The sequence below is a fragment of the Dendrobates tinctorius genome, unplaced genomic scaffold (assembly GCF_039654945.1).
Source record: "Dendrobates tinctorius isolate UK_male_01 unplaced genomic scaffold, ASM3965494v1 ptg000039l, whole genome shotgun sequence".
In the NCBI taxonomy this organism is placed as follows: domain Eukaryota; kingdom Metazoa; phylum Chordata; class Amphibia; order Anura; family Dendrobatidae; genus Dendrobates; species Dendrobates tinctorius.
Window position 1 is genome coordinate 46,671,329 of NW_027361707.1, and position 144,179 is coordinate 46,815,507.

The window sequence follows — 144,179 nt, forward strand, 5'->3', positions numbered from 1 at the left end:
TGGGAACTTCCGATTCCGGTATTCGATATGCAAAAAGTATCGGAACTCAGTATCGGAATTCCGATACCGCGAATATCAGCTGATACCCGATATTTGCAGTATCGGAATGCTCAACACTACTCTTTGGCTTTATATCTACATAACTCCCCTGATGAATACTCATCATTGAGGAAGAAATGCGCAAGGAGTTTTTAACCCCTCATCTCTGGGGGTGTCTACTATAGGATCAACCTGGGTCCTGTCCTTGTTAGGATAGGAGCAATACTGGGGCATGACAGGGAGCTTAGGGAAATACTACACACTTACATCCCTATCCATTTAAGTGTTATATCCCCGATTGTTGGATCCTCTTTTCCCAGCTGGATACATTATGATGCTGGGATAGCATGTCCTTCATTGATGGTGAGACCAAACCATTTTTTACTGAGCCCTGGTTTGCATCAGCACTTTTTGCTATGTTTTTGTGTGTTCTGTCTTCTTAATGGTTGATTAAAGGTTATGTTTTACTTCTAATTGGGGAACTCTCTAGGCTATATTCAGTTTTGACTGCTGCCAACAGCAGGAACAGCTGGTGCTGAATGTCAGACCCCCACCTCATTTTCTTATGGTAGCAGTTTTGTATCTGTTGGCACCAATTTTTTCTTGACACATCTCTATAAGGCCTCTTTCACACTTCAGTTTTTTACAATCAGTCACAATCCGCCAGGTTTTGAAAAAAACGGATCCGCAATCTTCTTTTGAGGATCCGTTTTTTTCCCCATTGACTTCCATTATTGGAAGTCTCTCTCTCTCTCTCTCCTCATTTCCAGGCTGCGATTCCTTTAAAATTCTTCATTTGTCGGATCCGTCAAAATAACGGACGGGTGGCATCCGTTGTCATCAGTACTACAACGGATCCGCCATCAGTCCTTTTGGCGGATTATGACTGATGCAAAAAACTGAAGTGTGAAAGAGGCCTAAGCCACAAAGGGAACATTGCACGCAACCTTGTTTTGTCCAAATACGGATGACTGAATAGTATACAGAGTGTGTAACATACATATAATATTACTTTGGACCAAAGCTCATTCATTAGGCACTTACTATATCCATATATTACATGTGAATTATCTCTGAAGAGTTTCTGTAATGTTGAATCATGGGATGTAAGATATGGGACTCCCTGGGCCCTGATAATTAAAAGTGAGTGACAGAATTGTTCAGCTTGTTTTCAAGTGCCAGCAAAACTTCATACAGGTTAATGAAAGTCTATCGGTCTGTATACTGCTTTTCTCCAGAAGAAGAATAAATTTAGCTGTTCTGATTAAAAGCAGATCTGGTCCACCATAATGAAGATGTATGGAAAATGAAACCTATTAAAGGTCTCTTGCTATCTTAGGATCGGGAGTTTTGAGGATCTCCATAATAATATGATTTATGCCTAGATCGTTAATGGTGTGCTATGATGAACAATTAACAGGTTGTTTCAAAAGCAAATTCTCTTAATCTGGAGTTGACCATCATGCGCTGCCTCTTAAGTCAATTAGTCTTTAAAATAGAATAAAAACCTTTGACCTCTTACATTTACAACCCAATATCATATAGAAAAAATGTATAACCCACCACTTGGTAGCAATTAGAAATGGTATGTTAATTAGAAAGTGTCAAAATAATAATCATGCTTTAAGTAAATAGGAGCCAACTTCCAGATAAAGAAGAAAATAAAATGAAGGTGTCTATACCCAAAATTATCAGAACTGTAGCGATGCAGCTTTCTAGACACATTTCCCGGTCACTCAATTTTCCCCCCAGACACCCACACAACTCCACGTTGACTGAGCATATTCAATTCTTTCAATACATTCAGTTTTGCTTCCTTTTTTTAGTGAAATATGTTTTTTTAATTTTATTTTTAGTAAAACAGTATTGTTCAAACATATTTTTATTGCGTTCCACCTTCCATTATAATTATTTTTATGTGTAGGATTTTCTATTTTTTCAACCAGGGTGAGACTAGAAACTGCAGTTTGGAAAAAAAAGTTTCGTTTTATATTTTAGTTATAGATTTGATTTTCTGCTTTGTCTTTATTTATCTCACACATTGGGTCTAAGGTCATAAAAGACTAAGGTCATAACATTTTTAAGTTAAAATTCAACATTAGAATATTTGCATTTGCATTTGTTGCTGATTTCCAGAGATGAGCGAATTGTGAGAGATTTGTTCGGATACGGTTCCGAATATGATCGGAATCGAATATTGTTTTAGCGATATTCGTCGAACACAGCCGAACGTCATTAGAGTCAATGGGAGTAAAAATTACCGAATATGTTCGGAACTGATCCTAAGACATACAGCACAGGGTGGACCATGTATATGGATACACCTAAATAAAATAGGAATGGTTGGTGATATCAACTTCCTGTTTGTGGCACATTAGTATATGGGAGGGGGGAAACTTTTCAAGAAGGGTGGTGACCATGGTGGCTATTTTGAAGTCAGCCAATTTGGATCCAACTTTATTTTTTCCAGTGTGAAGAGGGTAATGTGACATATCAAACTCATTGAGAATTTCACAAGAAAAACAATTTTTATTTAGGTGTATCCATATACATGGCCCACCCTGTACTTTCGGCATGAATATTGTTCGAAGATGGCTGGAATATGTCAAAATCAGATTTGGGGACAAATTCGCTGATGTCTACTGATTTCCCCTGAACTTGGACTAGCAAATTAGCCCACGTTAACGGTCAAATTCAACCTGCACTATAAAGCTCAACTGGACAAAGACCCAGAAACTCTTGCACAGCATCCTCCCAATATATGGCAATCACGTGATTTCTAGGACTGATGTTGCTTTCTGAACAGTATATAGAGTGCCCAATAAATTATGTGCATACAGAAATCAGAAAAACTGAGACATAATTAACTGTTTATGCCTTCTTTATGGGAAGTCTGGCTATTTCTTTGTGCAACTGCTGACTCTGAAACGCTACTATTTTCACAATTCCCCTTTTAAAACATTCGTCAGTATGCAAATAGTTAAATAAAAATACAGACATGTGCATGAGCCTAAAATTCATTACTTTATACTATGCCTGCAGATATTTACACATCTGCTTTTTCAAACGTGTATAAATGCTTCTCAATATAATGTTAAGTGGTTTAGCAATGACTAAGCTGTGACTCATCATCATAGCTCAGCTTGTGCTTCTCTGACCTACATTTACCAGGTCTATTACCCAGGAATATTCAGATCTTTGTCATCAGTTATGGCCACCTAGACCTATAAATCCACTACAGCAGATCGTGCATAATAGCAGACAATTTACGTTTGATTCACTGTATACTATTCTATTTGCTATCCTCAAGTTTTTTATGCAACATATATTTGCGGATTAGCCCAAAAGAAGGAGCCAAAAATGTCAATTTATAGGTACAACAAGATTCGTAGGTGTCCATTGTTCAGCACATGAGCTAAGAGATTGGCAAAAATCCTTGAGGTCCAATTAATAAGCAACCATGGAATAGTAAGCTGGTTTAAAGGGTTATTCACCATAATTAAAGTTATCACATTTTCATAGGATGTGTTGAAAATACTAGGGTCTAAAATGCACCATCAAAATAAAGTGGTGGCCGCACATGTGCACCACCGCTTCAGTCATTGTCTATGAGACTGCCATAGAAAGTTGAGTACTGTATTTGTCAATCCCACACATAATGAAAGTGGCATTGGCACCAGTACTCAACCAAATAACGGAAAAATTGAGAAACCTACTCTTGGGATTGGTTGGGTGTCCAAGCAGTCAGAACCCATTGATCCACAAATCAATAAGTAAATACAATTCTTGCTATTATACCACAGCTTGCTTGTCTGAGAACATCAAGATTCTGCCAAATATCTGATTTCTGGCCATTCCATGGATTGATGCTTCAACCAAAATCTTGCTGCTATGCTTGCTCTCCTATTCTTCACGGTGAACTGATACATCATTATAGAATGTTTTTATCTTGTCTATACCTTCTGATAACATTGCATCCACAGAAATATGGCTAAAGTTGTAACTTTATATCTTGATGATCTGAAATTGGCAGGAAGGATGAAGAGAAGCTGATTTTCACAGTGTGGATAGAGGGAAGAGTGAACAGCATACTCTAATATGTAGTCAGTTAAAGTGGCGGACACAGGCGAAAAGGGCAAATGTGCAAGAACTGCACATGTGCTCTTTGCAGCATAATCATAATATACATATGCACCTGTTTTGGAGATGATTAACTCCTTAATGACCAGAGCTCTTTTTCGAGTTTTCGTTTTCATTTTTTGCTTCCCTTCTTTCCAGAGCCATTTGAGGGCTTATTTTTTGTGGGACAAGTTGTACCTTTGAACGACACCATTGGTTTTACCATGTCGTGTACTTGAAAATGGGAAAAAAAAATCCAAGTGCGGTGAAACAAATTACACTGTTTTTTTGTTTGGCTTTTTTGCTAGGTGCACAGCTGACCTCCGATCACGTGAAGGGGGTTGGCGATGCGCTCATTTCCGGCCAGTCGCCGAAAGTACTAGTTAAATGCCCGCTGTCAGCGTTTGACAGCGGGATTTAACTGGTTAATAGGTGCGAGCAGAACGCGATTCTTCCCGCGCCTATTGCGGACACATGTCAGCTGTTTATAACATACAGCTGCCCATGGTCAGTATTCTGTATGGGAGTAGGAACAGAGCACAGAGCCGCTTGAACACATAGAAGATCTGTGATGAGAGGTCCCAGTCTGTTACTTGGACCAATGGAAAAGTAAAGTAAGCCTGGTGTTAATTATTCTACCAGAGATGGTTAAGGATAGAGTATTTCCTGTTGTATACTTGCATTGAAGCTGCACATATGTTTTCTTGTGGTTTCAAATGGTTGAAAGTTTTGCATTGCAAACATTTAGATAGGATAAATCAATATAGAGGCTAGCAGAGAATTATGTTGCCAAAGAATATTTTTTTCTCTCTCCTTTTTTGCTTTATACTATTTTATTCTTTTACAAGTTACAAAAAAATACATACAGTTGCTGCACTGGGAAAGTAGAGATGTCTTTTACAAACTTATTTTGTGTGGACAAGGAGGCGACAATCTATGTGGACGTCATGATTTTTGGTATCAATACAAAAATGGCGGGGGGAACAAGAGGCGCAATAGTGCCCTATCACTAGTGACACTTGAAGTATGAGCGGTATAATACAGTTCCACTCACCTATACCAGTTGTGTCACCCACAACTGGCTTGAGAGCATATCACAGAATCAGCTGCTGCAGGACCTCCACCAACCACTCGCACGTGGAAAAACCTTCCGAAAGTTGTGGGAAGCAGGGTGTGTTGCAGTCCGCGCTGCCGAGATTAACAAATCACCTGGGATGCAAGATGTTGTAGCAGTGTACTCCTTTATTTCCTCCTACGCGTTTCGGTGCCCTTCCTGGCACCTTCCTCAGGGATATTACATCAGCCATAGGAGCAGGGAATTTATAGCCCCTTACATTAGCAATTATGGGTGTGTTCTGTTTACATGTGATGTCATAATGGTCATCACTGGGGGAGGGGCCAGCATTTTTGGCGGAATTTCACATAAATAGCATAATAAAACAAGAAAATGGTCCAAAACACTTGCTAAAATGTACATAAAAATCTTACAAACAGAATGATGTAAAAATTTCCATAATAAATGCAGCAGAAACGTTGCTAAAATATCCAGACTATCACTGCAGAAAAAATGTTTTATAAACCCATTGCCTCCATTTTTTGTTTTATTATGCTATTTATGTTAAATTCCGCCAAAAATGCTGGCCCCTCCCCCAGTGATGACCATTATGACATCACATGTAAACAGAACACACCCATAATTGCTAATGTAAGGGGCTATAAATTCCCTGCTCCTATGGCTGATGTAATATCCCTGAGGAAGGTGCCAGGAAGGGCGCCGAAACGCGTAGGAGGAAATAAAGGAGTACACTGCTACAACATCTTGCATCCCAGGTGATTTGTTAATCTCGGCAGCGCGGACTGCAACACACCCTGCTTCCCACAACTTTCTGATGATTTTTGGTAGGCTGTCTCACATTTGAATTTGTAATGTATGTAAATTAATCATGTCAAATAACAGGTGTACATGGTTTCACTTATTGGAATAGGTACATAAGGATTAAGAACTTTGTTCGAAACGCATCAGGCGTTTAGCGGGTGCGTCCCCGCATGACTTTTTCTTCTTGGCATGAAAATAAAATATTGAAGTATTTAATGAAAAGACGCCTGGTGATGGAACTTTTTTCCTTTCTTTACTATTACTCTTTGAAATTATTTTTTGTTTGCAAACTATTAATAACTAAGTAAAATTCTATGTAACCCTGTGTCCAGAAATACAAAATCAGGCAAGCTTTTCACTCATGAAGAGTCATTGTTCAGCACTTATGGAGGAAAAAACCCTGCAAGGAAACGTCTACTGAATCATGTCTAATCAAATTCAATGTCAACAACACATTAATTATAGTTTCAAAATTAATGGATGCAATAACTTTTAAAATATAAATGGTTGCACTGCCAAAATATTTTAGTTACTGGAATACAAAGAAAATTACAGTGGCATGGTTAGCTTATGGACAAATTGACATAGTTTACCACATTCCAGCGGGCTTATTTTTCTGTCAACATAACTGTTTGAAGGCCTTTTTGTTGAATGAGTTTTAGTTTTTGATGGTTCATTTTAGAATAAGGCTGGAGAGGTGGGGAATAGGGTAGACAAAAAAAAGTTTATTTTGTTTTACACTAAGGCTAGGTTCACATTTGCGGATGGCCGAGCTGTGGAGGGCTGCAGATTTCCTCCGTGAAGCTTCGCCCACTGTCGCACCTTCTCCGGTCAGCTCCGCCTACATCCGCATGCAGCCTGTGTAGCTATCTTTAACATTGGGTACGCAGGCCATGTGGATGTATGTGGATGCCTCCATATGCGTCGTTTTGATGATGCAGCGACCTGCTAACAGGTATACGAAACACTAATTTTATAAAGTGTGTGGACTACACTTTAATATGAGCTAATTTGGCCTACACAACTGTAAAGTGGAGTGTTTGGTGAACTTTATTTATGTGTTTTTTTTACAAAAAAACAAAAAGGATGTGACCAAAGATGTAAAATAGTATTGTCGGGGTAGCTATTTAGGGAAGGCTAAATTAACCCTTCACGGTTGAGCCAGTGATGTCCAAATTATTCCAGTGTTGCTAGCAACTCAAATGACCACACGGAGACGGGGGTCTCTGTATGGGAGGATCGAGGCAGATCACTAAGCCCCTTTATTTTAGTCACATCTTTTATAATCTTTTGCTTAATTATGCAAGGTTCTCAAGTACCAATAGCATCATTTCACTTTATAAGCCAATAATATTGCAAGAAAACCGGAAACTACATATATGTCTGTCATGGAAAGTAGTATAGTGGCATATTCTTCAGAGTTTTACACCCCGGCCTCCCTTATCTTTGCACCTGATGGGAACAGTCTGGTTTCATGACAGTTTGAACTTTTACCTAATTACAAAATTTATCTTACATCAACAAAAATGGAGAAACGAAACCTTCAGAGAATGGACAAAACGAAACTTCAGCTCTGATTTTAGTTTTAACCCTTCACATTCCCCCCTAGATAAATTTTTTCAACACATATGCAGCATCAGAGGTGCTATCCCAAGCTAACAGCTTGAGGGGTACTGGTCTTCACATGACTGATGCCGTGTTACCAGTCATGGCTGTCGCGGCGCACTCATCCCCCCTGTATACTGTAGTTCATGAATAACAATTTTTGATGATGGTGGTGGAGATCTTTTCTAGGTAGCCATGTGCTTGGCTTCAACATCTTAATCAAGTAGCCTTTTGAGATCGGTGCATAGAAGAGCAGGGGCAACGACACCTTTGGTATCATTAGCTGGCTTAGTGTAGAATTTCCTAATACATACAGAAATACATCAAAGAACAAGTTTTAGTATCACATATACAACAAGGATACAGGTAGCAATGTGTAACAAGCTTTGTAAGATCCCAGCTATCCAGCCCCCTATTCCCTTAAACCAATTGGCTGGATTGAGAAAGGAGAAGGTGTCAGACCACCAACTGTCCTTAGTACGATCATTATCTTTATCATATTGATCTCTGAGTCATTGAATATCTTCGAACTTTAACTTCTACCAATGATAATATGATAATAAAATGCAAAAAACCAAAACATTATGTCCCCTTATTTGCTATTGGCTTATTTGACCAGCTTGCAGTGCGATGCGTGGATCCAAGTCGGTCTTCCTTCTAGTTTCACTGATGTAGGGGTGATGAGGAGGACTTGATCGGGACCGTCATACAAGGGTTCTAGTCCGTGCTTCCTGACATGCCTTTTCACGACTACCAAATCACCAGGCTTCAGGTTTGACAGGTGTCGGTGTCTGCTGAATCTGGAAGAGAAGAAGAAACTAGAACATGGGTGTTAGCAAGATTTATACTAAGCTGAATAACACATTGAACAGCACGGTCAGTTTCTTCTGATAACTGCTGAGGCTGGAAATTTGCAACTGGGGGCCTAGTACCAAACAATATCTCATATGGGGACAGGCCATGCTTTGCAATAGGGGTAGTACGAATATGGTATAGTACAATCGGTAGGAGCTCTGGCCATGGAGCCATAGTCTCCTGCATCATTTTGGTCAATTGTCCCTTTCAGTGTTCCGTTCAGCCTCTCAACTTCACCACTGGATTGTGGGTGGTACGGAGTATGAAGGGCTACAGTGGATCCAAGCATTGTCAGAACTTCTTAGTACACATGAGAAGAAAAGGCCAAACCTTGATCACTTTCAACAACTTCTGGAACCCCATATCTGCATATAACTTCCATCACCAGTTTCTTTGCTGTGGTTTTTGCAGTCATGTTGGTAACAGGGAATGCTTCCGGCCAACTGGAGAACCGGGGCCCAGTAGAATTTTTGCACCAGCGCGAGGGCCTGATTCTTTCCTCGATGTGTAGGCTCATGTGCCTATGTGGCAATAGCAGGGTACATCCGCTTAGGGAGACACACAAGTCGATCCTTTTCTAGAGACCATTATCCATACATGTCCCATCAGTCTTCCATTGCTTCACCTCTTCCTTTGGAGACATTCTCTGCGTTGTCATTAAGCGGTCTTGCAGGGTTCGACAGAAAACTTCAGTCTGTTGTAGATCATCAGGTTATTGTAGGGTCAGTGCTTCTTGTAACTGTTTACACTGAGAGCGTGTGGTCACCATAGTTGATATGGTTGGTTCAATGGGTAAGAGAGCGGCGACTTTTGCTTGCATATCCGCAAATGCGTTGCCAACAGTCTGTGGACTGGTCCTAGGACCATGCGCCTTAACTTTGATAATAGCCACCTGAGTAGGTAATTTGATCGAGTCCATGAGGGTTTTAACAGCTTCAGCATTTTTCACTGGGGTTCCGGCACTCGATTGGCCCATAGAGCCCCAAAATCGTGAGCAATACCAAATGCATACCGTGAGTCCGTGTACATATTAGCCCATCTTTTCTTGGCCAAAGTACATGCTGTAGACAGAGTCTGGAGTTCTGCTTCTCGCGCTGACTGTGATGGTGGGAGTGCAGCTGCGTGCACTACAGTGTCCTCTGTGGTAACAGCGTATCAGGTGTGGAATCTATCAAACCCATCAGCATATCTTGAACCATCCGTGTATAACACCAGATCGGGATTTGGAAGTGGATTCTCACTGACATTTGGTGGAGTAGCTGTTTCTTCTATCAGAAGTTGGGAACAATCATATTGGAGGTAATCCTCATCACTGCCATCTTTCCTTATAGTTCATTATGCCGTCTTTCAAAGCGTTGTAAAGGGGTTGCATAATGCGGGATGCATCCGGTATCCACTGACAACAATAAGTGCATATTCCAAGAAAACGCTGGAGTTCAGTTTCATCTTTTGGGAAAGGAAGGTTGCTGACAGCTATTTTTCTTTCTTCTGCAAGGTGTCTGGCACCCTGAAGGAGACAGTGACCCAAGAACATCACTTGACCAAGGCAGAACTGAAGTCCCGAGGCCGAAACCCAACAGTTCAGTGCTGCCAGATGCTTAAGGAGGCTAACAGTGGCAGAAATGGCAAAAGACACCTGCTCATATTTTTTTCAAACTGGTTGGGACTGTTTTGGGCCCCTTGTGGCATAACTGTCCATATTAACTGTCGTTCCTGCTAAGTGAATGCAAATAGAAACTGGCAGTCTGGGTGTAACGGAGTGCTAAAGAAGGCATTGGCAAGATCAATAACTGTAAACCAAGCAGCATCCTGGGGTATTTGGGACAAAACAGTATGTGGATTAGGCACCAGGTTTGAGAAACACTTTTACTGGTTCTACAGGCATTTTCCCTATATCATTTGGCCCTTTTGACCAGAGTTTAGATGGTATCTCTGAGAGATATGGGGTGAGTCATTGATCCTCAGGCAATATTGGGGGTGGATCTGGGCCTATCAGGGCCATCATAACAGTAGGAAGGGCATGCAAAATACAGATTTCCTCACTGTCTTCATCTGCATAGGGATTATATAACAAAAAAACCATCTGACCATCATCTTGGAATTGTATTCTGGAGCGGAACTGTGATAATAAATCTGTCCCTAGTAAATTTACAGGACATGTGGGAGAGATTACAAACTGAATAGTAACCTTGGGGAAAGGTCCCACAGAAATAGGGTTTATAAAAGTATATTAATTGGGTCTACCATCTACTCCGATTAAAACAGCAGGGAGATGACAATCTCTCTGAAAGTGTCCGAATCGGGCACAGCGCATTGCAGACGAGAATTGACATGGAGGGGCTGGGGAGAAAGGCTCCTATTCATAGAATTAGAGATATTGGAGTAGGGAGCTGAAGTCTGAGGGGGGGGCCAGAGTTTGCTGTGTGCTCCAATGATACTGATAAGAGACTAGCTGTGTGCTCGCAGCTGTGGTGGGGGCGAAGGGGGATATGGTGTGGGCTAAGATGGGAGGGGGTACTGAAGCAGCTGCAGCTGCTAGCTTGCTTTTTTTTTCTCTCTCTGCTGAACAGAGCGGGTTAAAGTCTTCTGAAAACTTTTTTTTTTCCCCTCTGGAGCTGGTAAATGGAAGGGGTGGACACTCAACCCCTAGCAATAACGGGGACTAAGGCTGGCGGCGGATGATAACACAGGTCAACGAAAAAAAAATTTTTTTCTGGTGTCCAAAATATTTTAATGAATTTGGGGTATTTTTGGGGTGCTGATTCTGAATATGTCATCAGTTTTGCCAGATTGGCTCAAGTTTTTGAGATTTTTGGTATCTTATTTATAGCACTTGTTGGTAAATGCGACGCATCATCTCATTAATTTCTTTGGATTAGTACTTGAACTGAGCAGTTCTCAATATAGTTTTGTGTTAATTAGTGTTCTAAAAGTTTGTTCATAGCTTGATTTTTGCACTAACTTTATGTTGTTGTCTGTTTTCCAGTGAAAAGCATGAACTCATCATGAAGAAGTTGTCTTAACGATCCAGACTCATTCTGTTACATTTGTGGTGAATATACACTGCCAAAACATAGAAGAAACATAACACACTTCGTAAAAAAAGTGTATTTTGCCTATTTTGGGGTTATGCTTGGGGACCAAGACAAGTTTTGGGCACCACACATAGTGTGCAAAGCATGTATCGAATTATTACGAAAATGGAGCAAAGGACAAAGAAAAAGCTTCAAATTTGGTGTTCCAATGGTGTGGAGAGAGCCAAAAAATCATCATGATGACTGTTATTTCTGTGCAGTGCAAGTGCAAGGATTCAATAAGCATAAGAAACGAAAATGGGAGTAACATGGAATCTGCAAGAAGGCCTGTCCCTCATTGTGAAGATGTGCCTGTACCTGTGTTTACCATAAATAACAGTCATCATGATGATTTTTTGGCTCTCTCCACACCATTGGAACACCAAATTTGAAGCTTTTTCTTTGTCCTTTGCTCCATTTTCGTAATAATTCGATACATGCTTTGCACACTATGTGTGGTGCCCAAAACTTGTCTTGGTCCCCAAGCATAACCCCAAAATAGGCAAAATACACTTTTTTTACGAAGTCTGTTATGTTTCTTCTATGTTTTGGCAGTGTGTATTCACCACAAATGTAACAGAATGAGTCTGGATCGTTAAGACAACTTCTTCATGATGAGTTCATGCTTTTCACTGGAAAACAGACAACAACATAAAGTTAGTGCAAAAATCAAGCTATGAACAAACTTTTAGAACACTAATTAACACAAAACTATATTGAGAACTGCTCAGTTCAAGTACTAATCCAAAGAAATTAATGAGATGATGCGTCGCATTTACCAACAAGTGCTATAAATAAGATACCAAAAATCTCAAAAACTTGAGCCAATCTGGCAAAACTGATAGCATATTCAGAATCAGCACCCCAAAAATACCCTAAATTCGATGAAATATCTTTGGCACCAAAAATGCTGTTGACCAGTGTAATAGGTGCCGTCAGCAGAGGTGGGGGCTGCGACTCTCGGTCTCCTTGTACAATTGTCATCTAGCAGGGAGACCTCTTCTTTCAAATCATCACTTTTAACTATTCGACTGCCTGACACATTAGTATTAATCTTAGTTCCTTCATAACCAATCACATTCTCACACCACAGTCACTTTCTTGAACCACAAAACATCCCGTCCCTGTCATAATAATAGACAATTTTCCTTCTTCAACATAGTAATAACAGAAACAATCAGAATTCACTTGCTGTTCAATGTCCACATAACCTTCATTATACAATTCATGTGCCAAGCTACGGAATTCCTCAGCGCCTTCAAGTAATCCATCATCAGTCAACCTTCCTTTATTCTTTCTAACTACTTCATCCCATAGCTTAGGCTGCAACCTCCCGCCTTTCGGAAATCCCAAAATTGAAAATATTTTTCCTGCATTCCTGACAAATTTCTTTCCTCGTCTTTGAATCATAAGACTAACAGTATCTGATCCTTGACACAATTCCAAACTTTTCTTTTTCTTCCACAGAAACATAATTCTCTCCTTTAGAGCCAAACATCCTGACTTAAATTGTGCACAGATATGGCGGCCATTTCAGTCTCTGTTCCACCGGGTCAACCCCCTATGGGAAGCCCAAAATTCGCGGTACTCAGTGAAAGGATTAAGGCATCTCAGACTATCCCTCCGGACACCTCTGGTTATATATATCTATATATACCTGAGCTACGTATCCTACCCATCTTTGATCACATCACCACGCCCAATACTAATAATGATCGGGAATTTCAGGATATTTTGACTATAAAGAGAGTCACAATCACTAGTCAATCCGGGGTGTCCGTCCCTTATGAGGTACGGTTCGAGCACTGGGCCCCCAACGGGACTACACCTCTATATGATTCCACCCATGAATCACCCCACCAGAGGACAAACCTCAGATCCTCTTTGCAGCAACAAGCACAGGAAAACCACACTAACGGTCAGTCTGAACAGTATAACTGCCAACTTACTGTGGTTGTCATGGGGGGTGATCAGTCCCAATTTTCCAGCACAAGTGTCCGCTCCGAGGGTCCTTTGTGTTGTTGTTCTCCGGGGGCAGAGGCGTCCCTATTTGGGGGCCCCACGTTGCGCGCAAAGCTGTCGGGGGAGCTATTTAGGGAGGGCTAAATTAAACCTTCATGGTTGAGCCAGTGATGTCCAAATTATTCCAGTGTTGCTAGCAACTCAAATGACCACACGGAGACGGGGGTCTCTGTATGGGAGGATCGAGGCAGATCACTAAGCCCCTTTATTTTAGTCACATCTTTTATAATCTTTTGCTTAATTATGCAAGGTTCTCAAGTACCAATAGCATCATTTCACTTTATAAGCCAATAATATTGCAAGAAAACCGGAAACTACATATATGTGCATCATAGAAAGTAGTATAGTGGCATATTCTTCAGAGTTTTACACCCCCGCCTCCCTTATCTTTGCACCTGATGGGAACAGTCTGGTTTCATGACAGTTTGAACTTTTACCTAATTACAAAATTTATCTTACATCAACAAAAATGGAGAAACGAAACCTTCAGAGAATGGACAAAACAAAACTTCAGCTCTGATTTTAGTTTTAACCCTTCACAGTATCACAAACTTTTTGGAGCTATTACAATGCAGGAAGGTAACCTACAATGCAATAGATGAGGCTCAATAGGCTAATACTAATCTGGCTGGGGCTGCAGGGCACAAGCCAGCAAAAAGGCTCCTCTATCTACTCCTATATAGTGTTTGCAACCAATCTAGCTGGATACGGATGAAAGCACACTAATAAGAGAAATTCAGGAATAATAAACAGCTCTACAGCAAAAAAGGACAATGTATGAGGCAGTGACGCACGCTGAGCGGACTTCCAACCAGAGGTGGCTGCAGAGCACACAGAGACCTCACAGACAGCCGTGAACACTACAGTGCAGAGAACTGTGCACTAGCACTGAAAGGCTGCAGAAAGGCTCCACTATCTACTCCTATATAGTGTTTGCAACCAATGTAGATGGATATGGATGGATGCACACTAATAGGAGAAATCAGTAAAAATGAGCAGCTATAAAAAAATAATATATGTATGAGGCAGTGTTGCACGCTGAGCGGCCTACAACCAGAGGTGGCTGCAGAACACACTACATCGTGAGCTGCACTCACACACACAAACCTTGCAGACAGCTGTGAACAGCGCTGCAAGGCAAAAGAAAGCTTCACACAGGGGTTGCTACAGTAGCCTGGGTAAAGCACTATATAGCAAATCGCTATCTCTAACTGTCCCTCAGAGTCAGAAGAGCAGCGTCCTGTCCCTAACTGAATTCACAGCAGAGTGAACCCAAAATGGCGGCGGCGGCTTTTATAGTGCATCATGACATCATTTCAGCAGCCAATCACAGCCATGCCATTAGTTAACATGCCTAACAGGATGTGCCCACACTTCTTAGGATTCCTCATTGGCTGAATCAAATCAAACTGGCTCATAGCATTATGGGAACTTCCGATTCTGGTATTCGATATGCTAAAAGTATCGGAACTCAGTATCGGAATTCCGATACCGCGAATATCGGCCGATACCCGATATTTGCAGTATCGGAATGCTCAACACTAGTCAGGAAGTTATAAGGGTTAAAAGTAGAAAAAAACAAAGTGCTCTCCAGATCTCGAGAGGTAAAAGTCGCTTTCGACAAACTAAAGTCACTTTTTAGTTCCACACCATTACTAATAGAGATGAGAGAATATGTTCCAAAAATGATCGCCAAGCAAATTCTGCTTGAATATTGCACATTCGGATTTGTGATCGGAAACACGAGTAAATTTTCATAAAATCAAGAAAAATCAGTAAAATTTGGTAAAAGTGCGGGAAAATATTTGCGTTGCTGCAAAAATTATTTTTAGCTCTTTTGCTAGGATAGCAGTGGTGTATGAAGAGCAGGGGGAATGTGCTTGATGAAGGGAGGGGGTGGCGAGAGCTCAAAGGATCTGCGTGCTTGTAATTTTTTTTCTAACTTTTTTTCTAACTACCCTGAAGAAGGAATCCGCCGATTCTGAAAGGCGTTGGATGGTTTTTTAAGCTTCCCCGCTCTCCATAGCCAGTCACATGAGCAATCACGTGACTGTGACGTCACACAAGGTCCTGTGCACCTTGCCGGCTACAGTCTGCGCGCGACGCTACCGCTCATCAGCCAGGGCGGTCGCATTGCAGACAGGATGTCTGTCTCCGGCCGGGACAGCGTCCATTACCCTCAGCATTAATACTTTTTCTCTTTCATTTTTGGAAATTGGCGTTTATATTCATGGACTTCATACAGGACATTGCTACCTCCTGATCATAGCTACCTCCTGATCATAACTCCTCCTTTACAGAATCTGTGTCGGGAAGCACTCCATTATAAAGCTGCAAACTCTAAGGTAAAGTCCTCTAACTCTCTGGATCGACTTTTTATCTATTTTATGAGTGAATTTCTACACACTGTGTATGCCTTTAGATCTGAGTACATTCCTGAAACGTATTGAGATTTTATGTGAATAAGCCAAGGGGGCGGTTCTTGATTTCCAATGTTTCCTTGCCTTGTTTTGAGCTCCTTTTTTATTTTATTTTCTCAGATTCTACTCTAAGCGCAAATACTAAACTTTTTATATTTATTTATTTTTTATCTGGACCAATTTGGTGGTATTGTCCAAATATTTTGCTGCTGAGTAGTCCGATTAGTGCTAGCGCCGTAGGTTAATTGATTTACTTTTTTCTAACTTGTAAACTGTAATTTTTTTTCTAACTTTATGTGTGCACATTGCAGCTAGCCAATCAGGGCATAGGAAACATCCACAATGTCCAGAAACAACGACTTGTGCCACTGGCTGCTGAAATCACATGTCCTCTCTATATAAAGAGTGGACATCTTGGTTTAGTGCCATTTTGTCAGTATAATAGCGCAGAGAGGCTACTCTTGACGCTGGTCCTGGGAGCTGATAGATTTTAGCTAAGTCAGATAGTTTTCATAGCTAGTGTCCTGTGAGGCTGTAAAATCGACATTCCAGCAAATTTTATTTTCTTTTTTCTTGTGCCATTACTGTGGTTCACAGGCAAAAACAGCAGATCACATTTCATAGATGTGTGTTGTGTACTGCTTCTATTATGCTCTATGCATGAGTAGTTTCTAAACGGGATTCAGCATATGTCACCTTGTCATTTAGTGCCACAGAACTTAATCTGTGTGCAGTGCTGTTGCAGAGGGAAAAAAAAACTATATTTTTACTGTCACAAATGTTATACAGCACACCAAATCCCACCTTCTCATATTGTGACAGTGAAATTCATTTGTGTGCACAGATGTTTCATAGTAAAAAACCCTGTTTTTTCTGTTGCCAAATGTGAAACAGCATGCCATATACCACCTTGTCATTTAGTGGCGGTGAAATACCGTATTTTTCGGACCATAAGACGCACTTTTTTCCCCAAAATTTTTTGGGGAAAATGGGGGTACATCTTTTGGTCACAATATACTTACACTCCTGTGGCTGGTGCGGGTGCAGCGGGGCTCTGTGGTGTGGTGGTGGTGGTAGGCTCTGCTCCGGTGCAGTGGCAGAGGCTCTCTGTGCTCCGTGGGGGGCTCCGCAAGCATTTCCTCAAAGCCCGGAGGCCCCCACACATCCGTTGCTGCCATGTTGCGGTGGCCTCCAGGATGGATGCCAGGAAGATGGCCGCCGGGCCGGGGGCGGCGCATGCTCAGTTTCAGATCTCGTCCATGTTTCAATCCCAACAATGAAACATGGTAACATAGTAACATAGTATTTAAGGTTGAAGGGAGACTTTAAGTCCATCTAGTTCAGCCCAAAGCCTAACATGTTGATCCAGAGGAAGGTAAAAAAAACCCATGCGGCAAACACTAAGGAAAAATTCCTTCCCGACTTCACATACGGCAATCAGACTAGTTCCCTGGATCTACTCCTTATGAAGGAATCTAGTATATATCCTGTAACATTATACTTTTCAAGAAATGCATCCAGGCCCTTCTTAAATTTTAGTAGAGAATCACTTTTTTTATTACAACATCATATGGCAGAGAGTTCCATAGTCTCACTGCTCTTACAGTAAAGAATCCGCATCTGTGAGTATGCTTAAACCTTCTTTCCTCCAGACGTAGAGGATGCCCCCTTGTCCCCGTCACAGGTCTAAGAGTAAAAACATCATTAGAAAGGTCTTTGTACTGTCCCTTCATATATTTGTACATTATAATATCACATAACCTACTCAAGCATCAGTGAATAAACCAGATAAAGTCCGAATTAATAAAGACTAAAATTAATTTTATTGATGGCAAAGAATAAAATAAAGAGAAGCCAGAAAAATGGACATATTACTATACCATAATACATTATAATATAAGGAGATAGTTACATAGTGAACGCATGGGCCAAGAGTAAATTCAGTGATCATATAAAATCCATAATCAATATAAGGTGCTCTGGACCTCAGACTTGGCCAAAGGTTCACCTTCCAACAAGACAATGACCCTAAGCACACAGCTAAAATAACAAAGGAGTGGCTTCAGAACAACTCTGTGCCCATTCATGACTAACCCAGCCAGAGCCCTGACCTAAACCCAATTGAGCATCTCTGGAGAGACCTGAAAATGGCTGTCCACAAACATTCACCATCCAACCTGACGGAACTGGAGAGGATCTGCAAGGAAGATTGGCAGAAGATCCTCAAATCCAGGTGTGAAAAACTTGTTGCATCATTCCCAAGAAGACTCATGGCTGTACTTGCTCAAAAAGGTGCTTCTACTCAATACTTAGCAAAGGGTCTGAATACTTATGACCATGTGATATTTCAGTTTTTCTTTTTTAAATACATTTGCAAAAATATCTACATTTCTATTTTTTTCAGTCAAGATGGGGTACAGAGTGCACATTAAGGAGAAAAAAATGAACTTTTTTGAATTTACCAAATGGCTGCATTGAAACAAAGAGTGAAAAATGTAAAGGGGTCTGAATACTTTCCGTACCCACTGTATATAAGAACATGTGCACGTACTGAGCTACACCTGAGCACCGTTGATACTTCATCCCGTCACGCGGGACCCTAAACTTGACAGGTAAAACTTTTTTTTTTTTTTTTCCACAAGGTAATAACTATATTGCTGGACTTATACTAACTTCACTCCATAATCTTTCTGGCTTTATCTCTTACCATTATGTCATTCATTCTATGTTTTGCCTACCGTGTCTTTTTATGTTTGTTTTACATACCATGGCAGTATGTATATACACTTACAGTATATGAGATTGCAACTGGTACTATTATTGGCGCAGTTTCTCAGTAGTTCCTACCTATAATGTCTTCAGACTCCTCACACTAATGAAGCCAAATAGCTCTATTTTACTCAGCATCATATTTTCTTTTAGTTCACGAGTTAGTTCAGTGGATTGTCACAAGACAGCTATGGTCTTTTTTCTTTGACATTGGACCCAATCTCTCATTTCATTTTTCATTTATTTTTCCATTTTGTTATCTTACAATAATATCGTTCTATTTTTACAGAACAGATGTACCTTGAAAAAGGCCACATTACACCGAAACGTTGATGAACTATACATGTCTATTCATTTTCTGCTACCTGAAATTGTGGAAATTCCTAATTTTTGCATCAATAAAACTTTTAAATTGAGTGCCGGAGTTTGTCATTTAATTGATTAACTTATTTTACTCCAGAGCACCAACCCTACAGAGAGCACCCCATCAACAGTTATTATATAGACCTGATGAAGCTATGCGGCCAGCTGATCACAGTAATGCCACAACCAAGATGGCTATGGCATTACAGTGACTGGCAAAGAATTCCCACATGTTTTTTGGCTGTCTAAAAGGTGCCAAACATGCTTGGCAGAGACTCGAGCTCTCGTTCGAACACTAAAAAAAACTTGCGGAGTAACGCACACAGCTGTTCAAGCGAGTAACGAGTAGTGTCGAGCACACTCCCTCATCACTATTTCTAATATTTTTCTGCAATGGAGAGGGGAAATAAAAAAAAATAAAATTTTACAGTGTTCTGCAGCACCTATTACATCAAGTGTCCAGTTCAACTTGAAAAATTTGGTGAAAGGTCCCCTATAATTATGAAGTTACTGTTAAGTTCAATTTTAAGTTGAGCAAATGTCCTGAAATTTGCTTTGGGCAGATTCAATCATCGCAAGAAGAAGATTCAAATTTACAATGAATACATTTGGAGCCAATGAAATCTGTACAGAAGTGTTTAAAAAGCTTTAAACTCTTATACCCACCTCGTTTCTATCCTGCTCATTAATGTTCTACCTCTGCTGCTCCAGATATTGTTCTCTAATTGGTTCAAATTCTTTATTCCTTGGGTCCTCCAGCAGGTGCCATCACTTACTACGTGGTGGTAGGACAGGTATAGGAAGGGCCAAAGAGAGGTGATGCTTAATTTTATTTTTAAACCCTTTGACCCTGCGAATTAGATAGATGACATTTATCTGGATTTGAACAAAGCGTATTGTTAAAAAATTTTATTCACTTGAATCCATGAATTTTGCGAAATTCTAAAAAAAAATATTTGTTTAGAATAGATTTAGTAACATAGTAACAGAGTAACATAGTTATTAAGGTTGAAGGAAGACTTTAAGTCCATCTAGTTCAACCCATATCCTATCCTAACTTGCCCTAACATGTTGATCCAGAGGAAGGCAAAAAAAAACCCATGTGGCAAACAGTAAGCTTCACATTGGGGAAAAAAATTCCTTCACGACTCCACATACGACAATCAGACTAGCTCTCTGTATCAACGCAATATTAAGGAAACTAGTGTATATACCCTGTAATATTATATTTTTCAAGAAAGGCATCCAGTCCCTTCTTAAATTTTTTTAGGGAATCACTCATTACAACATCATATGGCAGAGAGTTCCATAGTCTCACTGCTCTTACAGTAAAGAATCTGCGTCTGTGGGTATGCTTAAACCTTCTTTCTTCCAGACATAGAGGATGCCCCCATGTCCCCGTCACAGGTCTAAGAGTAAAAAGATTATTAGAAAGGTCTTTGTACTGTCCCCACATATATTTATACATTGTAATAAGATCACCCCTAAGCCTTCGATTTTTCAAACTAAATAACCCCAAGTGTAATTACCTGTCTTGGTATTGCAGACCCCCTAGTTCCCTAATAACCTTGGTCACTCTTCTCTGCACCCGCTCCAGTTCAGCTATGTCTTTCTTATACACCGGAGACCAGAACTGTACACAGTATTCTAAGTGTGGTCGCTCTAGTGACTTATATAGAGGTAAAATTATGTTCTCCTCATGAGCATCTATGCCTCTTTTAATGCATCCCATTATTTTATTTGCCTTTGCAGCAGCTGCCTGACACTGGCCACTAAATGTGAGTTTGTCGTCCACCCATACACCCAGGTCTTTTTCAGTGATAATTTTGCCCAGTGTTTTACAATTAAGCACATAATTATACATCTTATTCGTTCTACTCAAGTGCATGACCATACATTTATCCCCATTAAAGCTCATTTGCCATTTATCAGCCCAAGCTTCTAGTTTACATAAATCCTCCAGTAATATAAAATTGTCCTCCTCTGTATTGATTACTCTGCAGAGTTTAGGGTCATCTGCAAATATTGAAATTCTACTCTCTATGCCCCCTACAAGGTCATTAATAAATATGTTAAAAAGAAGCGGGCCCAACACTGACCCCTGTGGTACCCCACTGCTAACCGTGACCCAGTACGAGTGTGCTCCATTAATAACCACCCTTTGTTTCCTATCCCTGAGCGAGCTCTTAACCCACCTACACATATTTTTCCCTATCCCCATTGTTCTCATTTTATGTATCAACCTTTTGTGTGGCACCGTATCAAAAGCTTTTGAAAAGTCCATGTACACCACGTCCACTGCATTCCCTTGGCCCAGTCCTGAACTTACCTCTTCATAAAAGCTTATCAGATTAGTCTGACAGGAACGGTCCCTTGTAAACCCATGTTGATATTGGGTCATGAGGTTATTCTTCTCCAGATACTCCAGTATAGTATCTCTTAGAAAACCCTCCAGGATTTTACCCACAGTTGAGGTTAAACTTACTGGCCTATAATTTCCAAGTTCAGTTTTTGTCCCCTTTTTGAATATTGTCACCACATTTGCTATACGCCAGTCCTGTGGTACAGACCCTGTTATTATGGAATCTTTAAAGATTAAAAATAATGGTCTATCTATGACTGTGCTTAATTCCTGCAGTACTCGGGGGTGTATCCCATCCGGGCCCGGGGATTTGTCAATTTTAGTGATTTTTAGACGCCGCCGTCTAAATGAATTGTGTATTGTTAATCCTGTTGCATATTTCAGCTTTCAGTAGAGTCAAAAGCATTCAGATATTCTGGGACAATGAACTCTTGTACTTGACATATGGAGCAACCTTTATTTGCATCATCTGAACATGTAGGATCACAGAGAGAAATAAATCTAGAGAACTAGATCAAGTGAACTAGAAAGATCATATAATACAATATTAAAGGGAACCTGTTACCATAAAAGTGCAGTCCAATGTGCAAGCACCATGTTATAATGTAGGGAGGAATGAGTTGAGTGATGTTTTCTTTATATAATCTGTGTTTTATTCATTTAAACCTGTGCACTTTGCAGGACTTTCAGTCCAGTGGGTGGCCCTATCTGTGACTGACAGCCTTCCATATATAAGTGTACATACATAGACAGCTGTCAGCCACTCATAGGACTGCTCACTAGATTTAAATTCACAAAAACAGCAGAGGATTAAGTAAATAAAACATAGGTTATACTGAATCTTCCCGCTAAATACTATATATCAATCTGCTCTTATCTATTATATAGTACCTACAGATAGGACTGGAGTTTCCTGGTGACAGATTCTATGTAACAAACTCTAACAATTAATTCAGCTTTTCTGACTGCCCAAAACAGTCTGTAGTTGTATACTTCAATAATTCCAAATTAATGTGGTACTCTTAAAAAGTTGGTACCAAAGTATATGGACATTGCATCTAGATTGCATTAATGGGGCTGCTCTTTGATAGGGTGAACATTACCAGGATGCAACTTTGAGTAGTCAGTGGAAATTACTGAAAGAGGTTGGCACTAGGAGGCAACTTTATTCAAGGAGCTGATTAAATCTTTTTGACCAATTCCTAGTTTGGATATCCTTTGGTAATAGGTTGACTCCTTGAAATCCATAGCATACTGAGGGTTCAGGCAGGAGCCATCAGCCATAATTTAGTATTTGTGGTGAGATGCACAGTCCTCCAAGCTTTAAAAAGCGATTGTCTACATTTCTATATCTTTTGTACTATTCTTCTGTTCAAGTGCATTGCCTACCAGATTTGAGAACAACCACCAAATTATTGCACTGTTCCTCAGCTACTGACTTTAACCATTATTCATATCTACCACTTACAGTGACCATCAAGATTCCTTATTGTGATAAAATACTCTGCTAATTGTTTGTACCAAAAAGTATCTCAGACATTCCATGGGGGTCCAGCTCTACCGTCCCACCTTGAGGACATCTAAACAAGACAAAACCTTTAGCCTGAAGGGAGTATTGCAAATGGCTAAGTAGTAGTGATGGGCAAGCACAAAAATGCTTGGATGCTTGTTGCTCTAGGTCGAGGAAATTAGAGTGCTCGGGTGCTCGACCAGAGCAACAAGCCCAATATAAGTCTATGGGAAACTCGAGTATTTTTCCAGCGGTTCGTCCCTGGTGGTCTGCAGAGGGAAAAGAAAATGCAGAAATCGATGGCAACAGTGCTCAAATGACATGGGATCAGCATGGGGAAGACCTCTGGAAGCACTTTTGACTCCCAGGTCACTGCTGTGAACAATGTTGTCAGAGACTTACACCACTTTTACAGACTCATAATAAAACATACAAAAACGAAACCAAAAAGGATTTTCCTGGGAAATATGTTAAGGAACATACTTTCCAGGGTATTGACTTGTATATAAGGCAAAATAAATAACCCCCCATTAAAATGCTCCTCCACACCTTGGGCTATGTTCACATGTAGCATTTTTGAACTTTAGCATTGCTTTCAACCAGACAAATGCATTCAATGTGAAATGTCAATTTAACATTTTAAAACCTTATCTGGCCATGTGGTGTGTGACACATCATCAGATACATCATGTTTCATTTATGAAGGAGGGATTCTGAAAGTCACAAAGCCTATTTTTATTGGAGAGGGAGGAGGACAACAGCAAGTAGCCAAAATCAGGAAGCGTACACCCATGTTTGGGTGTGAAGAGGTGCATGGGAATAGACCTCCCAAAAAAGACACTGGATTTGAGTTTATGTTAAGCTGCTATCATTTGGTGGTGTTGAGAAGTCTGGCCCAATCAAGCCCTTGTTCATTTTTATAAGAGTCAGCCTATCAGCATTTTCAGTTGACAGGCGGATGCGTTTATCAGTTATAATTCCACCAGCGGCAATAAAAACCAGCTCTGACAAAACGCTAGTGGCAGGGCAGGCCAGGACCTCCAAGGCGTAGAGAGTCAGTTCATGCCACGTGTCCGGCATGGATGTCCAATAATTATAAGGCACAGAGGAGTCATGGATGGATGTTGGTACGGTCAGCAAGGTACTCCCTCAGCATCTTCCAAAACATTGCACTCCTTGTGAGATTACTCCGCACCTCAGAGCCTGTGCGATGGGAGGATTTGATAAAAGTCTCCCAGAACTTTGCCAGTGTTTCCCTGCCTCTGCTGGTGTTACGGTACTGCAGCACAGGACTAGGGTAGGAGGGGGAAAACTGACCCTGCACTGAGACTAGGCTGATACCCTACGATGGAGTGGGCAACCCACTCCTTGCGAATAGACCCACCGATGATCCTAGATTAATCTCAAGGGAAGACCAATAGATAGGAGGAAGGGGGTTCCTGAAAGATCTAAGTACTGGGTGCAAAAACTGGTCACCTCCTAATAGAAAACAAAGAAAAGGCTGCAGAAAAAAACTGAAAACAGAAACTAAGACTAGCAGAACTAGAGGTACCAGCGCTGAACTAATTAAACACACAAAAGGCAAAGCAAAGCTCCAAGCCAGAACTCAAGCGGATTAACACTGTTGTCCAGCAAGGAATGGGAGACAAGTGCAGGTTAATAAAGGGTGATACAATCCCCTGACCCAAGACAAACCCAGCACCAGAGGAAAAAGACCAGCAGCAAGAACACTACAAGAAAATGTCGGAGAGTCACAAACTGAACAGATTCTGACAGTTGGATTGGAGTTGTGTCTCTCTCGCCTGTACTCCTTGGTTGTCCAACAAACTGTGACTTCTGCCACCAGCGTTTTCAGATGGGAATTTTTTGAATAATTCAGCATCAAGGGCTCACTGGTACTGCCCCATTTTATTAAATCTGTCCGCCTTGGGAATAAGAGATAGAAAGTTCTCCTTTTAGCATGTTTCTAGAAGTGTCACCAACCAGTAATGACTGTCACCCAAAATTTGGAGAATGCGAGGGTCATGGGAAAGGCAGCATAACATAAACTCAGCCATGTGTGCCAGACTGCTAACAGGCAAAACTTCCGTGTCCTCACCAAGAGGACGACTGACCATACTCTCCTCCTCCTCCCTATCTTCAGGCCATCCACGCTGAACAGACGGTATAACAGTTGTGCAGGTAGTACCGTCTAAAGCGTATGAAGCTAGCCCCTGTTCTTCCTCTCCTCTTCCTCTTCCTCACTGTCACCAAATTCATGTTGGGATGAGATGAGGTTGGACTGTGTGTAATCACCCTGTATGGCTCCTTGCTCCATCTCATCGTGCTCCACCTACAATTCATCCTCTTTGATTGTAAGCAGAGAGCATCAAAGCCACCACCAGGTTCCGGCCATTGTCATACACGATCATGCCTGGCTGTAGGTTCACAGGTGTCAGCCACAGATCTGCCTGCTCTTTCAGAATGGTCCACAACTCTTCAGCATTGTGCGGTTTGTCACCTAAGTGTATTATCTTCAGCACAGCCTGTTGCTGCTTGGCTGAGGCAGTGCTGCAGTGCTTCCAGCTTGTGACTGATATGCTCATTTCAGAAATGGAGGCTGAAGAGGAGGAGGAGGTGCAGGAGCTGTAGACTGTGGGGTCAACCATGATTGACATAGGGCCCACAATCCTCGGCTTTGGGAGGATGTTTTCCATCTCAAGATCTGACTGGGTCTCGGCTTCCACTCTGTTAACCCAGTGTGCCGTCAGCGAGATGTACCATCCCTGCCCACAAGCACTTGTCCATGTGTCCATGGTTAGGTGAACTTTCCCAGTAACTGCATTGTTGAGGGCACGTCTAATGTTGTGGGACACAAGCTTGTGTAATTCAGGGACTACACATTGGGAGAAATAGCGGCGGCTGGGGACTGAGTACCTTGAGATAGCTGCCGCCATCAGGTTGCGAAAAGCTTCCGTGTCCATGAGCCTAAAAGGCAACATTTCAAGGTGCAAGCAGTCGCGAAATCTGTGAATATAGCAATGTGGCCTGTGGAGCATTGGCTGAGTATTTGTGCTTGCATTCCAAGGATTGGGGTATGGACAACTGAATGTTGCGCTGGGACAAGGACATGGACGTGCTCGATGATGGTGCTAGTTTAGTGCATGCAATGACAGGTGCAGAGCAGGAGCCATCTTCACATGAACCATGGACAGGGGATTGGCTTGCACGCACAACAGCAGAAGAAGCAGTGGTGCCACCCACAGACACTGGACCCTGAGGTTCGGCCCACAAAGTTGGGTGCTTTGTTGCCATGTGCATGATCATGCTGGTGCTGGTCAGGCTTGTAGTTTTGCTACCCTGCTGATACTGGCTTGGCAGGTGGTGCAAAAGGTCTTTTTGGGGTTTACGGCAGAACCTTTAAAAAACAACCAGACTCGGGAAGACCCAATAGTTGTACTGGCAACTTCCAACATGTTGGTGTTACGTGGAACTGTTGCCCGCCTTCTGTCCATGGCCATGGCACTGCTTCTTCCTGCCTGTTGGGGTGCTATGCCTCCCTCTCCCTGTGTGCTGCTGTTCTCACTCTGCATGTCCTCCTGCCAGCTTGGGTCAGTTACTATATCATCCACCACCTCATCCTCCACTTCCACACCCTGGTCCTCCTGCTGACTTTTTGGCAATTGTGTCATCATCATCCACCTCTAGTGACACTTTCCCACCATCGCCTTCATGTGACCGTGGCTAATAAAATATTTGGGCATCACTATATGAGATTTCCTCTTGCCTCACTTCAAGGGGACCAGGCAAGTGGCCCAAATCTATAAATGGAAAAAAATACAGCTCTTCAGAGTGTCCAAGTGTGGGATCAGTTGTCTCCGGGCACTCAGCATGAGGGGAGGAAGGAGGGTCAGGGTGAAGAATATGTGGTCCAGACTTACGGATACTGAGACTTGACCATGTGAAAGACAGAGAGGTGGTGGTGGCAAAGTGAATGGAAGCATTATCCGCTATCCATCAAACAACCTTTTGACACTGCCCTGGGTTCTATAGTGGTGTACTGCGGTCCCCTAGTAATTTGGAAAGGAGGGTCGGGTGAGAATATATGGGTGTTTGTTGTGGCACAATTTCAGCTTGGCCATGGCCTTGGCCTCAGCATGCACCATCACATTCAGTTCCCCGTCCCTTTCCACGTGCCGTGCCTATTTTAAATAGAGGACAATATTTTCACGTTCACCGTAAATGGCTGAATTTGGAGCGAACTTGTATATGATCTATGTGACAGACAAACCACAGTTTTCAATAGCATGCCTGTCGGTAACTATTTTTACCAGCAAACTGGTGGCAATAATTTCACTAACACACTGCAATAAAATTTAAAGGGAGGGCAGAAATGGCAGAATTTTGTGCGCAGTTATAAGTGATTCGTGTGACGGACAAACCACTATTTGAAATTGCTGGCCTGTAGGCAACTATTTTTAACAGCAAACTGGTGTCCATAACTTCGCTAACACACTGCAACAAAATTTAAAGGGAGGGCAGAAATGGCAGAATTTTAAGCGCACTTTTTATCTCTGATCCGTGTGATGGACAAACCACAGTTTTCAATAGTTTGTCTGTAGGTAACAAATTTTACCAACAAACTGGTGTCAATAACTTAGCTACCACACTGCAACAAAATTTAAAGGGTGTGCGGAAATGGCAGAATTTGGAGCCAATTTTTAACTCTGATCCATGTGATGGACAAACCACAGTTTTCAATAGCTGGCCTGTAGGTAACTATTTTTGCCAGCAAACTGGTGTCAATATCTTCACTAACACACTGCAACAAAATTTAAAGGGAGGGAAGAAATGACAGAATTTTGAGTGCACTTCTTATCTCTGATCCATATGACGGACAAACCACAGTTTTCAATAGCTGGCCTGTAAAAAAATTATTCCTGGCCCCTGATACCTGGAGTTATGTCTAGACATATCTGTAATAGCAACAGCAGCAGACAGAACTGGAATGGACCCTCTTGCTATATGCAATGAAGTCTGCCACATACACTGCCTGCCTAGCACTGATATCTATGGAGCTTTTTTAGTCCTCAGAAGGAATGTTAGTTGAGATGGAAATTTGTATATTGTATGGTATACTCTCACTAAGTAAGATCCAAGCAAATCTCTCCCTAGCTCAGCAGCAACTCTCCCTACACTGCCTGATTCCAGAGCAAACTGGGATGAGCATATCGGCGCCAGGTCTGATATAGACCTGATGACACTGTGCGGCCAACCAATCACTGTAATATCACAATCAACATGGTTGCAGCATTACAGTGTGTGGCAGACAATCCCTGCATGCTCGTTGGCTCTCTAAAGAGTGCCAAATATGCATTGTGGGGACCCAAGCTTCCGCCTAGCAATCCCAGAAATACTCAGCAAGCTCCATGTATCTCGAGCAGTGAAATGCTTGGGCGAGTGCCTAGTAGTGGCGGGCATGCTCGCTCATCATTACTAAGGAGCCATTGCTAATTCATGATCTTGAGATATGTGGCCTTGGTACTAAGTAAAAGGGAGACTCTAAAAGCAGTTCTGCCTTTACCAGGTTACTTAGCATGGATTAGGCAGCAAATCAGGGGGAAGATATATCATTAGTACAACCTATGCTACTGCACAGGGAGTTGAGGTAAGGGGGGCCATTTCCACCTCCAAAGCAGGTGGAATTTTGCATTATTATGAACTTTTGGACTGCTTCAGACCCATATACTGCATTTGCACAGGGCCCCTTTTTGTCTGTGCCCACCAGTGCAGCAAATGGAATCTTCGCCCTTGGTGTAGGACAGCTTATCTATGAATTTGCCATGGACATCTTCTGACCAAGATCTGTCAGACACTGCTCTAAAGATCGAGTAACGAGTCCACTTCTATGTCAATTTTAAGCTATTATAATGTTCAATGTAATTCGTTCACTACTGTTAAAATTAATCTGTTGGACCAGTCTGTTCTTGAAACTTTTTGTAGGAAAAAAACACCATTAATTTTCCTTACAATCAGCTGGCACAATTTACGTTCTGTTTCAGCAGTCTGAGAATGTAGAATAGCTTCGTCTTACAGTATTGTCTGCTTTAATTTCTGGAATCCAGACAATAGAGTGTGAATATGAATTTCCAATTACTCATTCAGCTTTTTAACTCCTGGTTTGCAAATTAGATAATATTTAAACAAGTCTTTCTTCGCTTGGCAAACTATAAAAAGACCTATTTTGATTGTATGATTAGACAATACAAGCATGGGAAAAGATAGCGAGACTTGAATAGATTCGGCAGGGAATGTAGGAATGGTGATTTTATCATTCCATGAAACAATAAAGGTGTAGATGTCTTAAAAAGCTCTAAATACAAAAGAAAGTAAGACGTTTTTCTCTAATTCTGACTTGTTTACTCAAGTACCATTGAACGGGATAATATCTTGATAGGATTGACTTATTTTCCTCCGATGTGTTGTTGATGGCTGACCTTATTAAAAGAGCTGTATTTTTGCCAGTGAAAATGTTATCAAAATTGATTTGTAAACTAGAGATAAAATTGGCATCTGACCATGTTTTATTTTCATTCCCACCTTGAAGTCAATATGTAATATGTACTGATAAAGAAAAAGCAACACTTATAAAATGAGCAGTTGTAGCTTAAAGGTACTGTCACACTTAGCGATATCGCCAGCAATATCGCTATAACTTGTGACGTTATAGCGATATTGCTAGCGATATCGCTGTGTGTGATACTTACCTACGACCCGCTCCCCCGCTGGTTATCACTGATTGCGCGAGAACGTCCAGGACTGTTTCTCGTTGTCAGCTTCCTGCGGCGCTACCTGTGGAGAGACGAGCGATGAGCGTGGACGCAGGCGGGAGGACGTCAGGATCGCCTAGTGTGACAGGTAAGTAGCGACCCCCGTCCCCAGCGATGTCGCTGGTGAGATCTGCCTATGTGGCAGCTCACTAGCGACCACTTAGCAATGCACCAGCGATCCTGACCGCGTCATGTCGCTGGTCGGGTTCGCTGGTGCATCGCTAAGTGTGACAGTACCCTAACAGTCCTACTTCTGCCTTTAATGTAACCTACATATTTTATATAGAGTATTGATTTTGGGCTATCTCATAAAGTAGAACCCTAAACAGATACTCAAATGGGACATATGAAAGTCATAAAGAGGGGTGGTCTCTGTTATTTGTTAGAACTACGAGCTATTCTGCAACAGCAACACCCATTGTGATTATGTATATATATACATACATACATATATATATATATATATATATATCAAAACCCTGTCATGGGGCAGCCCACTCTCCAGACCTGAACCCCATTGAAAACCTCTGGAATGTAATCAAGAGGATGATGGATAGTCACAAGCCATCAAACAAAGAAGAACTGCTTAAATTTTTGCGTAGTGTGAAAGACTAGTGGAAAGCATGCCAAGACGCATGAAAGCTTTGATTAACAATCATGGTTATTCCACAAAATATTGATTTCAGAACTCTTCCTGAGTTAAAAACATTAGAATTGTTGTTTCTAAATGATTATGAACTTGCCTACTATTCATTTTTTGAGGTCTAAAAGCACAGTTTTTTTGTTTTTTTAATTTTGACCATTTTTCTTTGTCAGAAAAAAATACAAATTTCATTGCTTGGAAATTCGGTGACATGTTGTCAGAAGTTTATAGACGTAAAGAACAATTTACATTTTGCTCAAAAATATACCTATAAACAGAAAAATCAGACAAACTGAACATTTGAAAGTGGTCTCATTTTTTGCCAGAGCAAAAATTGGAACAGCACCAAAATATTACCTCAAATAATGTGCAAAGCTTTCCCAACCAATAGTCCAATGGATACCAACAATAGAATGAAAAAAAGGAAAACACAAAAAAATGAAAAAAAAGTGGACTTTATTGACCTATTGGCGTGGCGACGTTTCGGATACAGTATCCTTTCTCAAGCCAAAGAAAGGAGAAAGAGAAAGGATACTATATCTGAAACGTCACCATGCCATTGGGCAATAAAATCCACTTCATTATATATATATATACTGTGTGTATATATTTATATATATATATATATATATATAAAATACAGGAATTATCCATCTATCTATTTATCTATTCGTCTAGCCATCTATCCACCCAAAACTTATAGATGAATATTCACTAGTGTTGAGCGATACCACCCAATATTGAAAAATATCGGATCAGATTGGATCGGCCGATATCCAAAAAGTATCGGGCATCGCCGATTCCGATCCCGGAAGTCCCATTCAAGTCAATGAGACTGAAATATCAGAATGAAAAAAAACCCTTTCTTTACTTGCACATCCAGTTCGGGAGGGGGGAAGAGTGTGGGTGGACACTGTGCGTGTCTGTGTGCGCGGGCGGGGTCTGTACGGGCCTGCCGGGGGTCTGTACGGCAGGTCTGCCGGGCGCTTGTGCCGGCTGCCGGGGGTCTGTACGGTCCTGCCGGGGGCTTGTGCCGGCTGCCGGGGGTCTGTACGGTCCTGCCGGGGGCTTGTGCCGGCTGCCGGGGGTCTGTACGGGCCTGCCGGGGCTCTGTGCCGGCTGCCGGGGGTCTGTACGGGCCTGCTGGGGGCTTGTGCCGGCTGCCGGGGGGCTGTACGGGCCTGCCGGGGGCTTGTGACGGCTGCCGGGGGTCTGTGCGGGCCTGCCGGGGGTCTTGTGTGTGTGCAGGCATCGTCCGATGGGACTACAAGTCCCATCGGGCGATGCCTGCTACAATGACAGTGATTGACACATTAGCCAATGTTGGGACAGTAGTAGTCCCATCATCCGGCTAATGTGGTGAATGTAAAAAAAAAAAAAAACAACCCTACATACTACATACATACTACATACATACTACATACATACATACTACATATATACAACATTCATACATGCTACATTCATACAACATACATACATACTACATACATAATTCATATATATTACATTCATACAATATACATACATACATACTACATACTGTACATACTACATATATACAAAATTCATACAACATACATACATACTACATACATACTACATTCATACAACATACTGTACATACATACATACTACATTCATACAGCATACATACATACATACTACATACTACATATATACAAAATTCATACAACATACATACATACTACATACTACATACATACTACATTCATACAACATACATACATACTACATATATACTACATTCTTACAACATACATACATACTACATATATACTACATTCATTCAACATACATACATACTACATACATACTGCATATATACTACATTCATTCAACATACATACTACATGCATACATACATTCATTCAACATACATACATACTACATATATACTACATTCATACAACATACTACATACTTACTACATACATACAACATACATACAACATGCTACAGACATACAACATACATACAACATGCATACTGCATACACTACATTCATACAATACATACATATAGACATACAGTACATATAACATAGAGTACATACTCACCAATACTTGTCACTTTGATCCCCGAAGCCAGTGTCATCTATGAAAAAAAATGAAAATAACAAACAAGCCATATACTCCCTGATCCGCAGAAATCCACGAGGGTCCCATGCCTATCTCCCGTGGAGAACAGCAGCATCAGCTGATGCGACCGCTCTCTACGGGGCTCCAGGAATCCAATGACGGGAGGTAGGTATCCTTCCGCACTGTATTCCTCCACAACTGTAAAAAAAAATAGTCCCTAGTCTCACTTTTGGCATTGCTGTGTGAAAAAGTTCCCATGCAGCTTTTGCCATAAAGTGAGACCAGGGACTATTTTTTTACAGTGGCGGAGGAATACAGTGCGGAAGGATACCTACCTCCCGTCATTGGATTCCTGGAGCCTCGTAGAGAGCGGTCGCATCAGCTGATGCTGCTGTTCTCCACGGGAAATCGGAGTGGGACACGCGTGGATTTCTGCGGATCAGGGAGTATATGGCTTGTTTGTTGTTTTCATTTTTTTTCATAGATGTCACTGGCTTCGGGGAACAATGTGACAAGTATTGGTGAGTATGTAGTCTGTGTTATATGTACTGTATGTCTATATGTATGTATTGTATGAATGTATGATTGTATTGTATGTAGTATGTATGTAGTATGTATGTTGTATGTCTGTAGCATGTTGTATGTATGTAGTATGTATGTAGTATGTACTATGTATGTAGTATGAATGTAGTATATATGTAGTATGAATGTAGTATATATGTAGTATGTATGTAGTATGTAGTATGTATGTATGTAGTATGCATGTAGTATGTATGTTGCATGTCTGTAGCATGTTGTCTGTATGTAGTATGTATGTAGTATGTACTATGTATGTATGGTGTATGAATGTAGTATGTATGTATTGTATGAATGTATGAATGTATATATGTTGTATGTAGTATGTAGTATGTATGTTGTATGTCTGTAGCATGTTGTATGTATGTTGTATGTATGTAGTGTGTATGTACTATGTATGTATGTTGTATGAATGTAGTATATATATATATATATATATATATGTATGTTGTATGAATGTAATATATATGTAGTATGTATGAAGTATGTATGTAGTATGTGTATATATATATATATATATATATATTTTTTTTTTACATTCAACACATTAGCCGGATGATGGGACTACTACTGTCCCATCATTGGCTAATGTGTCAATCACTGTTATTGTAGCAGGCATCGCCCGATGGGACTTGTAGCCCCATCGGACGATGCCTGCACACACAAGACCCCCGGCAGGCCCACACAGACCCCCGGCAGCCAGCACAAGCCCCCGGCAGGCCTGTACAGACCCCCGGCAGCCGGCACAAGCCCCGGCAGGCCCGTACAGACCCCCGGCAGCCGGCACAGGCCCCCGGCAGGCCTGTACAGACCCCCGGCAGCCGGCACAAGCCCCGGCAGGCCCGTACAGACCCCCGGCAGCTGGCACAGGCCCCCGGCAGGCCTGTACAGACCCCCGACAGCCGGCACTGGCTCCCGGCAGGCCCGTACAGGCCTCCTGCAGTCGGCACAGACCGCGCATCATCATGCGCACAGACCGCACATCATGATGACATCATTTCAGCAGCCAATTACAGCCACAACAGTGGCTCATTGCATTATGGAGACTTCCGATTCCGGTAACCGATATTGAAAAAATATCGGTACTCGGTATCGGAATTCCGATACAGCGAATATCGGCCGATACTCGATATTTGCAGTATCGGAATGCTCAACATTAATATTCACTATATAATATATATGGTATACAGTATATACCGTATACAACGGGAGACATAAAAACTTAACATGTCACCAATATTCTAAGTAAATATATCTCAGATGTTGGTAACAACTTATCCAATCCACAGAGGCAAAGAAATAAAACCATAGATGTCCATAAATAAGTTATGTGTAATAATGAGAGATGACACCGAGACAAAGTATTGAACTCATGACGAAAGAAATGCTCAAAAAGCCAGGGAAAGTCATGATATCAGCTGAAATCTATCAGTAATTGGAAAGCAATCCTGCCATTTAGTGAAAAGTAATATCAGCTAGTTCAACAGATGGCCTATATAAAGGGGTCTCGTTACCAGCGTGCCACACCAGTTGCAAGTAAGTCATGATGGAGGAGCGATCTGTTACAGGTTGGGGTGGTATACAGATGAGAAGAATAATATATTGCAATATGGGCTTGTTTATAGACTGTCTTAGAGGAGTGATGTTGTGTAACATGTGGATCTTTATAGAAGAGGCTAAGAGGAGTGATATTCTGCAGGATTGTTCTGTATATAGATGAGGTGACTAATGTTCTGCAGGATGGGGCAGTAAATTGATGAGATGAGTGATGCACTACAAAATGGAGTTGTATAAAAAGAGTACGAATCAGTGTGTACATATATGAGAGGTGTGATGTACTGTAGAATGGGGCTGTACCTAGTTGGGAGGAGTGATGTACTACAGGATGTGGCTGTATATAGAATGAGTGAAAGTGGTGTTATACTTCAGAAGTGTACTCTATATTGATTGGCTGAGTGGAGTGATGTTCTGCAGGATGGTACTGTATATAGAGGAGCTGAAAGGAGTGATATTCTGCAGGGTGGGGCTGCAAATGGAGGGGCTGAGAGGAGTAATGATCTGCAGGAGGGGACTATATACATGCCGTTAGGTGAAATATACGTAAATATATTTCTAACGGAGCTATTGACATGAAAATCTCACCAGATGTTGGTAACTACCCATCCAATCCACACAGACCAAAGAAATTAAAGTAGTTGTCAATAAAATAAGTTATGTGTAATAATGAGAAATGACACAGGGAAAAAAAAGTATTGAACACATTAAGTGAGGTTTAAAAAGCCTTGAAATGTAATGACACTAGCTGAAATCTATCAGATATTGGAATGCAATCCTGCCACTTAGTAAAAAATAATATTGGGTGGTCGAATTGATGGCCTATAAAATGTGTCTCATTTCCAATGAATATTTAGCAGGAAACCCTTGCTTAAAGGGAATCTGTCACCCTTTTTTCGACTATGAGCTGCTGCCACTGACATCAGGGGCTTATCTACAGCATTCTGTAATGCTGTAGATAAGCCCCCGATGTAACCTGAAAGATAAGAAAAAAGAGTTAGATTATACTCATCCAGGGGCGGTTCAGTCTTGGTTTGATGGGTGTTGCGGTCCGGCGCCTCCCATCTTCTAATGGTGACATCCTCTTCTTTCCTTCCTGTCGTAGCTCTGGCGCAGGAGCACTGCTCTGCCCTGTTGAGGACAGAGCAGAAAACTGCAGTGTGCAGGCACCGGACCTCTCCCGATGCCTGCGCACTGCAGGACTCTGCTTTGCAGGCAGAGCACTGCGACTGCGCAGGAGCCGCAATGGGAATGAAAGAAGAGGACGGCATCATTTGAAGATGGGAGGCGCCGGATCAGATAGCGACACCCATCGGACCGGACCGGACCGAACGCAGGGGTGAGTATAATCTAACTCTTTTTTTCTTATCTTTCAGATTACATCGGGGGCTTATCTACAGCATTGCAGAATGCTATAGATAAGCCCCTGATGTCAGTGGCGGCAGCTCATAGTCGAAAAAAAGGGTGACAGATTCCCTTTAATGTATCACAAGGTAACCTCCTCAGTAAAAACATATACATATTAACAGCGAAGAGGATACTCTAAAAATAACTTTTATTAATATCAGTTAAAAAACTTTTTATATCTAATAAAGTGACAATTGTCCGAAAGGGCCCCTTATTATGACAGGATACAGTAATTGACACTAACCACATGGTAGTCTCTCCATCAAATGTGATAAGCTGTCAACAAGGTACATATTAGGTTCAATGATACCTGAACATTAATGACAAGACTAAGTGACAAATAAATAAAATGCCCCGATGCAAGAAAAGTGTAAGGAAAGGAGGAAAATGTGTGGACCTCATCCAATTCATATGCAGGCTGGCATCTGGGTCAAATTAATGTGGGTAGAAACATTCCTCAATCTTCCCTGTCATGTCCACTGCATTAACTTTGGCCCTAACAAGAGCAGTACCCAAGTATAGCTTTTTCCCAGTAAAAAAAAAAATATCCCTCTCCCCGTTCTTAGTCTGTTAGGAGAAGTCTTCAAGGGAATGCACTTGTTGTTGTGTAAGGCAGCAGTTAGTAGAAGCCAAGATTGTTCCACATTAGCAAATTAGTGTCTTTGTGCTTGCAAAGTGCCTTGTGTCTCAAAATATCCTAGAAGTCCCATAGTGGTGGGCACTCTTATAGGGTGCAGAGTACTTTCGCCCTTATGATCACAGGTTGGGGAGATACAAGTGGCCTGTAGTAACACCTACAATAATGTCCTTTCTGTTCTTTTATCTTTGTATTACTACCCAAACAGGTTTCTACAGAGCCACCATTCTCTGATGCTTGGATCTCTGTAGAGATATAAGCTTTCCTAACATACAATACAACACCTCCTCTTGTTAATCCTGTTTCATATAAATAAGTTTTATCCTTCAAGGTTTGTATTCCAATAATGTCTATCATCCCACCAAGTTTCAGAGATACCTATGACAATATATCTCTCTTACTTTGTTAGCAGCGCCAATTCTCCTTGCTTGTTTCCCATGCGCATTTGTATAGACATATTTTAGTATGTTGTCGTTGTTCTTTATTTCCACTTCTAATAGTAGGGTTTTCAACAACATTCAATAGCTGCATACTTTTTCCTGGCCCTATATTTCCCATCCTATATTACTCTAGTTTAAAGCTCTCCTGATGAGTGTAGCAAGGCATTTACCAAATATGTGTTTTCCTGTTTTTGTAAGATGCAACCCATCTCAAGCAAGGAGTCTATCATATAGGTAATTCACTCCATGGTCAAGAAACCCAAACTGTTGCTGACAGCACCTTTGATGTAGCCAGTAGTTCACCTGTAGATTCATGTTCAATGACCATCCACTAACAGGATGGATGAGAAGACGACCTGCACTCCCAGTTCCTACACTTCACTAGGTATTCAAACTCTCTGCATATAGTTTTAAGGTAATTTCTGCTGTGTCATTTGTTCCTACATGTATTATTAGGCATGGGTAATCATCTGTAGCACTGAAGAGTCTTGATACCATATCAGACATCTTTGATTTGGGAACCTGGAAGACAGCACACTTCTCGGGAGGTGATGTCCAGTCAGCAGGTAGTGACTTCTGTTCCTCTAAGTAGGGAATCCACAACCACCACTCTCCTATTATTCATCACCACAGCACTTCTTTTTCTTCCTTCAAGAGGCTTATGATTGTTTACTGCAGTGTTCTTTGTAGGCAAAGCACTATTTTTTACATCTTCATAGTTGTCCTGAGCGAGAGCCTTGTAGCGGTTCTTCTGTGGCACGGGTGCTAACTGCCTTCTCATTTTCCTGCTTCTTCGGGTCACAAGCTTACATTTCTCTCCTTCTGAAGGTCATTGAAAGGTGCTTCTCTTCGAACATTGTGAATAATTATTTCTACTCTGTCATTTGCTTCTGTCATTTTGATTGTTTTTTGTAGTTTAATATTGCAGGTGGTGACTGCCTCCATATTTGGCTAAGCTCCTCCCTTCCTCCTGCTTGTGATTGGTCAACCTTATGCAGAGGAAGAAGTAAACACCCCCAAAGACAAATCTCTATTAAAGTTCAGTTGAACTATAGCATAAATTATTAGAAATTAAATGTAAAGCCCAGGGTTTACTCATCTTGGCAGCCACTGTCCAATGATGTGGCCAGTTTAACATGCTAAAACTTGAGAAAGGTCCTCTTTAAACCCATTTCCTAGGTACATTACATGGAAAATAGCACAAAATAAATAATTAGAATAGTAATGTTAAATAAAAGAAATAATGGTCTAGCTTACAGGTGTCCACTCTCATAACATTGCCAACTGTAGAGTCTGAATATTGCTATAATGTTTATAGGTAAAATATACATTTACCTAATTGCATTGACTTGTGATTTGTGTAAGAATGATTAAAGTCAATTAAGTCTAAAGAACAACAGTGTACAGAAAACTAGTGTTAGGAAAAGGCCATCCACTTCCTCTATGGGATACATACAGTACTTGTATTTTAGCATGTAAAGCATTCTGTCAATTGATGTAATGACACGTGAATTTAATGTGTTTATGCAGTGACTGTTTATTTCATTATGAGGGGGTAGATACTTTCAATGTAGTAACACATTTTCATGGTTAGAGTGATTTATTTGAGCAATCTACAGGGTTCATGTATTTGCACTGGATCATTAATTACTATGATTTTTTTATGCCTGCTATTTCAATATGAAATCAATATTGGCTTGTAAATATACATTTTTATATTGCTAGCGAGATAAAAAATGTAAACAATTCATGGCACTAATTTATTTGCCGGAGTTTTATCATCGTAGTATTGCCTTAATTAATAGACTAATATGAAATATTATCTTTTTAAATGCACATTTCCTATTAGTAAATTATCCCTTAGTGTAAATGATGTGTAATAAGTTTTAATAAGTTGGCGCTAACCATTCATGCAATTTTTAGGAAAAAAAAATGGAGATATATTACATGTTCTGGAAAGCAGGAAAAGATTATGATTAGATGGATTATTTTGTAAAGTGCAGTGCTAGTGATTGGGGTGAGGGCATATTGCAATTCTACAAATCTTTGACAATTATGAAAATAAAATTATTAATTAGCGCAGCACGGTAACTAAAATAAAAAATGTAAAAAATAGACTTAGAACATCTGGTAGAGTTCTCAATGGGGAGTTGCATCTTTTCTAAGTTTTGCTATGATTTCAGACCATGTCCTGGACAGCGTCACGAATTAGAAAATAACAATCATGACAATGGTTCACATTTATCGAAGGTTGTGCCAAATTTTTAGTGAGTTTTTCTTCACTCAATAATTTTTTTTTAAAGTACTAAGAAAAGCTGACATGGTCTTCAAGTAGATGAAGGTAATAAAGTAGGGCTCTGGGGAATATTTTTTTAAATGCCTCAGAATGCATTAAAATAATAAAAAAGAATACACATCCTCATTGATTTGCTTCAGCTCTTGATCTCCTAGTCTGGTGCTTAACTGGTCCCTGCTGGTCTTTGCTTCCTGTCCTCATCCCCAAGACAGTGGAAATGGCCTGTAATTGCTCCGATAATTGTGATGACAGAGGAAAGGACAATTACCAGGTGTACTGGCAGACAGAGACAGAAAATGCCCCTGTGCAAAAACAATATATGTAGATGGTCTCTTTGCAGTCCAATAGCTCATCATAATGCACAATTCCACCTGCTTAGGATCTGGATGTACCTCTTGGGTCCATGTGTGGCTCCACAAGTTGCACCAATGATGTCTGCCCCTGACCAGGTGAGTGCCGAAACAAAAGCTGCCAGTATTGGTGACGATGAGTATCCCTTGTCTTAGTATGTTAAAGCAATCTGAAAATTTTCCAAAAAATCTTCCCAAAGAATTTCTCTTTAACTGAAAGCAGTGGAATTTGTACAAATGCACACTGTAAATCTATGCTGTTCACAAAAGAACACATTTCTGCGTGTCTAGAGCTACACTCAAACATCATCCATGTGACACATCCTAGTCCTGTTCATTTCTTACTACCCTCTGACCCATAGAGTTTTATTGAACCGTATACACATCATTTTTGAAGAGAACCTGTCTCCATGAAAATGTAGTCCAATCTGCAGGCACCATGTTATAGAGCGGGAGGAGTGGAGTAGATTGATATACAGTTTTATGAGAAAAGTTTCAGTATTACCTCTGTTTTATTCATTTAATCCTCTGCTGTTTCTGTGATTTTCAATCCACTGGTCAGACAGCCTTCTATGCATAAGCGTGCATACATAGGTAGCTGTAAGTCACTGATAGGACCGCCCCCTGGACGAAAAATCCAAAAATACCTGAGGAATAAGAGATTCAAACACAGGTTATACTGAATCTTTTTTTTGCAAAATTATGTATCAGTCGGCTCAACTCCTCCTGCTTTATAACATGGTGACTGCAGATTGGACTGTATTTTTATGGTTACAAGTTCCCTTTAATAATAGGTCTATGTCACCACTCTAAGACTCGGAACATGTTCTATTCTCATCCGTTGTGCAGATCAGACTATTAAAGTCTTTGAGGGTCCATGTAAACTGGATGACACAATGAACATCCTTCATACTTCAAAGGCCCATCCAAGTTTCATTAATTTTTAACTGGTCCAATGATAAGAGTCAGTGGTTTAAAAGCAGACTGCTGCAGTTAAAAAAAAGGATGATAGAAGAGTAATGTAACTGGGAGGAACAAAATCTGAGGAAAAAAAAATCAGTCTGTCTCTCTTTGTTGATATCAAATCACATGGATGTATGAATCTATTTTTTAATTGGACAGCACTTGGGTATGTAGAGTGTCATTTGTCCATTCACGCATCCATGAAAATCACGGATCCAAGAAAATCTCGGAGCATGTACTACTGTATACCGATCTGATGTTGAGCATAAGAATAGTACATACTCAGTGAGTCTGCGCGCTGTCCAATAAAAAATTGGATCGCACCTACACATTTACATGGATGCGTGAATGCACCCTTAATCCTTTAACGACCGCCGATACGCCTTTTAACGGCGGTAGTTAAGGGTACTTAAACCACAGCACCGTGTAAAATGTGTATAGCGCCCCCTCCAGAGTCAGATTTTCTCAGGAGTCACGGCTGCCGGGGGTAGCCGAGACCCCAGAGAACATAATTCGGGTCGTTTTTTACCGACCCCACTTTTGTGATCATCGTTATTAACCGTATAACAGCGACCGCAAAAAAAACAAAAAAACAGCGATTTTGCATTAACTTTCTCTCTCCTTTGATGTTATCGCACATCAGAGGAGAGAGAAATAGGGTCCCCGATCCCCCCGGTACCTCCCTATGGTCCTCGGGTCCTCCTGTATCTTCCAGTGGGTGCTGCCATCTTCTTCCTGGAAGAAAATGACGGGCGCATGCGCAGTGCCCCCTCCGAACCTGCCGGCCGGCAGATTCCATTCATTCATTGAACGTATATTTTGATCACTGTGATAAACTCTTTCACAGTGATAAAAAAAAAAATAGTAAATAACTCCCCCTTTATCACCTCCTTAGTTAGGGAAATATAATGAAATAAAGAAAATATATTTATTATCATTTTTCCATTAGGGTTCGGGTTAGAATTAGGGTTAGGTTTAGAATTAGGGTTAGGGTTAGAATTAGGGTTAGAGTTGGAATTAGGGTTAAGGTTGGAATTAGGGATTAGGATTAGGGTTATTGTTGGGATTAGGGCTAGGGTTAGGAGTAGGGTTAGGGGTGTGTTGGGGTTAGGGTTGGGCTAGAATTGAGGGGTTTTCACTATTTAGGCACATCAGGGGGTCTCCAAACGCAACATGATGCCACCATTGATTCCAGCCAATGTTGTGTTCAAAAAGTCAAATGGTGCTCCCTCCTTTCCGAGCCCAGATGTGTGCCCAAACAGTGGTTTACCCCAACATATGGGGCATCAGCGTACTCAGAACAAATTGCAAACCAACTTTGGGGGTCTAATTTCTCCTGTTACCCTTGGGAAAATAAAAAAATTGGGGGCTAAAAAAATCATTTTTGTGTAAAAAAAAGAAAGATTTTTTATTTTCACGGCTCTGCGTTATAAGCTTCTATGAAGCACTTGGGGATTCAAAGTGCTCACCACACATCTAGATAAGCTCCTTGGGGGGGTCTAGTTTCCAAAATGGGGTCACTTGTGGGGGATTTCTACTGTTTAGGCACATCAGGGGCTCTGCAAACACAACATGACGCCCGCAGAGCATTCCATCAAAGTCTGCATTCCAAAATAGCGCTCCTTCCCTTCCGAGCTCTCCCATGTGCCCAAACAGTGGTCCCCCCTGACATATGGGGTATCAATGTTCTCAGGACAAATTGCACAACAACTTTTGTGGTCCAATTTCTCCTGTTAGCCTTGTGAAATAAAAAATAGCGGGCTAAAAAATCATTTTTGAGGGAAAAAAATGATTTTTTATTTTCACTGGTCTGCATTATAAACTTCTGTGAAGCACTTAGGGGTGCAAAGTGCCCACCACACATCTAGATAAGTTCCTTAAGGGGTCTAGTTTCCAAAATGGTGTCACTTGTGTGGGGTTTTCATTTTTTAGGCAAATCAGGGGCTCTCCAAGCGCAGCATGGCGTCCGATCTCAATTTCAGCCAATTCTGTATTGAAAAAGTGAAACGGTGCTCCTTCTGTTCCAAGCTCTGCCATGCGCCCAAACAGTGGTTTACCCCCACATATTGTGTGCCGGCGTGTTCAGGAGAAATTGCACAACAAAATTTGTTGTTCGTTTTCTCTTTTTACTCTTGTGAAAATAACAAAAATTGGTTCTGAAGTAAAATGTTTGTAAAAAAAAGTTAAATGTTAATTTTTTCCTTCCATATTGCTTGAGTTCCTGTGAAGAACGTAAAGGGTTAATAAACTTCTTGAATGTGGTTTTGAGCACCTTGAGGGGTGCAATTGTTAGAATGGTGTCACTTTTGGGTATTTTTTGTCATATTGGCCTCTCAAAGTGACTTCAAATGTGAAGTGGTCCCTAAAAAAAATGGTTTTGTAAATCTTGTTGTAAAAATGAGAAATCGCTGGTCAACTTTAAACCCTTATAAAAACCTAACAAAAAAATTTGGCTCCAAAATTGTGCTGAGGAAAAGCAGACATGTGGGAAATGTTATTTATTAAGTATTTTTTGTGACATATCTATCTAATTTAAGGGCATAAAAATTAAAAGTTTGAAAATTGCAACATTTTAAAAATTTTCACCATATTTCCATTTTTTTCATAAATAAACACAAGTCATATTGAAGAAATTTTACCACTAACATGAAGTAAAATATGTCACGAAAAAACAATCTCAGAATCAGCGGGATCCGTTAAAGCGTTCCAGAATTGTAAAAATTAATCTGCAATTTGGCTCTGTCACTAAGGGGATAAGTGCAGTGACATGTTAATTTTTTTTTAATTATAATCTCAAATCGGCATTATAATCTGCGTGTGACAAATGATTACATACATGTCAATTTCTTTATAATTTTGTAAAACCTTTAATAAAAATACAGTAATAAAGAAAAAAATCTGCAAGTAAAAATACGCAGGATTGGCAAATTGCTTATTTAAAATCACACATCAAACAATTTTTTCTGTAGGATGTAGATGAGATTTGATAAAATCTTACCCATATTGCTACTGCTTTAATAGAATACAAATTTATTGACTGGAAAAATTTTAAGATTTGAGAGTCTTCAATGGTTGATATATTTTAATGGCTAATCGAAAAGATGGTAACAAATTGCAAGCTTTCAAGACTACTCAGGTCTCTTCATCAGGCATAGAATAATACAAAATCTGAAGAGTCACATATAGGGATGAGCGAATACTGAAGTATTCGGACTCGCTATACTCGTACCGAGTATACCTTAATACTTGGGTATTCGGTACGAATAGCGAGTCCAATGATAGTCAATGGAAAATGCGAGTAATTGTCTGCTGGACCCTTCAAAGTGGTCTGGAGGCTGAGGAAAACGCTAAAAAATGTGTAAATGTTAAAAAATGTATGCTGTAAACAAATGTATATAACATGGGGGCACCTGGTCAGGGGCTGCACTATTGTTTTACACCACTGCTTCACTAGAATGTACAAACACTATTTTAAGTCCTTTGTTTTTTTGCCGGAAGAGCGGGACTCGTACGCCACTTACGCAGTGCCAGTCAGTGATATATCAGAAGTACCGTAAGAGCGAGTGATGCTGGAGACAATCTACTGACAGCTAAGTGTGTAAGTGGTATAAGGAGAGCAATCTGCCCTAGGGGTACTGTGTTATAGTTAATGCAGGAAGAAGCCACCCATCATCATCATCATCATCATCATCATCATCATCACCACAAGGGATTCACAATTATAAAGCTTGGACTACTGTCCTTGTTGTGCCACTGCCCAATGTGTAGGCATAGATTTAGTGTCTTCAAAACAATAGCCCTAGGGGCTGTATCATAGTTGATGAAGAAAGCAAGGCGGGTCTGAAGGGCCAAACCATTTTGATAAAACCAGGAATATTAGTATAGAGGTGGCCGTGCCCAATGTCCAGGCATAGCAATAGTGTCTCCAAAAATTAGCCCAAGGGGCATGATAGCATGGTTGATGAAGGAAGATGGGTCTCACTCTCGTCACAAGTGCCTCTGATGGGAAATATTAATTAACATAACATTGTTTTAAGCTTATTGACCATAAGGTACATGTGTCAGAAGAAGGTTTTGAAAACATGTGTGAAGAAGAAAAGGGGCTTGTATGGGAAGGGATGGATGTGATCACCAAATTAAAAAAAAAGTGTTGGGTGACTTTAGGTTGGGATACTGTCATCTGGAGGGCTTAAATACTGTTGCAAAATCCAGTCCTTGTTAAATTTTATCAGAGTCAGCCTGTCTGCATTCTCTTTAGTCAACCGTATGCGTGTATCTGTGATGATTGCCCCAGCGGCACTAAAAACACGCTCTGACATCACACTAGCAGCAGGGCAGGCCAACACCTCCAAGGCATAGAAGGAGAGGTCAGGCCAACTATGCAGCTTGGATACCCAGTAATTTAACGGGACAGAAGCATCAGGAAGGACATAGGTATGGTCACTTAGATAGTCGTTGACCATCTTGTTCAACTTCTCCCTCCTTGACATTGCTACTGTTCCAGCTAGTCCTTGGTGATGAGCCGGTTTATTGAAGATGGCCCAGTTTGTGGACATTTTACCACCAGCTCTTTTGGACCTGCTTGGCATCTCTCTCCCCATTAATGCATACTGTTGCACAGAGCTGGTATCTCGGCTAGCAGTGGTGTCTGAGGGTGCTGTTGCCATCAAATTATTGACAGCAGCCTTCTTGAAGGAATCCATTGTGAAACCCTTGGTGACTGCAACAGTAGTGAAGGAAATTTGTCCTTGTACCATGGGTCTAGAAAGGTGGCCAACCAGTATAGGTTGCTATTGAAATTGTGGATTACGCGAGGGTCTTGGCACAGACAGTCAGATATGAGTGTGCCATGTGTGCCAAGCTGCATAGAGGCAAATTTTCTGTGACCCCTGAAGGAGGAACAATACCCATCCTCTCCTCACACTGACTCTCCTCCTCCACCTCCTTTCTTCAGCCCACGGACATGCTGGACAGACATGAAGCTTGGGTTGGGATTCCCCTCTGTAGCATGAGGTTTTCCCTCGGTACAACTGAAAAAGAAGTTCTCTCCCTCCTCATTTTCACCATCCTCTTCATCCCCAAATGTTACCTGATGATATTGGCTGGGCTGGGTAGGATCACCCATTGTGAAATCTTGCTCCATATCCAACTGCTGGGCATGCAAAGATTCCATTTTTTGATTCTGCAGCGAATTTTTCAGCAGACAGGCATAGGGATGGTTACGCTGATAATAGTCTGATCACCGCTTACAAGCTTGGTGCAGTACTCAAAGTTATCAAGCACCTCACAAATATCAGCTATTCACACCCACTCGACAGTTGTTATGTGTCTTGGCTGAGTCTCAGTGTGACGGGCATGTTTAAGCTGGTATTCAGAAAGCGCCCTCTGCTGCTCACTTACCCTAGCCAGCATTTGATATGTTGAGTTCCACCATGTTGGCAGGTCGCAAATGAGTTTGTGGTTTGGCAAATTAACTTGCTTTTGAAGCGCTGCAAGACCAGAAACAGCGGTTGTGGAATGGCGGAAATGGGTGCAAATAGGGCGCACCTTCTCAAGTAGGTACGGCAAGTCAGGGTATGTTTTTATAAATTTCTGCACCACCAGGTTTAGCACGTGAGCCATGCATGGCAATTGTACCAGCTTCCTGAGCTTTAAAGCCGCCACCAAGTTACACCCATTGTCGCAGACAACTAGACCAGGTTGGAGTTGCAATGGAGAGAGCCACTGATCGGTCTGTTGTTTTATTCCTTGCCAAAGCTCTGTTGCAGTGTGTGGTGTATCACCTAAGCAGATCAGCTTCAGCAGAGCGTTGTGCCGCTTTGCCGATGCACTGCTGCACAGCTCCCAACTTGGGAGTGAAGTGGAGGGTAATTCAGCATAGGATGACAAGGCAGAGGAAGAGGGGAGATTGGACATATATGATGAGGGGGAAACCCTGATTGAGGTTGGGCCCGCTATTCGTGGCATGGGTGGGATATGTGTTGATGGTCCAGTTTGAGATTTTGTCTCACCTCTCACCAGGTTCAGTCAGTGTGCCGTAACAGAGATGTATAATTCCTGGCCACATTACTTGTCCATGTGTCTGTTGTAAGATGGACCTTCCAGGTTACGGCATTAGTGAGAGCACGCTTTAGATTGTTTAAGACGGGCTGGTGTAACGCGGGGATGGCACACCGGGAAATATAGTGTCGGCTGGGAGCCGAATATTGTGGGGCAGCCACAGCCAAAAGATCACAGAAAGACTGTGTCCCCACAAGCCTAAACGGCAACATCTCCACGGCGAGCAACTTGGCAAAGTGCGCGTTCAGTATTTGTGCTTGTGGGTGCGTGGCTTGGTATTTACGCGTCATTTCATAAATCTGTGGCATGGACAATTGGACGCTTTCCTGGGACAAACAAGTGGATGAGCATGTTGTGGCCTGTGTCTGTGCAACTGCAGCTTGTGAGCAAAAGGTGTGATGATCACCTGCTTCCTGCCCAGCAGATTGGTGAGGTTGTATCACAGGCGACATGGCAATGGTTTGACCCACAGTCGCAGACACTGATTTGGTACCTTGTTGTTCAGCCCACCGACTAGGGTTCTTGGCTGCCATGTGTTTCTGCATACTGGTGGTGCTTTGGTTGCCTTTGCCCAGGCCTCTGCTCAGCTTCCTATGGCAGATGCTACTGATGACAACATTTGGTACAGAAGGACTATCGGGAAATAATTTCCAGACAGCGGCTGAACGCACCCTTGCCTTGACTTGGCGCACAGAGGGATTGCTCTTGGCAACAGTTGACACACTTCGCACTCTGCTCAAACCAGTAGCCCTTGGTGCCTTTGTTGATGCTACGTAGCCACCTTTATCCTCTGTGCTGCTGTGCTGACTATGCGTGCCAATGGCCCAGGTCGGATCGGTGGTCTCATCATTGACCACCTCATCATCAATGTCATCCTCCTTCCGTGTTGATATTGGTGACTGGAAAGATGGCAACTGTGTGTCATCACCATCAGCCTCCACCTCTTCACCCGGTATATCATGTGGATGAAAGTGGCTTTCTTTTGGACGTGGGGTTTCAAATATTTGGCCATCTTCAGCAGACGATACCCCCTCACGTTCCTCTTCAATGTCGCACGGTGAGAGGCCAGAGTCAACGAAAGAAAATGGACCAAACAGATCCTCGGATTGACCAAGGTTGAGGGTCAAATGTTTCCTGTGACTCCTGACCGGGTGATGAACTAGGAACAGATTGAGAATAGGATGACCCAGCGTTCTCTGTATGGACAGTAGACTGGTTTGTCATGGACGATTGGGTGCTGCTAGAACATTTTATGGAGGCCTTACCAGCCATCCAAGACAGTATCTGCTCTTGTTCTTCTGGCTTCCAGGCCCGTTTATGTTCCAGACCGGGAAATTTTGCCAGGAAACTAGATGCATCAACCTTCTTCAATCTCCCAGACTCTGTGCCTTGTTGGGCACCAACGACCCCACGCCCACATCCCTGTCCCTTCACAACAGCCTTTTTAGGAATTTTGGATTTTTCTGCCATAGTTACAGATGTTCAGATGCAGATATTAGGGAACAAGGAGCAGTTAGTGCTTTGTGGAATGTAGCACTACATCCTAGTACTGCTTTGTGTTTTACAAACAGCACCGCAGCAGCAGAAAAAAATTGCCCTGAGGTTTAAGGCGAGATTACACACCCCAGTCACCACACAAGACAGCGATGCCGGCTGCGTGTCAGTTGTGCAGTACCGTGCGTGCGTACTATTTGCTGTGATTATGTGAACGCAGCACGGCAGCAGCACAGAAAAACTGCCCTGAGGTTTAAGGCAAGAATACGCACCCCAGTCACCACACAAGACAGCGATGCTGGCTGCGTGTCAGTTGTGCAGTACCGTGCGTGCGTACTATTTGCTGTGATTATGTGAATGCAGCATGGCAACAGCACAAAAAAACTGCCCTGAGGTTTAAGGTAAGAATACGAACTCCAGACACCACACCAGACACTGGTGCTGGCTGCGTGTAAGTTGTGCAGTACCGTGCGTGTGTACTATTTGCTATGATTATGTGAATGCAGCATGGCAGCAGCAGAAAAAAAACTGCCCTGAGGTTTAAGGCAAGAACACGCACCCCAGACACCACACAAGACAGCGGTGCTGGCTGCGTGTCTGTTGTGCAGTACCATGTGTGCTATTCACTGTGAATGCAGCATGGCAGCAGCACAAAAACCTGCCATGCAGTTGTAAGTGTGACGTAAAAAAAAGGTGGGAAAATGGTCGCTACTCGGTCCCTGACCTTATACTTTCAGCTCTGAAAAGAGCTTTTGGGTTTCACAGAGGATTTCTGGCTGATTTGAACCAAAAAACACAACTCTCCCTAGCAGCTGCTCACACTCTCCCTACACTAGCTGTGTTCTGCATGCAATGTGCAAAAAATGGCGGCGGCAGGCAGGGCTTAGTGCCAGGCTATGATTGATGATTCATAGGAAGCTGGGCGGCCAGCCAATCAGAGTAATGCGGCCCACAACCAAGAAGGGTGCGGCATTACTGTGATTGGCAACTGCTAGGCGGGAGAACCGAATAGCGAGGCGAGTAGTGAAATACTCGCTATGTTTCGAGTATCGCGAGTACTGCATTACTTGCCGAGTACCGAATACTCACGAATATGCTCACTCATCCCTAGTCACATATTTATACACAACATGGCACAGGAATAATGCGATAGATGAGACAAGTGAAGCAGAACTATCATTTTGGAGAGGGATAAACAGCTGTGGCAGTAAATATTGGAACAGATCATAGATAAGGAGTGTGAAAGTTTTATTGTCCTGTGATTGAGGTTTGGTCCATGGTTGGGATGCCGCCCCCCCAATGATCTGAGGAGCAAATTCCTTAGTTGATACAGAAATACATAAATCCATGCAAAACATTCATTCCTGCACTGAGTGTGCCAACAGTGGTTGTAAGTTTGTACTGCTAGGCTCTTCTGTCTCTATGAGATTTGAAGTTATTTTTAATGCTAGTAATTTCATGTCCATGATGCTGTGATCAGGAATACAAAAATGTTTGGCCACAGGCAGATCTATTCTTTTTTTTATTGTGTGTCATCCTTGTTGTATGTTTTTGCCCTGTCTACATACAGACCCTCAGCAGGACCTTTGATACATATAATTAAGTACACCTCATTAGATGTGATGTAGCTGAAAGTGCCTAGGATCTTGTAGTCCTGATGTGAGTTCGGGATCTTTCATTATAAAATGACAGGTTTTGCACTTTTTCTGGTTGTAGGGAAAGGCTCCTGCAGCTGTTGGAGAGGACAGGGAGCTTCTGACAATGATAAATGTGTCGCATGGATTTATGTCTTTCTATATCAACTAAGGAATGACCTTGTGGGGGCATTACAATCCAATCAGATCTCAATCACAGGACAATAAAATGTTCACCCTCCTTATCTATGAACTGTTCCAATATTTTCAGCCACAATTGTTTATTCCTCCCCCACAATCATAGTTCTGCTTCACGTCACTTGTTTTATCTATTTCATTATTCCTGTGACCTCTTGTGACTCTTCAGATGTTGTATTAGTCTATGCCTGATGAAGACACCTAACTAGTCTCAAAAGCTTGCAATTTGCTTCCATCTTTTCAGTTAGCCATTAAAAGTTATCAACCACTGAGGACTCTCAAATCTTAATATTTTCTATCTACTGGCTAACACAGTACAAAGAAATACACCTTATCTGTATCAAAATGTATTGCCTGAAATTTTGGATGGAATATTTGGAGGATATCCACCTCACATGAACATATCCCAAGTAATTAACATATTTTAAGACTTGGCACAAATTACCAAGCAGTCTCTGCATTTGACTTAAGTAAAGCACACCATTTTTAAATGTAGGTCAAGATTTTTAGCCCAAACGTAGAAGGTGAATGGACAACAAAGGACAAAAAAAACAAGTTCATGTTAACGCAATCATTCTTCCATTGCAAAGTGGAACCGTCCTATAAACAACAGCAATGTTAAAAGGATCCATTACTATTAGATATTGCTTTCCAACTTTGTGTCCTATTCTTATAACAAAGCATCTACAATTATTCTCATGTGCAGCGATTTGTTTTTGTCTTGGTTTGTTGCCTGCCAATTGAAGGTTCTTTACAGCGGTCATTCCAAAATGTCACTGGCTCTGTCGGCCAAGCAAACACATCTGCAATGGAGATGAACATTGCACGTAATACGCGGCATTAATGTCACAATGCACTTTATAGAAATACAAATGACTGCAAATTTGAACAAAGTGAATAATTCACCAATCCCTTCTGTTAAAACCGCAATGAAAGAACAAGCTTTTCTAATTTACAGAATCTCTGACTTTTTTGTGTTGTTCTTTAACAATGTGCTCAGTTTATAAAGATTTATTATTCTTGAAAAAAAGTGCTAGCATTTCCATCCCAAGTCTATTCACTGTGATTTGCATTTGAATAACCAACTAATTGTTAAAAATTAACAATTAGAAGAACAATATGTGGAGGAAAATACTGGCATTGGTGACTGGCTCCTGAGACTATGGGAAGCATTCAGGAGTTATTTATGTAATTGAATTGAAAAAGGACAAAAGAATACAGTTCTGCATGTTCTGGCAGTCACACAAATGCATTACAAGAAATGATTGCCGGTACCTCATCCTCCTCAAACTCTCCTTTCTCATTTTTTTTCTTCTTGGCAGAATATTCTTGAAGTTCTGTGATATTTTAAGAATACAAATTTGACAAATATACTAACCAGTTTCTTCATAATGAGGTTCAGTGCTTTGGACAAACCCTAATATTAAGAATGGACTCTTGGAACACTGATCCCCATGATGGGACCCACAGCAATCAGCTGTAGTTTGTGGGAAAACTTGGCCGTGTTTGTTCAAATTGCCAAAAAAGCATACCACTGCAGATGAGATGATCTTTTAAGAATTTAATTTGCCAATGTTTTTTTTTTTCAAAAGTTCACATGAATCTCAGTAGTTGAAAGCTTGCAATTTCTCAGGTAATAGCCATGGGCGAGAGAGAGAACCCCAATAACTATAATAGCTTATGCTGTGTAGGAGAGAAAGAGAGATAATGGACCTTGCTGATCATAAGAGCTTACACTCTACAGACGAATAAGGGAGAGGACTATACTGACCAATAAAGCTTACAGTCTTTAAGATTGAGGACCCCAGTGACCATAAGAGCTTACACTCTACAGGAGAGAAAGAGAGGACCCTGCTGATCACGAGACCTTACACTCTGCAGAAGAAAAAGTGAGAGGACCCTGCTGACCAATAAAGCTTACACTCTATAAAATTAAGGACCCCGGTGATCATAAGAGCTTACACTCTACAGGAGAGAGAGAGGACCCTGCTGTTCATAAGTATTTACACTTTAGAGGCCATAGAGAGAGGGAGTGAGGACCATGCTAATCATCAGAGCTTACACTACACTCTACAGAAAAGAGAGACGCACCCAGTGACTCTGGAGATGGAAAACAACTCTACCATGAAAAATAGGTCCCACTGGGAAACACTGATCTGTAATGGCCCAGGTACTGACCACCACTGTACAAGGTGTGATAATTTGTAAGATGTCATTGCTGCAGGGCATCATGAGGAGATCTGAGAAGACATGCAAAATGATGTTAGCCTAGTTTCTGATGCTTCAGCAGTGTGGGAAATGGTGCTGGGCACATTTTTTCCTAAAGGGAATCTGTCACCCCATTCTTCTACTATCAGCTGCCGACACCGCCATCAGGGGCTTATCTACAGCATTCTGCAATGCTGTAGATTAGCCCCCGATGTAACCTGAAAGATAAGAAAAATGAATTATATAATACTCACCCAGGGGCGGTCAGGGTCCTATTTTGGTCTGATGGGTGTAGCGGTCCGGGTCCAGCGCCTACCATCTTCTAACGGTGATGTCCTGCAGTGCACAGGTGCCGGACCAGTTCAGAGAGGTCCGGCGCCTGCGCACTGCAGTACTTTACTCTGCCTTCAACAGGGCAGGTAAAATACGCCTGCGCCTGAGCCGTGATGGGAAGCAAAGAAGAGGACATCACCGCTACAAGATGGGAGGCGCCGGACCGCAACACCCATCATACCAAGACCAGAATGCCCCCCAGTGAGTATAATATAACTCGTTTTTCTCATCTTAAGGTTACATCGGGGGCTTATCTACAGCATTACAGAATGCTGTAGATAAGCCCCTGATGGTGGTGCCGGCAGCTGATAGTCAAAAAATGGGGTGACAGATTCCCTTTAATTGTTTGCAAATCACAAATTAAATCTCAAAAAAATCATGAAATTAAAAGTTTCAGGAAATTCTCAGCAAACTCAATCCTCCTTGGATCATTCCAATAATCTGTAGTTACCTCCAGACCAATTTATTGGTTTCATACAATTGAAAAACAGTTTTTTAATGTTCATGTTTTGTACTCAGTGTTTACAATTGGAGGTGGTAAGCAGACAGGTCTGTTCAAACTACCCTCTATCTATTGATATTTTAAGAGCAAGACCACTATTCAGTATGTTAGGGAGGCTACAAAAGCAAAGTGCAGGAGGAGAACCAGTAATAGAAAAGTTATATTATTAAATGCTATGAAAGATTTTTTCAACACATTGGTTAAAATATAAACAACCTCTTTAAGCACTTTACAAATTTCCTTTGAAATAATTAGTTCACTGTTTAACAAAAGAGAGGACAAGTCCTTCAGAGTAATAGACTGACTTTGTAAACACTATGTTTTGCTCAAGAAATAAATATTCTGAACAGAGGACCCTCATCTGTAAATTCCAGCATCCAATTAAAAAGTTGCCCTGGAAAAAAAAAGAATAAGAATCTGACTACTTTATTACAAAACCTGTCTATCACTTTTAGGTGGTATTAAAATCACACATTGTAGCAGATGGGCTCACTCATCTGCTTATCGAGGTAGTCAGAGAAATGATTTTCATTTAAATCTTCAACTAGTTCATTAAAACATGCTTCAGCCTAAAACAAAGCAGACATAGTCAGTCTTGTTTGCATCAACAAACAGCACTCACTACAGTGCGTAAAACTGTGAGGTCCGCAGACTCAGAAAACAGGGTTCAGTTCTGTTTAACAAAAGCACAGGTCTGGATGTAAGGTCACCTTCAGAGAATACAAACCCTGAATGAGACTAACTCCTAGACGGCACTCCAGGGTAGAGATAAAGTGAACAGCCATCACGATTAATTTCACCATCAGGGGTGTGACCTTCAGCCGCACACGGCTATCACACGTACATGGGGGCTTAATCTTAGTTATCCCACCACTGGCACAGTGTGATGAAAAACAGCAAGCTAGTCTTGCCCTAACAATTTACCGCAGGGGCTTATTTTAGTTATCCTACTGCTTTCACAATGTGTTACAAACTGCCGGGATTTATGTATATCCCACTTTCCAGTTCTGCTTTGGAACTTGCAGCTCTCCGGCGCCCCCCTTACCCTCAGGTCAGTCAGAGAACTGCACCTAGGATAATTAGTCGCCGGACGGGCTACTTGTTGTGCACTGGCTATTAGGCCCGCTGCAATGACGGAATTATAAATGCTTTGGCCGCAGCCACACAATCAGCTTATAAAACACACTTTGCTGCCACCAGCTTCCAATTTCTATATTACTATTTTAAATTAATACAGGGGTTCCGAAGCCAACCCAAATTAGTAGCGCAATTAACTTCTAGGCACCTAAAAGTTTGGTATAAAGCATGGAGACGGACTAGTAGTTTTATATTTTACTCCAAAAGGTAGGCAGTGTTTACGGAAGGCATAAAAAGATTTTAATATGAGACAATTAAATTATGTACAAAGCGAATACAAATAAAAGGGGATTTAAAAGCAGAAGTAAACTGACGTATTGCTTAGATCATCTTAGGCAGAACCAGGCTGGTGGGAGGAGCCAGATGTCCCAATGCATTGAGGGGTCTGGATGCAGCAGTTTCCCAGGGTAGAATGAGGGCTGTCCTGTGTGAAAGTGACTAATGACATCATTAAAGGGGCTGGCTTGTGGCGGTCCTCCCCCTGCTTTCCGAGTTACAATCTAGCTAGGAAAATTATAATAATTATATCTCACAGAGGGTACCTAATATAGAAACGCACATAGTATCATCTTATTCAGCTTGTCGCTGGTGTTCATTCAAAACCAAAGGTGAAGCATCCGGCTGCACAGGTATCCACTTCTCGGATTCCTCTGAAGCTACTGTAGAACTGAGGAAAGCACAGGCTAAATTGTCCCGTCAAAGGATATCCCGGATATGTAGTTTTTATTTTTCTATCACTGATTGGGCTCAAGTTATGGCCTCTTTGATATTTCCCACACATATATGCAGCACATGGGCTTAGACAAAGAACTGTTAGGTGTCGAGTTTTCCCCACTGCACAGGGGGAATCTCGAACTGTGCTCTCTGTGGTCTCCCATTCCTCTGCAGCCGCAGAGATTCCTGCTCAGCAGGGTCGCCACTCCAGGCATCTTGCCCAGGCTGATGCTAGGCGTCTGGTTGCTCCTTCTGGCTCTGCTATAACTCCATGCCTGAGTCAGCAGCAAGTAGACGCTTCTGGGACTATCTTTTCGGTACTGAGCATGCCCGTAGGACAACCTCTCATTGGAGGTCGGAGGTCACATGCGCAGGTTCCGCTCCTGCTTGGATTGGTCCCGGAAGGACGCCACTATAAAAGAGTCGCATGGCCGCTTGGCCATGCGCTAGTATTGACTCTTATGCTTATTTGTGTGTATGATGATGGATGCATGTATCTGGTGACTGACTCATTAAGACTCCCCTCCCTTTGATATGCATGTTGGTTAGGGATTCAGAGTGAGAGTCAGCGCCAATGGGTGGCTATGCTCCAGCCACTGTGCTCTCAGTAGTCCACGTACACTAGCGTCCGAATGTGCCTCCCTGCTACGGGCACTGTCAAACCGCACCAGCTAGCTGTGACCGCTGTGCGACATCGTGCGCACCTCTAGCACTTTCCTCCCCGTCCTGGGTGGTTAGTGGGGTCCGCCGAAGCGACACTGTGTGCACTTGGTGCGATTAAATATATTATTATCTTTTGCTGGCACCGCAGCCGCGGCACCGAGCGCTGATGGTCTAGAGGAGCTCTAGTCTGGTGTCTCTAGGACAGGGCTCTGTGATCCTAATTAGCGCTCACTCAGCCGAGGTCTGTGAGTTCAACAGGCTCTGGCATTTGTTTCTGCGGCTCTGTGGAGTAACAGAGTTCGCCTCTATTCACACTGGGTGAAGTTAACCCACGTGTAAGCAAGCGTTTAGCCACCATCTTGTTCCTCCATTACTCAGCAGCAGGTTCCATCTCTGCATGGTGGAACCCGGGCTGCAAACGCACCTCATATCTCCTTTTATATTATTGGGTGTGTTCTGCAGTCCATAACATTATACTAGCACCAGGGTCTGTCTAGTAATGGCGGATGAGCAGCGACTGCATATGTACACCCAGCAGTTGGAGGGCAGGTTGGCAGTGCTAGAGCGTTCCACCTCAGCTGCGAATGTTACCTCGGTCACTGTTCAAGCAGCCACAGAGGCTGTCTCCTGTGTCTCCATGGCCATCCCTGCTCCGACTTTGTCCCACCTCCCGCTGCCTGAGATGTTCTCAGGTGATAGTGCATCATGCAGGGGTTTCGTGAGTCAGTGCTCCATTCACCTAGAGTTGCTGGCCACACGATTCCCCTCTGAGCGGGCTAAGGTGGGATTCATCATCTCCCTCCTGTCGGGCAAGGCCTTGGAGTGGGCCACCCCACTGTGGGAGTGTGGGGATCCCCTGGTACAGAGTGCCACCCTTTTTCTGGTAACTCTGAATCAGGTTTTCCTGGGGCCTCGGGACACACATGACACCACACTTCAGTTGCTGGCCCTAACTCAGGGTTCGTCTCTGGTCAGCCAGTATGCCATCCTCTTCAGGACTCTGGCCTCACAGCTGGAGTGGCCAGATAAGGTTCTCATACCTATATTCTGGAGAGGTCTGGCTGATCATGTCAAAGACGCCCTGGCCACCAGGGAGGTGCCCACCCCTCTGGAGGAGCTATTACTGTCTCCACCCGAATTAAACTTCGTTTCACGGAGCTAGGGCTGGAGCGCTCCAAGTCCAGTCAACGGTATAGGTTGGCCCCAACTTTTGCTAGACCGTTGGAACCTCCCGGTCAGGTGCCCGAGTCTCCAGAGGCCATGGAGGTGTCCCTCAGGGGTTCCAAGTTCTGGTCCGCGCAGGTGCCCCCGGTCTGTTTCCACTGTCGGCAGACTGGCCACCTTGCCAGCCAGTGCCCACAGCAGTCAGGAATCGCTCGCATCTAGTGGTTATCGGAGGGGGCCTACTAGACACAGTGACTTTTTCCTCCAAGCTCTTGTTTAAAGGGGCGCTGGAGTTCAATTCTTCCACTCTGATCGTGGAGGTTTGTGTGGACTCCGGGGTGGAGGGCATTTTCATGTCATCTGCCTGCGCCCAACAACACGCAATCCCCCTGGTCTTGCTACCCCAACCAGTCACTATCAGAGTGGTGAATGGTGCATTACTATCGTCCCAGATCACCCACCAGACGGCTCTCACTGTCTCCTTCTCATCAGGAGATGTTATCTCTCCTTGTTATGACTGAAAGTATCGACCAGGTACTCTTAGGGGTTCCCTGGCTACGATTTCACTCTCCTCACATAGAGTGGTCCTCGGGGAAAATTCTCGGTTGGAGCAAGTCCTGCGAGGGTAGGTGTCTGAGAGACTGCATACAGGTCGCTACCTCTGAGGTTCCCGCAGATCTCTCCTCACTTCCCAAGCCCTATCAGCAGTATGCAGACATTTTTTCCAAGAAGGCGGCATAGACCCTTCCACCGCACCGCCCTTATGACTGTCCTATTGACCTCTTGCCCGGTGCTGAGCCTCCTTGGGGTTGAATCTACCCCCTATCTCTCCCAGAGACAGAAGCCATGTCTCAGTATATCAGGGAGAATCTGGCAAGAGGATTTATTAGGAAGTCGGTGTCACCGGCGGGAGCAGGATTCCTCTTTGTCCAAAAGAAGAAAGGAGAATTATGCCCCTGCATTGATTACAGGGGCCTTATTGCCATCACTGTTAAAACCAAGTATCCTCTGCCCTTGATATCGGAACTGTTCGATAGGTTATGTGGAGCGAGGGTATTTTCCTAGTTGGAACTGCGGGGAGCCTATAATCTGATGTATTCGTGCTGGGGACGAATGGAAGACGGCCTTTAACACCAGGGATGGCCACTATGAGTATCTGGTCATGCCCTCCGGCCTCTGTAATACCCCAGCAGTTTTCCAAGACTTTGTAAATGACGTCTTCCGGGACATGCTCTCCACCTCATTGGTGGTCTATCTGGATGACATTCTTATCTTCTCTCCAGATTTGGCTTCCCACCGAAGAGACATCTGCAAGGTCTTCAACCACCTGCCAGCACACTCCCTCTATGCCAAGATGTAGAAATGCCAGTTTGAGCAGGAGTCCTTGCCTTTCCTGGGCTATATCATCTCAGCCCAGGGTTTGGCTATGGATCCGGCCAAATTGCAGGCGGCAATGGACTGTCAAGAACCTCATTCCCTTAAGGCGGTGCAGCACTTTTGGGTTTCGTTAACTATTATCGCCAGTTCATTCCCCATTTCTCCACCTTGGTGGCTCCTTTGGTCGCCCTCACCAAAAAGGGAGCCAATCCTAAAGTATGGTCTGAACAGGTCTCTGAGGACTTTTCCGCCATCAAGACTAGTGTTGAGCAATACCTTCCGATATCGGGAAATATCGGATTGGATCTGGTAGATACCCCAAAAATATCGGATATTGCCGATTCCGATACCAGAAACACATGCAAGTCAATGGGGCACAAATATCTGAATGAAAATATACCCTTTCTTTCCTTGCACATCCAGTTTGGGAGGGGGGAAGAGTGTGGGCAGTGCGTGGGCGGAGACTGTGCGTGTGTGTGCGGGTGGGGTCTGTACGGGCCTCTCGGGGGTCTGTGCGGGCCTGCCGGGGGTCTGTGCGGGCCTGCCGGGGATCTGTTCGGGCCTGCCGGGGGTCTGTGCGGGCCTGCCGGGGGTCTGTGCGGGCTGCCGGGGGTCTGTGCGGGCTGCCGGGGGCTGTGCGGGCCTGCCGGGGGTCTGTCCGGGCCTGCCGGGGGTCTGTGCGGGCTGCCGGGGGTCTGTGCGGGCCTGCCGGGGGTTGTGTGTCTGTGCAGGCATCGTCCGATGGGACTACAAGTCCCATCGGGCTATGCCTGCTACAATGACAGTGATTGACACATTAGCCAATGAAGGGACAGTAGTAGTCCCATCATCCGGCTAATGTGTTGAATGTAAAAAAAAAAACATACATACTACATACATACTACATATATACAAAATTCATACAACATACATACATACTACATACATACTTCATATATACTACATTCATACAACATACATACATACTACATACAAACTACATATATACTACATTCATACAACATACATACATACTACATATATACTACATTCATACATACATACATGCTACATATATACTACATTCATACAACATACATGCACACATAGTAAACACTACATACATACAACATACATAAAACATGCTACAGACATACAACATACATACTACATACATACTACATACAATACATTCATACTTTCATACAATACATACATATAGACATACAGTACATATAACATAGAGTACATACTCACCATCACTTGTCACTTTGATCCCCGAAGCCAGTGTCATCTGTAAAAAAATATGAAAATAACAAACAACCAATATACTCCCTGATCTGCAGAAATCCACAAGTGTCCCACGACGATCTCCCGTGGAGAACAGCAGCATCAGCTGATGCGACCTCTCTCTAGGGGCACCAGGAATACAATGACGGGAGGTAGGTATCTTTCCGCACTGTATTCCTCCGCTACTGTAAAAAAAATAGTCCCTAGTCTCACTTTTGGCATTGCTGTGTGAGAAAGTTACCACGCAGCTTTTGCCATAAAGTGAGACCAGTGAACTATAGTAACCTCTCAGTGATGCACTGCAGGAGATCGTCGTGGGACACTTGTGGATTTCTGCAGATCAGGGAGTATATTGGTTGTTTGTTATTTTAATATTTTTTACAGTGAGATGACACTGGCTTCGGGGATCAAAGTGACAAGTGATGGTGAGTATGTACTCTATGTTATATGTACTGTATGTCTATATGTATGTATTATATGAATGTATGAATGTATTGTATGCAGTATGTATGTAGTATGTATGTTGTATGTATGTAGCATGTTGTATGTATGTTGTATGAATGTAGTATATATGTAGTATGTATGTAGTATGTTTGTATGTTGTATGAGTGTAGTATATGTAGTATGTATGTAGTACGTAGTATATATGTATGTATGTTGTATGAATGTAGTATATATGTAGTATGTATGTATTATGTAGTATATATGTATGTTGTATGAATGTAGTATATATGAAGTATGTATGTAGTATGTATGTATGCTGTATGAATGTAGTATATATGTAGCATGTATGTATTATGTAGTATGTATGTATGCTGCCTGAATGTAGTACATATGTAGTATGTATGTAGTATGTAGTATGTATGTATGTTGTATGAATGTTGTATATATGTAGTATGTATGATGTATGTTTTTTTACATTCAACACATTGGTCGGATGATGGGACTACTACTGTCCCATCATTGGCTAATGTGTCAATCACTGTCATTGTAGCAGGCATAGCCCGATGGGACTTGTAGACCCCCGGCAGGCCCGCACAGACCGCTCATCATGATGACATCATTTCAGCAGCCAATCACAGCCATGCCATTAGTTAACATGGCTAGCACAGCTGGCTCATTGCATTATGGGAACTTCCGATTCCGGTATTCGATATTGTAAAAATATCGGAACTCGGTATCGGAACTCCGATACAGCGAATATCGGCCAATACCCGATATTTGCAGTATCGGAATGCTCAACACTAATCAATACACATTTTGCTGGTGCGCCCATCCTCACCGTCCCGATGTGGATAAACCATTTATCCTGGAGGTAGATGCCTATTCCGTCGGTGCCGGAGCGGTCCTTCAAGGTCGGAAGCATCCCTGCTTCTTCTTCTCTAAGACCTTTTCACCGGCGGAGAGGAATTATTTCATTGGGGACAGGGAGTTGTTGGCCATGAAGTTGGCCTTTTCTGAGTGGAGACACCTCCTGGAGGGTGCACAGTTCCCCTTCCAGGTGTACACCGACCATAATAACCTTGTATATCTACAAACAGCCCAGCGGCTGAATTTTCGCCAGGCCAGATGGTCGCTGTTTTTCTCCCGATTCCATTTCACCCTTCACTATCTGTCCGGTGAGAGCAAGGTCCGGATCGATGCTCTCTCTCGCTCCGTGGTATCACTGGAGGAGGAGGAGACTGAGCCTCGGCTAATCGTCCCATCCGAGAGCTTGAGGACTGTGGCTCCAGTCGCTCTTGAATCGTGCCCCCGGGCAAGACCTTTGTCCCCGCCTGTCTAAGGCCAGCGGTTCTCTCTTGGGCACACGCATCCAGGGTGGGAGGTCACTTTGGGACGAAGCGGACCACTGAACTCTTGGCGAGGACATATTGGTGGCCGCACATGGCACGAGACGTGGGAGATTATATTCGGGCATGTGTTTCCTGCGCCCAGAGCAGGTCTTCTCGTCAGAGGCCTGCCGGGCTACTTTACCCCCTGTTGGTGGTGGACAGACCTTGGGAGATGGTCGGCATGGACTTTGTGGTCGGCCTGCCCAAGTCCAGTGGCAGCACGGTCATCTGGGTTGTCACCGATCATTTTTCTAAAATGGTGCACCTGGTATCACTCTCACGGCTACCTTCTGCACGAGGCCTGGCAGCCTTGTTCATTAAACACTTTTTTCGCCTGCATGGTATGCCAAACAAGATAGTCAATGACCGGGGCCCCCAGTTTGCGTCTCGGTTCTGGAGAGAGCTCCGTAGTCTGCTCAGTATTGAGCTAAATCTCTCCTTGGGCTACCACCCCGAGACGAATGGGTTGGTTGAGAGAGAGCCAATCAGAGCCAATCAGACCCTGCATAATAGTTTGATATATAGATGTCAGTGACCAGTATAATTAGTATAGTGTGTGTGCAAATTATGGGACATGTGTGTATTTAATAAAAGAGTCTTTTTGGAGAAGAAAATGGCGTGAGCTCCTGCGCAATTTTAGCCAGAGATGGAAAGCCAGCGACTGGGGCACATATTCATAGCCTAGGACGGGACCATGGTTATTGCCCCCTGCCCGGATACAAACATCTGCCCCCAGCCGCCTCAGAAATGGCGCATCTCTAAGATGCGCCAATTCCGGCACTTAGCCTCTCTCTTCCCACTGCCCTGTATCGGGTGGCATATGGGGTAATAGTTGGGAGGTTTGTGCCACCTTTTTTGCAAGGTGACATCAAGTCCAGTTTAGTAATGGAGAGGTGTCAATAAGACACCTATCCAATACTAATCCTAGAGTAGATAACTGGTTAAAAAACACACAGCCAGAATAAAGTCTTTTAATGAAATAAAACAATAAACACAGTTTGCCATCTTTATTGTTCTGCTAATCCATGCGATGCCCTTGTTCTCCTGTAATAAAGAAAAAATAATAAACCAACAATATACCATACTTGTCCGGTGTTCAGTTTACAGCCAGGAGCTAAATGCGACCGCCCCGGCTGTAAACCACTGATGAATGAATGAGAACTGCCGGTGCTTGCTTCAGTGACTATTGCTGATGTCACTGATGATGCACTGCCTCACAGCCTGACCCGCGCTGAAATCTTGAGTGGGGAAAAATGAACTGGCATTTTCCCATGCTCAAGTGTAATAAAAAATTAATAGGGAAAGTCCTAGGAAAAAAATCAGCTCTACAGCGTAACATACCTATAGCACACCCCCTTAAACCCTCTCTGACATCAGGCGTATATTTACGCCGATGTCGGACTCCCTCCCACTGATGTGGGCTCTGGCGGTAAGCCCACATTATCCCGGGACATGTCAGCTGTTTTGAATCAGTTAAATGCCACTATCAAATTCTGACAGTGGCATTTAACAAGCGCTTTCACCAATCGTGCCGGAAATATGCACAACTGGTGACCCGCGTCACATGACCGTGGGTCACCGATGTGCCGGCATGACAACTGAAGATCTCCTGGAGACTTCTATGGTTGTCAGTGTCACTGCTGACTTTCTGTGTGCGCCACCTGGTGTACGGCGCTCATAGCGAGTAATTCTACTACATAAAGACGATGTGATCATCGCCTGTGTGTAGCAGAGCCGATCGGCCCGGGCAGCTTCTATTCTCTCATGGAGACTATTGAAGCATGCCAAAAGTAAAAAAAAGTTTTTTTAAAAAAAGAAATATATAAACGTTCAAATCACCCCCCTTTCGCCCCATTCAAAATAAAACAATAAAAAAATCAAACACACACATACAGTATTTAATATCACCATGTTCAGAATCACCTGATCTATCAATAAAAAAAAGAATTAACCTCATCGCTAAACGGTGTAGTGATAAAAAAAGTCAAAACGCCAGAATTACGTTTTTTTGGTTGCTGTGACTTGGCACTAAAATGCAAAAATGGGAGATCAAAAGATCGTATCTGCACCAAAAAGGTATCATTAAAAATTTCAGCCCGGCGCGCAAAAAATAAGCCCTCATCCAACTCAAGATCATGAAAAATAGAGACGCTACAGGTAATGGAAAATGGCACAATTTATTTTTTTTTTTTTTTTTTTTTTTTTTAGCAAAGTTTGGAATTTTTTTCCACCACTTAGATAAAAAATAACCTAGACATGTTTAGTGCCTATGATCTTGTAATGACCTGGAGAATCATAATGGCAGGTCAGTTTCAGCATTTGGTGATCCTACTAAAGAAACCAAACAAAAAACAAGTGTAGGATTGCACTTTTTTTTGCAATTTCACCACAGTTAATAATAATAATAATTTATTTTTATATAGCGCTAACATATTCTGCAGCGCTTTACAGTTTGCACATATTTTCATCACTGTCCCTGATGGAGATCATAATCTAAATTCCCTATCAGTATGTTTTTTGGAGTGTGGAAGGAAGCCGGAGTGCCCGGAGGAAACCCACGCAAACACGGGGAGAACATACAAACTCCTTGCAGATGTTGTCCTTGGTGGGACTCGAACCACTGAACCACTGTGCTGCCCCACAGTTAGATTTTTTTCCCGTTTTCTAGTACACAACATGGTAAAACCAATAGGGCCGTTCAAAAGTACAATTCATTCCGCAAAAAATATGCCCTCACGTGGCCATATTGACAGAAAAATAAAAAAAGTTATGGCTCAGGGAAGGAGGGGAGCGAAAAATGAAAACGCAAAAACGAAAAAAGCTCCAGGGATTAAGGGGTTAAGTTAGTTTTGAGGTACTTGATTGGGTCTAGGATAAGGTCCTTCTTGCTAGTTTGGAAAGTTTTCTGGAAAAAGTTGAAAAGAGAGTCGTTTTAACTGAACCTGAGGGGGAAAGACAATAAATGAAGCACAATGAGACAAGAAATCTGGAATGAAGTAGAAAAGAACAATTATAAAAAAAACTCAATAAGTGAGTATGTGGAACCTTGGAATATTCATGTGTGCAATCAGTTTCATCATGGAAATTGGTGGAGATAAGCATGAACTCGTCAGTGGCGTCCAATCCAAAGTCTGTGGGCCACATGGTGTCCAAGGATGGTTGTTAATGCAGTCCAAGACAGATTTCCAGGAGAGAACTGTGGACACTCACGCGATCACGTGACTCCGTGCAGATGTTGTCTTTGGTGGGATTTGAACCCAGGACCCCAGTGCTGCAAAATAAGAATGCTAACCACTGAGCCACCATACTGCCTAAGTTTACAAAATATTCCTATATTGTTATTGGTTAGAACAGTAAATACTAATTTATGTATTCATCTTTTGTATTTATACATGCTTTTACTGTACCTTTTAATTTAACAAATATTTTCTTGGAACAAAAGTCAATTAAAAAAAGTTCACAAAATCTGAGGGTTTCTATTTTTCCTAAATTGCAAACTTGTAAATATTATTTCTGAAAAATAACTGAAAAGCAAAGTAAACATAACTGCTAACATCTCCCATTAAGGGACATTAGAAGAGCTCAAAGAACCTTACCCAACAAAAGGCAAATGACAGATGATTCCCTTGCAACGTCTTCTGATGTCTGCATGTAAAATACTTCTGTGCTGACTGATGAAGTAGAGAATGAAGATATAAAATGCTTGTATGCCCATTCATGTACAGAAATAAATTACAAGACAACAAACAACAACTATGACAGTATGCAAAGCGCGTTGATTCATTTTGGAAAATTTATATTCAGATCCCGAAACCAAAACATTCCCTTACTTTCAGTCTAGGACAGCACTGAGTTTTGGCCATTCACTACACTGAAATCTTCTCTATATATATAATTGCCTTAAATTGTCCATCATCCACTTCCGTCTGGATGTCCCCGAATCCCACAATGCACCGCACTGACCGGAAGTATGCTGACGGCCATATTGAAATATCCAAGTGATGGGTATTTCAATATGGCACCCGTTGGTGGTACCAGGCTCTTCCACAGTACCACCAGTGGGACACCGACGGGACCTCCCCACTGCCACCGGACACTACCGCTGCTTGACCCGCCGCCGCCGGACCTGCCGCTGCCTGCCCACCCACCTCCGTCACAGCAGGCAGGAAAGACTGTGGCTTGCGGCCTGTGTACAGGCCGCAAGTCGTGGTCTTTCCTGCTGGCTGGCCACTGCCAGGACCTCCCTCACCGCCACCGCTGGACCCGCCGCTGCCTGCCCACCATGTACATACACACACACATGTACATACACACACACGTACATACACACACACACATGTATGTACACACACATACTCACACATATACATACACACTACACACACACGTACTCACATATACACGTACTCACATACACACACTCACACACGTACTCACACACACGTACTCACACACACACGTACTCACACTCACACACACACGTACTCACATACACACACACACGTACTCACACACACACACACGTACTAACACACACACCCCACACACACACTTCCCTGCCGATGCAACAGCACCGGGCACACCTCTAGTAGTATTATAAGCACCAAAAGTGAGAAATTTTACTTTGAGAAAAAACTTGTGGCGAATTGTCAATAATTGCAAAAAAAAATTTTAATGTAAATTTCCACCTAGTAGAGAAAAACTGCAGCTTTATATGTCTGCAATTATGTCATGGCTTACTTAGACTAAAAGTCACTGTAGATTGGTAAACCAATAGTTTTTTTTTCTATTCATTCCAGGGAAAAAAACTAATAGATCAAAAAAATCTATCATGTCCCATCCTCTTTATGCCATTTTAAACAGCAATAGGGTTTACCATGTACATCGGATTCAATAAAATTCTCAGGCATTTATGATATAATTTTGGATGGTGACTTATTTACTCTATGAATATGCTTCATGATAAACATATCTGGTATATTTGACCTGCTGGAAGAAATGTAAAGTAGTTGTCCAGGCACATGAAATTTTTAACAGCTGAAAATAGTATCAAGGACTAGGCCGGGGTTACACTAGAGAGGAATACGGACGAGTGAGAGGCGTTAAAAGCACGCATTACACACAGACCAATGATTCTCTATGGGTTTGCTCCCAACAGCCGTATATTTCTCGTCCGTATTCTATAGTCCGTGCCAATCGCAGCATGCTGCGATTGTCAGAGTACTACGCCCGTAATACGCCAATGCAAGTCTATGGGTGCGCAAAACATACGGCTTACACACGGACCACATGTGTGACTTGTGAGAAATACACAGGTCTTTTGGCAGGTGACAGGAAATGGGCCAATCCATCATTAGGAAGCTTAGACATGCAAATGAGCTCAAAAAGTGCTCCAGACATACAGGAAGTACGCCTCCACGGAGTACAGCATCATGGCACCCTACCTTAATCTCAATGTGGAGCTGCTAATTGTTCTTGTGCATGATCGCCCGGAATTATGGGACCAACGGGATGCACATTATGCCGACCGAGCAAGAAAGGAGTCTGCATGGAGGCGCATATGTCGCAAAATGTTCCCTGATTTTGGTGATCGGCCACGTGAGGAGCAGTAGCACATAAGTATGTGCACATAAATTATCTATATCAAATTACCTGCCATCCCAAAAAAATGTTATAAGTAGGCCGCCCACATCCTGTGCTTCTGATATTGGGCTCTTGTGTCTTGTAAATTATTTTTGGACACACTGTTTGACCCTGAGAGAATGTTACCCTGTCCCCAAGCTCCTCATAATGCCTAGCAAAAACAGTTTAAAGAGTTGCTAATTGCTACATGAGCTACTGTGACCCTGTGCATCTGGCCTGGTTGCAGCAATGCTATATGCCACCCTGGGTAGAACTCACACCCTAGTAGGCCACATGACTTTGATACTAGTTCAAAAACTTGTTTTAGGCAAATTGTAAGTTTTCATTCTTTTATGTCACATTGCAGTCGAAGATGTGATGAGACGCTGGCGCAGCATCTGTGACCAGTATCGCCGTGAGCGCCAGCAAGCAGGCAAGAAGTGGTTCAGAGGCCCTCACAAAGCGTAAATATGTTTATTTCGACCGCCTCTCGTTCCTCGCTCCAATTATGGATCTCAGACCATAAGTATAACAAAAACACCACATGACACAAATGCTTTATAGGGCCCGATCAAAAATGTCTTTTTTCTACATTTTATATTTACTCACAGAACTCACTCTAACATCACTGAAAGGGAGACAGGGTCTGAATCAGAGGCCATCGATCCTGTAGGTGGAGGGGTAGAGCTGTCTGGACCATCTTGTGAGCTTCCAAGGAGCCAGGCCCAATTCACTTCTCTGGCTCGACCTGATCCTGCCCTAGAACCTGGCCCGCCACCAGAAACACCACCACCAGGAACAGAGCCACTACAAGGATCGTCAGCTGCATCACCACCCGACATCCAGGATGAACAGGGCAACAGCAGCAGCCCAACTGTTTGCCTAGAGGGCTCCCTCCAGCCTGCTGTGCCATCCAGGCGACATAGATGAAGGTGCCATATCCCTGCCACTGATAGCACGACCAATGTGGATACAGGGGCCCAAAATTCCCATAGCAGAGTTGCCACTGATGATGGGGAGGAGGAGTACTCACGCAGCCTTGCCCATTATCTACGTTCCCTTCCCCGTGAGGTGTGGCTACGTGTGCGAGGATCCATTCAGATCCTAATTGACGCAAGCACACCCCCAATACCCCTTATGAGCTGTTTGATTTTCTGGAGAGGTGGCAGCTGTCACCCAGGAATCTCATGCGTCTTAACCCACACTCCCAAGTGCTTGCTCAATCAGGGTCTGAAGATCCTCCTACACGTGGGCCTACACCTCACCCCCTTCCCCCCCTTCCCAACATTGGCAACATCATTCTCAAATGTCAGGGTATAACCCAGCACACCAATATGGCCACTTGTTCCCAGCCAATGTTGGAGGCTGGTCCTAATCTGGTGGGGGATGACATGGCCATTTTGGTGGTTTAGACTCACGGCCCTACCAGCCTCAACAGGAGAGTTGTCACCAATATAGTGCCCAGTATCCACCTCAAGTCCATGAGCCGGCCCACTACCTCCATCATGGGCAAGAGTATGCCCCACACAGGCCGAGGGCCAAGGTGGCCACACTAGCCATCAAGCAACACAGGCTGGGCTGCCGCCTTCTCCACCCCCTACATTCTACAATTTATAACTTTGTATGTGTTTTTGTGGTTAAATGCTGTATTTTAACATTCGAAAAATGTGTTTGTGTTCTAAGGCCAATTCTGGCCATTTTGCTAAATAACATAAGGTTTCACAAGGCCTTTAAAAAAAGGATACATAAAAAGTTTGCACTTTCAATTGTTGTTGTCTTTATCAATGATGCACTTACATCACGACATGCTGCCATATGCTTACACATTGATTTCTAAACAGAGAAAAGACATAAGGGGTTGTAATATATATAGTTTCCCAAAGGCCATAAAGAAACATTTACAACATACAGTTGTGGCCAAAAGTATTGACACCCCTGCAATTCTGTCAGATAATACTCAGTTTCTTCCTGAAAATGATTGCAAACACAAATTCTTTGGTATTATTATCTTCATTTAATTTGTCTTAAATGAAAAAACACAAAAGAGAATGAAGCAAAAAGCAAAACATTGATCATTTCACACAAAACTCCAAAAATGGGCCAGACAAAAGTATTGGCACCCTCAGCCTAATACTTGGTTGCACAACCTTTAGCCAAAATAACTGCGACCAACCGCTTCCGGTAACCATCAATGAGTTTCTTACAATGCTCTGCTGGAATTTTAGACCATTCTTCTTTGGCAAACTGCTCCAGGTCCCTGATATTTGAAGGGTGCCTTCTCTAAACTGCCATTTTTAGATCTCTCCACAGGTGTTCTATGGGATTCAGGTCTGGACTCATTGCTGGCCACCTTAGAAGTCTCCAGTGCTTTCTCTCAAACCATTTTCTAGTGCTTTTTGAAGTGTTTTGGGTCATTGTCCTGCTGGAAGACGCATGACCTCTGAGGGAGACCCAGCTTTCTCACACTGGGCCCTACATTATGCCGCAAAATTTGTTGGTAGTCTTCTGACTTCATAATGCCATGCACACGGTCAAGCAGTCCAGTGCCAGAGGCAGCAAAGCAACCCCAAAACATCAGGGAACCTCTGCCATGTTTGACTGTAGGAACCGTGTTCTTTTCTTTGAATGCCTCTTTTTTTCTCCTGTAAATTCTATGTTGATGCCTTTGCCCAAAAAGCTCTACTTTTGTCTCACCTGACCAGAGAACATTCTTCCAAAACGTTTTAGGCTTTTTCAGGTTGTTGTGGATGGATTTACTTTTGATTTGGGTAGATTTACCCCTGTGCATACTGTGGCCTGTCCTAATTAGACAGAGTCTTATTGAGCGCTCAAAGAAGGAAAGACGCCAGACTTGGTTGGCAGCAATACCTCCCAGCAAAACTCTGGAAGTTTATTGAATATACTTGGTTTTATCAGTTGTACAGAAAAGGAGTGGCTACTCATTAACATAGAGGCTTTACTTCTTAGCTAATTGGTCAGTTTTAATGCATAAACATATATGGGCGTCGACCTAAGGTGACTTAAGCGTCAGATGATATACTGCTCTTTGTCTTACAATGTCAGCAATGTTCTGATATCGACTGGCACATCTGGCCTAAACTTCCTCTTTCTATGTCTGGGACCAATATCACAAGACAATGCTATCATAAGATACCATCTGCTCCCCAGACTATCTCATGGGGGGCAGTAGGTCATTTCCACCAACTAGTTACAAGGTTCAAACTGTGAATATGTATCTGCGTGCATATAAGAATATATAAGAGTACATGAGTATATAGCAGTATATGGAGTATATAGCCTATAGCAGGCAAGTGAGATCTATATGAAATACATATACATATATATTTCCATAACAATCCCCCCTTAGATATCACTTGCCCTAAAACCCTGCTCCTGGCCCAAAGCGCTGCAACTCTTTTATGCTGCCAGTGGACTGACATATGCCTAGTGCACACATCCTCCTCTGTACAGACTTTTAGCAAATGGGCAGTCAGGAGATCTGTCCCTAAAGGGGGTGTGGTGCAATGTAATCAAAGTCTCTTAGCTAGCAGTCTATGCAGTCAGTGCATGTGTATTCTCCGTCAGGTAGGTAATTTATTCAGTCAGGGAGGTCATCCACAGCATCATTCCAGCTCAGGTGTATCTTCTGGTATGAAGGCCTTTTCCTGTAATGCAATGCGTGGATCCAGGTGGGGTTTTCTCTCCAGGTCGGCTGCGTCAGCACTTGAAGAAGGGCCATCGGATCTGGGATCGAGTGCTTCTCTTTACAGGCGTTTTTTTCACCAACTCTCAGCAGTCTCCTGACTTCAGGACGTGCATACCAGGCACCGAATCTGGACCTGGCAATGAGGGAGAAAAACTCGAGAATGGACATTAGCAAAATTCTTGATAAATTCAATTACACATGCAGACAAAGTATCATATTGCATAGTCAACTGCTAAGTAAAGAATACCCCTAAACTGGGTTTTTTACCCAAATAAAGTCTCATATTGGTGACAGCTTTTTCTGAGCCTATGGGAGTGTCTAATGCCAGGGTTTGTCTGTCTCTTGGGCAGATTTTTTTAGCATGCTGCTCTTAAGTGTCCCACCTAGTCTATGGTGTGGGATGGTGAGTAGTGTGTAGGTCTACGTCTGACCCTACTGCTGATCAGATCCCTTGTGTAAGGTTTGCTGTGTATGCGGGTCCCTGATCACTTGCTATTGCTTCTGGAAACCCCCATATCTGCACACTATTTTTGAGAGTAGCTTCTTTGCAGTAGTCTTCGCCAACTGGTTCCTTACTGGGAAGTCTTCAGGCCAGATGATGTGGGGGAACTTTTCCCGCTTGTCCGATGTTAAATTTGTCGGTGGCCGAACAGCTGCTGCGAATCTTCGCTGTTTAGGTGTGAGTTGAGTCCAATCAGGTCATTCATCTGTGTCTTCAATTCTGTGTGGAGGCCATGTGCCCATTGAACCACCGTAGGGTACACACTTTGAGATAGACTGGGTCTGCCTTGAGGTAGACGGTTTGAGGTAGACGGTTTGGGGTAGACGGTTTGAGGTAGACTAGGCCTGTCTTGAGGTAGACTTTTGATGTAGACGGTTTCTTGGAGCCCAGGGCTTCTGGCCTTCAGCATCCAGCTCTCCTTCTCCTCCTTCCGAGTCTGATCCTGTTACTTCTTGTACAGGTTTCAGGAAGTCATCTTGTCAGGTTTAGTGACTGGGTTGTGGTAATTGACATTCTCTGAGCTGATGGTGGGATTTTAGCTGAGGTTTCGTCTCTGTCCGCGCCTCCCTCTGTATGAAGACTCTGGTTAGACTGTGTCAGAGGAGGACTTGGGACTCTTTGCATTGGTACAGGTCCAGCCGGTATTCTCCGGGGATGAAGGGGAAGGTCAAACTGTTGTAGCCTTGGGATACCTTCGGACTCATGCAGCTCGTCTCGGGGGGACGGGGTAAGTGTTGCCGTGGACTGCTGACCGTAGGACTGTGCTGGAGAAGAAGCTTCCCCACGAGAGGGTGGTGGAGGACAATCTTCTGGAATGTTCTCCATCAAATACGTCCTTTCTGGTAAAGGTGGGCACCATTCTTCTGCCTCAGAATTCATACCCACGTCAGAGTCTTCGTCCTGGAAGTGATTCAGCTTGTTGGCTGGTGGAGGAGGAGGCAGCACTTCTGTCCAATTCAGAGATGGCATCTTCAACGGTTTTCCCATTGACTTCTGTTTGCCAGGTTTTCTCATCTTCAGTCGTCATGTAGTAGCCGTCCGGCTCTACGACCTCTCCCATTTTCTATATTGTCTTCCTCTGGCTGCTTCTTTGGCTGCCACGTCTGCTGTTGATGCCCCGTGTCTCTACTGTGTTCAGTTTTCCATGTGCCTTGGCCTTCAGCACTGCCACCACTTTTAGTAGTTGAAGAGCGTCCAGCAGGTCTCTGATGGATCCATGGTGCTTCACGGTCGATCCGCTTGCTGTGATGAAGTTTCTTGCAGCCCAGATGGGTTCCAAGTCAGGTGCCATGTCATGCAAGTACCTGGAAGTTTTCGTTCTTTGCAATCTGGCAGGTCTTTCGTCAGCTCTATCAGCTCCGTTTCTTGGGCTCTTGGGCTGACAACCTTCTGGACCATAGAATGTCTTGATTGCTGGTCGCTGCACATCCCGTGTGGAACTTTCCTTCATCATTTGCAAGGCTGGAGCCATGTACGGTATCTTGCAGATTTTTCATCTGAGGGTCTGTATCCGCATCCCCCTTTGGGAGTGGGAGTAGAGACAGGTAACGGCAGAGAGCACTGAAGAGTGGTGGAGAGCAGCCTTGTCAGGAGGGCGTGTGCTGCGGGTATTGCTTTCATGCAGGAGGGCCCCCCCTTGCAACTGGATCCAGGCCAGCTGAGAGGTAGTCTAGAGGCCTCTGGTTTCCCTCCGTTAGTCTGTTTTAAGCCTGGCCAGTAGCATGACGTTCTCCATCTTGTTCCTTCTTTTTCCGTTTTGGTCAGGACGGGATGGCTTCTCGTACTCAGTGAGGCCTAGAGTTGGCGCAGAGACTATGAAGTCTTTCAGTTTCCTGTATGAGATAAAGGTTGCAATGCGTTGATCCAATTGTACTGAGTCTGCATTAAGCCTGGAGCACCAGGGATCCAAGTTCTGCAGTACGAGACTAGACTAAGGAAGGACTGCATCTTCTGAGTTGTTGAGGGAGCCACCTTCTCCTCCGCGGCCCTCCGGTCATCTGTCAAGTGTTTCGTCTAGTGGGCAATACAGTGTCTTCAGGAACTTGCTTTTGACACCACTGGACTCTGTTTTGCAGAACTTACGTTGCTGCTCTGCCAGGCAGAGTAGAGGAGACATGGAAAGCACTGTGCAGGTAGCGGTGTCGATGACTTCTGCATGCTCCGCAATCCAGTTGGTGGGGACGGAGGGCAATGCTCTGGCGAGCTGTGAAAAGCTGTTCTGGGCCCTCTTGGGACTCACTGTCCATTTGTTCTGCACCCCCCTTGTGCGTTTTCAGGAACTGGTCATCCAGGTGAGGGGGAACATTGAGGGAAGCTTCGGGCAGATCCATTGCCGTGAGCACCATTGCTGTGGCTGGCACGTTTGTCATCAGAGTGTGCAGATCTGGCACAACTGGGGTTTCAAACACGGTTGCTTCGCTCACAGTCCTCAGGTTATACACCATTCAATCTGATCTGGTTCTCCTTTCACAGTCTTCCTCTTGATCGAGAGAAGCTGGGACCGCATGATGATTCCCGTGGGTGAGGCGGCTCAATCTGGCCTTGCTCTTCACAGTGCCGTGAGCGACTCCCATCTTCTGGCACAGGGCTGGCAGGAAACCAAACCGTTTGCTGGGGTCCTTATTTTTCGTCAGAGGTGACGTTCAGCTGAGCTTTCTTGCTCTCACAGGGGGTCTTTTTGCTGGGGCATCTTCTTTACCAGCCAGCAGCAGCTCCTTTCACCCAGCTTGATTTCTGGTCAGCATCTTGTTAACCAATTTGAGGAGCTGAGTGCCTGTCTTCTGGTCCAGGGCCTGGATTAACTTCAGGGAGCACCTTCAGAATCTTGTCCAAGATGATCCTCTGGTGCTGGAGCCGGAAGCAGTGCAGCCATTCCACGAAGCGGGTGTGGTCCCTCTGGGTTGAGAGTTTTCCTGGCCCATGCCAAAGTTCTTAGGCCATTTCTTGAACAGCAGTTCCACTTAGACCTCCAGCTGGTCAGAGTCAGTTTAGCTCTGGGTGATGAGCTGCGGATGCTGGGCCTTCAGAGCGTCCGGTGTTGTAGACTTGAGTGACACCCGCACTGGCGCAACTTGAAGTCTCCCTTGGGCCATAGGCTTCTGGGTGCTATGTCCAGCACCTCCTTGGGTAGGCTTGCACCGGTTGTTCGAGCGAGGCTCTTGTAGGGCCACCAGCATGATTGATTCTTCTTGGGTCTGAGGTGGGGAAGAGGTCAAGGTCACATCTTCATGGGACACTTTGGTCACCTTCAGTTCCTGCAGTAAGTCTGCGCTCATCAGGTGGGGTGGGCAGGTCTCCACCGTAAACTGGAACAAGATGAAGTGTCCTGGCTGTGTCCACATGCTCAGGGGCTTGCAAGCTGGGGAACGTCTGTCTTGACCTTAAATCCCCATACAAGACACAGAGTGTTCTGATAGACTGGTGTTGTCGGGGATTTTCACTTCTGACTGCACCAGTGTCCACAAGGAAAGATATGACAGCCCACCAGTGATTTGAGGTATTGGGTCCGCTGATGGGGTTTCACATGTCAGGGGCGTGACGTCTGGCGGACCTGGTATGCCTCTGTCCTATGGACAGGGTTCTTCATTGTCTTCTGTGTTTCGTTCTTGGCCTACTCCTCTGCGGGATGACCTGGGTTGCCGGGGTGCTGTGCACTGGTTCCAGAAATGGCCAAAGTTGCCACAGTTGAAACGCCTGACAGGTCTTCTGTCTCTGCAGGGTGGTTGCTCCTCCACGTCAGTTGCCATCACGGGAGGGCCTGTCCTCCGTACTCCTGGGAGGGACTCAATTCTTCTGGCTACTGTAAGCAGGACATCTACTGCTATTGTCCTGTACTCAGGCCTGGCCACTATCAGCAGTTTCTTGATTGGTTCTCTTAGTCCATGCACAAAGGCCTGTGCCAACATCTGTCCGTGTATCTGATCATGAATAGTGAAGCCTAAAATTTGGAATACTTGCCTCACTCTGCCATGAAACTCGTCTACAGACTCTGTCTCGGCTTGGCTCATGTTATGCAGGCTGAGTGCTTGTTAGGCTCTCTAAGCTGTTCAATTAGCTTTGATCCTGATTCCCAGGAATGCACATCTAATTCTGATGGAAGCTTGAAGTGATCCTTCATGATTTTAGAATACTGAACACCTGACTAGGGGTGAAGGGCACATAGTGTAAGAGATCTGGCTCTATCTGCCCCTGCCTACTATGCAGCATAATCTCTTCTTCATGTTCATCAGAGGAGGAACTGTGCCACTGTGTGATTGTCTTTCTGTGTGTGTGTGTACTTCCCCCCCTTCTGAGACTGCAGCTCCATTTGGCACATAGGATCCTCAGTCTCAGAGTTAGCAGGTGCAGTGTCTGATGGCCCACACCTCCCTTCTGCTATCTGTTGTATCGGGAGGGCACCTGTGTTGTCATGCGTGGGGAGTGATTCACTTTCTTCTCCCGGTGACATAACTGTCTCTTTAGAGAGAGTCCCCTGTGGAACTAGGGACACTCCATTGTCTGGATCTGGCACTGGGCCAGCGGGTAATGATGAACTGAGAGGTGGGTGAGAAAGAAGAAGAAAAAGAAGAAGAAGAAAGGGTGGGGGAGATGGTGAAGACAAGGAGGAGGGAAAAGGAGATGGGTGCAGTGGATGAGAGGGATGAGAGGTGGGTGTTGGTGATGAAGATGGAAAGGGAGGAGAGGTAGGAGAGAGAAAAGGAGGAGGAGGAGAAGGGATAGGAGGAGAGATAGGCGGAGGTGAAGAAGATAGAAGAGGGAGAGATGGTGAGGGAGGACGAGGTATAGGAGGAGAAATAGATGAGAGAGGGGAGGAGGTTGTGAAAATAGCGGAGATAGAGGGAGGAGGGAGATGGGAGGAGGGAAGAGTGAGGAGAGAGAAGATGGGGGGGCGGGCTGCTCCCCCCCCTGCCATCACGGAAGGCATTCTTCGACCTGTGGTCCTCCTCAGACGGCACAGATTACTATGAAAACACTTTTTCCTACACGTAAAAACAAAAAAAAATCCTGTCTTGTTCACACTATCTGCTAGCACCTACTGCGCTGTTAAATGCTCTGTCTCTTTAAGACTGCAATTGAGCTCAACTAGCTACTTCCCTTTTTTTCCTTTCAATACATTATGCCATTGTACAGCATACGAAGCTGCCCGTAGAAACCGACATGCTTAACTTTCTGAATAACACCTACTATGTCTGTTCCTAAAACTTCAAAAAAAAAGAAAAAGGTAAGTGATTAAACCTTTTAACACCTTGCAACCCCTTTTAACCTGCTTAAAAGGGAACAAAAAGAAAACAAGAATATGGAAAATCAAAAATTGGCAAGATAACACAGGAATTACCAAAGCAGGTAAAAATTCAAAATTCTTTTTTTAACACAAAACTGGAAGAAAGAAGTGAAAACTAAAACTTAAAAAAAACTGATAAAATATGTCACAAAAACGTGGAAGAACAACTCGGAAGAAAAATTAAAAGAGATAAAAATAGAAAAAAATTTTAAAGGATGAAACCCCCCCAAAAAAATTGATAAAATCAAAAAGCATATAGTATATAAAACGGTTAATGTAGAATGTAGGCACCCAACTTCCTCTTTTTTCTTCCTGTGTCTTTCAGTGACATGAAGAGGTAAAAAAACAAACATTGATATGCTCAAAAAGACCCAGCTTTCCCGAAAATTCTCACACTGCAGTAACAAAAGCCTCTACCAAAAATGCAAAATAAAAGATAAAATAGGGAAAAACAGAGTCCAAAATATAACAATATGAAATATATATATACATCTCAGGGACCACACCCTGCAGGCAAAAGAGGAAGTTTACAATAAAAAAGGCAAAACTCTTTCTGCTTCAGATCTTTGTGAAAACCTGCAATAACTTCACATATAGACGTCCGGGGAGAGAGATCGAAAGCCCTTCTGCGACACGTCAAACAGCTACTGACAACCGGTAACTGCCAATCACCCATGGCGCTTTGGTTAGCACCGGGATGTATCACCCTCCGTCTGCTGGGAGACGGGAGCCGTGATATCCCATTAGATTATCACCCCTCCGTGTGCACCCGAGAACTGTGATAATCTCTCCAGTGATCAGTCTGTGATATCCCCCCAGTCTGCCGCATCCGCGTGTGTGCGGGGACTGTGGCAGCCGAGGGATTAACCTGTGATGCCTCCCTTAAGCTGACACCTCCGTGTGTGTGTGCGGGGACCGTGACAGCCGTGGAGTGGGATTCACCTGTGATACCTCCTTGAAGCTGACACCTCCGTGTGTGTGTGCGGGGACCGTGACAGCTTTTTCAGAGGAAACCACCTGTGATATCTGGTCTAAGTCAAAACCTCCGCGTGGTGTGGGGACGTGATCTGACTTAGTCAGAGAGACTCAGTCTTGTTATTGGTGTCTCAGCAGCTACAAATCGAGTCACAGTCTCCACCAACTCTCTCACCCGAATCTCAGACACACAGGATCACAGTAGACACTTAGCTTATCCCAGGGTTTGGATTTTCTCGTGGACTTTTCAACACTACCTGGGTTTGGTGACCACACTGACCGGCTAGAGTTGCTGACCCGGACTGGGCACAGGGAACATTCAGGTAAGATAACTAGATTTTCTTACCTTACTTATGGAGTTGCGCAAATCTCCGTTCCCATGAGCCAAGACCTTGGCCGGCACCTCTGTCCTCTCCGGTCAGCAGGATCCCCGTGCGTTTTCGTCCACGGCCTCGCTGGGCGCCACTTGTTGTGGATGGATTTACTTTTGATTTGGGTAGATTTACCCCTGTGCATACTGTGGCCTGTCCTAATTAGACAGAGTCTTATTGAGCGCTCAAAGAAGGAAAGACGCCAGACTTGGTTGGCAGCAATACCTCCCAGCAAAACTCTGGAAGTTTATTGAATATACTTGGTTTTATCAGTTGTACAGAAAAGGAGTGGCTACTCATTAACATAGAGGCTTTACTTCTTAGCTAATTGGTCAGTTTTAATGCATAAACATATATGGGCGTCGACCTAAGGTGACTTAAGCGTCAGATGATATACTGCTCTTTGTCTTACAATGTCAGCAATGTTCTGATATCGACTGGCACATCTGGCCTAAACTTCCTCTTTCTATGTCTGGGACAAATATCACAAGACAATGCTATCATAAGATAGCATCTGCTCCCCAGACTATCTCATGGGGGGCAGTATGTCATTTCCACCAACTAGTTACAAGGTTCAAACTGTGAATATGTATCTGTGTGCATATAAGAATATATAAGAGTACATGAGTATATAGCAGTATATGGAGTATATAGCCTATAGCAGGCAAGTGAGATCTATATGAAATACATATACATATATATTTCCATAACAAGGTAAGTTTTGGCAAACTCCAGCCTGGCTTTTTTATGTCTCGGGGTAAGAAGTGGGGCCTTCCTGGGTCTCCTACCATACAGTCCCTTTTCATTCAGATGCCGATGGATAGTACGAGTTGACACTGTTGTACCCTCAGATTGTAGGGCAGCTTGAACTTGTTTGGATGTTAGTTGAGGTTCTTTATCCAACATCCGCACAATCTTGCGTTGAAATCTCTTGTCAATTTTTCTTTTCCGTCCACATCTAGGGAGGTTAGCCACAGTGCCATGGGCTTTAAACTTCTTAATGACACTGTGCACGGTAGACACAGGAACATTCACGTCTTTGGAGATGGACTTGTAGCCTTGAGATTGCTCATGCTTCCTCACAATTTGGCTTCTCAAGTCCTCAGACAGTTCTTTGGTCTTCTTTCTTTTCTCCATGCTCACTGTGGTACACACAAGGACACAGGACAGAGGCTGAGTCAACTTTAATCCATGTCAACTGGCTGCAAGTGTGTTTTAGTTATTGTCAACACCTGTTAGGTGCCACAGGTAGGTTACAGGTGCTGTTAATTACACAAATTAGAGAAGCATCATCACAAGATTTTACGAACAGTGCCAATACTTTTGTCCACCCTCTTTTTTATGTTTGGTGTGGAATTATATCCAATTTGGCTTTAGGACAATTCTTTTTGTGTTTTTCATTTAAGACAAATTAAATGGAGATAATAATACCAAAGAATTTGTGTTTGCAATATTTTCAGGAAGAAACTGAGTATTATCTGACAGAATTGCAGGGGTATCAATACTTTTGGCTACAACTGTAGACACAGCATGCTCTGGCCAAGAAGTTTCTCCCTCAGGTGACATAAAGTAATTTGTGAAAATATCAGCCATTTTGAGCCCAGAGAGCATTCTACGTTGAGGGTTGATAGGTGGTCTTGCCCTACGTACATTGTCTGACCCACGCACAACACCAGCAGAGGAGGAACAATCATGTATCCTGGTGAAGTTGGACAACTCCACATGCTTTAATTACTTCATTTACATTTTGTTCACTCAGCTGAATGGCAGACTGGAGGACCCACCATTTTGGACAATGAATACCAAAGGAACACTCCACCAGTTGCCGAGCACGTGACAGGCGCAAGTTACAAATTCAGCACCGGTGATCCAGGTTGTGCCAGGGATATGGCCTCATGACATTGCACGTTAACTGAAAAGCCTCATCTGCCACAAGGACATAAGGGACTGATTCTTGAGTGGATCCTGGTAGCTGGTTCCCCCTGAGGTGCCATAAAGTAATTAGTGAAAATATCACGCACTTTGAGGCCAGAGATCGGTCTACGTTGATGGTTGATAGGTGGTCTCACCCTACGCACATTGTCCGGCCTACGCACAACACCAGCAGAGGAGGAACAATCATGTATCCTGGTGAAGTTATGAAGAACCACACAGGCTTTCACTACTTCATTAACATTTTGTTCACTCAGCTGAATGGCAGACTGGAGTACCCGCCATTTGGCACAAAGAATGCCAAAGGAACACTCCACCAGTCGCCGAGCACGTGATAGGCGCAAGTTAAATATCCTGCGCCAGTGGTGAAGGTTGCGCCGGGGATATGGCCTCATGACATTGCATGTTAACTGAAAGGCCTCATCTGCCACAAGGGCATAAGGGACATTCTTGAGTGGAGCCTGGTAGCTGGCGTGGTGGTGGTAGATCCAACTGGTTGTTGCGTAGCCGCCGACCCATAATGGAAGTATTGAAGACTCTAGAGTCTCCCGTCCTTTCATAGGCCCCAATGTCAACAATTATAAACTTGTATTGAGAGTCGGCCAGAGCCAACAATACAACAGAAAATTATTGTTTCTAATTGAAGAATTGTGAGCCAGAGTTCGCCAGCTTACGCACCCGGATATGTTTGCCATCAATGGCCCCAATAAAATTAGGAAACTGGCATTCCTCCTCAAAATTCCTTGATATCCTCAACCAGTCTTCCATCCTGGGCTGCGGCATGACGAGTTGATGTAGTGTTGACCATATTTGACTACATGTTGACCTGACTATGCCAGAAATGGTAGATCTTCCAATGAGAAAATCATGGTGGAGGGCGGCAGAAGACAGGCCAGTGGACAGGAAGCTGAAGAACAACAGAAATGGAACATTTTAGAATGCACAAATTAATCAAATACCAGGTACATACATACCAAACTTGTTAGAAATTCAGATCTACTAACACACATATATTTTGTCACACAATGACTAAGTGATATTCAGTACATATTACACATAACATTCTGGTGTGTAAGCTTAAACATATCTGGAATAAGATGAGGGCATTAAATTTAGTCCAAGAAGCCAAAAATACATACTTTGGGCAACACATCATGAACATAGAGAATGTGGTTGTGTAGTACGTACCGTAATGTGAGTAGAAGTCGCTCCTCTGCAGATATAGCTTTGCACATCCTTGTGTCCTGAAAGGTTATCCCAGGGCGCACTGTCTCCAAGAGTAGATCAAATGTTGCAAGGCTCATGCGACAGTATTGGTAGAATTTTTCAGGATGCTCCCGCAGAGAAGAATAGAGGCAGTGAAAATGACCTCTTGTCAGTCGTTGCCTCAAAAGTGGATGGACCCACATGCGTCTCCTCCTCCGTGGATCCACTATCCGTGGGTATGGTTGACCAAAGCGGCGTGACAAAAGCCAGTTGAAGAGACCCTGCTCAGTTGTGTTGAAAGTCAGACTGTCTGCCATGTTGCACATACAACAGCAACACACCTAGTCAAGGCAAGGTCACAAATGGGCAGAATGGAGGCAGCCACCTGTTCCTGAGCCAATAAATAGGGTGCAGGCTAATGATTTAAATAGTTAGCAGGCCTCAAAACCGTTAAATGTCCATTTTGCAAGCCTGCGAAAAAATCTTGCCATATGGATGCGATACGGATTACATACAGATTACATACGGATGCTGACATGCGCAAAATACGCGACCACACCTTGCTTACGGATGACATACGGAGAACTATTTAGGGGTCATTCATCCGTATTACGCATGTAAAATACAGACCGTATTTTGCGTCGGTTAGTGTGACCCCGGCCTAACACTCAAATCACCAATCACATTTTTCCCATACGAATAGTTCTTTGTCCGGGTGCCAGTCCTGATTTTACCTTGATCCAATGGTCTTGTGTTGTTTCAAAGCAACTAAACGCACGTCATCATGGATTGGCTTTAGTGATCACAAAATTGCTATGCCATGTAATCCTTGAAACTGAGTTAACAAAAATCATTGGGGGATTAAAAAATTGTTGGCATCTGAATGTCATAGGATAGAAAAAATAGGTAGTACTCCTCTTAAAGAGATTAGAGAATTGGGTTACGGCAAAGCAAATTTGCCTCAAATTTTGCAAAAACAAAAGTCGGATTTGCCTGTGTCCAAATATGTTGGGATTCACTCCATGCCAGCTACCATTTTTATGGACTGCAGAAAGGGTTAAAAATAAATAGTATACACACCTTGCTACTCACTTGTCCTGCTATCAAACTTCCCTGCCTTATCCTCCACTGGTGGGAAGATGCAGAAAAGGTTTTCACCTGGCATGAAGACAAGAAGAGACTAGAGACCAGTCATTTGATTTGCATTGAATTTCCTGGCCAACTTCGAGCAAATTGGTAATGTGAGATAGGACCTGTGTCACATGTAGGGGTTGCTGTGTGTTCCCCCCAGGATGCGCATGGAGGCATATTGAGGCCATTAGAGTGCATGGCAGTCACAGTCATAGCTGTGATTGCAATGCAAGATAAAAGTAAGTGTGGGTCTTGGACATGCTAATTGTCCGAGGCAGATATAGTGAAAACCTGCTCTGGGCTTTTGTGTTTTGAGACAGAATACAGATGGTAGTGGTGCAGTTCGTTTCATTCCTGGCCCAGGTTTTCCATGTGGCCCATGGCCACAGATTCCGGTTAAAAGCCCTGCAGTAAAAGGTTTGGGTGTGTCAGAGTCAGTGTTCGTTTGGTGTTTGTAAGGCTACTTTCACATTAGTATTACCAAGTGCAGCGTAGGGCCACCGCTAAGCTCCACCCCTGGCCACACCTCCTCCGGTCAGCTCCTCTGTTGTGAATTCACTTTCTGGCCTACTGCCGGTTGCTAGTGAAGGTGGTGGAGCTGGTTATATTGACGGAGGGATCACGCATTCTCTTTCCGGGCTCCCTCTGGTGGTTACAGGAGGTAATGGAGCTGATCTAATTAACAGAGGTCTGCCACCTGATAATGAGGAGGAAAATTGGACATCTGGAGTTTCTGATTGGATTTAAGACAGCCGACTCCCTCTATCTCTGCTGGTGATTTTTTCCTGCCTCCTGAGGTTTTAGTTTCCAGCTCAGTCCCTGCATGCTCGAGCTAAGTGTTCTTTTGCTATTGTTTACATTTGATTTGGTTTTGTCTATTTCAGTTTTGTGTGGTCAGCCAGCCCCTGCTGGGGCTGTTCTGAATTTCCATCCTTATGTTACTGTTTGTGCCAGTTTTGTTTTAGTCTCTTATTAGATTGGCCTCTTTTTGCTCTGTTTTCAGAATATACCAGAGCGCTGTTATAGTGGGCGAAGTCTAGTGACTTCAGTGTTTTTCTATCAGATGTGTTGGGCATTTTTTGCAGGGCTTTTTGCGTGATTGCAGACAGTGTCTTTCCTTTCCTGTCCTGTCTAGTTAGTTTGGGCCCCATCGTTTGCTCAGCCTATTTTCCTACCTGCGTTTGTGTTTTCATCTTGTCTCACCAACAATATATGTTTGGGGGCTATCTATTCCTTTGGGGTCTGCTCTGGTGCAGTTTAGATTTCTCCTTTCTTGCTTTAGGCTTATTTAGTTCTCTGGCTGTGTCGAGGCGTCTAGAATCATCTTAGGTACGCTCCAAGGCTACTGCTAGTTGTGTGGATAGGATCAGGGGTCTGCAATCTGCTGCAATCTGCTTAGTTACCAAGCTCTCTGGTTTTCTGTGGCTTAGCTTGGTCTTGCCTTCCTCCTCGGTGACCCAATCATAACACTCCTCCTCTGGGCACATGACGCTGCATGCGACCAGCGTACCCTATATTTAGCGTTGGGTACGCTGGCTGGTATGGTTTTGCCAGCGCATTCACCCTTTTGGCGCTGCACCGAAGTGTGCTAAGCACACCCTGTTGCATTTTGGTGCGCTCGGCGCAGCGCCAAAAGGACGCACGTGCCGGCAAAAGCACACCAGCACACGGCCAGCATACCCAACGCTAAATATAGGGTACGCTGGTCGCATGCAGCGTCATGCACCCAGAGGAGGAGCTGACCAGAGGAAGCATGGCAGGGGGCAGAGCTTAGCAGTGGCCCTGCGCTGCGCTTGGTAACGCTAGTGTGAAAGTAGCCTAAGATTGCAGAGCAGATGGGTCTGCAGAACTCCACCTGTGAGAGGCAAAACAGGCAAGAGGAGCCAAATAGCCAAGGTATCTGAAAGGCCTGGCACCCATAGCGTACATGGCTGGGCAGTCACCCACGGCAATAGGTCTCGGAGTTGGACTGGTGTGTTTATTGGCTGCAATCTTATGGACTGTCTTGTTTCCCGGCTGCGATCTGGGGGATATGCTGTTGTTTTCTACTTTGTGAGTGCACTGAACATTAAAGAGACTTTTGTTTTGGAACTTCACTGTGGTCACTGCCTGTCTATCACATTACATAAAGTAATCACTAATCTCTTGTTATTTCATACTGCTGTTAGCTGTGAAAGGTTTCATAAGAATGGAAAACATTGGGTAAAAACTGCAAAACTGTGATAGTAAGTGCGTGGGTTTGGTTGTGCTTAGTGATTTGGACAGTCATCACAATAATGCTGCATCTGAAGGAACAGGACATGATTTTTTCAGATTCCCTCAGTATTACAGCCTCAGGCTTTATGTCTGTATTTTAAAACAGCATACAGTATCTTAGCATAGAAATTAAGCATATAGAAGTGATGATTATATTTTAATGGTAGCCTATAATGTCTCTAATTCTCAAAGGTTCTATGTAAAGTTTTTTTAGGTGACTTCTTCTTTAAGGGCCTATTGAGGTATATTGATTTGATCCCCAGTCAAGTAACCCCTTTATTAGGCATGGCTTTGCAGTAAGTAAGGGGGATCCAGCTCCACAGGCATAAAAATCTTCTATATTCGTGCATGTTAAAATTCTAAATAACTTCCATATCGGCTAAAAAAAATAAAAACACCAACGGCGTTGAATCTCTCTTCCTTGCTTTCAATTTTCGGTGTCCTTGCCAGTAACACTATCCAAGCTCTGGACAAGCCTGGAGTCGAGTATTACCGGTGAGTTGGACTTTGCTTCTTCGCAGTAAATACAAAGCAAAGCTAAATTCCTGCACCTTTTACATCAGTCATATTTATAATGTATACGGAAAATCAACAATTTCAGAAAGGTTTGCTGAGGCCTAAGACATATGAACTTTCTTACATATGATTAATAAAACAATATCCAGTGTGAATTGTCAGAGAAAAGTTCAAAGTTGAGAAAAATAAAAGAAGACTCTGACAGACTTTGTGCTGCTCATGGTAATTATGCGTCATAGAAAATAAGCATTCTTGAGATTTTGGTTAAGTTATTCTTTGAAAATAGTAATTTACTTCCCTTTACTGTTGACACAAATATATCAGAGTGTCAAAGTCAATTCCATATTCTCACTATTTTAGCCAAAAGGGCATCAGTCTTAATAATTACTGTTGTCACAGATTTTCACACCATGAAAACCTACTAATTGACATAAATTATGTATAGTACTTGTCATATAATATAAGTTATTATTATATACTGTATTTATTGAACTAGATAAATAGAAATTCCTAATATAGAACTTTACTGATATTTTCACTAACATTTACTGATATACAGCTCTGGCAAAAATTAAGAGACCACTGCAAAATTTTCAGCTTGTCTGATTTTTCTCTTTATAGGTATAGTTTTGAGTAGAATGTGAATTGCTCTTTTATTCTATAAACTACTGACAACATGTCTTCGAATTTCCAAGCACTAAATTTTGTATTTATTTTCAGAAAATGAGAAATGGTAAAAATAACAAAAAAATTCAGTGCTTGCAGACCTCAAATAATGCTAAGAAATCAAGTTCATAATCATTTAGAAACAACAACACTAATGCTTTAACTCGGGAGGAGTTCAGAAATCAATATTTTGTTGACTATCCATGATTTTTAGTCACAGACTTCTTGCAATGCTTTCCACCAGTCTTTCACACTGCTTTTGGGTGACTGTATGCCTCTCAGAGGCATTTGAATCTTTTAAAAAAAATGTGGTTGATGACATCAAAAAATTGAGTGAGAAAAAAATCAATAATTTTAGATATAATCTCATGAGTAAAGAACGTAAGGCTATTGTACAGTTGCAGTCAAATAAGGACATAGTTATATGTCCTGCGGAGAAGGTGGGGCGCTATTATCATTTTAGATTATACCAAATATAATGAGGACTCTTTAAGACTATTAGCAGATACAAGGACTTATTTAAAATTAGAAAAGGACCCAATGGCAGACTCCCTCAGAGAAATGACAGGATTAATTAAGAGAGGTATTCAGGAAGGTCTTCCAAATAAAAAATGAGTATGATTTTATAAACAATCCGCATCCCCGTATGGCAGTTTTTTACTATCTACCCAAAATTCATAAAGATATCCATAACCCCCTGGGTAGACCCATAATTTCTGGAATCAATTGCCTCACCTCCAATCTATCCAGATATGTAGACTGTTTTTTACAGGATTTGGAACCAGAACTCCCAGCTTCTTTAAAGGATACTAAACACATCCTTCAACATTTAGAAAAAATTAAATGGCACAACCATTATATTCTGGTGACCATGGATATTACATCTCTGTATACCCAGATCCAACATGAAAAAGGCTGCCAGGCAGCCACATACCTTTTGAATAAGTCTGGGAAATTCAAAACTACTCAAATTAATTTTTTAAAAGAATGTGTGATGTTTATTTTAACCCACAACTGATTCAAGTACGGGGTGCACTACTACACCCAGCAGTGGGGCACTGCCATGGGGACCAGATTCGCACCTAGTTATGGAAATGTATATGTGGAGATGTGGGAGGATATTCACATACACCCACAGGGCGTGCTACGTGCGGGTCTGGTCCTCTGGCAGCGTTTTAGCGACAATATTATTTTTATCTGGTCAGAGGCTCAGGAATCACTGTCAGAATTTTTAATGGATATTAATAAAAATGAATTTTATTTAAATTTCACCACGACAGTGAGTTCTGAAACAGTCAATTTTTTTTATTTAAAAATTTACATCGAAAACAAGGAGATAAAAACTTGCACTTATATTAAGAGTACAGACGTGAATAGCTATATCAACATGACAAGTTGCCATCTACCAAGTTGGCTTATTAATGTACCGAGAAGTCAGTTTATGAGGGCATATAGAAATTGCACAGACATGGATATGTTTGAAAAAGAAGCATCTGCATTAACGGAGAAATTTATAGAAAAAGGGTATAATCGCATGCAATTGGAATCTGCGAAAGAGGAGGTGAAAATTGTCCCCAGGAGTCAATTAATTGTATCAAAAAACAAAATTAAAAATGTGGCCACCTCGGATAATGAGGGAGACAATTTTGAGATACCTATTATCACACAATATAATGCCAATACGAATTTGTTGAGAAATATCGTTAAGAAACACTGGCATATTCTGTGAGATGACAAGATTGTGGGGGACAAGATACCTAGCAAACCTAGATTTGTATTCAAAAAAGCTAATAATCCAGGTTTTCTTGTTGCTCCATCTATAAGAGATCCACCTTCCCAGAAATTATCCACCCCTTTTAATGAAAATCTAAAAGGTTTTTTTCCCTGCAAAAAATGCAAGGTTTGCAAAACTCTAAAACCAAAGAAAAAAAACAGTAATAAAGAGAGATGACAAAGAATACCCAATCACAGACTTTATTACATGCACCTCGAAAAGTGTGATATACTGCATCAGATGCCCATGCAATAAATTATATGTGGGAAGAACAAAAAGACCAATGCATATAAGAATTAACGAACACCTAAGAAATATTAGGAAGAAATTTGATGATCACCCTCTTTCAAGGCATTTTGCCATAGTTCATGGTGGCTGTGTCAATGATATAGATATTACAGGTATCCAAATAGTTAAACAGCACTGGAGAAATGGAGACTTTAATAAAAAATGTCTAAAGCTGAAAGCAAATGGATTTTTGAATTAGACACACTAAAACCTAGGAGATTGAACAATGAGATCGAACTATTTGCATTTCAATAAATTGAGCTGTTATAAATAGGCTGCTTCATGGGACCAGAGCCTTCCCTGATGAAGGAAATCGATGTAATTTCCGAAACGCGTAGGAAATGGCTCTGTTCTTTCTCCATTGTGAATAGGATGCAGTGTCTGATTCCAAGCTAGTCACGTGGCTGAAGACGTCATTCAATCGGTACACGCGCTGACACGCGCTTTGCTAAGTACCGCAGGACACAGATTAACAGCGTGTTACCGGCCGGGACATCGCTGCAACGTTGCTTACAATTAACTATTACTCATAGATTTGACAAACTGATCTATTTGACATTTGTATAACTACTTTTCCCGCAAGGAGAAGATCTCGGCAACAGCTCCACAGGACCTGAACACCACAGGACTTAAGAAAGGTAACGGAAACTGCACATTGACTAGAATAATCTGTTATTACCCGTTATCATAATTTATTCACTCAGTGCACCTGTCATTTGCACAAAACTATTGATTGATAATAAAAGTTATTATTATATACTGTATTTATTGAACTAGATAAATAGAAATTCCTTATATAGAACTTTACTGATATTTTCACTAACATTTACTGATATACAGCTCTGGCAAAAATTAAGAGACCACTGCAAAATTTTCAGCTTGTCTGAATTTTCTCTTTAGGCCGGAGTCACACTAGCGATTAAATCGGACGAAAGCAATGGGACTAAAAATCGCATTGCATTCGTCCCAATGTTATTCAATGGTGCTGCTCCCATCATAAGTTTTTTTGTCGGATCCGTTCCTCGGACCGAGACAATCGCAGCATGCTGCGATTGTCACCGATTTTCGGATCGAACTCGCCAATGCAAGTCTATGGGGGCGAGAAAAAATCGGATGACAAACGGACCAGATGTGTGACTTGCGATAAAATCGCACCCGGTGTCCTTTACCAAAAGCCGGCAATTCTTTTTACAATACAGTAAAATCACACTGACCGGTTAAATAAAGAAACGAAAGAATAGATCTAGACACACATATACACTCACTGGCCACTTTATTAGGTACACCTGTCCAACTGTGTGTTAAGACTTAATTTCTAATCAGCCAATCACATGGCGGCAACTCAGTGCATTTAGGCATGTAGACATGGTCAAGACAATCTCCTGCAGTTCAAACCGAGCATCAGTATGGGGAAGAAAGGTGATTTGAGTGCCTTTGAACGTGGCATGATTGTTGGTGCCAGAAGGGCTGGTCTGAGTATTTCAGAAACTGCTGATCTACTGGGATTTTCACGCACAACCATCTCTAGGGTTTACAGAGAATGGTCCAAAAAAGAAAAAAAATCCAGTGAGCGGCAGTTCTGTGGCCGGAAATGCCTTGTTGATGCCAGAGGTCAGAGGAGAATGGGCAGACTGGTTCGAGCTGATAGAAAGGCAACAGTGACTCAAATTGCCACCCGTTACAACCAAGGTAGGCAGAAGAGCATCTCTGAACGCACAGTGCGTCGAACTTTGAGGCAGATGGGCTACAGCAGCAGAAGACCACACTGGGTACCACTCCTCTCAGCTAAGAACAGGCATCTGATGGCTACTTTCAGCAGGATAATGCGCTATGTCATAAAGCTCGAATCATCTCAGATTGGTTTCTTGAACATGACAATGAGTTCACTGTACTCAAATGGCCTCCTCAGTCACCAGATCTCAATCCAATAGAGCATCTTTGGGATGTGGTGGAACGGGAGATTCGCATCAGGGATGTGCAGCCGACAAATCTGCGCCAACTGTGTGATGCCATCATGTCAATATGGTCCAAAATCTCTGAGGAATGCTTCCAGCACCTTGTTGAATCTCTGCCACGAAGAATTGAGGCAGTTCTGAAGGCAAAAGGGGGTCCAACCCGTTACTAGCATGGTGTACCTAATAAAGTGGCCAGTGAGTGTATATATATACATGTCATATAGACACATTTATATATATATTTCTAATTCATACAGTTATTCATAGCAGTATAGCCGCTGAAACTTTTGCCAGCTTTTGGAAAATCATTCTCCTACCCGACATGAAATGACACATGGTTTACATACAGTTAACCATTTCATTTCATGTTTTTTTTTAGATGTCTATCACTAGTAATTAGATGAGGGTTTGTGGGTTAAATTTTGGAGTCGTAGGGGTTAATTTAAGGGGTTAATTCATTGTTAAAAATTACGGGGACTCCCTGAAGCCTCAGTGACATCAGCGGGCGTCCCCGCAATTTTATACAACAAATTAACCCCTTAAATTAACCCCTACAACTCCAAAATTTAACCCACAAACCCTCATCAAATTACTAGTGATAGACATCTAAAAAAAACATGAAATGAAATGGTTAACTGTATGTAAACCATGTGCCATTTCATGTCGGGTAGGAGAATGATTTTCCAAAAGCTGGCAAATATTTCAGCGGCTATTCTACTATGAAGAACTGCATGAATTAGAAATATATATATAAATGTGTCTATATATATATATATATATATGTATATATATATATATATATAAATTTATTCTATGTGTCTAGATCTATTCTTTAGCTTGTGTTGGAAAACCTATCATTGGGCTCCATTATATGTCCATTTTGCTAGCCTGCGAGAAAATCTCGCCAGACGGATGTCAAACGGATGCTTAGATGCGAGTAAAATCACATCATCACACGAAATTCGGCTGGCAGACGGATCCCTGGTGAAGAAACCCTTGTGCGATTTCAGTCCGTCAAAATTGGACCGATTTTTTTATCGTTTAGTGTGACTCCAGCCTTATAGGTATATTTTTGAGTAGAAAGTAATTTGCTCTTTTATTCTATAAACTACTGACAACATGTCTTCGAATTTCCAAGCACTAAATTTTGTATTTATTTTCAGAAAATGAGAAATGGTAAAAATAACAAAAAAAATTCAGTTCTTGCAGACCTCAAATAATGCTAAGAAAACAAGTTCATAATCATTTAGAAACAACAACACTAATGTTTTAACTCAGGAGGAGTTCAGAAATCAATATTTTGTTGAATATCCATGATTTTTAATCACAGACGTCTTGGCATGCTTTCCACCAGTCTTTCACACTGCTTTTGGGTGACCTTATGCCACTCCTGGGACAAAAATTTAAGCAGTTCTTCTTTGTTTGATGGCTTGTACTATCCATCTTCCTCTTGATTACATTCCAGAGGTTTTCAATGGTGTTCAGGTCTGGAGATTGGGCTGGTCATGACAGGGATTTGATGTGGTGGTCCTTCATCCACGCATTGATTGACCAAGTTGTGTGGCATGACACTTTGTCTTGCTGGAGAAACCAGTCCTCAGAGTTGGGGAACATTGCCTGAGCAGAAGGAATCAACTGTTTTTCCAGGATAACCTTGTATGTGGCTTGATTCATATGTCTTTCGCAATGATTAACCTGCCCAATTCCAGCCTTGCTGAAGCATCCCCAGATCATCACCATTCCGCCACCAAATTTCACAGTGTGTGCAAGACACTGTGGCTTGTACACCTCTCCAGGTCTCTATCTAACCATTAGATGACCAGGTGTTGGGCAAAGCTGAAAATTAGACTCTTCAGAGAAGATTACCTTACTCCAGTCCTCTATGGTCCAATCCTTATGGTCTTTGGCTCTCCTCTGCTTCTCATTGATGAAAGGCTCTATTCTAGCTTTACATGACTTGAGCCCTGCCTCTAGGAGCCTGTTATGAACTGTTCTTGCCGTGCACTTCACCCCAACTGCCATTTTCCATTCATTTTGTAGGTCACTTAATGTCATCCTGCAGTTGCTGAGCGACATTCGATAAAGATGACGGTCATCCCGGTCAGTGGAGAGTCGTTTTCACCCTCTGCCAGTCTATAGCTTTGTTGTCCCCAATTCCTGCTGCTTGACCTTGTTGTAATGGACTGCCATCTTAGAAGTTTTAAGGGTGAAGACAACATGACGCTCACTGTATCTCTCTGCTAATAAAGCCAGAATTGAGCCCTTCTCTTCCTCACTTAAGACTTTTCTTTTCAACTCCTTTGGCATGGTTAAAACTTATTTTTTCATTCCTATTACTTTTGGGATATTACTACCACTTGTTTTGCCATTCAGCTTGTCCTATTGCAAGAGGATTGTGAACACCACAGTATGGTTTTTTATACTTTCCTTCGTTAAATAAGATTTGGTTCAGGTGATCACCTAATCAGAAGCACATTAAGTAGAATGAGGTGTACTCTGGTTGGAATTCAACTGACATTGGAATTTAATGGCTGTCAGACATGTAGAGAAGCTGATCTTTATAAAACTGTGCAGTGGTCTCTTAATTTTTGCCAGAGCTGTATTTATATCTATAATGTACTACGCATATACAAAGTCTACACCCACCTGTTAAAATGCTGACTTTTTGTCATGTAAAAAAATACCAAGAAGAATCACTCCAGACCTTTTTTATGACACCCATAATCTGTACAAATGAATTGAAAAATAAAGTAAAACCTTTTTTTTGGGGGGCGAGGAGGGAGAAGGTGGTGAGGGTGGAATAGTAAGGAGTAGTGATGAGCGAGTATACTCCTTGCTCGGGTCTCCACGAGCATGCTCGGGTGGTCCCCGAGTATTTTGGCTTGGTCGTAGATTTAGTTTTCATCGTCTCAGCTACATGATTTGCGACTGCTAGATAGCTTGAATACATGTGTGGAATGACTGTTTGTTAGGGATTTCCCACATGTATTCAGCCATCTACAAGTCGCAAATCATGAAGCTGAGATGAGGAAAACTAAATTTCCAAGCACGCCAAAATACTCGGAGATCACCCGAGCATGCTCGGAGAGACCCGAGCAAAAATGCTACTCGCCCATCACTAGTAAGGAGGAATAAAAACTATAGCAATTTTGTTTCATAAATATACACACTATTATACTATCACTTTCTTGAAGTACCCTTTGAATTTATGACATCATTAATTCTGTTTGGGTAGGAGTCTGATGACAAATCTAAAATTGACAATATTTGCCCACTCTTCCTTCCAGTAGCTCCAAATTTGTCATATTGCAAGGACATTTCCTCTGAACATCACCCTCTTCAAGTATTTTCAAAACTTTGATCTTATTCTGGCAAAAACATTCTTTTGTTGCTTTGGAGGTATGCTTAAGATCGCTGTGTTGAAAGGTGAAATCCCTCTTCATCTTCATTTTTAGCAGATGCCTAAAGGTTCTCATGCAAAATTGACTGATATTTGAAACTGTTTATAATTCGCTCCACTTTTACTAAAGCTCCTGTTTTTTTCTCCAAAAAACAGACCCAAAAGATCATGCTGCTTCCACCATGCTTCATTGTGGGTATGGTTTTCTTTTGGTGATACAAAATGTTGGCTTTTTGCAAAACTAGTCTTCTGGAATTATGGACAAGATATTTAACATTGGTTTCAACATATTATAACATGCTTTCCCACCTGCTTTAGGCAGATGTAGGTTTTGGCAAAACCTAACCAAATTTGGATGTTTTTCTTTGAAAGGAAATACTTCCGTCTTGCCACCGTACTCCACATGCCAGTCATAATGAAGAATATGGGAGATTGCTGACAAATGCTTGGAAGAAATTCCTTCAGCTCATTTAATGTTGCTGTGGGACTGTTGACAGCCTACTGGACCCATTTTTTCTCTTGTCTTTTTATCATTTGTAAAGAATATCCTGCTCTAACTAATGTCACTGTTAAAACCATTTTTGGATGACTGCTTTCACAGTGCTCCATAGTATATCTAATGCCTGGGAATTTTTTCATACCTGTGTCCAATTCATAGTTTTTAACAAATTATCCCTTTGCTGTGTTATAAGCTGTTTACTTGATGTAAGATGCAGCTAACAAAATTTCAGTAAAACGTATGCAACCGCATTTTTTTAGCTTTGCTATTTTTAATTCTCCACTCAAAATTATTTTACTTTATTTCTCAATAGATTTGTTCAAATTATTAGGTGACATTAAAGGTGGAAAAAGTTCTGAAATTCTTCTTCTTGGTAGGATATTTCTACATGACAAAAACCTGACATTCTAACAAAAGTGTGTAGATTTTTTAAATCTACTGTAGATGCATAGCAGGAAAATAGCTGGATATGAGACAGATAGGTAGATAGATGTTTCTCAAAATAAAGGACAGCTATTCAAATCCAGAATTCAAGGGTAACAGACTTTTTATTTAGGCCAAGTAGCATCGCTTTAATTCAATACTTCAGAGCCTTTCTGAAGTTTGAGAAAGTACTTATTGTATTGAGCGAAAACATCATCACATGGGGTAAATAGTCGGTTACACTTAGCTTGTGAATTTGAAAAATCTACATGAAATGGTTCTTGGTGGAATCTTGCAAGTTTCCACTAATTGCAGTGCTGCTTCATTTTTGCTGTTTTAGATAGATAGATAGATAGATAGATAGATAGATAGATAGATAGATAATAGATAGATAGATAATAGATAGATGGATAGATAGACAGATAGACAGACAGATATCAGGTAGTCACTATATTTCAAAGTGCAATCCAATTAATCACAACATTACACAGCTTGCCTTCATTTCATACACATTTTTTACTCTTGGTGGATGCTTAATACAGTTGAGCAAAAGGATTCCCAGAACTTTGATGCGGCATCCAACTTAGTACTCTATGACAGACGGACCAAGAAAGAGCAAACTTGAATGGCTGCAATGCAATTTCCTGCATCTTGGTGCCTTTTGTGATTATTGGGCACCTTCATCATCAAGACATGATGTCATCATGTGCACAGTGTCATTACATCATGACATCATGGGGATCTTGACAGGGATGTCGGACTAGGATCCTAAAAATCTTTTTGCTCAAATCTAGTGCACGACTGTTTCAGGTTGCACCATATTTTTCTTTTCATGAACCAGTTTTGGTGGTTACTACTAACTGCTGCATAATAAGAACAACCCACAAGACCTGCCATTTTATAAATGTTCGGTCCTAGTCTTTCTTAATACTCACAATTTTTCTTTCTTTCTTTCCTTCTTTCTTTCTTTCTTTCTTTCTTTCTTTCTTTCTTTCTTTCTTTCTTTCTTTCTTTCTTTCTTTCTATCCTTTCTCTCCACCTCTCTTTCTCTCTTTGGAGAGCGATTTGTAATCTGCTTATTGTCAAACGACCCTTTTAAAAAGAAGTGATTGTCTGAAGTGGAAAAAAAACATTTACTTATATCCACCAACTTTGAAAGACCATCAACAGGAAAGGGTGACACATATGTAAGGTATGGTAACTTCAAAGGATAGTTTCACACTAGCGTTTCACTGACATGCGTCGGTCTGAGCACAGCCGCCGCTAAGCTCAGCCCCCTGCTGTGCTTCCTCCTGGCTGCTCTGCCTATGTTCGCATGACGCTGCATGCAACCTGCGTACCCTATCTTTAGCATTGCGTACACAGGCCGTGTGCAGGTATGCGTTTTCCGACGCATGCGCCCTTTTGACAGTGCTCCAACCTGTGGCAAACGTATTGTGTTGCATTTTGGTGCACTTGGTGCGCCGTCAAAAGGACGCATGCGCCGGTAAACGCATACCTGCACATGGCCTGCATACCCAATGCTAAAGATAGGGTACGCAGGTCGCATGCAGCATGATGCGCCCATAGGCGGAGCGGCCAGGAGGAGGCACGGCCAGGGGGGAGCTTAGCAACGGCCGTGCACAGACCGACGAAGGTCAGTGAAATGCTAGTGTGAAAGTAGCCTTACCCGATTCTCTATATGTGCCCACACAGATATATTTCACTTAGTAAGCAATATTTAGATAAAGTAAGCCAAGACTGACACTAAATTAACAAGATATCATTGCCTAGTTATATTGAGTGTGTGCTTCCCTGTAAATGCATCAATATACCATAGTAAAACTAATGTTGGTATTTTCTATCTGTAAAGCAGTCTAGCGCTAATTGCTGATTTACTGCACATTGAAATAATAATGCATTTATACTAAGTGGTCCTTACTGTAAACTTGTGAAGATGTTGTGATGGAAACAAGTTAAAAAGATCATTTTACTGAGCTGAAATTAAATGACGATGTAATATTATTACTGTGTGCAGTTTAGTAAACACTTTGCCCATCTAACACATTTGCTGGAGATTTTTATGGCCTTCTTGCATAAACATCCTCCTCCTATTGTTACAGAGTAAAAAAGCGAAGGCTGCTGCAATGCTTTTATTTGGAAATTCTTTGATGATCTGTAGTCCAAATATGTATCATGTGTCAAACAATCACATCTTGAATGGAATGTGATACATTAATGTGTAGGACAAGCAGTTTTAAAATATGTTTGCTTATGTAGAGATAAAAAGAATTATACTATTAAAGGGGCTGTGCAGGCAGAAATGATTGATGGTCTATCCTTAGAAAAAATCATCAATATGAGTTTGGTGACACCAGCAATTAGCTGCAAACAACTTCGGGAGCCGCTGGATAAAAGCACGGCGAAAGGTGCTGCTCAGCTCAGCTCCGCTGCAGGCTACTGCGAAGCAGCTCCTATTCAAAAGAAAAGCGGCCACTATACATCCAGCATTCACTAGAGCTTACAATTGATTGGTTGGAGCCTAGGTGTCAGACTCTTACCCATTTCATATTCATAGCCTATCTCATAGTTAGGGCTTCAAAATTTTTTACCCAGGCAACTCTTTTAATGGGAAAATTTAAGGACATATTTGCAAAATTTTCCCTGTTACGGATTGATGTGGCTTATAACTTTATTAAATAAACATCAATGTATTCTGGGCCATCTGGCCACTAGCTATTCTGTGACATCTCAAAATAATATATATTTTATAGTCAGGCTGGTTGCATTGAGTGTGTAGATCACAAAGGTTTAAAGAAATCTCCTAACTTGCCAACTTATGAGACTGAATAAAAAGTCCAAACCTTGTCCTAAAGGATTAGGAGGAACCTTCTCTTTCCACCTACATTGACATACCAAATGAAGTGAAAGAACACAAGAGCACTGCTGGATTATCATACTGTATGACAGGTTCCTGCCTTTTAGTAGTTACAATTAGAGTTGAGCGACTTTTGGTTTTTTAGACTCGAGTTTCGTTTCGTGAAACCCGACTTTTCCAAAAGTCGGGTCGAGCAAGATCGTCCGATTATAGGGAAAAGTCAGGGTCGTCCCGAAACACGAAACCCAATGTAAGTCAATGGGGAATAAAAGTCGGCAGTGAGAGGAGGACAGGAAAGACACCTACAGTGCCCATTTGAATGCCAAAAGCATCAATTCTAGAGTTGAGCGAAACGGGTCGAAAAAATTCAAAAGTCGCCGACTTTTGGCAAAGTCGGGTTTCATGAAACGAAACCCGACCCTAAGATGAGGTTGGCCACGAGGTCGGCGACTTACGCGCCAAAGTCACGTTTCAAAAGTTTGTTTTGCGCTCTTTTTCAGCCAATCAGGATCCACGGACACTGTGGGCAACGTGATGACATAGGCACGGGTCACCACCATCTTTCAGAAGGGCATGCAAGTGATTGGCTTGCTTTGGTGGGCGTCACAGGGGGTATAAAAGGGCGTGCACGCCGACCGCCATCTTACTTCTGCCGATCTTAGTATAGGGAGAGGTTGCTGCTGATTCTGTAGGGAGAGCGTTAGGCAGGGAAGAAGACAAAAAAACAGCTTCTGCTGCTAGCGATTTGGCCTGCACAACACACCAGTCACTGTGTGTGCAGTGCAAGGGGAGGCTATATAGTGGTGTATCAGTGGTGTTGGTTGTTGGGCTGCCTTCTAAGGCTTCCTGACATTCCTGCATTGCTGTTTACCCACTGCTCCGCAAACTGCTTTTTTAAAAGCAATCCAATCTCCCTTATCCTCTAGTCACTTTTGTCACAGCTGTGCCATCGAGCCTGTCACATAGCGCTCAGATATTCATTGGGCCTCACACAATCCAAAAGTGTCCAGTGTCCAAAAGTGTGTGCAGAGATTCAAAATCTCCCTTATCCTCTAGTCACTTTGGTCACAGCTGTGCCATCGAGCCTGTCACATAGCGCTCAGATATCAGTGGGCCTCACACAATCCAAAAGTGTCCATCCAGTGTCCAAAAGTGTGTGCAGAGAATCAAAATCTCCCTTATCCTCAAGTCACTTTGGTTACAGCTGTGCCATCGAGCCTGTCTCATAGCACTCAGATATCAGTGGGCCTCACACAATCCAAAAGTGTCCATCCAGTGTCCAAAAGTGTGTGCAGAGATTCAAAATCTCCCTTATCCTCTAGTCACTTTGGTCACAGCTGTGCCATCGAGCCTGTCACATAGCGCTCAGATATCAGTGGGCCTCACACAATCCAAAAGTGTCCAAAAGTGTGTGCAGAGATTCAAAATCTCCCTTATCCTCTAGTCACTTTGGTCACAGCTGTGCCATCGAGCCTGTCACATAGCGCTCAGATATCAGTGGGCCTCACACAATCCAAAAGTGTCCATCCAGTGTCCAAAAGTGTGTGCAGAGATTCAAAATCTCCCTTATCCTCTAGTCACTTTGGTCACAGCTGTGCCATCAAGCCTGTCACATAGCGCTCAGATATTCATTGGGCCTCACACAATCCAAAAGTGTCCAGTGTCCAAAAGTGTGTGCAGAGATTCAAAATCTCCCTTATCCTCTAGTCACTTTGGTCACAGCTGTGCCATCGAGCCTGTCACATAGCGCTCAGATATTCATTGGGCCTCACACAATCCAAAAGTGTCCAGTGTCCAAAAGTGTGTGCAGAGATTCAAAATCTCCCTTATCCTCTAGTCACTTTGGTCACAGCTGTGCCATCGAGCCTGTCACATAGCGCTCAGATATCAGTGGGCCTCACACAATCCAAAAGTGTCCATCCAGTGTCCAAAAGTGTGTGCAGAGATTCAAAATCTCCCTTATCCTCTAGTCACTTTGGTCACAGCTGTGCCATCGAGCCTGTCACATAGCGCTCAGATATCAGTGGGCCTCACACAATCCAAAAGTGTCCATCCAGTGTCCAAAATTGTGTGCAGAGATTCAAAATCTCCCTTATCCTCTAGTCACTTTGGTCACAGCTGTGCCATCGAGCCTGTCACATAGCGCTCAGATATCAGTGGGCCTCACACAATCCAAAAGTGTCCATCCAGTGTCCAAAAGTGTGTGCAGAGATTCAAAATCTCCCTTATCCTCTAGTCACTTTGGTCACAGCTGTGCCATCGAGCCTGTCACATAGCGCTCAGATATCAGTGGGCCTCACACAATCCAAAAGTGTCCAGTGTGCACAAGTGTCTGCAGAAATTCAAAATCTCCCCTGTCCTATAGACACCTTGTACCTTGTTTTACATTACTATATAGTTTGTTGGATTTTGTCTACATTTCTACCAAAAATGAGGAAGGCTGGTGGAAGAGGCCGTGGAATTGGGCGGGGGTTGGCAGCTGGTAATGATGGTGTTGGTGGTGGATCTGATGGTAGTGGCAAGAGCAAAATAGGACCGAATGCAGGAGGTGCTGACCCTGCGTCATCGTCTGGCTACATAAGGCCTTGAACGCTTAGTTTTCTAGGAGTTGGCAAACCGCTTTTAAAGCCAGAGCATCAGGAAAAAGTTTTGTCTTACATTGCTGACTCAGCCTCCAGCTCTATCGCCTCCTCTTCTTCAGTTGTAAAAAGTAAAAGCACTGAGTCGTCATTGGAGGCTCATGTTCATGAACCACACCTTTCCTTGTGTCCTTCACCCCAACCAAGATTGAAGGATGACGCAGGCCATACTACTGATTACTCCATGGAGCTGTTTTCACATACCATGCCTGGATTATCAAGTGAAATGGTGAATTACCCAGGCCAAGATGAATCTGACATGGAGTGCACTGATGCACAGCCGCTGATGGATGATTCTGCTGGTACATTCACTCAGAGCACTACATTGTCCTCGCAGTGTACAGAGCCAGATTCTGACCCTGATGAGACTCAGGTGCCCCTTCCCGCACACTATACCACCATACACGGTGACACAGAGGAAGGTGCACATGACATAGAAGAGGAGGTGATGGATGACCCAGTTGTTGACCCAGATTGGCATCCATTGGGGGAAGAGGGTGCTGCTTCCAATAGCTCAGATGAGGAGCATCCACAGCAGACATCGACATCGCAACAGCTGTTATCTGGCAGGCCCGGAGCACTCCAAAGACAGGTTCCAAACATCAAAAGAGTTGCTGGACAGCTTGTCCAGAGGGTCAAAAGATCACAGCGTGCTAGGCCGCAAAATGTCTGCCAAAGTAGGAAGAGTGCAGTGTGGCACTTTTTTGACCAAAATCCTCATGATCAGGCCAAGGTTATCTGTAAGAAGTGCGCAAAGACCTTTAGCCGAGGGAAAAATCTGAAAAATTTGAATACCAGTTGCATGCTTAGACATTTAACCAGCATGCACTTGCAAGCGTGGACACAACACCAAACCTCAAGTGCCACATGTGCAACTGATCACAACGAAGGTAGTCAGCAACGCTACATTGTTTCCCCCACTGTAAGCCCACCGGTTAGCACAGCAGCAAATGTTGAGGTGTCGTTGCAAGACCACAGCAGTCAGGGAATCCCACTGTTATATCAACGAAAGACTGATTCTAGGCCATCAGAGAGAACACCAACTCCATCACCATCATCAACCCTCTCTCAGTCCGCCCTGTCCACCGCTACTTCCACCATATGCAGCTCTCAAGTCCAGCTCACCCTCCCAGACACTATGAGTAGGTCAAGAAAGTACTTAGTCTCTCATCCGCGTACACTGGGTTTGAACGCCCACATTGCCAAACTAATCTCGTTTGAGATGATGCCCTTTCGGTTGGTGGAAAGCACAGCTTTCCGCGAACTCATGGCCTATGCAGTACCATGCTATGACCTACCCAGTCGCCACTTCTTCTCTCGCAAAGCCATCCCAGCCCTCCACCATCATGTGAAAGACCGCATTGTCCATGCACTCAAGCAGTCAGTGAGCAGAAAGGTGCACCTCACAACTGATGCATGGTCCAGTCGGCATGGCCAGGGCCGTTACGTGTCCATCACTGCGCACTGGGTTGATGTGGTGGATGCAGGGTCCACAGGGGACAGCGGTGGTGGGACAGTGCTGCCTAGCCCACAGTATAGGAAACAGTTGGCTGTAGGCGTTCGACCCTCCTCCTCCTCCTCCTCCTCCTCCAGAAGCGAAAGCTCGTCCACAGAGCGCAGTCGTACGAGCACTCCATCTGCAGCTGCCACTGTTGCACACGATGTGTCCCCCTATCGAGCAGCTAGTGGAAAGCGTCAGCAGGCTGTGTTGCAGATGATGTGTTTGGGCGACAGACACACCGCCGAGGTGCTGGCCGAGTACTTGAAGCGACAAACTGAGTCATGGCTGGGCAGTGTACATCTTGAGGCAGGCAAGGTAGTTAGTGATAACGGCCGTAATTTTGTGGCAGCCATAGCCCTTTCAAAACTCAGCCACATACCTTGCTTGGCTCACACCTTGAACCTGGTGGTGCAGTGTTTCCTCAAAAATTATCCGGAGTTAACAGCCCTGCTCCAGAAGGTGCGAAGACTGTGCGCGCACATCCGCCGGTCGCCTGTACACTCCGTTCGTATGCAGAAGCTGCAGCGATTGCTCCACCTTCCCAACCACCGCCTCATTATCGACATTGCAACAAGGTGGAACTCCACCCTGCACATGGTGGAGCGGCTGTGCGAGCAGAGGCAGGCCATAATGCATTTGTGGGAGGATACACGGCCAGGCACTTTGAGAGCAGACATGGAGTTGACAGGTGTGCAGTGGTCGAAGCTGAAAGACCTTTGTAAAGTCCTTCAGTGTTTTGAGGAATGCACACGGCTGGTAAGCGCAGACGACGCCATCCTAAGCATGAGCATCCCACTTATGCGTCTGCTCATGCAAACTTTGACGCACCTTAAGGAGCAGGCGTCTGCAGCCAATGTTGATGAGGAGGAAGAGGAGGAGGGAATCCTTGATGACATTCAGCCATTGTCTGCTCAGGGACCTCTCCTGGACGAGGTGGAGGAAGAAGAGAAGGAGGAGGATGATGATGGGGATGATTACTTAGGGGAGGAGGATGCATCTCGTGGGGCAAGTGAAAATGTTGGCGTGGCAAGGTCTGGTACAGGGTTTGTGCGTGACTGGAGGGATGTGGATTTGCCAGAAAGTGCTCCTCCACCCAGCACTCGCAGTGCATCATTGACACCGGGAACATTGGCCCACATGTCAGATTATGCCTTGCGGATCCTAAAAAGGGACCCCCGCATTGCCAAAATGATGAACGATGACGACTACTGGTTGGCCAGCATCCTGGATCCACACTATAAAGGCAAATTACAAAACATCATGCCACAGGAGAACCTTGACCTAATATTGGCTAATAAACAAGCAACTCTGGTAAATCGGTTGCTTGAGGCATTCCCAGAACACAGCAGCGGTGATGGTTCTCACACGAGCCGTACGGGCCGGGGGCAGCTTGGCAGAGGTGTTCGTGGTGCACACAGCAGAAGTGGCGTTGGAGACAGGGGTTTCATGACAATGTTGTGGACTGATTTTTCAAATACCGCTCACACAACTGGTAATACTGCATTGATGGAAAGTGACAGGAGACAGCAGTTGTCAACTATGGTTACAAACTACTTTTCCTCCCATATCCATGTTCTCCCACACAGGTCATTCCCCTTTGACTATTGGGCCGCTAAACTGGACACCTGGCCTGAATTGGCCCAATATGCCTTACAGGAGCTCGCTTGCCCAGCTGCAAGTGTGCTATCGGAAAGAGTCTTCAGTGCAGCTGGATCAATCCTGACAGAAAAAAGGACCCGTCTGTCAACCCAAAATGTGGATGATCTAACCTTCATTAAAATGAACCACGCATGGGTTTCCAAGGATTTTGTCCCACCTTCCCCTGATGACACATAGGGTGACAGAAAAATGGCTTGCTTTGGTCCACCTCTTCCTGGTACTTCACCTATTTCGCCTTTTGCATCAGCTGAATGTCCAACATCAACATATGCCACTTTCTAAAACTCCCTAACTGTGCTGCCTCCCCCCCATGGCCGGGGTCACCACCTAGCGCACGACACCGTGCGAGTGCCGTTGCCCTGGACAGGTGGGTAGGCCGACTCTTGGGCGCGGGCACTGGCACAGGGTCCCTCATAGTGCAATCAAGTGTCTCTGACGGTGGTGGTGCACACCCGCCGTCAGACACACCGCTGTACTATGAGGGGCCCAGTGCCAGTACCGACGCCCATGAGTGGGCCCCCCTTACTTGGGCAGGGCCCCAGCATTTGCAATCTTTACCTCTCCCTGCTCCTCTGCTGTGTAATCTGGGCCGTCAAATCCATACTGTGCCTGACACCGTCTGAGCCTGCCTCCTGATGTATAGACATATATTTTGAATGTGTACGCTATCCATACATGTTATCCGGGGATACGGTACCCTTTCTAACCTTTGTGCAATCACGTGCAATCCATACTGGGCCTAACACCATCTGAGCCTGCCTCCTGAGACATATATTTTGAATGTGCACGCTATCCATACATGTTATCCGGGGAAACGGTACCCTTTCTAACCTTTGTGCAATCACGTGCAATCCATACTGGGCCTAACACCGTCTGAGCCTGCCTCCTGAGACATATATTTTGAATGTGTACGCTATCCATACATGTTATCCGGGGAAACGGTACCCTTTCTAACCTTTGTGCAATCACGTGCAATCCATACTGGGCCTAACACCGTCTGAGCCTGCCTCCTGAGACATATATTTTGAATGTGTATGCTATCCATACATGTTATCTGGGGATACGGTACCCTTTCTAACCTTTGTGCAATCACGTGCAATCCATACTGGGCCTAACACCGTCTGAGCCTGCCTCCTGAGACATATATTTTGAATGTGTACGCTATCCATACATGTTATCTGGGGATACGGTACCCTTTCTAACCTTTGTGCAATCACGTGCAATCCATACTGGGCCTAACACCGTCTGAGCCTGCCTCCTGAGACATATATTTTGAATATGTACGCTATCCATACATGTTATCCGGGGAAACGGTACCCTTTCTAACCTTTGTGCAATCACGTGCAATCCATACTGGGCCTAACACCGTCTGAGCCTGCCTCCTGAGACATATATTTTGAATGTGTACGCTATCCATACATGTTATCTGGGGATACGGTACCCTTTCTAACCTTTGTGCAATCACGTGCAATCCATACTGGGCCTAACACCGTCTGAGCCTGCCTCCTGATGTATAGACATATATTTTGAATGTGTACACTATCCATACATGTTATCTGGGGATACGGTACCCTTTCTCACCTTTGTCTAATCACGTGCAATCCATACTGGGCCTAACACCGTCTGAGAATGATAGATGGGGCCCACCATACACTGGAACATTCCAAAGGTGGACATCAGACACTGGAGCAGCATTTACAGGGCCCATTATACACTAGAGCATTAGAAATGGGGCCCATTATGTTTGGAGCATTATTTGGGCCCATAAGACAGTAGAGCTTCATCCATGGGGACCAACATATACTGTAGCATTATGTGGAGCTCATCATATACTGTTTCAAACATTATATGGGACCAATGATTCTGTATGGAGAAATAGATGGGCCTCGTCATGAGATGTAAAAAGTGAGGTATTTTTCATTGTACTATACCGCTATTTCTCTGCCGTATCGGAGCATGATGAGTTGTGGTATGTGTTAAAGGGGCGCTCTTTCGCCCAGGGCACATGAAAACCTGGAGCCTGCCCTCCCCCCCCACAGTCTGTAGCCAAATAACCCCCATTTTTCAGTGCGTAACTTGTATTATGAAGTTAATTAAGGTTGACAAACTTAAGTAAGAAGAATTGATGCTTTTGGCATTCAAATGGGCACTGTTGGTGTGTTTCCTGTCCTCCTCTCACTGCCGACTTTTATTCCCCATTGACTTACATTGGGTTTCGTGTTTCGGGACGACCCCGACTTTTCCCTATAATCGGACGATCTTGCTCGACCCGACTTTTGGAAAAGTCGGGTTTCACGAAACGAAACGCGACCCTAAAAAACCAAAAGTCGCTCAACTCTAATCAATTCTTCTTACTTAAGCTTGTCAACCTTAATTAACTTCATAATACAAGTTACGCACTGAAAAATGGGGGTTATTTGGCTAAAGTTGTGGGGGGGAGGGCTGGCTGCAGGTTTTCATGTGCCCTGGGCGAAAGAGCGCCCCTTTAACACATACCACAACTCATCATGCTCCGATACGGCAGAGAAATAGCGGTATAGTACAATGAAAAATGCTTCACTTTTTACATCTCATGACGAGGCCCATCTATTTCTCCATACAGAATCATTGGTCCCATATAATGTTTGAAACAGTATATGATGAGCTCCACATAATGCTACAGTATATGTTGGTCCCCATGGATGAAGCTCCACTGTCTTATGGGCCCAAATAATGCTCCAAACATAATGGGCCCCATTTCTAATGCTCTAGTGTATAATGGGCCCTGTAAATGCTGCTCCAGTGTCTGATGTCCACCTTTGGAATGTTCCAGTGTATGGTGGGCCCCATCTATCATTCTCCAGAGTATAGTGCTCCCCAAAAATTGCTCTCCCAACATTGAAAACAATCAAATAAGTCTCCTCGCTAGGGAATCCCTGTACTTGTCTGGACTCCTCGTCATCCCCATCTTCCATCTCACTGCACAGTATTTCAACTTTGCAAGTGCTGTGATCCTGAGCAAGCAGGGGGGGCCCATTCGTTGGCGACGGCACTGGCACAGGGCCCCTGATAGTACGGTGGTGTGTCTGATGGCGGGTGGGCCGAACCTGCACTTTCATCTGCAGCTTCCTCTTTGTCACCGTGTAAGATGGAACTGTATATGGGAAGGGTAACCTGAGTTTCATCAGGGTCAGATTCAGGTCGTGTAGCGTGCGAGGGGAATGTAGTGGTCTGGGTCAATGTACCAGCAGATTCATCAAGCAGTGGCTGGGCATCAGTGCACTTGTGTCGCCCCCAGGAGTACGGTCGCCACAGTGGCATTACCTTCTTCCTAGGGAGTGTGATGTCATGCTTGGGAGCAACGAACGATCTCCCTAGCAGGTTAACTGATTGGGCGGCGTTATTTCCACGAGTCATGACCCTCCAAACAGCGTTCATGAAGGCAAAGTGTTTGTTTTACGTGGGTAGTATAGTTGCAAAGCTGAACCTTAAAGGAATGTCCAGAAGGGCACCACCAGGAGTGGAGCCTACGGTTAAATTCGACTCCACCTGGGAAACCTCAACCATGCCAGCTACAGAACAGATGCACACATTGCAAGCTTAATTCCGTTAACGAACGAGACTCCGTCATGCCCCGCGGTCCGAGTCTGGCTTACTAGAGGGACACGTGAGGCTCTGGCACATGAGATTGGCCAATAGCTGGTGTGTCATGCCCTTACATGTCCGTGGCTGCATGTGCGCTACACTGAAAAGGCCAGCGTTTGTCGCTTACAGGTGCAGATAACCTGCTGAACAACGTTAGTGATGGGGATCACTGATTACAATTATTACCCGCGAACAATGATTTCCCAGTAAGTGCAGGTCAACCACAGTTCCGGAATTAGGCCTAACCGTCATTCCTGAATAAATGAAAAACTTACGTGTGCAAACCACAGGTGCTGTAGCTTGCTTAACAGCTCGCCAGCCGTTCTCACGCCCAGTATGGATTACACGTGATTGCACAAAGGTGAGAAAGGGTACCGTATCCTAAGATAACATGTATGGATAGCGTACACATTCAAAATATATGTCTATACATCAGGAGGCAGGCTCAGACGGTGTTAGGCCCAGAATGGATTACACGTGATTGCACAAAGGTTAGAAAGGGTACCGTATCCCCGGATAACATGTATGGATAGCGTACACATTCAAAATATATGTCTATATATCAGGAGGCAGGCTCAGACGGTGTTAGGCCCAGTATGGATTGCACGTGATTGCACAAAGGTTAGAAAGGGTACCGTATCCCCGGATAACATGTATGGATAGCGTACACATTCAAAATATATGTCTATACATCAGGAGGCAGGCTCAGACGGTTTTAGGCCCAGTATGGATTGCACGAGATTACACAAAGGTTAGAAAGGGTACCGTTTCCCCAGATAACATGTATGGATAGCGTACACATTCAAAATATATGTCTATACATCAGGAGGCAGGCTCAGAAGGTGTTAGGCCCAGTATGGATTGCACGTGATTGCACAAAGGTTAGAAAGGGTACCGTATCCCCAGATAACATGTATGGATAGCGTACATATTCAAAATATATGTCTATACATCAGGAGGCAGGCTCAGACGGTGTTAGGCCCAGTATGGATTGCACGTGATTGCACAAAGGTTAGAAAGGGTACCGTATCCCCGGATAACATGTATGGATAGCGTACACATTCAAAATATATGTCTATACATCAGGAGGCAGGCTCAGACAGTGTTAGGCCCAGTATGGATTGCACGTGATTGCACAAAGGTTAGAAAGGGTACCGTATCCCCGGATAACATGTATGGATAGCGTACACATTCAAAATATATGTCTATACATCAGGAGGCAGGCTCAGATGGTGTTAGGCCCAGTATGGATTGCACGTGATTGCACAAAGGTTAGAAAGGGTACCGTATCCCCGGATAACATGTATGGATAGCGTACACATTCAAAATATATGTCTATACATCAGGAGGCAGGCTCAGACGGTGTTAGGCCCAGTATGGATTGCACGTGATTGCACAAAGGTTAGAAAGGGTACCGTTTCCCCAGATAACATGTATGGATAGCGTACACATTCAAAATATATGTCTATACATCAGGAGGCAGGCTCAGAAGGTGTTAGGCCCAGTATGGATTGCACGTGATTACACAAAGGTTAGAAAGGGTACCGTATCCCCAGATAACATGTATGGATAGCGTACACATTCAAAATATATGTCTATACATCAGGAGGCAGGCTCAGACGGTGTTAGGCCCAGTATGGATTGCACGTGATTGCACAAAGGTTAGAAAGGGTACCGTATCCCCGGATAACATGTATGGATAGCGTACACATTCAAAATATATGTCTATACATCAGGAGGCAGGCTCAGACAGTGTTAGGCCCAGTATGGATTGCACGTGATTGCACAAAGGTTAGAAAGGGTACCGTATCCCCGGATAACATGTATGGATAGTGTACACATTCAAAATATATGTCTATACATTAGGAGGCAGGCTCAGACGGTGTTAGGCCCAGTATGGATTGCAAGTGATTGCACAAAGGTTAGAAAGGGTACCGTATCCCCAGATAACATGTATGGATAGCATACACATTCAAAATATATGTCTATACATTAGGAGGCAGGCTCAGACGGTGTTAGGCCCAGTATGGATTGCACGTGATTGCACAAAGGTTAGAAAGGGTACCGTATCCCCGGATAACATGTATGGATAGCGTACACATTCAAAATATATATCTATACATCAGGAGGCAGGCTCAGACGGTGTTAGGCCCAGTATGGATTGCACGTGATTGCACAAAGGTTAGAAAGGGTACCATATCCCCGGATAACATGAATGGATAGCGTACACATTCAAAATATATGTCTATACACCAGGAGGCAGGCTCAAACGGTGTTAGGCCCAGTATGGATTGCACGTGATTGCACAAAGGTTAGAAAGGGTACCGTATCCCCAGATAACATGTATGGATAGCGTACACATTCAAAATATATGTCTATACATCAGGAGGCAGGCTCAGACGGTGTTAGGCCCAGTATGGATTGCACGTGATTGCACAAAGGTTAGAAAGGGTACCGTATCCACGGATAACATGTATGGATAGCGTACACATTCAAAATATATGTCTATACATCAGGAGGCAGGCTCAGACGGTGTTAGGCCCAGTATGGATTGCACGTGATTGCACAAAGGTTAGAAAGGGTACCGTATCCCCGGATAACATGTATGGATAGCGTACACATTCAAAATATATGTCTATACATCAGGAGGCAGGCTCAGACGGTGTTAGGCCCAGTATGGATTGCACGTGATTGCACAAAGGTTAGAAAGGGTACCGTATCCCCAGATAACATGTATGGATAGCGAACACATTCAAAATATATGTCTATACATCAGGAGGCAGGCTCAGACGGTGTTAGGCCCAGTATGGATTGCACGTGATTGCACAAAGGTTAGAAAGGGTACTGTTTCCCCGGATAACATGTATGGATAGCGTACACATTCAAAATATATGTCTATACATGAGGAGGCAGGCTCAGACGGTGTCAGGCACAGTATGGATTTGACGGTCCAGACTACACAGCGGAGGAGCAGGGAGAGGTAAAGATTGCAAATGCTGGGGCCCTGCCCAAGCAAGGGGGGCCCACTCGTGGGCGTCGGTACTGGCACTGGGCACCTCATAGTACGGTGGTGTGTCTGACGGCGGGTGTGCACCACCACCGTCAGAGACACTTGATTGCACTATGAAGGACCCTGTGCCAGTGCCCGCGCCGAAGAGTCGGCCTACCCACCTGTCCAGGGCAACGGCACTCGCACGGTGTCGTGCGCTAGGTGGTGACCCCGGCCATGGGGGGGAGGCAGCACAGTTAGGAAGTTTTAGAAAGTGGCATATGTTGATGTTGGACATTCAGCTGATGCAAAAGGTGAAATAGGTCAAGTCCCAGGAAGAGGTGGACCAAAGCAAGCCATTTTTCTGTCACCCTATGTGTCATCAGGGGAAGGTGGGACAAAATCCTTGGAAACCCATGCGTGCTTCATTTTAATGAAGGTTAGATCATCCACATTTTGGGTTGACAGACGGGTCCTTTTTTCTGTCAGGATTGATCCAGCTGCACTGAAGACTCTTTCCTATAGCTCACTTGCAGCTGGGCAAGCGAGCTCCTGTAAGGCATATTGTGCCAATTCAGGCCAGGTGTCCAGTTTAGCGGCCCAATAGTCAAAGGGGAATGACCTGTGTGGGAGAACATCGATATGGGAGGAAAAGTAGTTTGTAACCATAGTTGACAACTGCTGTCTCCTGTCACTTTCCATCGATGCAGTATTACCAGTTGTGTGAGCGGTACTTGAAAAATCAGTCCACAACATTGTCATGAAACCCCTGTCTCCAACGCCACTTCTGCTGTGTGCACCACGAACACCTCTGCCAAGCTGCCCCCGGCCCGTACGGCTCGTGTGAGAACCATCACCGCTGCTATGTGCTGGGAATGCCTCAAGCAACCGATTTACCAGAGTTGCTTGTTTATTAGCCAATATTAGGTCAAGGTTCTCCTGTGGCATGATGTTTTGTAATTTGCCTTTATAGCGTGGATCCAGGATGCTGGCCAACCAGTAGTCGTCATCGTTCATCATTTTGGCAATGCGGGGGTCCCTTTTTAGGATCTGCAAGGCATAATCTGACATGTGGGCCAATGTTACCGGTGTCAATGATGCACTGCGAGTGCTGGTTGGAGGAGCACTTTCTGGCAAATCCACATCCCTCCAGTCACGCACAAACCCTGTACCAGACCTTGCCATGCCAACATTTTCACTTGCCCCATGAGATGCATCCTCCTCCCCTAAGTAATCATCCCCATCATCCTCCTCCTCCTCTTCTTCTTCCTCCACCTCGTCCAGGAGAGGTCCCTGAGCAGACAATGGCTGAATGTCATCAAGGATTCCCTCCTCCTCTTCCTCCTCATCAACATTGGCTGCAGAAGCTCCTTAAGGTGCGTCAAAGTTTGCATGAGCAGACGCATAAGTGGGATGCTCATGCTTAGGATGGCGTCGTCTGCACTTACCAGCCGTGTGCATTCCTCAAAACACTGAAGGACTTTACAGAGGTCTTTCAGCTTCGACCACTGCACACCGGTCAACTCCATGTCTGCTCTCAAAGTGCCTGGCCGTGTATCCTCCCACAAATGCATTATGGCCTGCCTCTGCTCGCACAGCCGCTCCACCATGTGCAGGGTGGAGTTCCACCGTGTTGCAATGTTGATAATGAGGCGGTGGTTGGGAAGGTGGAGCAATCGCTGCAGCTTCTGCATACGAACGGAGTGTACAGGCAACCGGCGGATGTGCGCGCACAGTCTTCGCACCTTCTGGAGCAGGGCTGTTAACTCCGGATAATTTTTGAGGAAGCACTGCACCACCAGGTTCAAGGTGTGAGCCAAGCAAGGTTTGTGGCTGAGTTTTAAAAGGGCTATGGCTGCCTCAAAATTACGCCCGTTATCACTAACTACCTTGCCTGCCTCAAGATGTACACTCCCCAGCCTTGACTCGGTTTGTCGCTGAAAGTACTCGGCCAGCACCTCGGCGGTGTGTCTGTCGCCCAAACACATCATCTGCAACACTGCCTGCTGATGCTTTCCACTAGCTGCTCGATAGGGGAACACCTCGTGTGCAACAGTGGCAGCTGCAGATGGAGTGCTCGTACGACTGCGCTCTGTGGACGAGCTTTCGCTTCTGGAGGAGGAGGAGGAGGGTCGAACGCCTACAGCCAACTGTTTCCTATATTGTGGGCTAGGCAGCACTGTCCCACCACTGCTGTCCCCTGTGGACCCTGCATCCACCACATTAACCCAGTGCGCAGTGATGGACACGTAACGGCCCTGGCCATGCCGACTGGACCATGCATCAGTTGTGAGGTGCACCTTTCCGCTCACTGACTGCTTGAGTGCATGGACAATGCGGTCTTTCACATGATGGTGGAGGGCTGGGATGGCTTTGCGAGAGAAGAAGTGGCGACTGGGTAGGTCATAGCGTGGTACTGCATAGGCCATGAGTTCGCGGAAAGCTGCACTTTCCACCAACCGAAAGGGCATCATCTCAAACGAGATTAGTTTGGCAATGTGGGCGTTCAAACCCAGTGTACGCGGATGAGAGACTGAGTACTTTCTTGACCTACTCATAGTGTCTGGGAGGGTGAGCTGGACTTGAGTGCTGCATATGGTGGAACTAGCGGTGGACAGGGCGGACTGATAGAGGGTTGATGATGGTGATGGAGTTGGTGTTCTTTCTGATGGCCTAGAATCAGTCTTTCGTTGATATAACAGTGGGATTCCCTGACTGCTGTGGCCTTGCAACGACACCTCAACATTTGCTGCTGTGCTAACCTGTGGGCTTACAGTGGGGGAAACAATGTAGCGTTGCTGACTACCTTCGTTGTGATCAGTTGCACATGTGGCACTTGAGGTTTGGTGTTGTGTCCACGCTTGCAAGTGCATGCTGGTTAAATGTCTAAGCATGCAACTGGTATTCAAATTTTTCAGATTTTTCCCTCGGCTAAAGGTCTTTGTGCACTTCTTACAGATAACCTTGGCCTGATCATGAGGATTTTGTTCAAAAAAGTGCCACACTGCACTCTTCCTACTTTGGCAGACATTTTGCGGCCTAGCACACTGTGATCTTTTGACCCTCTGGACAAGCTGTCCAGCAACTCTTTTGATGTTTGGAACCTGTCTTTGGAGTGCTCCGGGCCTGCCAGATAACAGCTGTTGCGATGTCGATGTCTGCTGTGGATGCTCCTCATCTGAGCTATTGGAAGCAGCACCCTCTTCCCCCAATGGATGCCAATCTGGGTCAACAACTGGGTCATCCATCACCTCCTCTTCTATGTCATGTGCACCTTCCTCTGTGTCACCGTGTATGGTGGTATAGTGTGCGGGAAGGGGCACCAGAGTCTCATCAGGGTCAGAATCTGGCTCTGTACACTGCGAGGACAATGTAGTGCTCTGAGTGAATGTACCAACAGAATCATTCATCAGTGGCTGTGCATCAGTGCACTCCATGTCAGATTCATCTTGGCCTGGGTAATTCACCATTTCACTTGATAATCCAGGCATGGTATGTGAAAACAGCTCCATGGAGTAATCAGTAGTATGGCCTGCGTCATCCTTCAATCTTGGTTGGGGTGAAGGACACAAGGAAAGGTGTGGTTCATGAACATGAGCCTCCAATGACGACTCAGTGCTTTTACTTTTTACAACTGAAGAAGAGGAGGCGATAGAGCTGGAGGCTGAGTCAGCAATGTAAGACAAAACTTTTTCCTGATGCTCTGGCTTTAAAAGCGGTTTGCCAACTCCTAGAAAACTAAGCGTTCGAGGCCTTATGTAGCCAGACGATGACGCAGGCTCAACACCTCCTTCATTCGGTCCTATTTTGCTCTTGCCACTACCATCAGATCCACCACCAACACCATCATTACCAGCTGCCAACCCCCGCCCAATTCCACGGCCTCTTCCACCAGCCTTCCTCATTTTTGGTAGAAATGTAGACAAAATCCAACAAACTATATAGTAATGTAAAACAAGGTACAAGGTGTCTATAGGACAGGGGAGATTTTGAATTTCTGCAGACACTTGTGGACACTGGACACTTTTGGATTGTGTGAGGCCCACTGAATATCTGAGCGCTCTGTCACAGGCTCGATAGCACAGCTGTGACCAAAGTGACTAGAGGATAAGGGAGAATTTGAATTTCTGCAGACACTTGTGGACACTGGACACTTTTGGATTGTGTGAGGCCCACTGATATCTGAGCGCTATGTCACAGGCTCGATGGCACAGCTGTGACAAAAGTGACTAGAGGATAAGTGAGATTTTGAATTTCAGCAGACACTTTTGGTCACTGGACACTTTTGGATTGTGTGAGGCCCAATGAATATCTGAGCGCTATGTGACAGGCTCGATGGCACAGCTGTGACAAAAGTGACGAGAGGATAAGGGAGATTTTGAATTTCTGCAGACACTTGTGGACACTGGACACTTTTGGATTGTGTGAGGCCCACTGATATCTGAGCGCTGTGTGACAGGCTCGATGGCACAGCTGTGACCAAAGTGACTAGAGGATAAGGGAGATTTTGAATTTCAGCAGACACTTGTGGACACTGGACACTTTTGGATTGTGTGAGGTCCACTGATATCTGAGCGCTATGTCACAGGCTCGATGGCACAGCTGTGACAAAAGTGACTAGAGGATAAGGGAGATTTTGAATTTCAGCAGACACTTGTGGACACTGGACACTTTTGGATTGTGTGAGGCCCACTGATATCTGAGCACTATGTCACAGGCTCGATGGCACAGCTGTGACAAAAGTGACTAGAGGATAAGGGAGATTTTGAATTTCAGCAGACACTTGTGGACACTGGAGACTTTTGGATTGTGTGAGGCCCAATGAATATCTGAGCGCTATGTGACAGGCTCGATGGCACAGCTGTGACAAAAGTGACGAGAGGATAAGGGAGATTTTGAATTTCTGCAGACACTTGTGGACACTGGACACTTTTGGATTCTGTGAGGCCCACTGATATCTGAGCGCTATGTGACAGGCTCGATGGCACAGCTGTGACCAAAGTGACTAGAGGATAAGGGAGATTTTGAATTTCAGCAGACACTTGTGGACACTGGACACTTTTGGATTGTGTGAGGCCCACTGATATCTGAGCGCTATGTCACAGGCTCGATGGCACAGCTGTGACAAAAGTGACTAGAGGATAAGGGAGATTTTGAATTTCAGCAGACACTTGTGGACACTGGACACTTTTGGATTGTGTGAGGCCCACTGATATCTGAGCGCTATGTCACAGGCTCGATGGCACAGCTGTGACAAAAGTGACTAGAGGATAAGGGAGATTTTGAATTTCAGCAGACACTTGTGGACACTGGACACTTTTGGATTGTGTGAGGCCCAATGAATATCTGAGCGCTCTGTCACAGGCTCGATGGCACAGCTGTGACAAAAGTGACGAGAGGATAAGGGAGATTTTGAATTTCTGCAGACACTTGTGGACACTGGACACTTTTGGATTGTGTGAGGCCCACTGATATCTGAGCGCTATGTCACAGGCTCGATGGCACAGCTGTGACAAAAGTGACTAGAGGATAAGGGAGATTTTGAATTTCAGCAGACACTTGTGGACACTGGACACTTTTGGATTGTGTGAGGCCCAATGAATATCTGAGCGCTATGTGACAGGCTCGATGGCACAGCTGTGACCAAAGTGACTAGAGGATAAGGGAGATTTTGAATTTCAGCAGACACTTGTGGACACTGGACACTTTTGGATTGTGTGAGGCCCAATGAATATCTGAGCGCTATGTGACAGGCTCGATGGCACAGCTGTGACAAAAGTGACGAGAGGATAAGGGAGATTTTGAATTTCTGCAGACACTTGTGGACACTGGACACTTTTGGATTGTGTGAGGCCCACTGATATCTGAGCGCTATGTGACAGGCTCGATGGCACAGCTGTGACCAAAGTGACTAGAGGATAAGGGAGATTTTGAATTTCAGCAGACACTTGTGGACACTGGACACTTTTGGATTGTGTGAGGCCCACTGATATCTGAGTGCTATGTCACAGGCTCGATGGCACAGCTGTGACAAAAGTGACTAGAGGATAAGGGAGATTTTGAATTTCAGCAGACACTTGTGGACACTGGACACTTTTGGATTGTGTGAGGCCCACTGATATCTGAGCGCTATGTCACAGGCTCGATGGCACAGCTGTGACAAAAGTGACTAGAGGATAAGGGAGATTTTGAATTTCAGCAGACACTTGTGGACACTGGACACTTTTGGATTGTGTGAGGCCCAATGAATATCTGAGCGCTCTGTCACAGGCTCGATGGCACAGCTGTGACAAAAGTGACGAGAGGATAAGGGAGATTTTGAATTTCTGCAGACACTTGTGGACACTGGACACTTTTGGATTGTGTGAGGCCCACTGATATCTGAGCGCTATGTCACAGGCTCGATGGCACAGATGTGACAAAAGTGACTAGAGGATAAGGGAGATTTTGAATTTCAGCAGACACTTGTGGACACTGGACACTTTTGGATTGTGTGAGGCCCAATGAATATCTGAGTGCTATGTGACAGGCTCGATGGCACAGCTGTGACCAAAGTGACTAGAGGATAAGGGAGATTTTGAATTTCAGCAGACACTTGTGGACACTGGACACTTTTGGATTGTGTGAGGCCCAATGAATATCTGAGCGCTATGTGACAGGCTCGATGGCACAGCTGTGACAAAAGTGACGAGAGGATAAGGGAGATTTTGAATTTCTGCAGACACTTGTGGACACTGGACACTTTTGGATTGTGTGAGGCCCAATGAATATCTGAGCGCTATGTGACAGGCTCGATGGCACAGCTGTGACAAAAGTGACGAGAGGATAAGGGAGATTTTGAATTTCTGAAGACACTTGTGGACACTGGACACTTTTGGATTGTGTGAGGCCCACTGATATCTGAGCGCTATGTCACAGGCTCGATGGCACAGCTGTGACAAAAGTGACTAGAGGATAAGGGAGATTTTGAATTTCAGCAGACACTTGTGGACACTGGACACTTTTGGATTGTGTGAGGCCCACTGATATCTGAGCGCTATGTCACAGGCTCGATGGCACAGCTGTGACAAAAGTGACTAGAGGATAAGGGAGATTTTGAATTTCAGCAGACACTTGCGGACACTGGACACTTTTGGATTGTGTGAGGCCCACTGAATATCTGAGCGCTCTGTCACAGGCTCGATGGCACAGCTGTGACCAAAGTGACTAGAGGATAAGGGAGATTTTGAATTTCTGCACACACTTGTGGACACTGGACACTTATGGATTGTGTGGGGCCCACTGAATATCACAGCGCTATGTCTCAGGCAGAAATTGGCTAGTGTATCACAAACTACAAGGTGTATGTAGAATTGGGCAGAATAGGAATCTCCCTAGAGTGCAGGTCTGTAAGAACGGAACATGTCCTCGTTTTATTCTCACAGAGTGACACACTGATAGCTTCACTGTGGCTGTGATAACAGCCGTTACACGGTACTGTGTGAGGAGCGTACACCGCTGTATGGTGTGAAAAAATGCACGCTCAGTACCTCAGCAGGACAAAAAAAAAAATTGGGATTGCTTTTAAAAAAGCAGTTTGCGGAGCAGTGGGTAAACAGCAATGCAGGAATGTCAGGAAGCCTTAGAAGGCAGCCCAACAACCAACACCACTGATACACCACTATATAGCTTCCCCTTGCACTGCACACACAGTGACTGATGTGTTGTACAGGCAAAATCGCTAGCAGCAGAAGCAGTTTTTTTTTCTTCTCAGCTGGACAAAAAAAAAAATTGGGATTGCTTTTAAAAAAGCAGTTTGCGGAGCAGTGGGTAAACAGCAATGCAGGAATGTCAGGAAGCCTTAGAAGGCAGCCCAACAACCAACACCACTGATACACCACTATATAGCCTCCCCTTGCACTGCACACACAGTGACTGGTGTGTTGTACAGGCAAAATCGCTAGCAGCAGAAGCAGTTTTTGGTGTCTTCTTCCCTGCCTAACGCTCTCCCTACAAAATCAGCAGCAGCTCTCCCTATTCTGAGATCAGCATGAGTAACATGGCGGTTGGCGTGCACGCCCTTTTATACCCCCTGTGACGCCCCCCAAAGCAAGCCAATCACTTGCATGCCCTTCTGAAAGATGGTGGTGACCCGTGCCTATGTCATCACGTTGCCCACAGTGTCCGTGGATCCTGATTGGCTGAAAAAGAGCGCAAAACAAACTTTTGAAATGCGACTTTGGCGCGTAAGTCGCCGACCTCGTGGCCGACCTCATCCTAGGGTCGGGTTTCGTTTCATGAAACCCGACTTTGCCAAAAGTCGGCGACTTTTGAAATTTTTCGACCCATTTCGCTCAACTCTAGTTACAATGCCTTTTCCCCTGATCACGGCCATAGGTTGGTTCACTGTGATCCAACTACCAGGTTAAACCTCTGACATCAGGACTACAGTTGATTGAATGTACTCCGTGATACACAGATAACACTAGAGTATCTGGGTGATCGGATGTGGTTGGCATTCATTGAGCATTAGCTGGTGCTTGATTTCAAACTCAAGTCCCCGTCCCGCATGTCTGGCGCCTGTTACACAGCCAATAAGCATGCGCTGCCTCTATACAGTGTCACGGGCCAGGCACATTGCCGTGGTGATGGGAGGTGATGACACATGCCCTCCCTTCCTTCATTCGCCAAGGATCCTTACTATTACATATAAATATTCTCTGCCTTTTTACTAAAACATCCCTGATGAAGCCAAGGCGGTGAAATGCGCATCAAGGTTCCAGCTGTGTTCCACCTGCACTCCTGTACTTTTCTGACACCATGTCTCAGGATAAATTTATTTCACATGACCAGGTCCTAATTTAGATATGATCTCCACCCTGGTACATAGATGCTAGGTTTCTAGCATTGAGATGGTAGTAGCAACTACCCATATTTACTTTCCATCTCAGCTGTGGTCTGTCATAAGAGATTTCAGTGTGGCAGTAATATTATAATTTTTTTTTGCCCTTCGATAGGCATGGCTTTTATATTTATAAGGTCGATGTACCCCATGATTGATCTTATTTCTATAGTACACCAGCATAGATTCTTGATATTGTATGTGTTTGGAGCGCCAGTGGGACACTTTGTATATTATCTCCGATGTGATGCAAATTTTTCCATCTGTTCCCACATCAGTTTTGGCTGTCTTTCTCACTTACATCACATTATTGTCATTGTTAGATATTTAGTGTTTAATAAAAAATTTTTTTTTGCTAAGCTTACCATCATGTGTGATTAGCTCTTCATTTATTTTCTGATTTAAATATTTTCTCTTTGTTTGGTAATAAGCAAATCAAGGAGACAGGTAATACTAATGGTATCAAAAGAGCCCAAAAAAAACTTATAAACAGATTAAATTTGAACTTCAAGCTCAAGGAACATCAGTGTCAGATTGTACCATCCATCACTGTATGAGCCAAAGTGGACTTCATCAGAGACAACCAAGGAGGACATCATTGTTGAAAAAAAAATCATAAAGAAGCCATACCGGAATTTGTCATACTACATGTTGGCAAGCCATACAGCTTCTGGGAGAATGTCCTATGGACAGATGAGACAAAAATGGAACTTTTTGGCAAGGCAAATCAGCTCTATGTTCACAGACGGAAAAATGAAGCATATGTAGAAAAGAACACTGTCCTTACTGTGAAACATGGAGGAGGCTCTGTCATGTTCTGGGGCTGCTTTGCTGCATCTGGCACAGGGTGTCTAGAATCTGTGCTGAGTACAATGAAATCTCATGATTATCAAGGGAGGATTATATAGAGAAATGTGCTGCCCAGTGTCAGAAAGCTTTGTCTCAGTCGCAGGTCATGGGTCTTGCAACAGGATAATGACTCAAAATACACAGCTAAAAACACCCAAGAATGACTATGAGGAAAACATTGGGACTATTCTGAAGTGGACTTTTATGAGCCCTGAGCCCCTGACCTAAATCCTATAGAGCATCTTTGGAAAGAGCTGAAACATGCCGTCTGGAAAAGGCAACCTGCAAACACGAGACAACTGAAGCAGTTTGCTTTTGAGGAGTGGGCCAAAATACCTGTCGAGAGGTGCAGAAGTCTCATTGACAGTTACAGGAATCATTTGATGGCAGTGATTGCCTCAAAAGGTTGTGCAACAAAATATTAAGTTAAGAGTACCATCATTTCTGTCCATTGAGAAAATGGAAACGGTCTTAGGAGCGCAGGAAAGAGACTCAGACAAGAGATGGGTTTAAACCCATCTCTTGTCTGAGTCTCTTTCCTGCGCTCCTAAGACCGTTTCCATTTTCTCATTGCTCCTATCCTCCATTGGAGGTTTTCGGCTGGAGCTGTGGTCGAGACCTGACATCTTTGTCTGCCCCTGGGTTGCTTCCTAAGCGCTCCTCTATGACCACTTATCACTGACTCTTATCATTTCTGTCCAGGCCTTTTTCATGAGTTTTATTTTTTTTTTAATTTTGTGGAACCATGGCTGAAAAGCAATGTCTGACTTTCATTTGTTCATTTTCATAGATTTTTTATTTATTAATATCTTTGTCAAATTCAAGTTATTTCTGTGACCATTGTGGGTTTTTCTGTCATTACACATGGGGTACAAACAATTTATATACAACATGTGTGTATATTGTTAAAAAATGACTAGTTTGATTTTTTTGGTGGGGGGACTTTGTTTTTACAGAGTTTTTTGTATGCTAAAATAGACATTGATTTTTCTAAATTCATATTTCTAAATGCATGGTGCCAACAAAGAAATATGGGGCTCCATGAATTTATACTGCTGTAGGGGGAGCTACATGTCAACGATGATATCATGAATTCACAGATGTACTGCTCGTTTTTAAAAGAGAAGATGCCACCGTCACTCTATGCCCTTGGTAGACATGCACTTTCCAAAATGACAATGATTCAAAACACATATACAGTATAAGTTCAATGTTGCATTTCTGGAGAAGAAGAGGGTGAAAGTGATTCGATGGCCTAGTATCAAGTGAACGCAATCATTCACGTGTGGGGAATTTTGAAGAGACAAGTTAAGCAACACTCTCCGTCCAGCATCTAGGATGTAAAGGAGGTCATTTTTGAATAATGGAAAAAAAATACATGTGGGAATATGTCGCCAACTTGTTCATCCCATGCCTAGAAGAGTTGGTGCTGTCCAAAATCATAGCGGTCCTACAAAATACTAGATGTAGTAGTTTTTGACCTAATTTGAGTAAATCTGAAGATTTTTGTAAATACAGTTTTATTATTAACCATACTTTCATATTATGGGCTAATGTTCTATGAAACTCAGTTTTGTCCAAATTTTGTAAATTATTCTTGTGTTCAGTGAGATATTGTTTAAAATCTTACTTTTCAAAGGAGGTATAATATATATAATGGAGGATGAACTTGTAAGTCTGCTTTTAAGACAGGGTTCCCACATATGATGTTGTATTATATCATATATCGGGAAGGAGTAAAAATTAGATCTGAAGAGCTCTGACTCTTGGTACCTGTTAGCGCCACAGACTGTGAGGAGGAATACCCTGGAGTGGACCCTCTGGACCGTGGCACCGAGGGACCCCGGACGAGCAACCTGGTGTGACCGACCCCTATACAGGGATCGTTAGGCGCAAGACCAGAGACTCGAATGCCACGGCAGCCGGAACCAAGAGGGGCGGCTCGGAATGGTGCACAGGGCGTGAGCAGGAACAGACACAGGACTTGAACAGGCACGGTTACCGGACTGGAGCAGGCACGGACACAGGACTGGAGCTGGCACGGACACTGGACTGGAACAGGCACGGACACTGGACTGGAACAGGCACGGACACTGGACTGGAACAGGCACGGAGACAGGACTGGAACAGGCACGGAGACAGGACTGGAGCAGGCAAGGACACAGGACTGGAGCTGGCACGGACACTGGACTGGAACAGGCACGGACACTGGACTGGAACAGGCACGGAGACAGGACTGGAACAGGCACGGAGACAGGACTGGAACAGGCACGGAGACAGGACTGGAACAGGCACGGAGACAGGACTGGAACAGGCACGGACACAGGACTGGAACAGGCATGGACACTGGACTGGAACAGGCACGGAGACAGGACTGGAACAGGCTCGGAGACAGGACTGGAACAGGCGCGGAGACAGGACTGGAACAGGCACGGACACAGGACAGGAACAGGCACGGACACAGGACTGGAGCAGGGCTGGAAGCAAGCACAGAGGTTAGGCAGAGAGCCGGATTCCAGCGGAGTACACAGGGCCTGAGGCGCAGAAGGAAACAACCACGGTCAGGCGCCTCCACTAAGGGAGGGCGGCCTGATATGGCTGCTGCTGAGCCCCCATTGGTCCGGCGGTGCAATTGGGGCAGGGCACCGCCGGAACCCAGCTTAGCGGCAGAGGACCGGCCGCGACCTACTGCGCATGCGCGGGAGCTGCGGTGACGTCACCAGCCGTGGGCCGGAGGAAGGGAGAGGCCGACGCCGGGGCTGGAGGAAGCGAGGCTGCTGGAGGGAGCGCGGCTGCCGGACGAGGTGAGTATCGCTGCGCGCACGGGGGCGCAGGGCTGGGAGCGTGACAGGGGGATCGGGGACCGTGACAGTACCCCTCCCCTTAAGCCGCCCCCCCGCTGCGGTTGGCAAAAAATTTCCTGAGAATGTGGGGGGCGTTGATGTTCTCCCGGGGCTCCCAGGATCTCTCCTCAGGACCAAACCCCTCCCAGTCAACAAGGAAAAAGGTCCTCCCTCTAACTTTCCTCATGGCGAGAATATCCCTCACTTCGAAAGTATCATCCGAGCCCACAGGCTGAGGAGCTGGAGTGGGTGAAGGATGGAATTGATTCAGGACCACAGGTTTCAGGAGGGAGACGTGGAAGGTGTTCGGGATACGGAGCGAAGCAGGCAACCTCAATTTGTAGGCGACTTCATTGACACGATCCAGGACCTCAAAAGGACCTATGTACCGGGGGCCCAGCTTATAAGAGGGTAGTTTCAGTCGAATGTACTTGGATGAGAGCCAGACCTTATCCCCAATGTGAAACGGTGGAGGGTCCAGCCTCCTCTTGTCTGCGTGGTTCTTCATTCGCTCACTGGCCCTTTTGAGAGTGGAGTTGGTCTCGGACCAGATTTCAGAGAATTCCTGGAACAAGGAGTTGGCTGCCGGTACTTCAGAGGTTGGAGCGACAGGAAGAGGTATGTTAGGGTGTTTGCCGAATACCACAAAAAAGGGCGATTTAGTAGAGGATTCACCGGCATGATTGTTGTAGGCGAATTCCGCCCAAGGAAGCAGATCAGCCCAATTATCCTGGTGGCCGTTGGAAAAATGCCGAAGATATGCAGTCAGGATCTGGTTAGTTCGTTCCGCTTGCCCATTGGTTTGTGGATGATAGGTAGAAGAAAAATCCAAGGAAATATCCAGAAGTTTGCAAAGTGCTCTCCAAAATTTTGCCGTAAACTGTACCCCACGATCAGAGACAATTCGTTCAGGTAGACCATGTAGTCTGAAAATCTGATGGACGAAGATCTTGGCTAATCCGGGTGCGGAAGGGAGGCCGCTTAGCGGAATGAAATGCGCCATTTTAGAAAAGTGGTCTACTACCACAAGAATCACCATACAGCCAGACGAACGAGGCAGATCCGTGATAAAGTCCATGGCGATATTCTCCCAAGGCGACTTCGGTACCGGCAGGGGAAGCAGCAGGCCAAATGGAGGACGACGGGGTGTCTTATTCCTAGCACAGGAGGAACAGGAGGCGACAAAGTCTGCCACATCTTGACGGAGAGTGGGCCACCAATAATACCGCGTTAAGAGGGCCAGGGTCTTCCCAATTCCGGCATGACCAGCCAGTTTGGAGGAATGCCCCCACAGAAGAACTCTCCTCTTAACGTCCTCTGGTACGAGAGTCTTGCCCGGAGGTGGAGAAAGCAGAGACAACGGAGCCACTGTGATTATCTTCGTAGGCTCGATAACATGGGAAGGTTCCTCCCCAGATTCAGTTGGTAGAAAGACTCTGGATAGAGCATCGGCTTTAGCGTTCTTGTCTCCAGGGCGGAAGTGCAGCTCGAAATCAAAGCGGGCAAAAAACAGAGACCATCTAGCCTGTCGAGGATTGAGTCTCTGGGCGGTCTGGAGGTAGGCTAGATTTTTGTGGTCAGAGTAAACAATAAAAGGGTGAACTGCTCCTTCCAGAAGGTGACGCCACTCCTCCAATGCCAACTTCATGGCCAGAAGCTCACGGTCGCCAATCGAATAGTTACACTCTGCCGGCGAAAAGGCTCTGGAGAAAAAGCCACAAGGACGTAGGCGGCCCGAACCGGTCCTCTGGGACAAGACAGCCCCGGCGCCAGTCGAGGAAGCGTCCACCTCCAGCACGAAAGGCTTGCTGCTCTCAGGACGGATCAATACGGGAGCTGTGGAAAAAGCTTGTTTTAGCAACTGGAAGGCCTCTTCGGCTTCAGGTGTCCAGGAGTTGGCAGAGATCCCCTTTCGGGTAAGGGCCGAGATCGGCCTGGAGAGCGAGGAGAAGTGCGGAATGAACTGCCGATAGTAGTTCGCGAAGCCCAAGAAACGTTGAATAGCTCTTAAGCCAGCGGGGCGAGGCCACTTGAGAATGGCGGAGAGTTTCTCGGGATCCATCTGAAGCCCGGCATCGGAGATGATGTAGCCCAGAAAAGGCAGGGAGGTCTGTTCGAACAGGCACTTCTCCATCTTGGCATATAGACGATTCTCTCGAAGACGCCGAAGAACAAGGCGGACAGTCCTCCTGTGGGATGGAAGATCCGGGGAGAAGACCAGAATGTCATCCAGGTAGACTACGACACAGGAGTACAGGAGGTCTCGGAAGATTTCATTGACGAACTCCTGGAACACCGCCGGGGCATTGCACAGACCGAATGGCATCACCAAGTACTCATAATGACCGTCACGGGTGTTAAAGGCGGTCTTCCATTCATCGCCGGCACGGATGCGGATGAGGTTGTATGCCCCCCTGAGATCCAGTTTGGAGAAGATGCGTGCCCCCCTGAGACGGTCAAACAACTCCAGGATAAGAGGAAGTGGGTACCGGTTTTTGATAGTGATGTTGTTCAATCCTCTATAATCGATACATGGGCGCAGCGAACCGTCTTTCTTTTTAACGAAAAAGAACCCGGCGCCGGCAGGAGATGAAGACTTCCGAATGAATCCCTTGGCAAGGTTCTCCGTGACGTATTCGGACATGGCGGCGGATTCTGCAGGGGACAGCGGGTAGATCCTGCCCCTGGGAGGAGTAGAACCGGGGATAAGCTCAATCGGGCAATCGAAGGCTCGATGCGGTGGAAGAACCTCCGACTCCTTCTTGTCGAAAACGTCTGCATAAGCCCAATAGGCGGAAGGAAGCCCAGAGAAATCCTGAGGTAGGCAAACGGGAACCACTGGCTGAATGGGGTTCAGACAGTGACCATGACACGGGTCTCCCCAGCGCAAGACCTCCCCGGTCGACCAGTTGAGAACCGGCTGGTGTGTCCGTAACCACGGGAGACCGAGGAGAATGGCATGAGACAAGTCGGGCAGCACATAGAAGGCTACTTTTTCACGGTGGAGGGCACCGACTTGCAAGATTACCTCTTCTGTGACCGTGGTGATGGAGTCCAACAACGGTCGGCCATCAACGGAAGCGATAATCCGAGGGTTCTTCAGGGAGACCACGGGAATCCGATATTTGTCCACCACTTCACGCCGGATGAAGTTGCCTGCTGAGCCCGAATCCACATAGGCCACCTCGGACCCACGCCTCCCCCCTGAAAGCAGAAGAACGGAAAGTGTGAGGGCCTGAGAGGAATCATAATCACCTAGGAAGGCCTCTCTTACCTGGCCTAGGTGGAAGAGTTTCCCGGTCTCTCAGGACAAGAGCGGATGAAGTGGGATGCCCCTCTACAGTAAAGACAAAGCCCTTGCTCCCGTCTCTCCCTCTGACGTCTCTCAGCCATCCGGACCCGATCTACCTGCATGGGCTCAGGGGGTGGAGTATGTCCAGGACCAGGCGGACGAGGATTAAAGGACCGGCTAGGCTCTGGGCCGGCCTAATGGGCCTCCTATCCCTCGCCGTTTCCCGGGCGCGCTCCTGGAACCTGAGGTCAATTCGAGTGGCCAGGGAGATGAGGTCCTCGAGGTTGGTGGGGGTATCACGCCCCGCCAACTCATCCTTAATTCTGCCCGACAACCCACGCCAAAAGGCCCCGACCAATGCCGCGTTATTCCAACCCAATTCGGAGGACATGGTGCGGAACCGAATGGCGTATTGACCAACAGTCAGGGAGCCCTGGTGTAGGTTGAAAAGAGATTCGGTAAGCGAGGCTACCCGTCCAGGCTCATCGAACACCTTACGAAAGGTGTCCAAGAAGAGCGGGATGTTAGAAACAATAGGATCGTCCCTCTCCCAGAGCGGATTTAACCAAGATAAGGCCTCTCCCTCCAGATGGGACATGATGAAGGCCACCTTGGCCCGATCGGAAGGATACTGATGAGGCTGAAGCTCAAAATGCAAGCCACACTGGTTTAGGAACCCTCTACACTGTCTGGGGTCCCCAGCGTATCGGGGTGGTTTGGCAAGGCGAGGAGAGGGGAACGGAGCGGGACTGGGGATGGCGGCCGAGGCCGCAGCGGCGGACTGGAGATCTCCCAGACGGCTATCTACCGAGGCCATATATGACAAAATGTGGGACTGAGCGTCCCGCTGCTGGCTCAACTCCTGCTGGAGGCCGGCCAGCTGTGCGGCATTCCCCGGATCGGCCGCCTGGAGAGCGGACAAGCGGGACTCCATGGCCTTCATGACCGACATAATGCGCCCCTGGTTCTCCCGTAAAAAGAGAAGCTCCTTTTGACCGGGAGCGGCAGCACCGGCGGGATCCATGGCCTGACCGTACTGTTAGCGCCACAGACTGTGAGGAGGAATACCCTGGAGTGGACCCTCTGGACCGTGGCACCGAGGGACCCCGGACGAGCAACCTGGTGTGACCGACCCCTATACAGGGATCGTTAGGCGCAAGACCAGAGACTCGAATGCCACGGCAGCCGGAACCAAGAGGGGCGGCTCGGAATGGTGCACAGGGCGTGAGCAGGAACAGACACAGGACTTGAACAGGCACGGTTACCGGACTGGAGCAGGCACGGACACAGGACTGGAACAGGCACGGACACTGGACTGGAACAGGCACGGACACTGGACTGGAACAGGCACGGAGACAGGACTGGAGCAGGCAAGGACACAGGACTGGAGCTGGCACGGACACTGGACTGGAACAGGCACGGACACTGGACTGGAACAGGCACGGAGACAGGACTGGAGCAGGCACGGAGACAGGACTGGAACAGGCACGGAGACAGGACTGGAACAGGCACGGACACAGGACTGGAACAGGCACGGACACTTGCCTGGAACAGGCACGGAGACAGGACTGGAACAGGCTCGGAGACAGGACTGGAACAGGCGCGGAGACAGGACTGGAACAGGCACGGACACAGGACAGGAACGGGCACGGACACAGGACTGGAGCAGGGCTGGAAGCAAGCACAGAGGTTAGGCAGAGAGCCGGATTCCAGCGGAGTACACAGGGCCTGAGGCGCAGAAGGAAACAACCACGGTCAGGCGCCTCCACTAAGGGAGGGCGGCCTGATATGGCTGCTGCTGAGCCCCCATTGGTCCGGCGGTGCAATTGGGGCAGGGCACCGCCGGAACCCAGCTTAGCGTCGGAGGACCGGCCGCGACCTACTGCGCATGCGCGGGAGCTGCGGTGACGTCACCAGACGTGGGCCGGAGGAAGGGAGAGGCCGACGCCGGGGCTGGAGGAAGCGAGGCTGCTGGAGGGAGCGCGGCTGCCGGACGAGGTGAGTATCGCTGCGCGCACAGGGGCGCAGGGCTGGGAGCGTGACAGGGGGATCGGGGACCGTGACAGTACCCACTTGTACCCCTGAAGCTGTTTAAAGGGACTCCTGGTGGGGGGGATTCCTGAGAATTGGACTTGATATCGATGACCTATTCTAAAGAGTTGTATATTTTTCCAGATTTACATAAAGCAGAAATAAATTGATGTACTATAAATACCATTATCTGCTGTATACAAATGATTCTTTTACATTCTAGGGGCAGCGCTCTAATGACTATTGCATCCTCTGTGGTGACATGCATTAATTTATGTAAGTGTAATAAATTCCCAGCTTGTAATTCTAAGTCTGAAAATCTCTACAGGAGATGCAATCACTATGATAATAATTAATGAAATAATACTAATCATCTACCAAGTAAGGCTGAATGGAGGATTTCCTACAGATAAATGGATCGGTTTTTCCCATGAAGGGCTCCTCTTAATGCGGGATTTCATTTTTTATTGTTTGACTAACATTATACTGCTCCAGGAAGTAATTATCTTGTCCTTGCAAAACACTATGGGAGTTAATTTATTATTTAGCTCCTGAAGGTAGGTGGTTTTTTACAAGGCGTCTTGGGTAGTTGTCATTATTTCGGATTGTCCACTAGGTTGCACAATTACACTCGTATTCAGTGTTCTTTGGCTTGGGTTGGCCAAAGAGATATACTGCGTGGTAAATTATTATAATAGTGTCTGCTCTTTTTAATGTGCAGTAATGTACATTATGGACTACATCTTGGCAAGTCTAACATCATAGACTCTGTTAAACGTTTATAGATTAAGCCGAAACATTATTAACACAGCATTATGTCACTATAGAAACAGCTAATATTATTGCTCCTGATACTGGCTCAGCAGTTATGTGCACTTAGACGGGAGATTGCTTCTATAAAGCCAATTGTTTACAAATCTGAACTGAAATATAATTACTGTTACATCGCATCTCGGTTTGTTCATTTCATTGCATTTCTTAACTCAGTTTCAGAAAATAAGGATCGCTCAGATATTTCACATCTCATATGTGGGATGTTTAAGCCCTAAAATACACAAGCAGCAGAAATGAATGCATTAGTTAAAACGGAGCTCCGGCCCAGTTATTGGTATTTTCTATTAGGGTGTTTACAGCATAAATTTTGTAGAGAGATTTTATTTTAAGTGTAGTTTGTGTTTTTTCTGTGTATTGGTCTTTGGTGACTTGTTTGGAGTCCAATATACTGGCCCTCATGGACAGATAGATAGATAGATAGATAGATAGATAGATGAAAATAAGTATTTGATACACTGCCGATTTTGCAAGTTTTCCCACCTAAAAAGAAAGGAAAGGTCTGTCATTTTTATCGTAGGTACAGTTCAACTGACAGACAGAATCTAAAATTAAAAAGCACTTTTGTAGAAAAGCACCCCCAAATTATTATGTTTCTCCTAGCATGCTTCATAGTTGAGACGGTGTTCTTGGGGTTATACTCATCCTTCTTTCTCCAAACACGGAAAGTTAATACCAAAAAGTTGATTTTTTGGTCTCATCTGACCACATGATCTTCTCCCATGCCTCTTGTGGATCTTCCAGATTGTTCTTGATGAGCTTCAAACGGGTGTGGATATGTGCTGGCGTGAGTAAGGGGACCTTGCATGTCCTACAGGATTTTAATCCAGGATGGTGTAGTGTTACTAATGGTAATGTTTGAGACTATGTTCCCAGCTTTTTTCAGGTCATTGACCAAATCCTCCCATGTAGTTCTGGAGTAATTCCTGAGGTTTCTCAGAATCATCCTTAACCCACTAGGTGAGATCTTGCATGGAGCCTCAGAGTGAGGAAGATTGACAGTCATCTTGTGTTTATTGTATTTTTTACTAATTGTTGCCTTCTCACCAAGCTGCTTGCCTATTGTCCTGTAGATCATCCCAGGTCTACAATTTTGTCCCTGGAGTCCTTAACCCCTTAATCCCATATAACGTACTATCCCGTCCATGTGCCCTGGGACTTAATTCCCAGGGACGGGATAGTACGTCATAGCGATCAGCGGTGCCCACGTGGTGAGCGCCGCTGATCGCGGCTGGGTGTCAGCTGATTATCACAGCTGACACCCGGCACAATGTGTCAGGGGTGGTCATGGACCACCCCCGACATGTTAACCCCTTGCACGCCGCGATCAAACACGATCGCGGTGTACCGGGGGCTAAAGGGAAGCATCGGAAAGGAGGGGTGTTATGAATGGGTCACCGAGGAGGAAAAAATAAACAACAAGCTAAGTCTCAGAAAACCAGAGAAGTTGGTAACTATGCAGATTGCAGATCCCTGAACTTAACCGCACAACTAGCAGCAGTCGTGGAGCGTTCCTACGTTGGTCCTAGACGCCTCATCACAACCGGAGAGCTACATAAGCCTAAAGCAGGAAAAGAGGAACACTATCTGCCCCAGAGCAGACCCCAAAAGAAAGACAGCCCCCCACATGTATTGACGGTGAAACAAGATGAAATTACAAGCAAAGGCAGGAAAATAGGCTGAGCACATGATGGGGCCTGGCTAACTAAACAGGACAGGAAAGGAAAGACACTGTCTGCAATCTGCAAAAAAAAAACCTACAAAAATATTGTCCAACACTTCTGATAACAAAATTAACCCTGAAGTCACTAGACTTCTACACCTATATCAGTACTCTGAAATATTCTGAGACAGAGCAAAAAGAGGCCAATCCAATAAGGGACAAAAAGCAGCTTGGCAAATACTGATACATAGGAGTGGAAATTCAGCATAGCCCCAGCAGGGGCAGGCTGACCACACAAGAAACTGAACTGACCAACAAGCGCAAGTGTGAACAATAGCAAAAAACAAACTTAACTTGAGAAGACTGGAAGAGAGCTGAAGTCCAGGACCTGAGAAGCAGACTGAATCACCAGCACTAGGATAGGGCATCGGCTGTCTTATATCCAGTCTGATACTCCAGAGATCCAATCGTTATCTTCCTCATCAGGTGGCAGATCACTGCCACTCAAACCAACCTCACGTCCTCCTGTCACCACCAGAGGGAGAACGGGAGGGGAACTCTCAACTGGTGGAGCCAAAAATGAGTTCATAACAGAGGGGGCTCCCTCCGTGCTTCCCTGAGCCCCCCACAGCAGCGCAATGTGCAGTGCTGCTGCCTGGGGCTCCTTCCCTGCAGGCCCCCGAATCCAAGATGGCGATGGGGACCTTCGGGGGCCTGCAGGGAGCTGACTTCCTCAGTGCCTGCAAAGCGCAGGCACGAGGAAGCCTGCTGCACTGCCTGTGACAGATCACTGATCTGTCACTGTGACAGATCAGCGTTCTGTCACAGGACAGTGATGTCCCACCTGGGACAATGTAATAAAGTTAAAAAAAAAGTGTTAAAATAATTTAAAAAAAATCGCCAAATAAATTAGAAAAAAAAAAAATATTCCCCCAATAAAATCATTTTTTGGAAATAAAAAAAAACAATAAAAGTACACATATTTGGTATTGCTGCGTCCGTAACGACCTGCCCTATAAAACTGTCCCATTAGTTAACCCCTTTAGCAAACCCCTTAAAAAATAAAAATAAAAAGCGAAGCAAAAAATAATGATTTATTATCATACAGCCGAACAAAAGGTGCAATAACGCGCGATCAAAAAGACACATATAAATATCCATGGTACTGCTGAAAACATCATCTTGTCCCGCAAAAAACGAGCCACCAAACAGCATCATCAGCGAAAAAATAAAAAAGTTATAGCTCGCAGAATAAAGCGATGCAAAAATAATTATTTTTTATATAAAATAGTTTTCATTCCATTAAAGCGCCAAAACATAAAAAAAGACCTAAATGAGGTATCGCTGTAACCATACTGACCTGAAGAATAAAGCCGCTTTATCAATTTTACCGCACGCGGAACGGTGTAAACGCACCCCCCTAAAAGAAATTCATGAAACGCTGGTTTTTGTTCATTCTGCATCCCAAAAATCAGAATAAAAAGCGATCAAAAAATGTCACGTGCCCGAAAATGGTACTAATAAAAACATCAACTCGACCCACAAAAAATAAGACCTCACATGACTCGATGGGTCAAAATACGGAAAAATTATAGCTCTCAATATGTGGTGATGCAAAAACTATTTTCACAATAAAAAGCGTCTTTTAGCGTGTGACAGCTGCCAAACATAAAAACCGCCACAAATAGTAAATCAAACCCCCCGTTATCACCCCCTTAGTTAGGGAAAAATAATAAAATTAAAAGAAAATGTATTTATTTCCATTTTCCCATTAGGGTTAGGGTTAGGGCCAGGGCTAGGGTTAGGGCTAGGGTTAGGGTTAGGGCTAGGGTTAGGGCTGAGATTAGGGTTAGGGGTGTGTTGGGGTTAGGGTTGGAGTTAGAATTGGGGGTTTCCACTGTTTGGGCACATCAGGTGCTCTCCAAATGCAACATGGAGTCTGATCTCAATTACAGCCACTTCTGAGTTGAAAAGCTCTGCCATGTGCCCAAACAGTGTTTTACCCCACATATGGGGTATCAGCCTACTCAAGACAAATTGCAAAACAACTTTTGGGGTCCAATTTCTCCTGTTACCCTTAGGAAAATAAAAAATTGGGGGCAAAAATATCATTTTTGTGGAAAAAAATGATTTTTTTATTTTCACGCCCGGGCGTTATAAACTTCTGTGAAGCACTTGGGGGTTCAAAGTGCTCACCACACATCTAGATAAGTTCCGCGGGGGGGTCTAGTTTCCAAAATGGGGTCACTTTTGGGGATTTTCAATAGTTTAGGTACATCAGGGGCTCTCCAAACGCACATGACACCCGCAGACCATTCCATCAAAGTCTGCATTCCAAAACGTCACTACTTCCCTTCCGAGACCCGACGTGTGCCCATACAGTAGTTTTCTCCCACATATGGGGTATCAGCGTACTCAGGACAAATTGGGCAACAACTTTTGGGGTCCAATTTCTCCTGTTACCCTTGGGAAAATGAAAAAATTGGGGACTAAAAGATCATGTTTGTGGAAAAAATACGATTTTTTTATTTTCATGCCCGGGCATTATAAACTTCTGTGAAGCCCTTAGGGGTTCAAAGTGCTCACCACACATCTAGATAAGTTCCTTAGGAGGTCTGGTTTCCAAAATGGGGTCATTTGTGGGGGGTTCCCACTGTTTAGGTACATTAGGGGCTCTCCAAAGGCAACATGACACCCGCAGACCATTCCATCAAAGACTGCATTCCAAAACGTCACTACTTCCCTTCCGAGCCCCGACGTGTACCCATACAGTAGTTTTCTCCCACATATTATGGTGTTAGCGTGCTCAGGACAAATTGGATAACAACTTTTGGGGTCTAATTTCTCCTGGTACCCTTGGGAAAATAAAAAAATTGGTGACTAAAAGATCATGTTTGTGGAAAAAATACGATTTTTTTATTTTCACTCCCGGGTGTTATAAACTTCTGTGAAGCACTGGAGGGGTTAAAGTGCTCACCACACATCTAGATAAGTTCCTTGGGGGGGTCCAGTTTCCAAAATGGTGTCATTTGTGGGGGGTTTCCACTGTTTTGGTACATCAGGGGTTTTCCAATCGCGACATGGTGTCTGATCTCAATTCCAGCCAAAAACATCAAATGGTGCTGCTTCCCTTCCGAGCTCTGCCATGCGCCCAAATAGTGGTTTGCCCCCACATGTGGGGTATCAGCGTACTCAGTACAAATTGCACAATAGCTTTTAAGTTCCTGTTAGCCTTGGGAAAATAAAAATTGGGGGTGAAAAGATCATTTTGTGGAAAAAATATGGCTTTTTAATTGTACCGCTGTACGTTATAAACTTCTGTGAAGCCCTTGTGTGTTCAAAGTTTTCACCACATATCTAGATAAGTTCCTTGGGGGTCTAGTTTCCAAAATGGGGTCACTTGTGGAGGTTTCCACTGTTTAGGTACATCAGGGGCTCTCCAAATGTGACATGGCGTCCGATCTGAATTCCAGCCAATTTTGCATTGAAAAAGTCAAACGGCGCTCCTTCCCTTCTGAGCTCAGCCATGCGCCGAAACAGTGGTTCCCCCCACATATCAGGTATCAGCATACTCAGGACAAATTGCACAATAAATTTTGCAGTCCAATTTCACCTGTTACCCTTGGTAAAATAAAAAAAATTGAACCTGAAGTATTTTCTTTGTGAAAAAAGTTAAATGTTCATTATTTTTTAAATATTCAAAAAATTCCTGTGACGCACCTAAAGGGTTAATAAACTTCTTGAATGTGGTTTTGCGCACCTTAAGGGGTGCAGTTTTTAGAATGGTGTCACTTTTAGGTATTTTCTATCATATAGACCACTCAAAGTGGCTTCAAATGTGATGTGGTCTGTAAAAATAAAATGGTGTTGCAAAAATGAGAAATCGCTGGTCAATTTTTAACCCTTATAACTTCCTAACAAAAAAAAATGTTGGTTCCAAAATTGTGCTGATGTAAAGTAAACATGTGGGAAATGTTACTTATCAAGTTTTTTGTGTGCCGTATCTCTGTAATTTAAGGGCATAAAAATTCAAAGTTGGAAAATTGCAAAATTTTCAAAATTTTCACCAAATTTCCATTTTTTTCATGAATAAACGCAAGTTATTTGAATGAAATTTTACCACTAACATGAAGTACAATATGTCATGAGAAAACAATGTCAGAATCACCGGGATCCATGGAAGCGTTTCAGAGTTATTACCTCATAAAGGGACAGTGGTCAGAATTGTAAAAATTGGCCCGGTCATGAACGTGCAAACCACCCTTGGAGCTTAAGGGGTTAGACAGCTCTTTGGTCTTGTTCATGGTGGAGATGTTGGAGTGTTATTGATTGAGTGTGTTCATAGTTGTCTTTTATAAAAGTAACAAGTTCAAACAGGTGCAATTAATACAGGTAATGAGTTCAGAGTAGGATTGCTTCTTAAAGAAAAACCAATGAAGAAGAATGGCCCCACTATCTTTGTACCCCATATATCAGACCCTACCATCAATTATGTGTATCAGGTCCGAGCATTCTTACATGAACAGTTTCCTGGAAAGTGGATTGGTCATTATGGGCCAGTTGAATGGCCACTAAGGTCTCCTGATCTGACTCCCTTAAACTTTTATCTTTGGGGTCATCTGAAGGCAATTGTCTATGCTGTGAAGATACAAGATGTGCAGCATCTGTAACAACGGATACTGGAAGCCTGTGCTAGCATTTCTTCAGTGGTGTTGCTATCAGTGTGTCAAAAGTGGGAGAAAAGGGTTGCATTGACAATCCAACACAATGGGCAACACTTTGAACACATTTTATAAGCTGTCATAAACTTGTAAATAACTCATGAAAGAATAAAGTTACGTTAAAGCCAAGCACACCATTGTTTTTCTTGTGAAATTCTCAATAAGTTTGATGTGTCAAATGGCCCACCCTGTAGATTCGGGCCTTTCGTCTTGCTTGAAGTGGACCGGGCAAGATGAGATCACATGTAGCAATGCCCAAATATTTGAGCAGCCACGGTCACACAAACGCGATGGTGGGAACGTGACACAAAAGGTGGACGATGATGAGACACAATTGCCAGAAAGTCAGGAGGAAGACTAGGGCGCGGAAGTGGAAGATGAGGTGATGAATAATATAGTAACTGACCCAACCTGGCAGGAGGACATGCAGAGCAAGGACAGCAGCACACAGTGGGAGGGAGGCAAAGCACCCCAACAGGCAGGAAGAAACAGAGTGGTGGCAGCAGACAGAAGGCGGGCAACCGTTCCTCCTAACACCAACATGATGGAAGTTGACAGAACAACTGTTAGGTCTTCCCGAGTCTGGTTGTTTTTTAAAGACTCTGCCGATAACCCCAAACAGGCCATTTGCACCAACTGCCATGCTGGCATCAGCAAGGGTAGCAAAACTACAAGCCTGATCAGGCACATGGCAGCAAAGCACCCGACTTTGTGAACCAAACCCCAGGTTCCAGGAACAGTGTCTGCAGGTGACACCACTGCTTCTTCCACTGTTGTGCATGCTAGCCAATCCCCTGTCCACGGTGCATGCAAAGATGCCTCCTGCCCTGCACCTGTCATTGTACACACTCAACTAACACCATCATCAAGGACGTCCACGTCCTTGTCCTAGTGCAGCCTTCAGTTGTCCATACCCCAATCATTGGAATGCAAGCGGAAATGCTCTGTCAACGCCCCACAGGCAGCAGTACTAAATTCACACATTTCTCATCTGCTTGCGCTCAAAATTTTGCCTTTTAGGCTTGTGGAGATGGAAGCTTTCCGCAACCTGATGGCGGCAGCCGTCCCAAGGTACTCGGTCCCCAGCCACCACCCTCCGGTGTGCCGTCCAGGCATTACACAAGCATGTGTCCCTCAACATTACCGTGCCCTCAAAAATGCTGTTACTGGGAAAATGCACCTAACCACAGACACTTGTACAAGTGCTTGTGGGCAGGGATGGTACATCTCGCTGACGGCACACTGGGTTAACATAGTGGAATCCTGGACCCAGTCGGACCTTGGGATGGAACACGTCCTCCCGACATCGAGGATTGCAGGCCCTACGTCAATAAGGGTTGAACCCACAGTTTTCTGCTCCTGCACATCCTCCTTCTCCTTTTCAGCCTCCATCTCCAAAATGACCACATCAGTCACAAGCTGGAAGCACTGCAGGCTGTGCTCAAGCTAATATGGTTAGGTAACAAACTGCACAATGCTGAAGAGTTGTGGATAGCTCTGAAAGAGCAGGCAGATCTGTGGTTGACACTGCTGAACCTACAGCCAGGCATGGTTGTGTGTGGCAATGACTGGAACCTGGTGACAGCTCCGAGGTGAGCTCACACACATACCATGCCTGGCCCATGTACCTAACCTCGTTGTTCAATGGTTTCTCAAAAGCTACCCGGAGCTGCCGGATCTGCTTGTGAAAGTACGCCGCCTGTGTGCCCATTTTAGAAAGTCAGAACCAGTGTTGTAAACACATTTTCTGGTCTGCCTCTGGCTTCTAGTGAGGGAGCTGGTTGTGCTGACAGGGGAGTTGTGAGTTCTCTTTCCGGGCTCCCTCTGGTGGTGGCAGGAGGTAATGAAGCTGATATAATTAACAGAGACCTGCCACCTGATAATGAGGATGAGGATTGGACATCTGAGGTCTCAGACTGGATTTAAGACAGCCGACTCCCTATTCCCATGCTGGTGATTTCTTCCTGCCTTCTGAGGTCTTAGTTTCCAGCTCAGTTCCAGCCTTCTCAAGCTAAGTTTTCTCTGCTAATGTTCACATTTGATTTGGTTTGGTCTATTCAGTTTTTTGTGTGGTCAGCCAGCCCCGGCTGGGGCTGTGCTGAATTTCCACTCTTATGTCACTGTATGTGCCAGTTTGCTTTTTGTCCCTTATTAGATTGGCCTCTTTTTGCTCTGTTCTCAGAATATGCAAGAGTGCTGATATAGTGGGTGAAGTCTAGTGACTTCAGGGTTTTTTGCTATCAGAAGTGTTGGACATTTTTTCAGGGTTTTTCGGCATGATTGCAGACAGTATCTTTCCTTTCCTGTCTTTTCTAGTTAGTGTGGGCCCCATCGTTTGCTCAGCCTATTTTCCTGCCTGTGTTCGTGTTTTCATCTTGTCTCACCATCAATACATGTGTGGGGGCTGTCTATTCCTTTGGGGACTGCTCTGGGGCAATTTTAGATTTCCTCTTTTCTTGCTTTAGGCTTATTTAGTCCTCCGGCTGAGACGAGGTATCTACAATCATCGTAGGTACGCTCCATGGCTGCCGTTTAGTTGTTGTTTTTAGGATCAGGGGTCTGCAATCCGCGTAGTTACCAACCTCTCTGGTTTTCTGTGCCTTAGCTTCGTCTTGTTTTCCTCCTTGGTGACCCATTCATAACAACCAGCTTCCACCGTCCTTGGAGTTCACCAAGATGGTGAGCGGCGATGACGCCATAATTTGCATCTTCATCCCGCTTCTCTGTATTCTGAAAAGCTCTCTGCTCACAGTGAAAGAGGATACATTGCAGGCGCAGCACAATGAGTTTGAGCAAGGAACCATACAGGGTGATTACACACAGCCCAGCATCATGTCATTCCAACGTGGATTGGTTGACAATGAAGAAGAGGAGGAGGTGGAAGAACAGGAGCTAGTTTCATGCGCTATAGATGGTGCATCAAGCATAACTGTCATACCGTCTGTTCAGAGTGGATGGCCTGAGGACAGGGAGGAGGAGGAGCGCAGCAAGGTCAGTCACTCTCTTAGTGAGGACATGGGAGTCTTGCCTGCATGGCTGACTTTATGTTGTGCTGCCTTTCCCGTGACCCTCACATTCTCAAAATTTTGGGTGACACTCATTACTGGTTGGTGATACTTCTAGACCCATGCTACAAGGAGAACTTTCAATCTCTCATTCTAGAGACAGACAGGTCTACTAAAATGGGGCAGTACCAGAGGGCGGAATTAGTAAAAAAAATTCCATCTGAAAATCCTGGCAGCAGAGGTCACAGTTCGTTGGACAACCAAGGAGTGCAGGCGAGAGAGACACAACTCCAATCCAGCAGAGGCAGGGGAACATGGGCAAAGTTCTGGTAGAGTTTTCTCAGACCCTCCCATCACACTAGCCCTGAGGCGTGAGGTACTCTCACAAGGAGTGCAAAGTTTTGGAAAATACTGAGGGAGTACCTTGCTGACTGTAGCAACGTCCTCCGTGATTCCTCTGTGCCTTTTAATTATTGGGTATCCAAGCTGGACACGTGGAATGTACTGGCTCTCTATGCCTTGGAGGTCCTGGCCTGCCCTGCCACTAGCGTTTTGTCAGAGCGGGTTTTTAGTGCCGCTGGTGAAATTATAACTGATAAGCGCATCCACCTGTCAACTGAAAATGCAGACAGGCTGACTCTTATAAAACTGAACAAGGGCTGAATTGGGCCAAACTTCTGTACACCACCCAGTGATAACAGCGAAAGTCGTAGTTACTCACCGGTTAACGGTATTTTTCGGAGTCCATGACAGCACCACCTGAGAGAGGGGATCCGCCCTTTAGGAACAGGAAACCTACAGATACAAAAAGGGTGGCACCTCTCCCACGCATCAGTTGGATTACAGAGCACAAGAGGACCACAATGGTTAATAGCATAATTTATATACAATACTTTACACGACTATTTAAATTACCTGTGTACATATAAGAGGAAGACGTGCACACCCAAATTTTAAACTAAAGGGAGGGAATATACGGGTGCTGTCATGGACTCCGAAAAATACCGATAACCGGTGAGTAACTACGACTTTATTCGGTCGTCCATGACAGCACCACCTGAGAGAATTACAGAGAGTAATAACTATTTAGGGAGGGACTACAGCCTGCAGTACCCTTATACCAAAAGAGAGGTCTGTGGAAGCACCAAGTCTAACCTATAATGACTATAAAAGGTGCTCGGAGAGGACCAAGTAGCCGCCTTACATATCTGGTCGATGGAGACTTCTGATCTCTCGGCCCACGAGGTCGCCATGGCTCTGGTGGAATGCGCCCTCAGCTTCCCGGGTGGCGACCTGCCTTTTGAGGTGTATGCTATTGAAATCGCCTCTCTAATCCACCTAGCTAGTGTGTTTTTTGATACTCTACAACCTTTCCTAAGGCCTTGATGGGAGACAAACAGGGCATTATCTTTTTTCCAGGGATCGGTAACTGCCAGATATTCTATGAGGCATTTCCTCACATCCAGGGTGTGTAGTTTCTCTTCTTTCTCATTAGCTGGATTAGGGAGGAAGGATGGAAGGACTATTTCCTGTGTCCTGTGAAAGCTAGAGACTACCTTAGGTAATTACGCCGGATCAGGTCTGAGTATTACCCTATCGTCCTTAACCTGTATATAAGGAGGACACCTAGATAATGCCTGGATGTCGCTTACTCTATGAGCTGAGGTTAGAGCTACCAGGAAGGCTACTTTAAGGGACAGGTTTTTTATGGAAGCTGATGAAATAGGTTCGAATGGAGCTTCTGTCATAGCCGTGAGGACTAGGTTCAAGTCCCACGGCATGAATCTATCTTTCACTATTGGCCTGGATCTACCTGCTGCCTTAATGAATCTACTGATCCAGTAATTATCCGCGATGTTGCAGCTAAAGAGGGCCCCCAAGGCTGATACCTGTACTTTAAGGGTACTAGTGGAAAGCCCCATATCCAGACCTTTCTGAAGAAACTCTAAGACTGATACGTGGGAGAGGTGTCGCCCTTTTTGTATCTGTAGGTTTCCTGTTCCTAAAGGGCAGATCCCCTCTCTCAGGTGGTGCTGTCATGGACGACCAAATAAACATAATCTCAAATCCAGTGTGATTTTTTAGAAGGTATATTCCCATGCACCTCTTCACACCCACAAATGGATATACGCTTCCTGATTTTGCCTATTTGCTGTTATCCTCTTCATCCTAATCAGCCACCACAACTACAACACGTTATTGTGTTAAAGGGTGTTTTTGATGCCCGTAAAAAAAAAATTACACATTATGTTGATGTGTACCCCCCAGGGCGAAATGTTTGTCATCCCATACACTTAGTGTATGGGCATTACAACCATAGGAGTCCTGCCTCTTTAAATTGGGAAAAGATTTTTAGTAGGCCATCCTCCACGTCTCTTTCGACACCACCACTAGATCACCAGGGTGAACGTGTTCCGTGATGCAACAGCCAGGTGTTTGTTTTTTTTTAAGGATGTTTATGATGCCTGCAAAAAAAAGTTTACACAGTATGTTGATAAGTACTCACCAGGGGAAATGTTTGTCAGCCCATACCCTTAGTGTATGCGCATTCCAACCATAAGAGACCCGCTCCTTTAAATTGGGAAAGACTTTTACTAGGCCATCCTCCACGTCTCTTACAAAGGGGTATTGGGTGCATCCAAATTTGGAGCAGGCCTTGCATTCCCTTCATGGGCAAACATTATGGGAGTAGCAAATTAAGAAAAATGGGAACTTTAGTTTCATGTGGAATCCAGTACGTTGGTTCAAAGGGTTATTGGTTTGCATGTAACTTTGAGGCAGGGCAGGCCTTGCATTCATTGTACAAGCCAACAGTATGGCAGTACCAAATAAATAAGAATGGGCTATCCTCGAAGTCTGTTCAGTGGGTCATTGGGGTGCGTCCAAATTTGGGTCAGGCCTTGCATTCAATGCATAGGCAATAACAGTATAAGAGACCCACTGTTTAATAATGGGAGCAAAGCATAGCCGGCTGATGGCTCTCTCAGAATAGTGAGGACAAACTGCTGTCCCTTTAAGAAGATTAAAGTCCACCTGATGGCCCGCCTCCTTTAACAGTCCCGCCTTCATAAATGAAACAGGATGTGTCTGATGTTTCACATACCACATGGTCAGCTATGGTTGTAAAATGTTAAAATTACATTTCCCAGTAAATGCATTTTGCGGTTGAAAGCAATGCCAACTTTGAAAAACGCATCAAAAACGCAACGTGTGAACATAGCCCAAGTGGTGGAGGAACATTTTTGTTTTGGGTTATTTATTTGGCCTCACATGCAAATCATTACCCTGAAAAGGATGTTCCTCAACATATTTCCCAGGAAAATCAATTTTTGTTTCATTTTTGCATGCTTTTTTGTGCGCCCGGAAAAGTATCGTAATACTCAGAACAACATTGTTCACAGCAGTTACCTGGGAGCAAGAAATGCTTCCAGGGGTCTTCCCCATGATGTTCCCATGTCATTTGAGCACCGCTCCCCGCAAATACAGATGTCTTCAGACCCTAAAAAGACCCTGGGGGGGGTCGCGGCAAAAATGCTTCCCATAGACTTACATCAGGCTTGTTGCTCGGATCGAGCACCTGATCATTCCAATTTGCTCGACCTGAGCAACGAGCACCCAAGCATTTTACTGCTCGCCCATCACTAATAGCTTGTTTTAATTATAGTCCTAAAATTCTCCCTCTAAAATCGCTATCTGTGACTTACGAAAATCTGCCTCAACTGTTTAGAATTTCTTTCGTGCTTGTATCACAGTTCCCCGTGAAAACAGCTGCAACAATCTATCGGATAGCTACATGAATCAATCTGTGCTTCTTCTCATTTAGAAACTCGCTTCTACTGTGCATATATGTATTACGTTTAAGGCTATCCATATATATAAAAAAAAATTGATGAAACTGAATTACATCCATTTTTTGGGGAAGTGAGATAATGAAGCTAAAACAGCAAAAACATAACAACGCTTAAATCACTTTATATTCATATTCATTAAAATGCAAATGTTAGTCTAGGAACAGAACAAAGATACAAATAACTGGAAGTCATTGTGAGAAATGCAACAGATGTTGTTTAAGAATATAGCTGATGTCCTCTTATTTCTGCCTTTTCCAGGGTTGCCTAATTGAGGAGATGATTGCTAGATGTTTACATCTCTGGGAATGTTTTTGCACATACATTTTAGAAAGAAAATCACATATTCTATGTTCTAATACTAGCAAATACATGATCATAAAAGGAAGAACTGCTTTATAAACCAGTGCTTTATTTGTCCTTATTTTTTTGTACATGAAATTCTTTAACGCGTCAACAAATGTTTTTGTCATCAAGCTTAAAATTAGAAGCATGAAGTGAAAATGATCTTGACTCCACGTTTTCACATCTACAGTGTATCCGATAGAAAATCAAATTATATTTATCAATAGTTTCCATTATCGCTCAAGCATCAACACGAAAGGCTGGAAAACCCATGATTTATGTTCTATTTGTAAAAAAACATCTGCAGAATAAAATGAGTCTCTTGACGCCGGAATTGTCATCATTGATGACTCTAGAAAATGAGCAATACATAATTTCTTGGCTCCCTTGTGCATCTGAAACAGATTGCTAAATGAAACACTGGAGGAGATTACATATGGCAAGGCAGACTAGCTTTGTATATGAGCGCATGCAGGTGGTTGCTCTGTAATAGTTTTAAGAAACAGGGCATAACTTATTTAAGGGACATTTGTGGTGAAAAAGTACTCATTGTTAAACAGTTATGTCTTCCCTGTAGGACTCATTCCGACAGAGTCCCAGCTATTTCTCCACTTTAAGATCATTAATGATCTCCACAGCTCAGGGCGAGAAGAACGACTTCTCTACACCAAATGTCCTCATTAAAATATGCAGTCAGTGGATCTGTAATGTCTAAGCAGGACATCGAATGTGTAATTTGCTTTTTTAGTTAGGTCTTAGTAACCAATTACAGTGGTACAGAAAGTATTCAGACCCCTTTAGTTTTGTCACTCTTTGTTTCATTGCAGCCATTTGGTAAATTCAAAAAAGTTCATTTTTTTTCTCATTAATGTACACACTGCACCCCATCTTGACTGAAAAAACAGAAATGTAGAAATTTTTGCAAATTTATTAAAAAATAAGAAGTGAAATATCACATGTTCATAAGTATTCAGACCCTTTGCTCAGTATTGAGTAGAGGTCCCCTTTTGAGCTAGTGCAGCCATGAGTCTTCTTGGAAAAGATGCAACAAGTTTTGCACACGTGGATTTTGGGATCCTCTCCAGATCTGTCAGGTTGGATGGTGAATGTTGGTGGACAGCCATTTTCAGGTCTCTTCAAAGATGCTCAATTGGGTTTAGGTCAGGGCTCTGGCTGGGCCAGTCAAGAATGGTCACAGAGTTGTTCTGAAGTCACTCTTTTGTTATTTTAGCTGTGTGCTTAGGGTCATTGTATTGTTGCACTTGGCCGCATTCATGTTTCCTTCAATTGCAACCAGTGGTCTAGTCACTGCACCTGAAAAACACCCCCATAGCATTATGCTGCCACCCCCATGTTTCACTGTTGGGATTGTATTGGGCAGGTGATGAGCAGTGCTTGGTTTTATCCACAAATACTGCTTAGTATTATCACCAAAAAGTTCTATCTTCGTCTCACCAGACCAGAGAATCTTATTTCTCATAGTCTGGGAGTCCTTCATGTGTTTTTTAGCAAACTTCTTCCATTTAAGGATTATGGAGACCACTCTGCTCTTTGGAACCTTGAGTACTGCAGAAATTGTTTTGGAAGGAGATGGTTGCATTGACAGTCCAACACAATGGACAGCACTTTGAACACATATTATAAGTAGTCAATAATTTGTAAATGCATAAAGAAAGAATAAAGTTATGTTAAAACCAAGCACACCATTGCTATTCTCGTGAAATTATCAATAAGATTGATGTGTCACATGACCCTCTTCCCATTGAAAAAAATAAAGTTGGATCCAAAATGTCCGACTTCAATGTGGCCGCCATGGTCACCACCCATCTTGAAAAGTTTCTCCCCTCCCATATACTAATGTGCCACAAACAGGAAGTTGATATCACCAACTATTCCCATTTTATTTAGGTGTATCCATATAAATGACCCACCCTGTAAATTAATGAGAAAAAAAATGAACGTTTTTGAATTTACCAAATGGCTGCAATGAAACAAAGAGTGAAAAATTTAAAGGGGTCTGAATACTTTCCGTACCAAACTGTACAGTTACAATGCACTAGCAAAATAAGTTGCTCTTTTCAATATGTCTGCTATTATTCCAAAAGCCCCCAAAAATTGTAAGATAAATGTAACACAAAACATGGTTTAATTTTGACTTTTTGTTAAGTTACTCACAATGGAAATGTCCAATCTAAAAAAAAAGTATGGTGTTTATACACATAAAACAAAACATGCCCAAAATGCCAAATTCAGTATTATTGGCTAAAGGTCTTATCCCGCATATCTGACTTTGGATCAGGACAAAAACAGCTGGAACAGTATTTTGGGGTAGGTGTTAAGGAAAAAATGGATTGGCTATTGAATTTCTATTTGGCCTCTACTTTTTGATAACCTAACAAATATATCCTTGCATAAAGAAGAGGAACAAAATAAAATAAATATGACTGCAAAATCAGACTGATAGGGTTTGTTAGTAGTCTGTTATCATAGAAAAAGATGTAGAAACAAAACAATAAGAAATGTTTCATTAAAGGAGTTGTCCCATAAACAAAATATGTATCCATGACATTGATGACAACTATGTGATTTCTGGAGGTTTAGCTGATGAGATCACCACTGACTGATCTCAAAAACTAAGGGCTGGAAATCTCCTTTGTAAAGTCTTAGTGAGCATCTGGGACCAGTGCTCAAATGTCTACGACTGCTGTAAGTGAACGATGAG